This window comes from Sceloporus occidentalis, unplaced genomic scaffold (genome assembly GCF_023333645.1).
Source record: "Sceloporus occidentalis isolate IW3139 unplaced genomic scaffold, rSceOcc1.0.p SCAF_76, whole genome shotgun sequence".
Taxonomy (NCBI): Eukaryota; Metazoa; Chordata; class Lepidosauria; order Squamata; family Phrynosomatidae; genus Sceloporus; species Sceloporus occidentalis.
The window spans coordinates 5,053,044-5,195,715 of NW_028317056.1; the positions used below are offsets into that span (position 1 = coordinate 5,053,044).

At 43.1% G+C, this 142,672-nt stretch overlaps 10 protein-coding genes across 10 annotated transcripts; 2 read left to right on the top strand and 8 right to left on the bottom strand.

The window, feature by feature from the left end:
* The first annotated feature begins 3,543 nt into the window (after positions 1-3,543).
* On the top strand, positions 3,544-8,808 carry LOC149285872 (lysosomal dipeptide transporter MFSD1-like). The gene is made up of 13 exons (XM_089494960.1): positions 3,544-3,565; positions 4,700-4,800; positions 5,310-5,434; positions 5,637-5,692; positions 6,032-6,175; positions 6,336-6,494; positions 6,729-6,844; positions 7,088-7,188; positions 7,431-7,542; positions 7,715-7,852; positions 8,035-8,174; positions 8,432-8,543; positions 8,704-8,808. The coding sequence occupies exons 1-13, from the start codon at positions 3,544-3,546 to the stop codon at positions 8,806-8,808; spliced, it is 1,431 nt and encodes a 476-aa protein (XP_089351086.1).
* A 2,604-nt stretch (positions 8,809-11,412) lies between these two features.
* On the bottom strand, positions 11,413-20,683 carry LOC149285873 (jupiter microtubule associated homolog 2-like). The gene is made up of 5 exons (XM_089494961.1): positions 20,628-20,683; positions 14,669-14,817; positions 12,731-12,873; positions 12,148-12,193; positions 11,413-11,594 (listed from the first exon to the last, which is right to left on the bottom strand). Exons 1-5 carry the CDS (start codon positions 20,681-20,683, stop codon positions 11,413-11,415), a joined length of 576 nt encoding a protein of 191 aa, XP_089351087.1.
* Positions 20,684-26,698: 6,015 nt separating this feature from the next.
* Positions 26,699-41,897, bottom strand: LOC149285874 (protein cramped-like). The gene is made up of 21 exons (XM_089494962.1): positions 41,848-41,897; positions 41,095-41,378; positions 35,957-36,147; positions 35,475-35,628; positions 35,182-35,265; positions 34,823-34,871; positions 34,296-34,381; positions 33,918-34,041; positions 33,641-33,722; positions 32,460-33,449; positions 31,455-31,632; positions 31,130-31,306; positions 30,769-30,848; positions 30,388-30,469; positions 29,985-30,089; positions 29,508-29,689; positions 29,280-29,342; positions 27,974-28,172; positions 27,560-27,718; positions 27,226-27,356; positions 26,699-26,866 (listed from the first exon to the last, which is right to left on the bottom strand). Exons 1-21 carry the CDS (start codon positions 41,895-41,897, stop codon positions 26,699-26,701), a joined length of 3,618 nt encoding a protein of 1,205 aa, XP_089351088.1.
* Positions 41,898-47,919: 6,022 nt separating this feature from the next.
* Positions 47,920-74,693, top strand: LOC149285875 (intraflagellar transport protein 140 homolog). The gene is made up of 29 exons (XM_089494963.1): positions 47,920-48,063; positions 48,178-48,399; positions 48,683-48,804; positions 49,252-49,394; positions 49,614-49,789; positions 49,922-50,013; positions 50,312-50,418; positions 50,782-50,930; positions 51,470-51,673; positions 51,861-51,933; positions 52,413-52,504; positions 52,971-53,098; positions 53,307-53,424; positions 53,910-54,034; positions 54,401-54,545; positions 55,258-55,386; positions 56,193-56,392; positions 69,574-69,751; positions 69,873-70,063; positions 70,844-70,939; positions 71,064-71,196; positions 71,514-71,657; positions 71,793-71,921; positions 72,376-72,558; positions 72,661-72,867; positions 73,129-73,341; positions 73,433-73,599; positions 74,014-74,155; positions 74,484-74,693. Exons 1-29 carry the CDS (start codon positions 47,920-47,922, stop codon positions 74,691-74,693), a joined length of 4,362 nt encoding a protein of 1,453 aa, XP_089351089.1.
* On the bottom strand, positions 59,226-64,273 carry LOC149285876 (transmembrane protein 204-like). Its single transcript, XM_089494931.1, has 3 exons — positions 64,003-64,273; positions 61,060-61,215; positions 59,226-59,470 (listed from the first exon to the last, which is right to left on the bottom strand). Exons 1-3 carry the CDS (start codon positions 64,271-64,273, stop codon positions 59,226-59,228), a joined length of 672 nt encoding a protein of 223 aa, XP_089351057.1.
* Positions 74,694-76,682: 1,989 nt separating the features above from the next.
* Positions 76,683-84,669, bottom strand: LOC149285877 (telomere length regulation protein TEL2 homolog). The gene is made up of 21 exons (XM_089494964.1): positions 84,651-84,669; positions 83,411-83,759; positions 82,809-83,089; positions 82,646-82,714; positions 82,082-82,229; positions 81,783-81,885; positions 81,579-81,647; positions 81,302-81,443; positions 81,045-81,181; positions 80,659-80,759; positions 80,291-80,380; positions 79,847-79,935; positions 79,554-79,642; positions 79,211-79,327; positions 78,930-79,001; positions 78,531-78,695; positions 78,162-78,253; positions 77,786-77,885; positions 77,159-77,223; positions 76,930-77,045; positions 76,683-76,783 (listed from the first exon to the last, which is right to left on the bottom strand). Exons 1-21 carry the CDS (start codon positions 84,667-84,669, stop codon positions 76,683-76,685), a joined length of 2,514 nt encoding a protein of 837 aa, XP_089351090.1.
* Positions 84,670-87,441: 2,772 nt separating this feature from the next.
* On the bottom strand, positions 87,442-91,248 carry LOC149285878 (RNA-binding protein with serine-rich domain 1). Its single transcript, XM_089495023.1, has 7 exons — positions 91,172-91,248; positions 89,558-89,713; positions 89,144-89,338; positions 88,588-88,690; positions 88,243-88,396; positions 87,780-87,924; positions 87,442-87,541 (listed from the first exon to the last, which is right to left on the bottom strand). The coding sequence occupies exons 1-7, from the start codon at positions 91,246-91,248 to the stop codon at positions 87,442-87,444; spliced, it is 930 nt and encodes a 309-aa protein (XP_089351149.1).
* An 8,920-nt stretch (positions 91,249-100,168) lies between these two features.
* LOC149285879 (uncharacterized) lies at positions 100,169-106,008 on the bottom strand. The gene is made up of 9 exons (XM_089494966.1): positions 105,156-106,008; positions 104,687-104,900; positions 104,275-104,420; positions 104,062-104,169; positions 103,526-103,723; positions 102,813-103,357; positions 101,951-102,257; positions 101,019-101,226; positions 100,169-100,247 (listed from the first exon to the last, which is right to left on the bottom strand). Exons 1-9 carry the CDS (start codon positions 106,006-106,008, stop codon positions 100,169-100,171), a joined length of 2,658 nt encoding a protein of 885 aa, XP_089351092.1.
* Positions 106,009-125,307: 19,299 nt separating this feature from the next.
* On the bottom strand, positions 125,308-129,592 carry LOC149285880 (N-acetylglucosamine-6-phosphate deacetylase-like). The gene is made up of 11 exons (XM_089495027.1): positions 129,510-129,592; positions 128,626-128,762; positions 128,419-128,558; positions 128,048-128,102; positions 127,759-127,971; positions 127,041-127,129; positions 126,786-126,930; positions 126,494-126,601; positions 126,234-126,302; positions 125,905-126,006; positions 125,308-125,393 (listed from the first exon to the last, which is right to left on the bottom strand). The coding sequence occupies exons 1-11, from the start codon at positions 129,590-129,592 to the stop codon at positions 125,308-125,310; spliced, it is 1,227 nt and encodes a 408-aa protein (XP_089351153.1).
* A 2,907-nt stretch (positions 129,593-132,499) lies between these two features.
* LOC149285881 (V-type proton ATPase 16 kDa proteolipid subunit c) lies at positions 132,500-136,970 on the bottom strand. The gene is made up of 3 exons (XM_089495020.1): positions 136,892-136,970; positions 133,003-133,186; positions 132,500-132,704 (listed from the first exon to the last, which is right to left on the bottom strand). The coding sequence occupies exons 1-3, from the start codon at positions 136,968-136,970 to the stop codon at positions 132,500-132,502; spliced, it is 468 nt and encodes a 155-aa protein (XP_089351146.1).
* Between the last annotated feature and the right edge of the window lie 5,702 nt (positions 136,971-142,672).

Here is a 142,672-nt window from a genome sequence, read left to right on the forward strand (position 1 = left end):
TACGAAGCTCCTTTGCTCGGCCCAAAAAACCCAGCGGAAATAACTATACGAGCTGCATGTAGAAATATACATTATTTACGAAGGTTTATACAGCTACAGCCAGGCCTTTTACCCCCTCGGAGCATGACAATGTGAACGCCAGCCTAACGCCCCCTCCCTCTCTGCATTTGTAAACACGGGAATTAATCGGGGTAGGAAGGCGGCTCGGGGGGGGGGGGCAACATACTTTTTAATTACATTTTTTTTTTTAATCTTGCTACAGGTAATTTTGCATAAGATCCCCCTTAAAAGAATCTGATTTCTTATCCATCAACGGCAACCGTGTTAATATAAGATAATGACCGGCAAATTACGGGGGGGGGGCTGAATATTTAGCCGTCCGGTAAGCATCATCATCATCATCATCATCATACGCTGTGCTGTCTATAAATAGGCAGCTGCAGGTTTTCTACGTGTGACGCCGGGACCGCTCTGTACATACATGTATATTGTTACAAATGACGACGATGGGCATAGTCTACACGGATTATTGTATCTATGCTATAAAAAGCCCCCGGGCCATACCCAGTAACATGTATTTTCTCTCTAGTGTTTGATCCATGCACCTGATTCCTCCCACCCCCACCCTACGAGGATGCCCTGAACGCGATCTCGGCCCCCGGGTTATTTAGATCCGTGTATGGATAGAACACACCTGCATCAGTCCAGCTGGTGATCCCGGGTTAAACGATCCCCCCTCGTTCAGGTTGTAGTGGGATCCATCTATCTCATTAAAGAGGTGATGGTGGCTGGATCCTCCTCCCAGCTCTGCTGTATGTGTGGGGCTAGGAGGCAGGATCAGCCGTCCCTCCCGTCGCAGGGCTGCTGATCTGACGTCAGGCTGTCTGCATTGTGGGTAGAGAGGATACAGCTGAATCACCCTCAGCATCTCTCTCTCTACCATTGGCTTGCAGTGCAGGAGATCTCTCGGCCACCTTATGAGTCGGATACTCCCTCGGGGGGCCACACAAGTCTCTTGTTCACTTATTTATAGCCTCAGACGACCAGATCTATAAAATGAAATCTGTGGTGATCTTTTTTTTAATGCTTTATTTATAGGATTCCATACAGCACTACAGAATATGATGGCGCTATATAAAACAATAAATAATAATAATATAATAATAATAAGCAGGAAGGATACAATGTATCTGATGGGGTGAAAAAAGAAATGTATCCATAAAAAAGGAACAACGGTATCTCTGATGTATTTAAGGATTGTATCCATTTAAAGAATTCAGCTGCTTGGGGGGGGGGGTAGTAATTCTTTAGTTACAAACATTTGGGGGCATTAAAATATAAAAAAAAATGTATATTTTATCTTTATCTTTCACTGTGTTTGTGATCTTGTGTTTTCATGCACCATGTTATTTGGGAACAGGGCTTTTACAGTCGGGTGCCCTCGGGGGGATTATTAAAGGGTAGGGGGAGGTTTGTGGGGGTAAATAAGCTTGGGAGAAGAAGAAATGACCCCCTGGGCGGGTGGTGGCACCCCGGAATCACGTAATAAATCCTGGGGGTTGCTGCACTCTTGGATGTAGGTTACCTTAGTGGCAATAAAGTCCATGTATTATAATAAGGGGGTATTTAGTGTTTAATAGGGACTGGCATCCCATAGTGTTCGAGGCAGTTGGCATGGACGATGATTCCTATCAGGCTTAGTCAGTCTGTTATAGCGACGACAATCCCCATCATGCACCGACTGGGAGTCTGTAGGAAGGGCCGCACTATTACGCCTGCGCACTGCTGCCCGGATAAGGCTAATATCCCCCTCCCCCATAGACAATAATAGTGGATGCCCATGTAAAGAGGCTAATCGGGCACACGCGTGTTCCAGTGGAGTTGGCCATGTTGTGGCGTGACATTAAGTGACTATTAAAGGGACAGTGCGGGCGTCCCGTATGACAGCGGCGAGGTCCCTGTAAATTTCCCTCATGGCTATTTTTCCGTCCCACTGGCTGTTCTCCTGGATTTACCAACATTTGCATTATCTTTAGGTTGATGTTTCTGCTCCATTATTAACCCTTTGCTTTAGAGGCGTGCGTGATGCGTTACACACACGGTGCTAACCCCCCCTCCCCCGTGCTTGCTTCCCTGGACATGCGCAGCTCTCGGAGCTCCCGAGCGAAAACTTCTGGTGAAAACCACCGATTTGTGAACAATTTGCATTTTCTGTACATTCTATTTTAAGATCGTTAAAAGGTTTATTGGGGATCTGATCGCAATCATTCTCTATACAGAATAATCCCAAACTTTATTGGCCCCTAATCACAGATTACCCTAAAATACAACAATTTTATAAGCAGGGGACACCAGACCCAGGCTGGCCAACCGGCACCCGGGTGGGCCGCTGCAGCATGTGGCCACTGGCTGGATATGCCCGGGGGCACACTATACGATAGGAAAGTTTTAAGGTGCGAGGGCCGCCTTGTGATCGTTACCCCGGCCCCGGGTGATACAGCATTATTAACAGCCCCTCTGATCACTTGCCCTGTATGGGGTTTCCAGGATTTTCCAGGATAATGTTTTTATACACATTATCGGGGCTTTTAGGGCTATAGAACCCTGCAATACCCTCACACCCAGCAAACATTCCAAGCTCATAGAAATGAGGAGCACCTGGGGAGGAAAAAGAGGGACATCAGGGATTTGAGGTCCCAAAGAGGGACAATTGGGTGGGGGGGCATCTTGCATTACACCCCAAAGGTTGTATAGAGAAGGATGCAATATTTCAAGTGATAACCTGATTTTTAACAATATTAAAATATTAATAATTTCTCACATTTTGATAAATCAAATTGTGAAATTAATTATAAAATAATATATATATTTTATGTATAATAATAGCCAAAACCTCTCTCCTTTTTGTGAATATGCTCTATCAGAGCAGTGAATGTATGAAACATACTATATATATTTGAAAGGCATCACAGCGCATCTAGCAGGGAGGCAGCAATCTGCCTGCAACTCCCATCATGCACAGCCAAGGAGAGCTGGGATGGAGCGCACAGCAGCTGGAGTGCCACAGGCCGCCCACCCCCGTTAGATAAGCGGGTGCACCCCGTGCGCACCCCACGAGCCGGCACGATTATCCACGTGTTTCGGGATACCGGGTGGCCGCATCCCGGGGAGGGGCCTGTGGGTGGAGCCAGAGCGCCATATTGGGGAGACTCCCTGGAGTGTTAACGTGACATGCGGGTGTAGGCGGGGTTTACGGCACTGCTGGGCAGGTTTAAACTTGTTCGGGGCGTGGCTAAAGGTTTGGTGTTTAGCGTGGGCTGATCGGTGATTGTGGTAAGAGACGGACTGCTCTGGTATTGTGTATGTGTGTATGTGTGTATGTATGATGGGATAGAGTTAGATTGTGCAGGTTACACACTGACACGTCGTGGCTGTTTGTGATCTGTTCTAAGTGGTTGTGTTATTGTGTAGGTTGTATACTGCTGTGTGTAATGATTGTGACCCCGGGTCTGTGTGTCTTTCAGGTACCCCGCAGGAGACGCCATGCCTGTCCCGGCTGAGAGAGGTAACACGACCTCCCTAATGTTTTTTTTGTTTGTTTGTTTTTTATATATATTTTTTTTTTTAAATACGCCAGTCACGTGATACTAGCTCAGTCATATGACCTGGTTTAAATCTCCAGGAATCATGTGACCAGTGGGGCGCTTCCTGGTTGATCGCTGAGTTAGCTGTTTAAATGCCTTTAGGGTCATTATTTGTGTCTCTTTAGGGCAGACTCGGGACTCTCCTGCAGTTACTGACATTCAGAAATGCGTCTCACCGTACAATATGTGATAGATGTCAATCATTCCATACTGAATTAAATGTGTATTAAAATGTCAAATCACTCCTGAAGGAGAGACCTCTGAGGTCCTGAAAGCTTATTTATCTTTTGCATCATTTTGTCCCAGTAAAAGGTTTTAATAAACAAAGCGGTAGTTTCTGATCTTTTATTGGGGTGATTTGGGGTGAATATCTTGTAGGCGGTGATTGTGAGATTTAACACAATGAATCTTTTCAGTAGGTGTTTTCATAACATTTTTCTCCTCTGCACACTGGAGTCTGAGTAAACCTTGTGGCTTTTATTTCATACCGCCTCACTTTCCTTTCTCAGGAGAGCCAGTCCTACTTTGAGAGGGCAATCCTTGATGCCCCTCTTTCCGCCCCCTGATGCCCTTCTTTACAGCCCTAAAAGCCGCCAATAACGCTTATAAAACCAGCTGGCTTTGTGTAAATTAAATTATGGAGGCAAAATGCACTATTATACTTAAAAATACTTTAATTACATCAATAGGTCACAAAGTCTTCTACAGAGCCATAATAAAGCCCCGCCTCTAGCCACACCTCTAACTGCATCCCCTAAACCAAAATCATCCCCCCTTTGGCCATTTGAAATGTTGAGAGGTAGGTAACTGTGGCCCCTGATGTAACGGCCCCTGCTTGCAAAATGTGAATTGATTTAACTGCCCCTTTTAGTTATGAAAGTGTTAAATTTATCACGGTAGGTGGGCAGCACCTTTCAATAAGGTCGCAGTTGGCCAGAGAAGAGCCCCCGTAGACTATTTATACCCCCGCATTATTCTTTACCCCGTTTCACGGGGTTAAATAGCCGGTTAGTTATCCCAGAGCTGATTGGATCTCTTTGTTTTTGCCCCATCAGCGTATTACCGGTTTCTGGTGCTTTTCTTTAACTGCCTGCTGACGTTCGGCTCTTACTTCTGCTTCGATATTCCCAGCGTTCTGCAGGAGCAGTTCCAGGGGGTGAGTATTCCCGGTCCGTTCGGTATATCTACGAAATGGGGGGGGGGGGGGCTCTGTGATATATACTGTGTACCTATCATGGACAAAGGTGTAGAAGACGGGACCCCCCAGCATGATCTGTAACCTGTCTACAGAGCCATAGTTATAGAAATATAGAACCTTTCGCCCATCTAGTCTGCCCTTTTTTCCTGATTTAAGGGCTTTAAACCCCGTATCAGTCTTCGGTCAGGTCCTTATAGTGAGGAACGCTTTATGTCTATCCCATGCCTCTTTAAATTTCCTCTGTATAAGCCTCCACCACTTCTGCTGGTCGACTGTTCCATTTATCCACGACCTTGCTAAAGTGGAAACCACTCGCCATTTTTGTATCTCCCTTTCCCTGTATTGGCTCTGCCGGTTTATTGTTTCTGATGATTAACACGGAGGGGGGGGGTTTATCATCCTCTTTCCGAATTCGTCTTGCCTGTCGGTAGAGGGTAACCTTCTTTTGGTTTCTCGCCCATCAACAGAACCTGACCTGTAGCAATGGAAGCCACCCCGATGAGACGCACGTTAACGGCAGCACGGACTGCGTGGAGGGTCTCGGCATGAGCCCGGAGCAGTACAATTTGCTGTACGCCATCTACGCCTGGACGTGAGTATATAGGAGGGCGCGCGGCCGGGTCACGTGATCGCCACCAGACCCGCAGATGTGATTCATTCGCTCTCCTTGTTTGATGGAACTCCGTGGAAAGAGGTTCTGTGGATGTATCCCACCCATGTTGGTCTTACCCCTCGCTACGTCGTGTTGTCGACATGTTGACTTCACCAATGCTGTCTGTGTTCTTCTTCCCCAGGAACGCCCTGGTGGTGATAATGGCCGGCTTCCTGATCGATAAACTCGGGAACAGATGTAAGCGAAAGCTGAAGCTACCAGGATATTAAAAAGAAAAACAAATATTAAAAAGTAACATTAATGAAGCTGCTTCACTTAGACGCGTAATAAATGGTACGATCCCCACGGTAGAAGACGGCGGCTCGGCGGGGAATTTGCATCTTCAGAGGAAATAAAACTTTGGTGATATTTTATTAGCAAAGCTTAAAAAAAAATCCGATATATATGGGTTTCGTGACTATAGTATTCAAGTCATTTTAGAGCAACTCTTCTCCCTAAAATTGCTACTTACAGAAATGTATATTATTGTTTTACGTCACTCCCTAGCTTCCTAACATTTTCTTCCTCCTTTTCCAGTTGGTCTGTTCCTCTTTTCATTCTTGACCCTCCTGGGCTCGTCCATTTTTGCGCTGGGATCCCACTTCAAAGGGACGCCGTATCTCCTGCCTCTTATGCTGACCGGACGTCTGTTATTCGGCTCTGGAAACGGCTCCCTGACAAGTAAGAGACCTTAAACGCGCGTGGATGACTTCCGGCTGTCATGGAAGTACAGAGAAAGAATGTAACAAAATCGTGATGGCGGCATAAGTTCCACAAAGTTATTTTGTGGTTATTTCCTGGCCCCCCCTCATTTCTTTGATCTGCTCTGATACTGTTGCAGTCGTACAGAACCGGATCACAGCCTTCTGGTTTAAAGGCAAGGAGTTGGCGCTGGCGTTCGGTCTGACCCTCTCTTTCTCTCGGCTCGGCAGCGTCTTGAACTTCTTCCTGACGCAACGGTTTGAGAGTAATTATGGAATCCAGTGGACGCTGTGGGGAGGTAAGTCTTGGTTACTGGTTTCTTTTTCCATGACCTTCTAAGAGGTCTTCATCCATGAGAAAGGTTGTCAATGTTCTTGTCGGCATATAATCTCTCACACTCGGTTTGGAAATGCCTTTTTTTTTTTTGCTTTGTGTTAAGTGCTCTTCCATTGGAAATCGTTCCCAAACCATTGTGTATAAATTGTCAGCGTTGACATCATGAAGATGTTGATGGACTTCTCCTCTTGCCCAGGCACCTTGCTTTGCGTACTGGGCTTTCTCTCCGCCATTACGGTCAGCGGGCTGGATAAGATGGGAATGAAACAGTTGGGTTTGGATGGAACCATCCAGGAAGAGTCTAAGAAAGTGGTGAGTAGATGAGGCTAGACTTCGGGCTTTTTTTATTTAGCTTCTCGTCTGGGTCTTGGTGGGCCTGGACATGATGTGGTCTGGCTGAATTTACCAGAATCTTTTTCAGCAATATTAACCCCATGATGATTCTTGAGCACTGGCTTATGCAGCCTAGAAAGATCGCTTTAAAGACCTTTTTTGTTCTTAAAAATATGGCTGATTTAATAATCAATACATTTTCCTGTCTCTCTGTTCCTATAGCGAGTACAAGATATACGGCGCTTACCCCTGCGCTACTGGCTGCTGGTACTCACCATCATGTTCTTCTACAATGGGGTCTTCCCCTTTGTGGCAGATGCCAGGTAAATAGGTTTTCCGTATTATATTAATGTTACGGGGGGGGGGGTTAGGTATTGGCACACTATCTGTGGGCACTTCTTGCCATCTTTCTTCTGGGTTCCGGATACATATGGCTTATGGCTGTACAGAATGCTTCGTATTACTAATCATGGGTTGTGTTTCTATGGACCGGATACGTCTATTTTCCGAAAATTGTGCAAACTGTCAGAAGTAACGCTTTGTGATAATTCTTATCTTTTTCTAGTAAATTCATCCAGGATAAATACGAGGGTTATGACCAGCAGACGGCCGCGTACATTGCCGGGGCGGTCTATGACAGCTCGTTGGTTCTATCTGCAGCCGTCGGAATATTAATTGTAAGTAAACTTACCATTTCTTAGTAACCGTACTAACCGATCTCATCTAATCCCATATTTATATAATTTTTCAATAGTATAAAAAAAAAAATGTACCGGGAGAAAATTAGTACACAGAACCTGGGCCCACTTCGTTTGTTGAGGATAGTCACGTGCCGTTTGTTTCTCGCAGGACTATGTTGGACTGAGAGGGGTGCTGGCCGTCCTCTGCGCTGTCCTGACGCTTCCTGTATTTGCCCTCCTGGCTTTTACCTTCGTCCCTCCGCTGGTGTCCACGCTGTGGCTCGGAGTCACGTACTCCTTCGCTGCGGTAAAGTATAAATTTGCTTTGGGTTCGGTGGCGAGCTTTAGAGGAAACATCAGTCTGTCTAACCTGTTTCAGAAGGTTCTGCAATCTGCACCATGTTAGCCCCTTTGCACTCAAACCAGCGGACAATATACACTGGAATAGCTATAGAAAATTATTAATAAAATGCTTTTTTCGGTTCACAGGCAAGCATGTGGCCCTCTATTCCCCTCGTGGTCCCCCAAGCCACGTTGGGGACGGCTATGGGACTTGCAACCTCTGTGCAAATGATCGGGATTGGAATTTCAAACCTAATCGTCGGCAGGATCCTCGGTACTAAATCCAGGTGAGAGTCCATTAGGCAGGACCCCCCTCCGAGAATGCTGCCAGTGGGAATAACAAAGGCTGGGTGGGCTGTATGGATTCAGGGGGGCAGCAGTGGATGGGCTTCCAGCCCTTTTCCCCCTGTAATAGAGAAGTGTTGGGTATGGAGTCTTTCCTGTAGGTTGGTTGGTAAAAGTTAGCATTATATTCTGAATTTATTCCATGGGTGAAGCCATCATCCAGACTTGCCATAGGATAAAAAGTTTTCTCTTTATACAGCGAGGCGAAGATCCCCTTGTGGCGCTGGCAGCAGATGATGATCTTCATGCTGGCAAACACTGTCGCCTGTATCGGAACCTCCGTGACCATGAATATAGTGGATAAGAAACAGGTAATTCGAAACACCTCGGCTTGGGAGACCGGTCTGGTCCTACCGGTGCTGTTAATTCTGGGTTCTATCATAATGGGAGAGTGCTCTTCCTAAATCATGGATGGCTCCTGGGTATATTTTAACCAAGTCCTTCTATCTTTCTTCTACCGCTTGCCTGTAGGGAGGAACACTAAACAGAACCAGCAAACGGAGGCCAGCACCAGAACCCAGCGAAGAATCAGACAGGACTCCCATACTAAATGAGGACGACGGGCAGATAAATTAGTGTGTAACACGCTGCGGCGGATGTCAATCTCTTTAACAATGTGTGATACGGGTTATACCTCAAACAGTTCTCCGGTGGCCCTACTAACACTATCTCCAGTAAAGGGGAGGGGGGGGGGTCGCCTTTTGCTACGTTGACACAGACCGATGACTGGTTTTACATTTTAAAAGGGAAAGGTCTGCAGCTTCTAGTTATTAAAAAAAAAAAAAAACTTTTTAAACAAAAGCTATATAGACATAAAAGCCACAACCTTGTTAAATACATTTATGCAGCTGCAACACTTTATTCTTTCTTTATATGTTTTGAGACACAGAAGCTTCTTGTGCTGCATCGACACAAACTTACAACGGCAGCTTGGTATAAATCGCACCAGAAAGCAAAAAAATTATTTACTCCGGTCCTCGGAACCGGGTATTTTACCATCGATGGTCCAAGTAATTGGGACAGTTAAGGTTAAAGTGATTCTCTTGCGTTGTTTAAGTGCGATGTTCTTGCGCTTCGAGGCGTTATCGAGGAGTAGATGTGTCAGATTAGAAATTAAATGAAAAACTGGCAGCGCCAAAAAGGGAAAACTCGCAGCTACAAGTACTTTAAATGTATCGTCTTCCATAACCCTCTGAAGTGTGGCAGGTGACCCCTCCTTTAAAATTTTTGTATACAATTTCTGAAGGGTTTCAACCCTTCGAAGGACGAACTTACCTGATAGTGTTTTTATACAACTGCTTTAGAATAAATGAATCAAAAGGGTATTCTGTACATCTTTTTCCGTTGCCAAAGAAGGTTAAAGCAGACTTTTCTATATCCTATATTGGATAGTTCAGCGCATAAAGGTTTAGAGCGTCACCCCTCTCGGTTCAACTCCCACAGAAAAGACAAGTAAAGTCATTAACAAAATACATTGTTTATTAAGAGATGTATTACGGTAACAGTAGAAATGGCATCCGTTTGGTAAATGTATAAAGGGGACAATGCCAGCTGCTACATAACACGGAGAAAATCTGTACATTACGTATAGAAAACAAAAACACGTCAAGATGATGGGTTTAAGGCTCCAAATGGTCACAGCTCTGCGCCTGTGCATCTTATATTCAGAATTTTCTACTACAATCAGGTCCCAAATGGCACAGCAGAGGCTAGTAAGATCTGTACGGCTAAGCAGTGGGGTATTTATGGATGTGTCCTGCCCTGGGTCTCTTCCGCAACGTTGCATTCTGCCTCGATGCCTCAGAATTATAGCTATGATGGAGGCCATACTGGTCACTCCGACTTACTGGGGCAGTTTCAAGAGATCTGCCCCTGGTAATGAAGGAAGGAGGCAGATCTCTATGACATACCACCCCAGGTCTAGTCAGCCTAAGTGATCTGCTGATAAAGACGAAACGCGCAGGCTTCCTTGGCAAAGAAAATATACACGATAGGTACAATGTTCATTCTTTATTAAACCCGTTACATATGCTATACTAATAACATTGTGCCAAATCTTTATTTAAAGTTAATTTAATTAATTAATGTACGTCAGATACATGATTTCAGCACCTAAAATGAGGCTATAATTTACTCCATACATAGTTTTTTGTTTTTGTTTTTTTTAAAGTGAGATATTTCATTAGCCCTCCTTAAACTGTAATCTATATAAGAGGACAGGAAACTATGTAACCAACATTCCAGATCTTCAAAGGCACTGGGGCAAGGCTCACATGATTAGCTTTGGCTTAGACACAAAAGTAGCCATGCCAGAAAAACGGGCTTGTGAAGCCATGTTACAATGCTGGTGTATACATGTTACGCCATGGTTTACCTGCACGGATACCCGTCTTCTGAGGACCAGGTATGGTCAGCGGGACACCCCTCTGGTATCATTTGGGCCAAAGCACTTAGCAGAGAAGAGTACTTCATAGGGAATGTCCACGTGCCATTTATTTTATCAATCGCGGTGAAAACTTTTCGATAAGCCACATTTGTTGAAACAGAAGAGGATGATATGTATTTATTTCATGACGGGGCCAAAGGAAACCGAAAATATACAAAATGATTACTCAACAAAGGGGACTACCATGCAATCCATCAGATTCTACTCTTTAAAGAGATAAAAGACACACACAATCAGCTCCAGGAGGCAGTAGCCAAAGTCTTTTGGACACCTGGCATAAAAGGTGGCTTCTAATGTAGTACCTGTTAAGTGCCAAAGATGTCAGCAATCCACCGAAATAGGTTAAATTAACCCAAAAAGTACTACAGGCTTCTAATCAAATTCCAGTTTCTAAAAAGCAGGACGGTACTTATAATTCTTCCGTGCTTTTAAATGGGAAATACCATACAATTTCACTTTTTTTGCATGATGTGTCAATTACCTGAATTATTTTTAAGTCATCATTGGACAAGAAACAAACACCAAAAAGAATTTTACCATAAAGGTATTTGCAAGACGCAAGAACACACAGGGCGGCTTGTGGCTTTAAATCATCTGGTAGCAAATGGGACCACATTCTTCGTTTTAGTGGAAATGAAGGTCCAATAAAACACTACTTTCCAAAGTTTGACATTTTTCCAGTTGTTTGCGTACTGTTATCCATCATAACATCACCCCGATAAACTCTATAGCGGCTAATAGAAGGTGACGCTGGATTTGCCTCCTGGAGGGTTCAAGACTCTGTTGTGAGACCGAGGCCTTGGACCTAAGTGGGGTTCATGGGCGGCGAGCGCTGGATCGGGTGCTGGAGGTTTTACCTCCTTGGGGGCCGGAGGCTTCTCTTCCTTGGGTGCAGGAGCAGGGGGGGCGGCTTTCACTGTAGGAGGTTAATGGAGGTTTAGCAACGCGGAATGGGAAGAACATGTAAATGCGTTTAACACTAGTAATGCTGTAAAGATTACTGCTGAGGGGTAACTGCAATAATATAAAGATCAGCTAGAGGTTTGGGTTTATTATTGAAAACCCTAAATTATAGCAGCTAAAAACAAGACAGCTAGTAAACTGACCTGATGCTAAATTTCAACTCAAACACTAAATAAATGCGTCACGAATGCAGTATAAGAAGAAGAAAAAGCATAACTGAGGGGAAAAATACTAGGGTACTGGTGAAAATTCACGAGGGCCCTCCTCACCTGTTGTCTCTATAAGTCAATTTGTTATGTTACATACTACTTGTTTTGTCCTGTCCACCCATAGTACAGCGCTACAGAGTTTGATGGCGCTATATAAAAATAATGATAATAATAGAGTTGAGTGCCACATGTGGCTGGGAGAGGATCTTGGGAGTTGTAGTGCATCAGTGACTGCTAGTTTTAAAATAGTGCGCCACAAAAGCGGCGTGAGAGGTATGAACGTCTTCTCGCACGTACCTGGGGTGTTCTCTTTAACTTCCGGTTCTTTCAGAGTGATGTTATCCTACGGGAAACAAACAGTACAGTGTGAGCGTAATACTCGGGGACTGAACTTACTCACTTCTGGACAGCAGATAAAGTGGCGTTAGGAACCTCTTACAAGGCAATCATATCAAAGCTTGCTGAACACAAGGCAAGACCCCAGCAAAAGAGTCTTGGGGAACTCCGTTTAATATTTCCATCACGTCAGATGTGATTGTATTTTACTAAAGGATTTGGAGTACATAACTATTGTTAGAAACAACCATATCTCTTATTGCTCAGTATTTGGCGCTTCTCTGACATTTTTGTGCTTAAGTAAATTTAAGTGGCTGTCAGTATCACTGCTCTCCTTAGTGGGATGAAAAATATCTGAAGAGAACAGAGTCTGCAACGAACCAGTAATGTCAAATAAACACCAAATGTAACGGTACGTTTGCAGAGTGGTGGCAGACACCTATCTTACAGTAAATGCGATCAGCAATCTGTTCTGTAACACAGAAAGTAACATTTCCCACGTCGGCCATTAAGCCAAGAATGAGATGGTGACCAGCGTGGATACCTTTGGTTTGTTGGGATGTGCTTTGGGGCTGTTTGGAAGCTCTCCGTCCGCAAATATATTGCTGCTCTTCGCAGGCGATGGGTGCGCTCGTTGGGAGATTGGAGCTGCTGGGGTGTCTGCAAAAATGCCGCTTGGCTTGCCACCTGAGGATAGAACAACGCAGTCCTGGTTATTTCATGCAAGAGACTCCAGCGTGGGTACGGAACAAACATCCGAAACTAAAGATCACACAAAGCGTAGATTCAGACTGCCCCAAAGCTACTAGACCAAGTGAGGAATAAGGCATCTTACAACAATAGTATTTGCTCTATGCATTTACTCGACAATTGGTTAACAATTCACAGATCAAACCTTCATGATAAATGTAATATGGAATGGAAATCACACAAGGCAGATGGCAGAACAACAATCTGCAACACACCACACCGAGATAAAACAAAACAAAACACGTTATCTGAATTTATTAAAATGTCCATCATAATAAATACACACGTTGGGAAACAACCAGCATTCCTGCTGGAGGGGTGTTTATTTAGACAGTCGCCTATGATGAGGTCTAACCCACTGTTAGCACATTTTCAACATACTGGTTTAACAAAACTGTGTAAATATTCATGGCCTCAATGTACACATTTGTGCTTGCCCTGGAATTAAGTTTGCATTGGGGCCCTCCACAGACGGCGGGGAGCGAGACCCAGAAGGGCTATGATGAAGGAGGTGGCCAGAAATACGGAGACCGGCGGGTATTTTAATCCTCATTACAAGAGTTAAAGTGTCTATGTGCGCTACGGCAGCCAACCTTAACATTCCATGCCAGGCAGGCAGCGACACGGCTTCCAGAGTAAAAGATAAATGCTTATTGTGGAAATCCAAGTGAAGGGAGAGATGGCATCAGGTAGAGAGGCAGGCCTGGTGTGTTATGATCTGTGCAATGTGTATAAAAAGGGCCGGGAATCCCATTGAGAACATAAACTAGCAGATGGACACATTATCCCTGCTCATTCTAAGAAGAGTCTAAGGGGTGTCTAAAAACAAAACATGATGGTGTATGGGAAAAAGCCATTTCCATCAGTACAACAGGGACAAAAAAACGTGTGTGCGTGTAATATATATATATATATCATGTGAATGCCATGGCCTGAAATGGTTGTGTCAGACTAAACCAAATAAGACATCTATACGTGCACACATCAGTTTAAAGAGATGAAACCACATTCATTAACTAAACAGACCTTGTTTTCTGTGTCTGTTACTAAGTATAATACTTTTGGACTTTAGAAGCTGGAATCTTTGCCAAAAGGTAACAGAACGTCCATATCTGTTTATTTTCGGCCCAGTGTGATCTCATACTCTGCTACATAACCCCTTCCCGTCCTTCTGCTGCCAGCTCAGCGCAGGCTCTAGCCGACCGCAAACCTCCGTCTCCTCGGTCACCAGGAAAACTCAAAACCCTCATACTGCGAGACTCCAAGGATCAGCTGAAGGGCTGGCCGTAAAGTAACGCTCCTCACCAAGCGTTTATAAAGCACTAAAAGGATCAACTCCTGCTGCGCAGCCGGGATAAACCCAGACACGGATCCCACGCTGAAACAGTCAGGCGGTGCGAGGAGCTGAGAGAGCTGGAAAGAATTAAGACTAAACTGTGACCGTTCTGTTAAGAGACTCACAACTGCTGTGAATTACAGCTTCTTGTGATGGTTGTATGTTCTTTCCGTGTTATCCGTCCCTGCTTTCACTACAACGTGTCAGCCTCCATGTATAAGGCGGCAGCTGTCAGACATCCACGTGAACTTTCAGGACTACAAAAGTCCCCTGTTGTATGCAATAAGACGGCATAGAACAGCCAAAGCCACCTGTGTTAGCCTATTATGTCCCCAATGAGTTACAAAGCAATCACAGTTCTTGAAATAAGAATATGATATTATACACGGTACTAACCCGGAGGATTAGATCTCTTTGGCGCATTTTGAGGCTCTGCTGGGGTCCCAAAGATGTTGGAGGTCATTCGGTGTGACCTGGTTGGAGCGGCGCTTTCCTCTGGGCCACCAAAGATGCAGCTTGAACCTCCTCCAGGGGGCTTCAGCACCCTAAAAAGGGAAAGAAAAATAGAAAAAAAAAAAAAAAAAAAGTAATTAACATTAGAAATGTGTATACACAATTACCTTAGCAGCATTTATACGCCTTAAATGATCTAATTTTTTTTTTTTAAATTAAAGTCTGGCACTGTAAGGGTTAAGTGTTACGCAGCCAGGTCCGTGCGTGGATAGGCAGCTCAGCAGATAAAGCACTTTCTGGGCGACTGCATGTTGGCAGTTATGTCAGAATCTAAAAGCACCAATAGATATTAAAAGCAAACGGCTATATTGAATATCTGTCTGCCAAAGCAGGGCAGATGATAATCGGGAGGGGGGGGTGGGGGAAGAGGGTATAATAAGCAACATAAGAAAATAAAAGGGGGTAATTATAAACGTAGCATTTATGACCAGTGCTGGGAAAACTTTGCCTGTAAAACCGGTAATAAGATCTCATTGTAAAACCGGGAAGCCGTTCACAGGCCCCATAGGCTGCTGCATGCGCGTAAATATGTTTTTAAACGCCCAGATGACTACATACTACACTTTAGGAACCACACGTAACACGGGACTCGTTTGTCAGCCAGCAGCACGGGACCAGCTTAATCTCTTCTGCAGTCGGGCAGTAAAAATAAAACAGGTTTTAATGTGAAATCCGCATACCAGGAGAGGAGGTAACAGAGCCGGGCGATTTTAGAAGCCTGCTAACAATGGCTAATCGATCACGAGCGGAGAAAGACTACAGTTTTAGGGTTTCAATGCAGAGCCGATATTCCGCCCCGGCTTGTGCGGGAAACACGCAGGGAAAGAAATGGGGTTTTGTGGTTAACGTTAGAAGCATAAAGACAACGTTTATAAACCCCTAAATATAATGAACATTTATATACTCGCCCTGGATGTTATATCGTGGACACTACGATGTGGGGTTTATTCACTGAATGAAGAGCTGGGTTTCTGAACTTCACTACGCATTATAGAAAGGTCAAACCCCAGTGAGTTATGTGGGAAGAGCTTGGCTGGCCTTGTATAATGCATAGTTAAATTAGCAATCTCTCCTCAGCTCCTCCGAAGTCTTGTCACCTATTGAATTATACATTACACAGGGCCAGATCAGTCTGCCAGCCCTTCATGGCGACAATCTGAAACCACAACTCCTGTCAATTTTTCCAATTGACTCCCTGTTTAGCACGTCAGGACGGGTCTCCATACATTAACCCCGTGTGTATGCAGGTTTTCAGTAAGATGGGAACGTTTGGGGTTTTTTGGAATTTAGTTTGACGGGTATTGCGTGTCCGGTTATATTATACACCCAGTTATTCTTGTTCGTTTCCTCATCGAGGCGACTGGATACCGTCCCGTTGTTTAAATCATGTTTTGCTTCTATGACAACAAAATATCGTGGTGAACATCACCAGCCCGGCTAGCACTTTCACATCGGTTATTTTGTTTCCAGCAGGCAGGAACGTTGTGCTTCCGTACGGGGTTATCACAATACTCAAAGATACAGGAAACATTATGAAAGCCACAGCCAGATATACATTTATGTTAAACAATACCCCCAAAATAAAAACTACCGCCACACAATGCCGACATTTCCCAAAGAATCAACAGCAGACAGATGCAGCGCAGGAGCAGGAAACATCTCGGATGTCTGTCTTCCTGATGCTCAAAAAGCTGTCCCAAACCCCCTCCATAATTAATAACACAAGCGTGCCGATCCGGCTTGGAAACGGCTCTGTAACCACAGCCTGAGCATTGGAAATAACGCCGCAGTCTCCGATCCGCGACTCGAAGGCCTGGGAGCTCGGTGGCCCTCTCGTGAATCGCGGCAGACGGTAGCTATGAGAGGCTTTTCCGTAGGTCATGTAGGGTTACCGCCACAGACAGCTCGAGACTCTAAAGAATGGAACAGGAACTCATGCATGTATATAATGAAGTTAAACAGTCTGGTCTTAAGAGGAGCGACTATATCCTAATAGTAACGGACAAAAAAAAAAAAAAGACAAGATCGTACAAAAACATCCAATTCCTAAGCTAGCACCACCCCTCGAGACCCTTTGTAAGCGCGCGTAGTCGACCGCGCCCTGATGTCTCCTGCCGAGACTCATTAAGAAACCCAACGCTCAGACCCCGTGAAGCGTAAAGTCTTTTTCACGCACAAAAGCCACGAGCAGATCAGGCCCAGGTATTGTTCTGTCAGATTCCAGACTCATTACAGGCGCAGGGTAAATGAGAGCCGCAGAGAGTCCCGGTAACCAAAGGGACAGCGACACAAACAACAAAAAGGGCCATTCAATGAGTTTAAGGACGGTGAGTATTATATTTATGATACGAAAGCGAAGAGTGGCCGCTTATCATCGAGTCCCCATCGCAATAATATTTAGGAGTGTTGTTTATTGCCAGGCAAGAATAAATGTGAGCAAAAGTGTTTAAAAAATGGCAATAGCTCCTTGGATTGATTTAAAAGGACTCTCCACCCACCATGTGCCCTTTAATTATTTCAGTTTCCCCTATAAATGCACGCGGAATCCCCCCATATGGATTTGCCCCTGTACCCCGCCCCAGCTATTTGCCAGGCAGAAGCTTCAGCCCAAGATATCGTGTAACACACATGAAATACTTACCCCCAGTCTGCTCCAGCACCGGCTCGGTGACCCCCCACGCACATCAAGCCCATGCTACAGGCTGCTAAAAGCAGACAAAATGTTGCGTATCTAACGTCGGATCACAGGCGGGGTAAAGAGCTGCAGCTTCTCCCTAAGGAAAGTTTTATTTTACTGCAGCTTTGAAGAGTGCATTTAAGGGCGTTTTGGGACACTAGAGAGAAAAAAAGAAAAAAAAAAAAAAAAGTGTGGCGCCTTAATGAAAAACAAAGACATGGCATTTAAGAGACTGGACTGATATCTCACTATTGTGCTCCGTGACATATGGCGCGAGTTAAGAGAATCCAGCAGCCGAAACGGACAGCATAACGTCAATAATTCTTCTTAGCGGGAGCTGCCGCGGAACATCTGGATCGCAACGCGCGGCTTGTTACTGGTTCAGAGCGTACGGCCACATCCGCCTCCCAGCAGTGACAGAACGCTCAACAAGGACAAGATTCCCATAATCAGATTGCATCAGCTAAGGAGCCGAGCCGAGCCAAGCATACCCCGGAAATCGGGAATCTTTACAGCACCTATAGAAACCCATTATCTTGAAATATACATCTCTCAATGTGATATACCAGGTATTATCCACATATACGGAAGGATACACAAGGAAGCGAGTATAAAGAAAGCGGATACTGTCTGCAACATTTTTAGATGACTTTGTAAGAATTGAATTGTGCGGCATTATATCCCGAGGCACTATCTGTGCTCAGCGCAAGCTCCAACAAGGGCTCCTTTATGTCCGTGTGTATTAACCTCTTACAAACACTTACTTAGGCACATGTGGCGGCTCAGAAGCCCTGGGTTAAGGCATCTCTATGTCGGATGGGCCAGTTCACATGTTTTAGTCCTCACAGCGAGACTGCTGAACATCACTTTTTGTTGATAAACCTACCGAGTTTCTTGAAGAGTAGTTTAATCCCCGGCAAAGGCGAGAGGGGTAACGCAGACACTCCTTGTAGTATAAACACTCATGCAATCTCTTAGTGTTTAAAAGCTGGTAACCTGACCCCTCTCCACATAAAGCTGTCAGGGTGATCTATGTTAAGCGTCCCGTTCCCAAACACTGGGTTTTAAAGTAACCATCGGCCTACCTAGTCGCAGATCCTTATACAAAAGACCACCTTGGTCACCCAGGGTGAGGCGTTTATAACACATTCTATGTAGGAGCCACGTAGCGTTAGCACCCAGGGGTGTAGGTGGTTGGATAGATGTAGGGTATGTAGAGATGTAGAACCTGTTGGGTTTTCAGGCAGGAGGGGTCCTGGAGGACTACTTTAGGCACACAGACGTCCCGCTGGACACCAAATCTACACGCCAGCCTTTACCTGGAAACATACATATCTTATAAGTCACTACATGCTATTTGTGGCATGGCTCGTTGCGCGTTTAATGCTCTAATTCAAGGTTGCGATTTTAGAGAAGCCCTGGGATAACGAGACGTCGCTATTATTAGATACTAAAAAACACACTGAATAACCATCTCTTCCTACACATCGGGGTCACCCCTGCAGTGCCAAACACAGCTTCTCGTAACCCCTGAAGTGCTTGGCGTATACGTCAGAGGGTTATGCTGGGCGAGTCCGCAGCAATAATTTGTATAATAAATCCATAACGTGAATCTTGTCCATAAACCCTTCCCTCTGACTCAGAGAAATGCCCTTCCCTCGTGTACCGCAGGTGAAGTTCAAACAGCAGCCCACTAGCTAGGATCCGGCTGAGGATGATGCGAGTTACAGGGTTGTCCAAAAGTTCACCTCGGATGCGATTTAATGGCACATCCCTGTTTTTTGCGCAGCAGGCACAGCGGCCGACTACAAAAAAAATGTAGATCTAGAAGCACCGTAGACCTAGACATTTGTCCAGAGTAACATATCGGTGATTTGGGGCAAATACGCTGTAATCATAAAACAGTTAATTGAGCTTCAGCACTAAAGCCGCAGCACACCGATTCCCGTCAAAGGAATTTAAACATGCATGGGATCGGCATACGTCTCCCGAATCTAAGACGAGACCAACAACTGACTCAAGGTTTGAGTCTTTACAGCAAGAAAAACAGGCAGACTCGACGGGGGCCGAATAGGGCCGATCTGCCGGCAGGTTCTACGTTTCTACGGACAGTACCAAAGGCTCATATGATAGGTTGTCAGGGAAGGCCAGCCATGCTGTGCGGCGCCTCACTGCCCGGATGGATCTCTTTGTTCCGCGTCTCATTGTATTCTATTTTCTTTATTATTTAATGAGCCGACGTGGGATAATTTAACACTTTCATGGCCTGGCAGATATCTCCTGTTTTTACCATTTCCCACCAATGCCGTAGCGAACGGCTGATGTTAGGTGTGGTCATGCCAAGCGCTTTCATCCACCTGGACCCGAAAAGGGGGGAAAAAAAAGGGCATTATTGCTGATTTTTGGGACACGTCGCAGCTTTCACGCATCCAGAAGCATCTTAATAACCACGAAGCATCTCCGCAACCTGGAATATGTTTCAGCAGCGACTATACAGGAAGCGTACGCATCGGGATTTAGAACAAAGCCCCGGCGGCGCAGGTTACTCCCTCTGCTGAGCCACGAGCAGACAATCTGCATTCACGGCATTGTGCAAGAACACGCAACCGGCATGTAAAGCACCCTCACAAATTAACCCTTTGCCAGCCAGAAACCACTTCAACATGCCATTCGGGGACAAAAGGGCAAAACTGTCAAACAAATCCAGGGCATCAAGTCCTAACCACGAGAGCTGACAATCTAGTGCAGGTACCTAGGGGTTGGGTAATACAGGCTTTTTTTTTGTCTTCTGTAGCTATTTATATCAGAGTTCTGAGAAGCAAACGCGAATGTATAGTCTATAAAGAAAGAAACACTCAATTCATGCAGAGGGTTAATTCCTAGCCCAGAGAGCTGACAACCTAGTGGTGGCAGGTGGGTGGGGCAAGGTTCTCCTCTCTATGGAAAATATATATGTATATATATATTATATCTTTATACAAGCGCTGGTCACGCCCTCCTCCAGCACACAACGCGCTAATACGTTTCCGGACGGGTCTTGCGGCTCCTGACAGACACACAGCTTCCTCTTGGAGCCGTCTGCTAACTAACGTTCTGACGTTAGAGAAGCCGCTTATCCGACTGGCCCAAACAGTCTTCCCTCACTCCCCTCTTTTCTCGTCTTACCTGGAGCTGGGCTTACTGTCGCTCTCCAGCCCGAGAAATGTATGCGTAGACGTCATGATAGCTCCACACCGACTGACAACAGTGCGGACACCGACTCACCGCAGAGGAAACCCGGGTCAGCGCGGGCTGCTTTGCCATTCGCTGCGCGGCCTGTCTGTCAGAACCATGAACCTATCAGCGCATAGCACGAGAGTGACACCGCCCTTGATTTCCCACTCGCTAACAGGATGGCATAGAAAATGTCAATTACTTCAACCTAGCTTCCTATTGGATATATAAAAAAGGGTGTTTGTAGAACACCCTTCCACGCCTATGCAGTAAATCTCAACGTTGATTGGCTGTAGATTAAAAGTATGTTCCCGGGTTAACTTTAAATGGTGACGTGATGCTGTAACACATTCTCTTGGAATGTATTGCGTGATAACATTTTGGGAATACTTTCAGAGGTTTTTGGGGAAATGAACAAAATTAACTCAGACTACATCATATCAACTGATAAAATACAAGCTTTTTTTAGGGCAACCAGCAATTACATAATAATTAAAATTCCAAAAGCGTTCAAATCATCCCAACTTTCCAAGGCACTAAATTGGGGCCCAGCCATGTAATACCCCATCCCCTGCCCACTACCCTGATGCAGAAGTTTGGATTTACCCCAGACACCTTTATCCTTGTGAACACATGTCCTTTACACCCTGCTAACACACCCAACTAGGCATGTCTGCAAGTCCCATGGTCTGGGCCAGGGTTGGTAACAACATTCTTTTGCCCCTGGTCTGGACAACTCTGGACAGAGAAACTGCCAAATAACCAGTCCAATATACTGTGCCAAAACATACGAACCGCGTCCACCGAAACATCAGCTGCTGGAGATAACATAACGCGGAACGTATACATATATGTTATATATATTATCTCAAATACCTAAGAAACCGGCTCGCGGTCATACGCACAGCATTAGAGACCGCCCACGCTCCCTCCTCCTTCCGATATTTTATTATACATATTGCACCATTATTTTTATGTTTATGTTCTTCCTATAGGTTTATGGGAATCTATATGTAGCCACTTGAGATTGGTTTATTATTTTTCACTCATTTTCTGGGACACTCGTTGATTATTGTTTGGTTTTTGTGATTTCAATTCCACGTGGTCTCTTATTTGAGACGCTCGACGTTATGTTATTTGTATAGCTCTTCGGTTTTAGGTGCTCATCCACTAAGCGCTGAGTTTCCTCCCCTTTATTTCAGCATTGCCAACTGGACCGTATGCTTTCTGTGCCTCCTTTACAAGCATTCCACTTGTATAGGGCAGGACCCGATTATACGCGTGGACTGTTGTTGCCGCTATATTGTTGGGCATCTAGCTTGAGCTGAATGGGACCAGTCCTCCATTAAAAACATGCCGATTCATAAATAACATACAAAAACAGCAATCGGGGCGCATGTGTATATATAATATATATGATAGTGTGATAGTGTGATATGATAGTGTGATGTCTGTAAAAATCAATATGTGTAAATGTGTATATGCACTCACAAGCAGTGGCGCTAAAAGAGGCTCTTCAAAGGTAAAATCTGTTCTTTATTCTTTAAAATCTATAAATATAGAAATGAAAACAATCACATAGTGCAGCAACTTCCTGTGATGTAATAAACAAATGTGAATGCACTCACAGGATGGTTGAATCCAAGTGGTATATTCAACTTATCACAAAGTCCGAGGTTCAGAAAAGGAAGGATAGTCCTCACGGGGGGGGGGGGGGGGGGTGTATCTCCGGTCAGAAAATACCAATCCTCCTCTGTGTGGTCACTGTCTCAAAAATACCAATCCTCCTCTGTGTGGTCACTGTCTCAAAAATACCAATCCTCCTCTGTGTGGTCACTGTCTCAACGCGTTTCGCCTCTTAGTGGGCTTCCTCAGGAGAACAATTCAGAATAGTCCGCAATAATCAATAACAGCATGTGTGTAGCGCATCTCCTCCCTTCTGCTCTGGCGTATCGGGTAACGGGGACGCTTTAGATGTCGACGCGTATGGGAGGCGTCATCGCGTTCTTGCGTGTGACGTCGGTGTCTCTAGGAAACGGGGACGCTTCTCCTCCTTTCAGCTACGGTATATTCAAGTCACGGGGTCGTTTCTTCTCCTTTCGGCTCCTCCTCCCCGAATGTCCGTGATATTTTTCTTTTTCTTTTTTAGGGATATTAGTCCGGGGGAGATTATAGTCCTTTGAAGACTCAGGGTGTCATAGACAATCCTGAGTTTTCGGACATGTGGAAATTGGTGGAGGGGATGCAAAAAAAAAGGATAGGTTATGTTCATATTGGATGATATAATTTAGTATATAATGTAGTACAAAACACTTGATACGGATATTGAGAAGAAAAAAAGGTAAGTATTGAAAAAAGAGAAAATAGTATTCTTGAGAGGTAAAAATAAGTGAATAGTGCTATAAGTGTGTATGATTTTTTTTTTTTATGATTTTTGGATTGTTTCTCTGGTATGTGAATTTCAAGAGAGATATATATATATGGAGATATATATATTTAATACATTTTAAGCATTTTAAGGACATTAAGAGAAAAATATATATTTAAGAGATTAAAAAATACTAATAAAAATACTGATAAAAAAATTGTCTAATATAAAAATAAAATTAAAAAATAATTCAGTTATTAAAAATATATAAAAGAATACTTCAGTTATTAAAAAATGTTGATGTTAATTATATGAACGTGAGGATGTCGAAATCAGAATTGAGGCCCCCTTTCTTGTATGTTTGGAAATTGAAAATCCATTGGGTTTCTTTTCTGGATAAAGTGGAAATGATATTACCTCCTCCCCAGAATCTATCCCTATAATTAGGAATTCAGATAATGAGAAGGATTTACATGAATTGTAATGTTTGATACATTTATTTCGGATCCCTCCCAGATGTTCCAGAGCTCTGACCTTAAATTCTCGTGTAGTTCTGCCTATATACTGTATCCCACACTTGCATTGTAGCAAGTAGATAACATTTTTGGTGTTACGGTGTATAAAACTTTTTATGGCGTATTCCTTGCCTGTGTTTGTACATTTAAAAGTTGTTATTTTCTTTCTTTGCACGTTACAGGTTCTATGGTGGCCATCCATTGGCACAACGGTCCTTCTTTCTTCCTGTCCTCTTCTCCATAATTGCTTACATATAGCTAATTACAGATGGCAGATACAGTTGACATGAAACTGGGACCATTAGACCATGGGGGCATTCATAAGGGATAGAAACATTGCGCATGGGGTCCACTTGGTTACGTAAACCAGGGAATTTCCTTCCTGCAGGCGGGAAGGACTTCAGCTCAAAAATTATGAATTGAATGTCTTTTCGAAGGTTAAAGAAAAGATTTTGAGGACCAGAACGGGGTGGGGGGGGGATACAGTGAAATTCTATGAAGCATGATTATGCTGAAGACGTCATTACACTTTTTTGGAGTGGCTCCAAGTTTTAGATAAGGAGCTACCTTTCTCTGTGTCGAGCTTCAGAACGTACAGAAACCCAACACTGACAAATCCACCGGTTCCCCATGGCGTCCAAATGCTTCTTACCACCTGGATGACCAAAAAGTTCAAGAGTCAGCCGAGGCTCTACAAAAACAACGATTACAAACACGGTGATGGGATGGCATTCACTGTATCTTCTAATGTAGGGAACCGGAATAAACTATGGACCTCATGGGGTCATTAAACTGCATGTCTACCCAACAATGTACGAGTGTCACACCAGACACTTCCCCAACTACCGGAACAGAGCAGCACACGCAACGTTGCCTCCACCGCACTCCCCATCATCTATTCCGGCCATTTCTGGATACAGTAGAACCACGCGGACATTCATCTTCATCGACCCAGGAATAGTTAGATAGCAAGGGAGACGATTCTTGGGAGATGATCATTATGAACACCAGATTCCATGTCAGAGGTTCCCTGATTTTATTACATATATTATATATCACTGTGTTTACATGCTGAATCTCCTAAATAAAAATACCCTACATTTATTGGATACATAAAATGTATCCAGAGCACAAGCTGAAAGCCATTTCATTGATGCTTATTTGTGTGTGTGTTAAGATAGTTATTGTATGCACTAGACGGAATGGAAATAAGACAAAATAAAATCAGGATCGTCTTTCATTTTTGTATTTTGCTGTGTTTTTACACAAATTTATATATATATATATATATATATATATATATATATCACACTGGTATATAGATAAAAAAAAAAAAAAAAATACATTTTACAAATTCAACATGAAGTTTTCCCCAAAAACAGAAAGGTTCACCTTCTGGAAACCCGCATGAAGTTAAACCGAATCCACTCATTAAATAACCCACCCGTTCCCCACAGAAAAAACAAAAACCTGTGTTTCCAAAGACCAAGGAGTGGAAATAACTTATCATTTACATTGTAGTATAAAACAAGCGCCGATGAACCCATAATAGTTTCCGAGAGGTTACAGACGGTTGTATTATTTTTATACGTACACTATACAGGATTCTTATATAAAGTACATATATAGTACAAACAAATAACAGTAAAATAAAATAAAAGTACTGAAATCTATTCCTGGATATTTGAGTAAATTGCAACTTATTTTTATATAAATAGGGGCTTCTCCCATAAAAAAAAAAAATTAAAATAGCTGAATAACGCAACATCAAAAGAACTCATCAATTCACAGAGACCTCTTCCATTTCTTACTATAATGGGGTCACATAGCAACCAAATCTTTTAAATTAAAATATTACTAAAGGATTACACCTCTTGGCCGACTAACAAGAAAGATGTTAGAGGTTACCGTGTCCTTCTTTGCGAGTCTGTCTCTGCTGATGATGAATATACGCCGGAACCTTCTGGTTTTGCAGCGGGTACGGGTTTAATAGCTGATCGCTGTGGCCGTGGAGGGTTTTAGTTAGGCTTCATCCAAACCTTAAACTTCCCGAGTGTCCAACCACCTTAAACTTGCCTATCATTGTGGGAATTGTAACACCGCCGCTAACCGGGCTATTATTGATAATCCTGCTACAGAGGTTAATAACGATGAGTAAATGTGACAAGTAAATGTGCCCCCCCCCCCCAAAAAAGGCCCTTTTCCATCACCAGATAGCACAATTTGTTTGTTTTTGCTGGTTTATGTACCAGTATATATTAAACGACTCATTTTCTACTTAACATATAACCCCCCAACACACAATTTGCATATTTTGCAGTCTTATAAAGTCACATTTCTAATAATATGGCTTATTTTTCTCTGTAGAGTAACAAATCTTCGCATACAGAAAAGTCTGATAGAACTCATCCGCTGAACACAGCATTTGGGCACCGGGGGTACTCCAAGATACATGTAAACACGTCACACGGACTGCGCGTAGATGCTGTGATTCAAGGGATTTTACCGTTTACTATTATTAATTCTTCCTTCCATAGAAAACCTACCCTCCCATGGAAGAAATTCTGCTAGCGCATGGTCAGTCACGTCACCAGTCTTAGAAGACGCAAGCAAGAAAGTGACGTGACATTCCTGAAAAGAAAGACAACGGGACATCTATTTACATGTGTTGTACGTACACACGGCTGTAACATGCTGCTGCTATACCACTGTCCAAGTCACAAGAGTGCTTCAGTGCCTCATTGCCTGTACATCATAAACTGCCATCATAGAGGACATTAAGAATCAAGCTGTCACAGAAGCGGAACAAAGATGGCGCCAGTTCGAGGACCCCGCAAGCCACGTACTCCGCGCTGCAGAAAAGTGGATCGCCGGGGACACCCGCTGCACGCATGTAGTGAAAGACATGGCTACACATAAAGACATTTCATGGACAACGAAATGGTTACTTGTAAAACTGGCAAGTATTCATACAAACCTAAGACCAGCCAGGTCACATAGAAAGGTTATCCGACTAGCTACTCTTTAGTATATTACAATGCAGCATCTTTAGTTTTAAGACAAAAACTGGTCCGGAGGTCTGTTGCCTCATCACTAGTGATTGAGGTGAGCACGCAATTTTGAAAGGAGCGAAACCCCTCCTAGGTCGAGTCACTGATGGGCTGTCCGCTAGTGGCGATCCCAGCTTCAAAGGGGGGTTCTTTCCGTACAGGATCCGTGCTGGAAAGCTCCTGGGCCAAGTCATTGAAACGGGATATGTAGTCTATGCTGTTTTCGTTCATGAGGCAGGCCAGATGAGAATCCACCACCTAGAAACAAGAAGGGACTCGGGTCAAAGACGCCAATCTCTGAATACAAATTCACAACGCGCAGCAGTTTAAAAACAGAAGAGCAAAAGGAGATACTAAACTTTATATAATTTTTATAAGAAGACTTATTAAAACTATTGAGCGTTGAGAAGTGTTTGATTCCTTCTAAGGGTGCACCTTAGTCATAAGATGTAGAGCCACATGTGCATTCAAGACATCAGAGATCACACAGTACTTTTCCTTTTAATCCCTTTATCAATCATATCACTTTTAGTAATACAGATACCGTGGTACTGAGGATCTCCAAACCCCCACAGCTTTTCTCTGCATGAAACCGGACAGGGTTTCCGTTCACTAACCTCGGCTACGTCCGACATAGAGCGAGACACGAAGGAATCGCGGGAGCTCGCGTCCAGTAAGGACGTTTCACTGGCGCCTCCTACAGATGCTGGTAAGGTTTTCTTGCTCTTGTCAGGTGAAATGAAACTGGCTGTGAGCAGAAAAAAGAAAGTCTTATTAGTGACGGACACAGAACCAGCTAAATAACTGAACCAACTCCAAGCTGATGGACACAAGAGAACATTCTGCCTTTTGTTGTTAAATCGAAACTCTGCCAGCCTGTTTTCAAAGCTCATGCAAGTCACGAACCCATCAATACTCTTTCGTGGGGCCCTTTGTGATGCAGATACTCACAGAATAGGCTGCTGAGAGAGGAATCGGTGGAGTCATTGGGGTACCACTGAGGATCATGACTGGGAGAGGCAATCCAGTTCGGCTGGGGGAACGAGGATGGGAAAGGAAGACTCTTTGAGTTGTCATTGAGTTTGGCTGGGGACAACGAGGCAGCTTCTCCTGTAAGTAAAATAAAAATATATACCAATATAAGGCATGCAGAGAGAACATTAACCCCTTAAGGACAATAGGCGGTCCCTAAACCCATTGAAAACAATTCATTTTGACCTTTGTCATTAAGGGGTTAAAGAAACCTCAGCTATCTTTCCGAATAGCAGATATTCGATTTTTGGAACATTTATAACCGTAACGCATTGCAACAATGTAGGTTTATATAAACCATTAATCCAGGGCATGCGACAGCTACAGACTTACCATACTGCCCGGAGCTAATGGCAATTTCAATGATCGAGTCGCTGATGTGCGTGACGGAGTCTCCTTGCGATAGGACATCATCGGGGGGGCCAGGCAGAGAGATGTCCAGCAAGGAGGAAACATTGGGGGGAGAGAAGCAGCTGGTACTGCTGTTTGGAGCGCAATTGGACGAGTTTGCTGTAACGCTGTAAAGGGAATTCTTGAAAAGAGGGGCCAGGGACCCTGTTAGTGCTTTGCTTAACCCACCAAAGTACCATGATTCACCCGCAACCAAACTGTCATTGTTTTGGTGAACGTATTTTAACTAAAAAACATTTAAAATATTTATCAAAAAACCCTAGCAAAATGAGCAAAAACATATAGTGCTTGGGTTACCACTATAAAAGAGTAACAGCCTTAATGCAGAATTACACTATATGGACAGAAGTATTGGGACAGCTGAACGTTACAACAGAGACTTTTATAACATTGCATTCCAAATACATAGACATTAATATGAAGTTGTGCCCCCCTTTGCAGCTACCACTCTTCTGGGAAGGCTTTCCACAAGATTTTGGAGTTTTTGGGTTTCTTTGGGGATTTTTGCCCATTCATCCAGTAGACCATTTGTCAGGTCCGGCACTGATGTTGGACAAGACATTTTGGACAATGCTCTGCTTCCATCTTTGTCAGAATTTGGGGAAAGACCCTTTTCTATTCCAGCATGACTGTGACCCACCGTACAAAGCAAGCTCCATAAAGACATGGTTGGATGAGTTTGGTGGGGAAGAACTTGACCCATCGGACACCTTTGGGATGAACGGCAACGGAGACTGTGAGCCAGACCTTCTCGTCCAAGATCAGTGCCTGACCTCACAAACGCTCTACCGGATGAATGGCAAACATTTGTACAGAAACTCCCCAAAATGTTGTGGAAAGCCTTCCCAGAAGAGTGGAAGCTGTTAAAGCTGAAAGGGGGGGGGGGGATCAACTACACATTAATGTCTATGTATTTAGAGTGCAATATCCTAAAAGCCCCTATTGATGTAATGGCCAGGTGTCTCAATACTTTTGTCAATTTTGAAACAGAACCTTATACAAGAAAAGTCATTGTAATGTTGCCAAGAGTTAGAAGACACTGTAGGGACCTAAAATGTTTCCCTTCGTCTTTTTTGAAAATCCCCAGGGTGCTTCCCAGAATACTTAGGTGCAACCCAATCACTGCGATTACCAGACGAATATCTATGGATAAGATTGCTCAGCAGACTTCCATATATCGCACCCCACAACGTTACTCAATGTGCAAAGCTTGAATCTGTGTCAATACCTGGAAGGGTGGGATTGGTCCTTGCACATTTGAAGATGAAAGGGCCATAAAAGGTATAGGGTCCTAGGGGGAAAAAAACCCAAAAGAATTGTTAGAGAGGAGAAGATAGATGCTCAAGAAGGGGTTTATGCAGTGGCAATAAATAAATAAATAAATACAGTGAATTTGGGGTTTGGGAAGGACAGCTGGAGAAAATAAAAGCGTTCATAGGTAAATATCAAAGAGTACCTGGGGGCAAACTGTCACTTGTATGGCATCTCCACTGGTACTGTTTGAAGAAGATTCCTGAGCTGCACCAGACAATCCATCAGGATTTATGGGGCCGATGCCAGTAAAGCCGTTTGTCCCCAGCTCATTAAGCGAGTGTCCAGGGATGATACCCGCAGTCTTGGCAGCCAGATCAATAGCACCTGTTGGGCGATGATTAACATGGCATTATATCTAAATTACTCACACCTCTGCTTAGCAAAAAAACAACTATTAAACAACTCTTCTATGTTTTTAAAGTCTGGGGGGCAACCTTGTAATGCGCTTAAATACTTGGCCCAGAAAGGAATCTAGTACCGTGACTCAATGAACAGAGTCTACGTCTATTCAATAGGGGTTTGTCCATTAACTTGCTGATCAGAAGCAGAAATCCTTTATACCAAGGATGCGAAAATAGAAAAGATAGAACCCCAACCACTACGGATAACATGTACTCACTGGATAGAGAGTTGTCAGCAGGGGAAGGCATTGCTTTCGAGACTATAGGTTGCGCAATAGTAGCATTGCTGAGGGCAGAGTGAATGGGGCGAAACGAGCCTCTTCCTAAAAAGAGAAAAAAGAGGGTTATAAATTGCAAGGAGTTACCCGATGCTCCAAAACAAAATTGTGTAAAATGCAAGTTCGTACAAATAAATCCAGTGCAAAAGGGTTAAATTTAGTGAAAGAGCGGGCCAATAATATGGAAAAATAAATATGTAAGACAGAACCCCTGCCTTCCTACCAAATGAGTGGACAGGGTGTTCTGTGAGTACAGCATTAGATATGGTGTGTCGTTATGTAACCATAGGCCACCACTTCAAATTAAAGGGTTAATTTAAGGAAGAGTTTGTCAATGCAGTACCTGCAACAGAAGAGTTGGGAAAAATACTGAAAGAACACATGTGGGGGGAGGAACTGCCAGACGGCCGAGGAAGAAGAGTTCTCTGCAAAGAAAAAAAAAAAAGCGGGAATTGATTAAGTGAGGGAGCCAAAAATCAACTAACAATCCACATTAATAATGTAACTGTTCTTCTAGTAGATTATCATTGGTTTGAAAAGATAAGTAATGTGTGATACAGTTTCTATTTTAATATCTGTCCACTCGTGACCCTCCGCATGTAAAACCAGACCCATCTCCGGGTCATCACTTAATAGAGGGAGAGGGTATTTATTCCAGATTACCCAAAAATGTACACGCAGACAAAAAAAAAAAAAAAAAAAAAGCATCCGGCTCGTTATTCACCTGAACTACGAGGGGTTTCCGAAGTTGGCGGCTTCTCTGTTTCTTTGTCTTCGGAAGGTAAAGCTCAGGCTGTAACAAAACAAAAAAGGTCCATGAGAGGGGGGGGCAGAAATATGGGAAAAAGAAAGGTATGGGGGGGGGTAACAGCAAAGGAACATGGCAGAACTTCTGAAACCGAGGGCCACGAAAATCTCATAGATTATGTATTCTCTACACACACTTAAACTTGAGCCCTTAGCAATGTTCATATAATGCTGCATCTTGTAGTCGTAGGTATGGTAATTTGATACTGGCCCACAGAGGTCCCTCGATTGATTGTTCATAGATGAATCATAACATGGTTCCCCTCCGATTATACCCATAGCCCCCAGCTGCTGGCAACTTGCCATTTCAGATTCCTTGCTCGGAGCAGAGACTTTTGAATGTCGACTGTTTGGAGGCAACATCGTGGGAACTGCAAATATAGCGCCATCACTGCTGCTTGTCACGGGCCCCAAAGGACGGCCAACCAACAGCGGACCTGACAGGCTCCCAAAAGCTGAAGGAACAAGAACAATGAATGAATCAGCATGGAAATACGGGATTCTGGAACACCTGCAAAGCCATCGTATTGATGTTACTTTGTCTCAGGCATGAGGACATCAAATACTTGCTCGAAACCAGTTGGCCATGGCGTGAACACTCACCTGAGGTACTGGAGGCTGTAGAGAAGTTTGTATGGATGTGCGTTACAGGCTGCGCACTCAGACACTCAGGGTTTCTCGATAACAGGGCGATGACTTTGTGAGAGGGTGTCAGAACCTGCTCCTGGGGCAGCTTCAGAGGAGACGTGGCCACCGATGTCGTTTCGGGACCCTGCGAAGGCTGAAACGCAAGCAAAACCGTGTTGTAACGTTCAAGTAGTGGACAAAAACCTGTAAAAATTAAAGTTACATGGGCACGTCTTTTGGTTTTTGTTCTGTCGCTACCTGAATGTACAAAGTGGGCAAAGTGTTTGATGTGTTAACCATATGGTTTGGTTCTTCATGGGAGGTGGAGTGCCTCCAAATATATTTGCAGGACAGCGAGATGTATGTAGACAGCATGCCTGATATGACCGATTTTACGCTAAATATGAAAATTATATATATATATATATGTATTATAAATAAAATTACATATATCTAATCACGTTCCACCATGGCAGATACAATCTTTTCTGTTGTGCCATTTTCTGGAAGTCTATACCTGGAGCCATACATAGCGTCGGCCTCAATGGGGCATTATGCGAGACTTTGGCGATCTTATCTGTAAAGGTCCAGCTTGGCCCACCAAGGACAATATAATACGTCTACTATGCAAAAAGCTGCAGCAGGCTAGACTACAGCAACAAGGACTGACAAGGTAAACACACACAACATCAAGCTAATGTTTTTGGAATTAGAAGAAAATTTTGCATGTGTGGGGTCATTGATGAGGCAACAAGATGCACGCACCGTATTACACGGTATCCCCAAAATCTCAGAACACCTCCCTAGACAACTGATGCAAATATTAAAAGGAAGGCATTTAGTCTGAAGCCTGTTCTAGAATCTTTTTCAAGAAGTCTCTTAACAAATTTGTTTCATGAAGAAAATGAGTCACAGGTATACTGTAATCCCTAGATAAAAAAAACCCTGGAAACGCATGCTAGCCAGTTAGCGCTAACTTACGGTTTTAGGGTTCACTTCTGTAGAGATGAGGCGCAAGAGGCAGTTTAGAAGTCTCTGCTTGTGTTGCAGAGGGGAGCTCGAGTCATCTGGGCTAGGGGGCGCCAGCCACTCATATTCTAATTGCAGTTTTCCTGGTTTGCCTAACATGAGGTAGACCTCGGCTAACGTCAGATTTTCAGAAGTCTGTTGGTTCCAGCCCTTCTGACGTACTTGCTCTATTAGCTGGTTAGAGTCGTCACAGGGTGCTTTGGATGAACCCGTTGGCTCCTTCTCCTGAGTGGCCGTTCCTGAAGTTTCCGTAGTGCAAGGTTCTGGCTGAACGTTTTCAGTCTGCAATTCTGTATGCCCTTGCCCTGGAGGAACTTCTCCTGAAGTTGTGGGAAGAGCCTCTGGGGACTTGGGTGAGCTCGCAGAAGCTCTGTCTGTGCAGATGCTTTCCTCTGGAACAATAGGGTCCTGCCTAGAATTCAGACTAGTAGGTAATGGATCCATTAGTGATGGTCCCACTACAGCAGGTGGCTGGCTGCCAGATGCTTCGCATATTGTCTCTGCTGGAGAGTTCGCAAGCTCAGGAGGAGATCTATCAGGGGTCCTCGGACCATCGGTAACCCCTTCAGAAGGAACACTGTCCGTGCAACCATTCTCTGCCGATCGAGTCCCAGCTGTAGAATCATCAATAGCATCATCTACTTTGCCCCCCTGCTTAATGTCTGTCCCACCTCTGGGACACTTCTGCTGGACTTTTGTTGTGCCTTGCCGAGTCTGAGTGCCAAGGATCTGGGCAGGCGGCAGTAGATGAATGTCTTTAACACCTTGTTTGCACTTGCCAGTCTCCTGCCAATGGACGGTACAATAGGCCTTTGAGTGCACCACTCTGGCAACGCCAGGTAAAGGAGAGAGAGCAGCCGACTCAACTGGGAAGAGGGCCAACTCGTCTTCAGGTTCTTGTGGCCCCAGCTCTGCTTGCTGATGGTCTTCCAAGCTCTTTCGCTGAGAGATAGTATTTAAGGAACATAAACAGCCCTGTAAATACTTAACAGCAGGAACATATCCACTTCCTATCTAACAAAACTTCCACTTGATTCTACAAAACGACTTATTGGTGCACCATCGGATTTCCCATTTGGGATAAAATTTACGTTGGCACCTTATCTCTTTAACTGCAAAAATACAAAGGATACAATTCGAACCTCGTGCAGGACCCATTTCTGTTGGAGAAACTCAATTAGACTGGAGACCTTCCGATGCAACTCCACAATCATCCTAGGAGATAAAAACATTACACGAAAGGCCCATAGAACGGCCACTTTCCAAAAGTACAGATCACCTGTCATAGAATGTGGCAAAGAGAAAATCTATTCACAATGTGAGAAAGCTGTATACCATTTTAAATAGCAAGTAGACACACAATGCACATGGAGATTTGATTCCCCTGGAATATGGACCTTCTTTCTTTACCTGAGTCGAGGATTCTGAGCTAAGCTCTGCACCCGGGCCCAAGCTTGGTTGTTCCGCGGCTGGAGCTCTACAGGCAGTTTCAGTGGAAGCCGCACTGGCTTCAGATCCTCTTCATCGCTCACACCTGAGGACAAGCGTGGGACGCAGAGCTCATCAGAGGAACAGACCACAGCACAACTTTAAGCCAACATGCCCCTTTGTTTTATTTTTTGGTCGTGTAGAATACATTTACTGTCTGCATTAGTGCAACAGTACACAAGCCAACAATATATATATATATATATATATATATATATATATATATATATATAGATCTACTTACTGTGTTGTCAATCATACTCAGACCACAGAATCTCTTAAAGAGTGTACCTGTCTTGCCCTCTGGTTCACAGAGTTTCTTCAACGCTCGGCACATGGGAGCCTTGATCCGCAGGTTCCTGCCTTTGTGTCGCACAGTGGTTACTCTATTAATGAATGAGAAAAAAATGGATATAGCCATGTTAGCCCAATTTTAAAAAAACAAAACCATATCTTGGCATAACACAAGACCAAACAAGTTAGGCTCAACAATGATGGCACAGCCAGGTAATAAGCCATATCTCTAGCCTTCATCAAGTATTGGCATTCTCAGTATCCTATCAGTACTAAAACAGACAAGCCAATTCTTCCTAAAAAGAGTTCCAAGACTAATATTTAAAGGGGTAGCCATGCTCTATTTAGGGATCAGTGAATAAACCTGGTCAGTCTGGAGAGCTACCATCTGCTCTCAAGGTAACTAAACCAAACGGTATATGGTCCATGAGGCTGACACTCCAAAGCATATTATATAAACGACTCCTGAGAGCAGTTTGTATTCAAGACTCTGGTTGCTGTAAAAGAAACACCAGCGCAGGACGTTTACTTACCCCAACTGTATCAGCTCGTTCAGTTTGGCTGCATTCTTGTCGCCCAAACCTGGGTAGGAAAAAAGTAAGAGACTTTAAGGATGACATGGTGCTCGCAGTAACACACTAGTAGTCAACATGTCCTGGTTTTAAAGAGAAAAGTCTGAATTTTTAGCAGAAGTAACCTTTACTGCACCCATACCCAATTCTGATGAATAATCTTCTAAACTACAATTTTTTTTTTAGATTAGCTTTTTTTCTGTTTTGCTAATAAATGCATAAATCCATCATATGCAGGCAAAAGAAATCAAAATATAGGAGGATGGATTGAAAACACAGGTGGGAAGAAAACAAACACAAAAAAAACAAAAAACACTTACAGCCGCCGATCTTCTTTCGAAGCTCTCCATAACAGATAAGGCCATAAAGCTCCTGAGAGGACTTCTTGAGATTTCGAGAAAATACTACAAGGAACAAAATGACAGAAGTTGGGAATGACGCTGGATTGTACAGTCAATGATTGAAAAAGAAAGCAAGAGGAAAATACTTCTTAAAAGTTTAAATAAAAAAATAAAAAAAAACAATATTGTGGGGAAGATTTAGACAATAAAGGCAGGAAAACAATCATAAACAGGCCAGAGATGTACATGATGCTGGAGGAGGGCAGTCTCACCATTACTGAAGTCTATGTACTTGGAGATCTTGTGCCAGGTCCTGTAGTAGAAATGCCGCACCTGCTCCTTGTTCTTCACCATGCTGGTCGGCTTGGATTTCTTCTTGTACTTTAGGGCAATGTTATTTTGAATGGCTTCAAAGTCCTTCCCGTGCTACGCAGAGAAAACACAAGATCACAATAAGCTTTCATTTGGGGGTCAACTCTTCTTGGTTGTGGTTGGAAGTTATCCAGCACCCTACAACCGGTCTTTAAACGGCAAAAGCATCTTATGTGGTAACAAAGGGAACGACACACACGCATTGCATGTTACTAAGCAGGGTGGCTAGGTTTATCCTGAAAGTTTACATCCATGGTCTACTGCATGTGGAAGAATATACACCATTGAAGTGGGTAACAGGCAGCTCTTGGGGCACTCAACCACTGGCAAGCTAACGCATACAGGACAGCGGCTTGTTAGCTAATGATCCTTCCCAACTCACTTCAAATAGTGCTTCAAAGAATGTGTTTTTGTCCTCTGTGCTCCAAGACTCCCATTGTCTCCGCACCTTCTTCGTGCTCCCTTCATCCTTCTCACCAGCAGGGGGCACCACATTTCGGCCAGATGTCTTTGGAGCGCTGGTGGCCACCCTCGAGGAGCAGCTGGGTGGAGATGGAATTGCATTGTGCACGCCTGGAAACACAAAGGGTGGACAATTTCTCATCGGTCGCCACTCAAGTGTTGGGTCTGAATAATATTAACACAGACCAGTGGTTTATCAAGAGATCCGCGCTCTAGTGCAAAATTCCAGGAAAGCACCATAGCTAACCAATAGAACAGTCCAATTAGCAAAGAACATTCCAGGAAGTGCATTCTTTGTACAATACCCCAAAAATCTATATCAAACTTTTTTTTTTCTTCTATGATTTTTAAATGTGTCTATTCTTAGTTTTTAAAAAAACTTTTAAAAATAATATTTAAAGTTTTTTTGTTTTTTTTAAATCAGTAAAAAATAAGGAATGTAAGAACGGTAAGAGAACAGCACAAATATTCATTTTCAGCACATGGGGAAGCTCGGCTCCAAACATTGGCAAAGACGAGACCTCGCACTGTGCTCGCCACTTGTCACAGGTATCCTTTTAACAGTATAGAAAAAGAAATAAGCTTGCAAGGGTAGAGCTCTCTTCCGTGTCCATACATCTTAACATACGTAATGTTTACGGCAGTTTAATATTAACTATTTTCATCGTCCCGTATTGTGATAGCGCTTTGGAATCTGCCGGCGCAATATTAATTTATGTAATAAATCCACTAAGATGGCATCTGGCACTAATAATATTAACACTGCAAGTGCCAGGAGTTGAATTCAAATCTTGGAAACGGCTCCAGCATAAGCTCTGTCCGACTTCAGTCTTTTTGGGTGGCAGGTATTGCTTTTTTTCCCGCCACATTTCTGCTTTAGCATGATTTTAATCGAATGCTTGCTGAGATATATATATATATATATATATATATATATATATATATATATATATACACACACACACACACACACACACAGGAGGTATCAGGAGGACAGCTCCCACGTGTGCTATTAAATTGTACTAAAGCACACAAGCAGTGGGACTGCAGAATGAAGTCAGAGTGTATTTTTAGAATGAAAATTTGACATTGTGTACGCAGAAAGGCGGCTTCGATGTCCTCCTCCTCTGCATCCTACAGAAAGCACTTCAGTATAGGAACGCTTCTTATACCCTGCCGATTCCCCGGCCATCTAAAACACATCGACGTGGATTCTGCAACAAGGAGGTTTGGAGCCGGGCATTTAAATCCACAGACTTCACTTTGATATTATGAACGGCCAACCCCAGTGAGCTGCGTCTGCACAATGTATAGTCAAGTTGATGATCTCAAAAGCTCTCATAACTCATTATTTCCCTTTAAATCCCCAGGACAGGTGAAAAGCCAAGGCACAAAACGAAATATATACATGATATCTTTGCATTTTTTTTTTTAATTATTATTATTTTTTTTTTTTAGTACTGTTGGACTAAGTCATAGCAAAAGTGCTGAAAATACTTGCGTGAAAAAGAAAAAAAAATATCTAAAAAAGCCTTTTGTTCCTTAAAGGGTTAATTCATCACCGAGGAAGGAGGGGAAAAAATTCTTATGTTTTTTTTTTTTTTTTAAATTTTTGAAGATATGCAGACAGAACAAACAATAATAAAAATTATTTTTAAAGAGCAAAAGTGGTCTTATCGCCACGGCAACTGACAGCAAGCTTCATTCAACAGGAACATTTTGTTTGTGGCCATTGTTTTAAAAACTTGGCACCAGAATCTCTCTTTTGTACATAAACCCGCTCTATTGTTTGTAATAAAATAAAGTGCTAAATATTCAAACCAAACTTGTGATCTTAAATTCTGAGATATTCCTGCGTCACTAAAAACTGGCACTGAATTAATGTATATTTCTGTTATATTTTTTTTTAAAAATATATCAAAACACCATATCACACGTGTTGTAATTACTTTTTGTAAAATTCATTAGAATGTGGTCAGTTAGTAATAAATAGATTTATATCCGCAGGATTATACATTAATCCGCAAAATCCCTTGTACTTTTATCATGTGAATATTCTTAAATACAAATTTGTAAAAAAAAATAAATAAAAAAAAAGTTAAAGAACTGATCTTTTAAATATAAAATAATGTATTGGATTGTGAAGGTTAGGATACATCCATTAACAGCACTTTATGTAATATACCCATATATATACACCATTTTTTTAATTAAAAAAATTGGATAAATAATGCATACGATATATGATGATTTTTTTTTGTATTTATGCACATTTTTAACTTTGGAGAAATTATCTGTTTTCCCTACACAGAATTCTTATTCTAACACCCTTATTGATTTTTAAATAAATGACTTATTAAATACAATAAAACTATATATAAATATATATACATATATATATATATACACACACTACAACAGTAATGAGCATAGATGTGTTTCCAAGGTTTTTAAATAATCTGTTAACCTTTTGTTTCTGTATCTGTCATCAAAGCAACAAAATGGTGAAACTGGTTATTACCCCATCCATTGTCACCAACCCGATTTTATCTGTACTAAACAGAAACAGGAATGGGTGTGCACGCAACAACGTATTAGCGTCAACCCTCGTAGGAGCGTAAAATACATAGTTACATAGTTAATTAGGTTGAGCCCATCAGCCATTCCACAAACCCATATTAATTGGCCCAGAAGGAAGAAGAAAAAAAAAAAAACACGCACCCAGGAGACAGTGGGTTAAAAAACAAACAAACAAAAAAAAGACATTAAAAAAAATAAAATAATTAAAAATTCCTATAACTCCAAGGCAATCGGACTCAACCTAGATAATCATTTCTTTATCTGCTTTAACTCGTGATAACTCTGGATGGTTTGCTAGATATGAAATGCATCCAAACGATTTTTCAATATATTGATTGAATTGGGCAAAACGACTTCGGATGGCAGCCCATTCCACAATTTAACGGTAAAGGAGCCTTTTCTAGGGCTGAGACGAAAGCTATACAATTTAATTTAACCGAGGGCTTCATCAATTTTACACTGCGGCAGGCAATCAATAATAGAGTGGAAATAATGATATTTCAGATATATTTTTGTGCAGCACCAAGAGGTAGCTTTCAAAAGTCTTGTGTGAAATATGCAAATAATTTACTCCTAATCTGGGCAAAAATGGAAAACATCCTTATAACAAGACGCATTTATAAAGTCAGAATTATTTTTTGTTTTTAAATGTATTTAAAAAAAAAAATCTAAAATGTAATGGGCAATAATGCATCATATACTTAGAATTGAAAGCGCTAAATTAAATTATTGAACAAAAAAAAGTGAAGCCTGCACAAAAGTCACATGCAGAACAAAATATTTACAAATTAATATTTATTAAATATACAAATTAAATTATTATTAGAAGCTTTTCCACAGATTGTGTAAAAATATGAAATATAAATACTATTCTTATATCAACTGTTGGGGGGGGGGTTCATTATAGTAAGTTTGAAATAAAAACAGAAGCTTCTGTCAAACATGCCTTTAGCATGTTTATGTCACATATCCATGTAGTCGTTGAGGATCGTATTACACTTAACCTCAATTAGATGTTCCAGAAGTACATGTGAAGAGCAACCCATGAGCCTTTATCCCACCTGATGCGGAAAAATTACGCACTCGCTTTCAATGTGCTGCTAACCGAAAAGGCATTTAAAGGGTTAACTTGTGAAAGGGCAGCCAGGTAAGCATTGCTTTGCTTCTTAATATTTTGGATTCCCACCTGGAATTTAAAGGTTTAAATTGTTTGAGGTTTAATTTCTAGTATGCTGCCCAACCATTTGAAATTTAAAGGGTTAAACCGTATAAAGGACAGGGGGGGATCAAAGCTTTACCTTTCAGTATATTGGCCACCCCCTCTGACATTTAACGAATTAAAACTGTTGAGGTTCAGACTTCTACTATGTTGCACATGCGTCTGGCATTTGAAGGGTTAACTCTCGGTGGGTTGCATGGGTGAATCATTTATTTTCAGCATGCCACCCATCCAGTATTTTACGGGTTAAATATCCGACGGACGAGCCATCATGGCTTTTCGGTATTCTATCGACTTGGCTGGCATTTTAAGGGTTAAATCCTTTGGGGTCAGATATGCAAGCAATCACTGCGATCCACCACGTTGCAACGCATGTGCCATTTAAAGGGTTAAACCACCGAGGGTCGAGTCGGGTAAGCAATCACAACTTTACAGTAGGTTACCCACTTATCTGGCATTTAACTGGTTAAAAATACTTTGGAGTCACATAGGTAGGCGACGCATTGCTTTCCAGTTGTGCTGTTACGAGTTTGTCATTTAAGAGGTTAAACCGTTCAGGGCTGCCTGCGCAAGCAACTACACCTCGTGGGGCATTTAAAGAGATTAAATCGTTAAAAGGAGAATTGCAGCTTTATAGTACGCTGGCCACTCATCTGGCATTTAACTGGTTAAAAGCCCTTGGCGGGTCGGATAAGTATACAGCGAGTGTATACAGCAAGTATACAGAGAGGGCTGGATGCGCAAGGCAATTAACACTTGCGTGTGGCATTGAAGGGGTTAAACCTGTGAAGGCGAGGAGGGCAAGATATCACCGCTGCCCAGTCTGCTACCTGCCCTTCTGGCACTTAAAGGGTTAAGCTGCTTGGGCATACTGTCCACAGAAAGTCTGTCAGCGTCCATCTTCTGTCCGCGTCACGCGGGACACATCTCTACGCAGGGCGCAACGGTGCGCGTCACCCTTCAGGACAGGAAAACTTTATTTAAATTAAAACAGAACATTATTGCTAAAAGGAGGGTAATTTCCATGCTATAAAAGCATCCGTTTGCCCCTTTTTATTGAGTCACCCCTTTAATTTAGGGTGACAATGCCCCAGGCTGGGGGCGAGCGTGCGCACCATCACCGGCGTCGTGAACGCGCCTACATTTTGTTTGTTTATCACCAAAGTTAATCGTTGGGTGGGTGCCGGTGGGTGTACGTGCGCGGTCAGCCCCCCGATTCCCATCACACGCGGGGTCCGGCGGCTGCGCGGGGTCCGTACCTTTGCTTTTTGTGCTGGTGCCACAGAAGTCCCTCCTTATCCTCTTACTGTGCGGCCTGACGCTGGACCTCAGAAAATGGTGCTGGTCCTGCTGGCCGGCGGACGGCTGCTGGGTTGTCGGGACCTTCTGGGGTCCCCCGTCGGGGGTCTCGGGAAGGTCTTCACCTCCCCCTTTGACCCCTGGCTCTTCCACTTCTGTGGTGTCTCTCTCTTCTTCAGGTCCCAGCGCTCTCTTGTTTGGTTTTCTCAACCTCGTCTCTCCACTCTTCAGCTTCACTGTCATCCTAAAAAACAGCAGAGGCTCAAACACAAAAACACACCATTACCCCACCAACTGCTACCCCGGCCCCTCAATACCCCCTCCGGGCCTACAAATCACCCCCAAATACCCCAAATCTGGGGCAAAAATCAGAAGTTAGAGAGAAAGAGAGAGGCACAAGCAGAGAGCTCTGAACAACATGGCCGCCATTGTTAGTGACAAATGCTCTTGCACTGTCCCGACTGCACAACCTGGGCTGGATCCCCCTCTAAACTCCACGGGATGGGCTTCCCGGGTTGGCTGGGGGGCAGAGGGGTCCCTGGGCATGATCCCCGGGCCCTGATGGTGGCCGGAGGGCTGAGGGAAAGGGGACACATCGGGGCAGCTTTTTGTTGTTGCCTCAGCAAGAAACCCGACATGATGAGCAGGCAGCAGCCGCCTCGACTCAGCTCGCTCGCCGCCAAAAAAAGTGATTTGGAGCCGCCGATCCCTACCCATTCCGGTGTCCCCGGCACCCCTCGGGGGTCGTCTTCTTCCTCACCATGGTTCCGTGCTTTCCCGAGCCTCGGTTCGCCCGGGATCGCCCATATTAACGGAGGAAGGAGCAGCTCTGCTCTGCGCCCTCGTCTCCTTCTGCGTGTCTCTGGCTGGGGCTGGAAACTCGTTTCCACCAAACTGCACGCTCCAAGCCAGCAAAAGCGCGGAGGGGGACCCCTCACAAAACTGCCCCTAACTCCCGATCGGGGGCTCATATCGACCCCCCAAAACACGCATAGGAAAGCCAAGACCCCCAGCTTTCAGAAACCGTCTTCGGACCCTCAAGGGCCCTTTCTGATTTTAAACAGCACGGCTTCCAATTTGGGGGGACAAACACTGGGACTGAGAGAGGATCTGAACTTTGCTTGCTACGTCATCATCTTGCAACCTTTCAAATTAAATATATAGATTTTAAGAAAAGAAGAAAAAAAAAAACCCCACTATTTAAACTACAATTAAAAATGAATAAAAACAACAAATCACACAGCCCCACACAAAGAAACTGGAGATATTCACACCCATTACAACAGACTCTGAAACACGTTTCCAACGGGCAGACAACATGCCTCACAACAATGGATTCCAAAATCCACAATATATAGCCCCAAAAAAACAACCACATTTTTTGAAATTGAAGATTAAAAAAATTACTTTATGAAATTCTCTATTTTCATTCTTAAAACCTCCAGAAAGTTCTGAAACACAAAACATTATCCTTCATGCAATAAAACAACTAATATCATCCCTATTATAGAAGATAATATAGAGACATCTAAGAAAATAGCAAAAAAAAAAAAACAACAAAGAAATTTATAAACATTTTTAAAAACAACAACCAGGAAAGATACCTAAAAAAAAATCCTCCATGCATCTGAAACTAAAAGTCAGGTCTAGGAATGTAATTAAGTATTGCATAACATTCCCTGCTAATGAATGGCAATCTAGATGGAATTTTAAGTGTTTGATAATGTAAATAATTAATATTCTAATCATATTATATATATATATATATATATATATATATATATATATATATATATATATATATATATATATATATATATATATATATGAAAAAGATATATTAGGGATTTATCTCCAGTCCTTACAACATGACAAATATCCTCACAAACAGAATTTTTTTTATATGACATGTGCTACTTCACTTTTATTCTATAATAATGTAAAATTGCAACAATTTTAAATAAAATAGAGACAATCTTGGTCTATATAAAAAAAAATCTTAAACATTAAACATGGTTGATCAGATCCCCTGCTTACCCCCTAAAGACTGCAGCTGCTACCAACTTTCACACACACACCTGTTTCCTCTTTAATAACTGCCTGGGGTAAATATGTCACATCTGCCCCTTCACTCCATTACTGAGACAATCAGGATTATGATCACTTATATTTAGAGAAGATACATTTCTGATACTTTTGAACACATTTTAGTTACTTGAAAGGAGCAGCAGAAGGGTTAACATAAGAGGCAGGAGGTGGGATGTATAATGGTATTAGGAATCGACACATACTGTAATTTAGGACAATCTGAAGGATCAGGAAACTGTATTTATTATGATCCTGAGTGAGGTTAATGGGTGATGCACATGCAGCCAAACAGCTGATCAGGTTATTGGAAGAAGTCTGCCCCAGTGACAGCCCCCACCTTAAACAGGGGCAGAATACGTCTTATACACACAGTGACCCCTGGGGCAAATATTTACTGGGGTGATTCATTCAGCTCCTCGCAAACACAGCAGGGCCTAAAACCCAAGGGTGATAGGAGACTCCTTACCTGGGGCATCAAAGAGAAGTGAATGGGATGGGCAGCCTGGTATGGCTTCCCCTACCCTGCTGGATAAGGGTAGCGAACCTTATAGTCCAGGCCGTGGGGTCTGCTTGGCGGCACCCAGGAGGTATATATTCCGTAAGGGTAAACAGGAAGCGCCTAGGGACCCACGAGAGGGGGTTCTCGGACCAAGGGCCCTAGTCTCCTATCGTTAATTAGCCGGCATAGACCGCCTCCTGTTAGACCGCGTCCTCATCTGACAACAATCCCCGCCAAGCCTGTCTGCCAAAACATGTCCCGCCCCATAGAACCCAAACAAAGCCAGTTATTGGATAGTGTTGTTGTGTCGGGCGGGGCTTATGTGAGATCTGCCAATAGGAATGAGCAACGAAAGAACAACGCTAGGATGTATGGGTTTGGTGGACGGTAGCGAATGGTGTCAAGTAGGACCTTTGAAAGCGTTGATTGGCCAAGCGGCGTATCCAATTGTTAAAGGGTTTTTAAAAAAGCAGCAGGCGTACTATCGTCACGATTACTTCCTCTTGTCCGTTGTTATTGGTTGGCAGTCGTTACGATGGGCGTGCCGGAAGCAATCTGCCTCCATCCCTAAGGAGTGTGGCCGCTGAGTAACATGGAATTCTGCCGCGTTGTAGTCGGTGACCTTGATGCGGGTCCTTAAATGACCCGTTATCGCCGCTCTGCCTTTTATATATTGAGATTTTATATGCTATATTGAGGCCAACAAGAAACAAGCAGAGGCAACGTGCTGCCTTTATTGGCTGAGTAGAATTATACACCAGGTTTTCAAAACATGAGGCCCTGCAAAGCTCGGTGGGCAACTGGTCATCAGCAACACACAGTCACCCGATCTTCCGTGTGGGCAGCTGCTGGATATGCCGGATGCCCGCCACATGAGCACACAGTGTGTGGCTGCGGATGTCTGGCTTGGATAGTGAAAGAGTTAAGATCACATGAGTAAAGTCCGTATGATGACAAAAAAAATTTGCAAAATAGGGGAGCGCACAACCTAAAAAACATAAACGCCTAACAATACAGATTCCCGTGTTGCTGCAAAAATAATGACCGATAAATACAGAAAGCAACACAAGAATCCAGCGAGTACCATTCAAAATACACCTAAGGCATAAATATTATGAATTACATCACACGTGTAGCTATGTGTTGCTTAACCCGCCATTATGACTAAACAGCGCTGCGGGTTATTACTGTATTCAGCGCAAGGGGTTATATTAGTGTATAAAGCGCTGGGGGTTTATTACTGTATACAGAGCTGGATGCATATTACTGTGTGTACAGTGCTAGGGTTTATTACTGTATACAGCACTGGGGAGTTATTACTGTATACAGCGCTGGGGGTATGACTGTATACAGTGCTGGGGGTATTACTGTATACTGCGCTTGGGGTTATTACTGTGTACAGTACAATATCAGAGGTGTGGACGTCAATGAAAAGAAATGTAAAACAAGAGATTTCGTGGATATGGAGAGACTCACCGTTTTGTCTTACTCCCCTCGTAATAGATTGTAAGCTCCCAAGAGCAAGCTCTTATGTATCTGTATGTTTTAAGTGTATGAATTTTGTGCGTGTTTAGTTTTAATGTTATTGGTAATTTTTGTATTATTCCCCCCGATCTGTACTCTGCTGCCACGCTAAAAATAAGACGTTACTTAGAACGGTTCTTGATTCGTTGTCTCCTCTTCATATGGGAATGAGCACTCGTGTGATTTTCATTTGATGCTAATAAAAAGACCAAATTGCCATAAAATAAGCCGGTACTTTGACAACCCCCTTGTATATCTGGCAAAAAATTAAACATGCCATTAGGACCAGGTTAAAGCTTCTCGCAGGGACAACCTTGATTTGCTTGATCCTTCCGCTCAACAAATTCATATGATGGTGTCTGTATCGCTCGACGTATAATACCCTGCAAACCCTCCTGTCTGTGATCCGTGATCAGACTGTTTTATGTTCAGTTTTTTTACTTTAAAGGGAATATAAGGTAACCTCATTTCTGAAGGTAAAGGGGTTTATCCAAGGATCAAAGCAGGATTACACGCCATATGGCTTATACATGGTCCTGTCCCGCCTCCGATCCTATTGTGATTAGTACCCCCAGGCACCGAAACAGCACTGAATAATTCACACACACATGTCTCATCCTCCCCAGATACTTGCTACATCTGGGCCTTAATATCCATATCTAGTTAACAGTAACATCTATTGTCTGTCTTGCTTTATTTTGTTTAATGAAATGGTGTGAGGAGGTGTGTCATAGAATATTATTATTAATTTACCATTATTATTATTATTATTATTATTATTGGCTTTCTGACTAGCTATCTCATTCGAAATGCATGGCAAATATCATCGGCTTAATCCGCCATGCTCCGGAGACAGCCGAAGCCTCGGTGACGTCACCTTCTCCGAAAGCCTTTGGATTCGGGAACACTCGTCCCTCGGCTCCCTCCTGGCAGTGGTTCGTTAGTCGTTGTCATGTGACGTATCAGGCCGTTGTCAGGGGTAACGGGAAGCGAAGCGGCCTGCTGGGCACACTTGAGCCTGAAAAGAGCAGCGGGGATAGCAGCGTAAAGGAGGGTAAGAAAACGGCAGAACTGGCGGAGTTGAGGGTATCGGGGAGGCGGACGGGCTGGAGGCGTATGAGACAGGGGCCATGGGAAACAGGTCCATGCCTTACACTCAGACATGACTCATGGGGTGATAACCGCAGTATCTGCCCCTGTCTGTCAGCACCAGCTCTTGCAAAGCTTGGCATGATGGGTGTTAGAGTCGCGCCGGTGTGCGCTGTGTACATGTTTAGTCTCCTGTTTAGCGGGAACAGATGGTTTTAGCTAAATCCAGGGACATTTTAGTGCAGTTATGTAACATCACGTATGACCATTATTTCTGTCTCTCCCCTATTTACCTCTTTCTTGTCTCTATCTTTTCCTCTCCTCCTTTCACTCTTCCCCATCTATCCTCTGCTTATCTCCCCTCTCTCTTCATATTCTCTCTCTCCTTTTATTCCTTTTCTCCATCTCTTTCTTTGCTCTTCTATGCTTCCTCTCTCTCCCTCTGATTCTTCTCCCTCCTTCTCTCTGCGCTCTCTGTTTTTTTCTTTCCCCCTCTCTCATCTCTCTATACTTTTATACTCCCTGACCCCTTGAACACAATGCTATCATGCAGCATCTCCTCCGGACACAACACTATCCAGCTGCTCCTCACACCCCTCACCTCCACACAACACCATCCATCAGCCTCTCCCCTGGCACACAGGGGCCAGCCTAGGGTTACTGCCTTGGTGCAATATTTCTTTGGCGCCCCCATAACTACCGCACATACTAACAGGCAGTCTAACACCATACACTAACATCTACACACACACACTCTCTCTCTCTTTCTTTTTTCACACTCTTGACAACATACACTTCTACATCCCCATACACACATACTCTCCTTGTCTCCCTTTCCTCCTCGCTTTCTCCCTTCCCTCCTCTTTCTTCCCCACTTACTTCAACACAATGCTCCTTCCCTCCCTCTTACCTCTGGTGGGGCTCTTATTGTCAGTACATCTCACACTCTTTTGGAGAATCCCCCCCATGCATTTGCAAGGGGCACACCACTTACATTTAAAGGGACCTCCCAGCTATCATATGCATTAAACCAAATACAATGGCTGGAGTGTCCCTTTTGGGATATAGGGGGGGGGGGTGGTTTACAGTGGCATTACTTATGGTAGATACACTTTGTAACATTAAGACACTTTAAAAAAAAAAAAAAAGTAATTTTAAAGTACAATTTATATTTACAGTGAAGAATGGCCCCAAGGCCCTGGGGGATCTATATATTTAATATTTTTACTTACAACCAATTTTGGGCAAACATATAAATTATAACAGTGTAGTGCTATCAGACGATCATTACATTGGTTTCCATGGTGATTACTCCACATTTAGAACTTTGCTCAAGAATGCCTCCTTGCAAATGCCCCGATTATGTTTGTACTCGGAGTGTTGCAGAAGGTCTAGAACGAGAAGTGGTTAAATTATTGATGACTGTTTTCTGTGAGCCTCCCTGGTGTTTTTTGACTCTTTTGATGTTCTTTCTCTTTGGTGCATTCATGATCAAACAAGTCACGCAAACAATGTACATTGCTCTCGTGCTAATATGTCTTGTTTTAACACAGGGTTTTGCCTGCGACAAAAGTACCGTGCCACAATGGCTGTCTACTTTGACCATCGGATAGAGCCGCAGGTTCCTGCAGCATCTCCATCCATTATCTCCTGGCATTGTCAGCAGGCACTACTTGCTGTGGCTTCCACCTCAGATGCTGGAGGTTATGTGGATATCTACAATGAACTGGTACGGTGCCTTTATGTTCGTCTTCTATAGATCTGGATCAGGGTCCATAGATCAGCACATCCTTCCCATATATTCCGGTTCTACACAAGTTTCTTTAATTTTCTTCATGTGCAGGGGGAACACGTAAATGGAACTCACATTGAAAGAACGTATCAACCCACCATACTCGTCTGGCATCCAACGAGATGCATACTGGCGGTGGGCTGGTCTACGGGAGAGGTGGTTGTTTTTAATGAACAAGACAAAGAACAGTACACAGTGCCATCTACTCATGGTGCTGAGATCACGTTACTGGAATGGAGCAACAACAGTAGCCACCTGATCTCTGGAGACCATGTAAGTATCAGTGGTGTCTCTGTATGTGTGGTATTAAGGATGGTGAACTGTACCTCAGTACATCATATTTTGATGACGTAGAAGCAGTCCTCTCCTTTGGGAACTGGTAAGTAGCTGTGAGTACTTTAGTGCTAACCACTGCTTGCCGATTATGCTCCACAACTTTATAGAAGGCTTTAAATCCCACCCTTTTAATGACAGCACCTTAATGTTATTTTGTGACCCCTGTTACAAAATCACGAGCATCACTTGTTTCTTTGTGGTTTCTTGTCTTGGTTTCTAGCATGGATTATTAGTTGTGTGGCGGCTGGACCAGCGGGGACGAGTTCAAGGGATACCTTTGCTTAAACATGAGTATCACAAACCCCTGACTCACTGCCTCTTCAAACCCTTATCTCCCGACGAGTAAGTGGCAATGGTTTGATATATGACTCCTGCTTTGCAAGTTCTTTATTGTATTTACATTCTGTTCAGCACCAACATTGGGAATGACAAAATGTTTTGCATTATTCTTGCAGCCTTACGTTTTATTATTAAAAATCAGTGTGTTCACAGCTACTAACTTGCAAGGGTCACGACATTAATCATTCGCTGTTAGCTGCCAGCTTTCTGTGGGCATTTTGGTGGAGTTTCTGTGGACTGATCTGTGCCTAGTATATAACCACAATGTCTCAGGCTTTTGTTTCAACTTATAATTGTTTTTGTAATTACAATATAACAGGATTTACCGATTAGGATTTATTCCGTCTAGTGTCAAATGGAATTTAATGTCAAATTTAGCTTCTGTTTGTAGTTGACATTGTGCAGAAAACTAGATCTATTCAAATGCCATCTTTCTACCTCTGCCGACAGGGATCTAGCCCAGCTGGCCAAGGCTGCGGTGAGTGGCGATGAGAGAGCACTGGACATGTTCAACTGGAACAAATCCGTGAAAGGTTCTCCAATGAAGGCCAGGACTCAGCAGGAGTTCTCCTTTTTTGTCAGTGCAGGAGACGGTAAGTAGGGTTCTGGGTTGCGATCATACATGTGATTCCTTTTACATCTGTATGTCTAAAATTGGCACTTGTCTTGTATGTGCATGTAGGAACCCGGCAAGCCAATTGAGCTAAGAGGTCCAGAGATTCTGCCTCCTGTTGGCTGCATACAATCTTCCAACATCTATAATACTCATTATTATACACTATAGAGAAAAATGTTGTTTCTGTTGGTGGCAGGTTCGGTGTTTTGGGTGAATGAGCAAGGAAAAAGCACTCAGTTGGTGTGCATGGACAGCCCAGTCCGACGGCTGCTATTCAGAGAGAAAAAATCATTTCTAGTAGTGATCACGGATAGTCTGCTGCTCTCCCAGTTCTTCATTACACCAGATGCTGGTGCAGAGGAGGTCTCGAAGGTAAGCAGTGGAGCCTTGTTTAAGATCAGATCATACAGAGTGAGGATCTGTCCCCCTTGAAGAATTTAAAATAGAGCTTCTCTCTGATATCTGCCATTACTTCAGATTATATTGTTATGTATTTTTGGACAGGTGAAACTGACTGGGAAGATCGGTCATGCAGCCGACATCCTTTGGGTTGACAACAGCCTTCTAATTACAGCGACTGGAGAAAGCGTTATAAGGTGAATTGTATGAACACCTAGGGATTGTGTGTACAGCATGACTTTACATCATGGCTTTTTATGCTTTGGGTAATTAGTGTAATTATTTGACAATTTCCTAGTTTAATTCTTTCCTTGGGAAGCTAACTACAAGCATTTTCAAGATATATGCACTTGACTCTTCAGTTTGCAAATTCTGCACACTTGGTCTTAAGTCAAAAAATACGCAGCAATTTCTAGATGAAAACATACAAAGAAAATACTTTATTATTTCTAGAATGCTGATTCCACAATTTTAGTTTTTGCTTGTTTTTATTAGGTTCTGGGATCTGGAACGAGAGGACAATTATGTACTTTTCCTGGATGAGCAGTTGGGGTTTGAAGCTGGGGAAAATATCAACTGCATTTCATACTGCAGTGCCAAAGGTAGAGTATGCCGTCTTCTCAGGATTATGGGGAAGACACTGTTTTTGGGTCTGGGGGATGCAGAGTTTCCAAGTCGCTGTGTACGGTTTTGTCGGCATCCTCAACTTTGTTCCAAAAGTACCACTAGCAACAGATTCTTCCCGTACACAAATTCATTTTTAATATTATTACTTACCGAATACCATTAACTTTTTAAATTAAATCAATGCCAAGATATCACCTTTACCTTGCCTTATTTTTTGGAAATCTTAAAGGGCTTCATAAATAGATCTTGTTTCTGTCAAAAATTTTCTAATTGTGATTTATTGGGTTTCTGATGAACACATTGCTTTGTTGACATTATACTTTTTTTTCCCATTTCAGGTATATTGGCCGCTGGAACTAATAAAGGCAGGGTGGCCATGTGGGGCAGGGTGCTCCCTGCCGGGGAGAAGTCTATCAGGGTAGATGGAAAGGACGGTTGGAAGCTTAAAACGCCAACTGAGCTGGAAGGGAACATCACGCAGATAAAGGTAAGAAGAAGAAATGATAAACTTTATTGGAGAGCTAGGATACAGAGTAATGCAAACAAACAAAACTTTCTCCTGCAAAATAAAAGTTCAATCAAACTTTCTTTGGAGTAGTATTTTTTTGTTGTTGCATAAAATGAATTATGCGAGTGTTGAGAGAGTGGATGTCATTTTACTGTTTGGAAGCCGGTGAAATGGGATCATTGTGTGGGTTGGTAGTTTAGACCTTCAGTGAGCAAAATCATCAAGAGCAAGTGTAACTTACAGATCACTTTACAGGTGCAAGATATGGAAGCACATCTGGAAATTACGCACGGTTAATCCCAATTCTTTACCTTTTAGACAGAAAACCAGCATGTCTGCCACAGGTGTTTCAGTAGTAGAGGGATGTGGGCGACGGGTACAAATAAATATAACTTCATTTCTGCCCTTACAGTGTCTACCGTGGCTTGTTGTAATCTCTGTGTCCTCTTTGCTTAGCTTTTTTAAGAACCTGGTAATGACTTGTAACCCGTGCCTTTACTATCTCTCTGGGGTTGCAGTGGGGCTCCTCCAAGAACCTCCTGGCAATGAACAATCTGAGCTCCGTGCTTATCCTCAGTGAGCAGATAATGTCTTCTCACTTCCACCAACAAGTTGCAGCCATACAGGTGGCTCCCACCCAGCTCAACGTGACTTACTTCGCCACTGGGGCAACGCATAGCCTGCGGACTGACATGTACATTAAAGGAGTGTTTGTTACTAAGGTGCGTGACCAATTAACTATTATTAAACCCCAATCACACGATCGTCTCTCAAATTTCTCCCCAAATCATCTACTTAGATTTTTTTTGTTTTGATTTAAAGGATTGATTTACTTTGCTTAGAATTGGATAGTGATTCTTACACGTTTTGGGAACAAGTAATAATCATTGTTACTTGCGGCTTCATTAGGACGCAGTTGTCGTGTGGAACGGGAAGCAGGTCACGACGTATGAGTTGGAAGGACCCACACTAAGGAACACAGGTGAGATCATCCGGTGTAAGAGAAATCAATGTAAGATGTGTTAATTTTCCTAGTACAAGAGAGTTGCAGTCACATTCACTCGCCCAGTTGTCTGATCTGGTTCATCCCAGTAACATCAGGAGGAACCTAAGGTCTGTGTTTGAGCAGCGTACCTTATGGGATGGTGAGACCAATAAGTGATAAGAGTATGAAACTCACATATGCATTTAAAAGATTGATTTGAACTCCTGTTGTACAGCGCTGAAGAATATGATGGTGCTAAATAAAACAATACATAATAAGAAGAAGAATTTGCTCCCAGTCTGCAAAAACTGGTCATTTTATATATAGCAGCTTTTTTTGTTTTTGTTGACCTGTCTTTCTATTGTTATCTATGGCTAAAGAAAATAATAGTGAACAAGCAGCCTTATTAAGCCATGCTGTTCTTCATTGTGTAGTGGTTAGATCACACTCATCGTAAATTCATTATTGGGTTCTAGGTTCCTTTCTGAGTGATTCCCCGGTGCTTGCTATGCATGAGGAGAACATTTACACCGTAGAACCCAACAGAGTCCAGATTCGCACTCTGCAGGTGAGCACGATAACATTTTTCTTACTAATATTATGCTTCGCCAGTACTCCTAATAGGCTGCTTGTCTTTGTTTTCATATTCAAGTGTAGACTCTCCATGATCCTGTTTGAGTTTTAGTGGATACATCCATTAATTCATGGAAGAAGATGACCTGCCGCTAGCCTGTAGTAAACATCTGCAAATGTTTCAAACCAGAACATGAAACGATTAACATAATTTACAAACGCCTCTAGAACAGATAATCACCTTATAATGAATCTCTGTTTAATTTGAAAAATGTAGCTGCATTCTCCTGTATTAATGCGAAAATGCTTTTTAAGGGTCAGCACCATGGAGCAGGGGAGGTCATTTTTTTCCATGCACTTCCTACTGGTTTTACTGGCTGGATATCCCTGATTCGGTTAAAGATCACTCCATGAGGGAGCCTACAATGCATGAGTAAACCTGCTTTTCTTTTATCACTCAGGGTACTGTCAAACAGCTCCTACAGTTCTCTAAGTCCGAAGGGAACCCATGTTTGCTGGATATTTGTGGCAACTTCCTGGCGGTGGCAACGGACACTGCTCACTTCAAGATCTTTGATCTCTCAAGGAGGTAATGATGTTTGGCTCAGTATGATCAGTTGTCCAAGGAACCATTATTTTGTTAGCTGGGGCAGTACCAGTTTACCAGTTTATTAAGCTAGCATCGCAGTAAGGCAGAGCATGCTCGGTAAATTATTGCCTCTGTACTGGAAAAACCTACCAATAAAAGTGAGAAAGTCAATTGGGATGTAATATGCAGGTTTAATGTTTATTTAAAGGGAGGCCAAACCTCACAGCAACTGCAAAAACCTATTGGAGCTGGCGCCAGGTCTGGAAGGCATCGTGTCTGTGAAGTGTAACTCCAACGGAAGCAAAGTCAGTATCATCGCAAACAGGGTAAGCGACAACTGCGATTACATTTATCTTTTTTTGAAACAGGTGGAGGTGATGTAAGTGACCCAATGTTCACCATAAGATAACAGTCTAGCATGGAAACAGTAAAATAAAGGACGTCATATCTGGGCCCAGATGTCCACCAACAAATATGAGCTGGGAGAGGGGCTTAGGGAGTGAGGAACCTTAGGGCAAGAGGTTTAGGCATTATAGTCTTTTGTTCAGTTTCATGCTAAAATGCGCCGAAACATTACAAGATTCCTGCCTCAGTCTGAGAAAGAGATCTGGGATGTCCCAGAAATGTATGTAACTTTACTTTGGTTTTTATGTTGGCCAACTTTCAGATCCATTTTCTCTTGGGGTGATGTGATTCCCCCTGCCAGATATATAGCTTGTAATTCCACAATATTACCACTGAGTGGCGCACAGTCCTCCAGATTAATATAACACATGCTGATTCTCTAATTGAATTGTCTCTCTTTCTCTAGCCTGATGGCAATCTGGACTCCAAAATGTATTTCTATGATGTTGAACTGGACACTGTGACATTTTTTGACTTCTGGAACGGAAAGGCAGAGCAAACAGAGTCCCCCACTAACCAGGACGCAGATCTGTAAGTGGCGCTGAGCTGGGGCGGTTTTTGTAAAATATATAAGAATCTCCTTTGTGAGAACCTTTTTAGCTTCATACAATCTAGAATGGTGTTTCTTCCGATAGACATAGTTTATTCTCAAAATATTAATTTGACAAGAATGTATTCCATGTGTTCCAAGCTGTGGGAGTCAGCAAAATATTGCATCTTGATCAGTCATTAAAGGAGAGCGTCCTAGTTCTGTAATGCTAGCTTTCTGTGATCGAAAATCTATCCAATTACCAAAGCTGTATTGTAATGCAAATCTCAAATAGCATTGGATTAAGGGTGCGATTTCCAGTAACTATCTGGCCTGGCAGCTTTATCAAAGCGTTAATATTCCAACAGGAATGTAACCAAGGTTATTGACCGTATCCCAATCAATCAATTCTGGGACCAGAGTGAACCTCGGCTTATCGTGTGCGAAGCCATGCTGGCTGTTCCAAATTCAACACAGTCATCACCAAAACGGTACATGGACAAGCCAGTCGATGTTCCTCAAGGAAAGGTACGCACCGTCTGATTGATGACACCCGTTTTAGTGAAATCTTAAACATATAACTTAATGTTTTAAATGATAACCAACCTTGTCCAGTCAATGGCAGATAAGTATGCAAAGTGGAAATCCCATTGGGTGCTTCCATTGGGTGACACTCATAACCCCCATGCCGTGTATTGGTTACTATGTGTGTATTGTTAGTGTACATGTGTATGTAAACATACATGGTCATGGAAAGTGAATAAAATGTAAAAGTTTCTTGCTGAAACACACAGCGATCCATTTTTGAATATGTCAATTCGTTTACCAATGTAAAAATGAAATAATTATCTCAAGATTCCAATGGTCGCTGGATCTCGGTATGCAACCTTTTGTCCTTTGCCGGTAAATCCAAAGTATTGTAGCCGAGTTTTTTGTGAATAAAATAAAAATTCTTTATTGGATCACACGGAAGAAACCAGTCTGACATGTTTCATAGATATTTGGCGGAACATGTCAGCCTGATTTCCTCCGTGTATTTATGATCTTAATACGATCCAATAAAGAATTTTAATTTTATTCACACAAAACTCCACTACAGTACTTTTGATTTACTGGCAGAAGTGCACTGCTTGCTAGCTTGAATATTATTTATTGGATACTCTGTTTTAGCAGCACCCGGCTATTGCCTAAGCTCGGCTAATACCGCATATTTTATTTGCAGGAGGACATATTGGTCATGTCATTCTTCAGCACCCAGGAACATGGATTACTGCTTCAGGAGACATTCCCGCGGCCTGCTTCCCTCCAAGCCCTTCTTGGCATTGAAGTCCCCCATTACTATTTTACTAGAAAGGTCAGCACTCATCACTTGGTACATACAGCCTATCAGAAAGCCATGTAGTGATGCTGGGTTTAGTGTCCCACCAGCGACTTTTCCATTGGTAAACACACAAACGTACAGCATTATTTCTCCTAACGCCACAGTATATTGTTGGGCAAAAGAGAACACCGCCATTCCAATACCTCTTTGGATTACTGTAGCCAACAGCGCTGATGTGTACACCGTTCATATCTCAGTGTTTTTTTTCTTTCGTTACATGTCATGACATTCCACTTTTCACCTTTGTTTTCATGCTTTTCATTTACAATGTACTTATTTCTACTTTATTTATACATTTATTTTCTTTGCCTGTTTTACTTGTGTGTTTTGATGTGTTTTTATTCATTTTTTTGCCACCCGCCTTCAGTTGTTATTTCGGAGGGGCTGTGCCTATCAGCCTGTTGTGAGTATAACACTGGAATTCACACACACACAGTTCTGAAAATTTTTACCCCAAAAAGGAGACCGTACATTTTACAGCAGAGCAAATATAATATAATATACTTCCATGACTTGATAGATGATAGCCAAAGTACATCGTGCTTTGGTCACTTGTGTTTAGTTAAAATGTCACAGCCAGGCAGAAAATATGACTCCTAAAATCTTACTGATGGCCCATAATTTGTTTGTGCCGTGTAAATTCAAATATAATTACTTGTAGACCGTGGTTCTAGGAGACGTATTCTAGAGAAAAATCCTTTAGTGGCAGGAATATATATATAGATGGCCGTAATTACTCTTGTCGAACTATGTTTTTTTTATTATTATACTTTACACAGCCTGGGGAGGAAGAAAAACCCACGCAGGTAGAAGAAGGGGCACCACGGATCCCCCAGATGGTGTCGAAAAGGCCCCTGCGCGACTTTATAGGACTTGAGGACTGTGACAAAACCACCCGGGAGGCAATGCTCAACTTCAGCTTTTACCTCACTGTCGGAGATATGGATGAAGCCTTCAAGTCTATCAAACTCATCAAAAGGTAGGACAGTCCGGATTTTTCCTTGTCACGCCCCACCTCGGTCCACCATCGCCTGCCACAGTACTGAAAAGTTAGTATCATGGGAAAAAAATAGGTTTTTTTTCTGAATTACCATGTGCCAACTGCACTTAAAGACCATAATTAATGTTTATTACTCTGAGAGTCAAGTACTTCCGTACCACTGGGCTCCTTTTCAAGTCTTGGAGCGTGACCTTCAGACAAGATCTGGAACACAAGGTTTACGCTTAAGGCGCGTTACCAGGAAATCCGAGGAAATGCTGCTACAAGGGAATTCTTGTCCTAGGACACGCTTATATAGAAGTAACGTTATTGTGAAGTTTTTCACGCACCCAACCTTTTTTTGTGATTTACTGTGTCGGCCCCAGAATGATATAAATCTCTTTTATTTTCATAAATCAAGCTCTATGGTGTCAGGGCATTAGCAACTCCAAACAGTCCACATCTATTGAACGGTCAGGATGGGATAATCCGTTCTAACAGTGATAACAATTCTGATTGATTTTTTGAGGCAAGTTTAATAGCACTGGGAGGATATGGGACATTTTAGACAAAGTAAAAGATATTGGGTGTAATTGGGTATACCGTATCCCCCCCCATCAAAAGATATCTACCTATATGTTTCACAAAGACGCACATTATTGCAACTCGAAATGTTTGTACCCCTTTGGGACTTTAATTGTTGAATATACACTAATAATTTTTTGTGATCAAATAGCTTTTTTTGATAGGTTAAAAATGTAAGCTTTCATTATGATCCGCAGACAAGCTTTGTTGATGGACTCTCTGAGACATCCGGCAATGGTTTGTCTTTCTTTTTTTTTATTACTATTATTAATGATCACTTCCTCTTAACATTTCTGTGCAAAAGATGACTATCTGGGGTCAGCGTAACGAGAGCGTATATTTGATTAGTGATGTGCTGGAGGATTCGGAAGCAAAGGACGTAGGTCATATTTACAAGGAAGCCTTTTTTTTGTGCTGATTCCAGCATTTGCGACTTTTCCTTCACATCAAAAGGGAAATTAGTCCAACCTACTCGCCTTACCTCATTACATCCAATGTAGGCCGCTACAAAGGGGGATCTTACAATGAAACTTTTTACTTTTCATATTTATGAAAGCTACAAAGTGCAGGTTTTTTGCCCACCTTTTTTATTATTGCTAAAATTATTTTTTGTTTTAAGAAATTACTTGCTGTTTTAAAATGATTCTAGTTTTACATAGCATAATCTTTTTGGACAGCTGCACAGTTCTGTCTCTCTTATCATGGTCCTGTCTACTAGACAGACACCCTGACTTCTGATCATACTGCCCTGTGATAAATAATAGAATGGCTCTGTCTTAAGCAACCAGAAGGACCTTCTGACTAAAGAAAGGGTATGGAGGAAAGCACTTCATTAGCACTGCCATAAAGAATCAGCTCAGTGTGGTGTAGAGCAGGGTAAGTCACCCAAAATATCACTGACAACATTAATGGCCTCCGGGTCTGCAGATAGTTTATTGGAAAGCGTTTCAGCTGAAACAATCCACCAGCTCCTACTGGGAGAAAAGATGGAAGATCCCACAGTTACCTAGCAGAGCAGCTACGGGATCCACTATATGTGAAAAAAGTAACAATACACCAAAAGACAATAAAGCGGAAGGTTTTTACTTGCTTATTAAAGTTGATTTTACAAACCCAGAGTGATAAATAATAACACAATACAAAAAAAAAATAATAATAATAATATAATGTTACCCGGTGTTCATATGTATATATAGATAATTATAAACTTGGTGAATTTAATTTCTAAATGTTACTGGAACTGTATGTACGTGGCTAGGGGTGTTACATTTTAACACTTTTATATATAAAACGACCCCACGGGAGGAGATAGCATACAGTAAATACACTTAAAGGTGGGGACTTTCTTGGCACCCCCACTTCTACATGTGCACCTCTTACAAGCTTTACCTGTGTGAGGACCCTGCTGATCTAGTGAGGTGGCCGAGATCTCTCTTCCTCTTACCCCTTGCTTTGCTCACCAGTCGGGTGAATGAATGAATGAATGAATCAGGTATGACACAATTACAAGGTGGGCTAACAAGGTAGGGAAACAAATGCTCTTCCTCACACTTCAATTCAATATTCTATAGGGAGCTCCCTAGTAACTTGGGGTCTTCATCTTTGCTATTATGCCGCGAGGTGGGGATAAGTGCTACAAGTGTGTAATATTTTTCATATGATGAGATATATTGGATCCATTTAGAGAAGAGATGGAAATCTGCATGGTCTAGACTCTTAAGGTTTCCCATAAAGAATATTCAGGGTCCTGAAAGATTATTTTTACAGATGTTGAGACCTTCTTCTAACAAACATCAATTAGCAAGACTTCAAAGTAAATGTAAAATGTACTCCAACCGATGAAAATAGGCCGACGTCCCCAAATGTTCACTATTTGTTTGGTAGCATCATCTACTTTAATGAGGACCACCAGACGTTCTATCCTCGGCAGCGGCTGTACAAATCCTTCTGTATATTAGATCCACTGTAGGTGGTCACACCTTTCCACCATCATAGAGTTTGAAAACATTGCACATTCCTCTGCAACAGCTTCTGAGTTCTCTTTTCCTTCGTAGATATAAATTGTATGATATATATATATATATATTTATACATTGAATATTTATGGCCTTGTGGTTCCTCTGTCTATATGTTCCATGGAAATGCAAGTTAAACTCTGATTGTTTAACTTGCTTGGCAATATACCGGTATTTGCCGTCGCCATGTCCATTTTTATTCTTTTGGAGATCAGTTGTCCCGCAAGCCTCGGTCAACATGGAGACTCCACGTAATCGTTCTCCAAGCCTCGGCGGAAGCGCGCGGTGAGAGTCCGGCTGATGACGATGACACGTGGAGCCATGCAGTCCTCTCGGCGATGGAGGATGTTCCAGATAAGGATAGCAGCTGCCAAAGTTGCCAACAGGCAAGCACCAATGTCCATGTAGCAAGACCAGGATAAGTGAGTGTGAGGACCAATGCGGTAAAAAGTCACCAGACCTATAACCAGCACGAAACCTGGAAGAAAACAAACATTCTTATTATGTATCTTATCTTTGAAGAAGCTCTTTGAGATCAGTTGGCCTGTTTTTGGAAAAATTTTGGAAATCGTAAACATGAAGTCTAAGGAAAACCTGATTTTGGTTGCATTCCTGTTGTAGGTGACACATTAGTTTCTTGGATGGCTGAACTCTGAGAAAAGGCATTGGCCGTATTCAGGCCAATATAATACTTGCTGTGGTCAGGATATGCCCCCAGTCACCCCCCACCACAGGCGTAAAGGCAGATAAAGACCCCAAATGTATCCTCTGATTGGAAAATACAAGGACCGGGAAACACGCTTAAGATCTGGAATAGCCCCGCTGGCTCTCCGCCCTCTGGTTCCAGCGTTGTCTTCATGGCCTGTCCATCAATCCCTACCATCACTCGCTCTGCGCTAAACTGTTCACACCTCCCAAGTACCCCGGTTTTTGTAGAACAGTCCTAATGTAAACCCACTGATGGATTTATATCTTTGCCATGGAAAGTCTTACTTAACATCTGGTCTGCTTCGGACATTATCGTAATGTTCCATCCCCAAGTACTGTTGCTCTCGGCCATACTCCGATACAATGCATTATCGCGGTTTAGCGGCTGCGTCCCTGTTTTTCTCGGGAAGGAAGCTCTCCCTCTTATTATTATTTAGTCTCTCGTTGGCATACAGCGACCCGCACGCTCCCCGCGGCTAAATTTAGCCTGCCTGTCGCTTCCCTCTTTTTTGTGAGCCGCGGTCTGCTGTGAACGCCGGGCCGAGGGACAGAGACTGGAGGGCGCCAGGAAGTCCCCGTCCAGGACGAGGAAATGCCTGTTACTACCTGTTATGCAAACTGGGTCTGGAAAGCCTCGGACATGAAACAAAAAATGGAAGGGGGTGGGGGGGGGGCTGATTCATAGAGAACGAGTACGGAGGAAGCGGCTTAAAGGGGCAGTCCCTTTAACATCTCAATGAGATCGGAAGGATCGCGTCTAACGCTGCCTGTCTGGGACCGAAACCGGTAACGGATTAAACCTGGTGTCCGTCGCTACCTCTGTTTAACTAGACAATGAATAATATAATTAAAATATATTACCATTATATTATTATAATATTTCTCATTTTTAGATTGAATGGTGCTGCGGAAATTGTTGGCGCTATATAAATAAATGATAAATAATAATAATATAATAAATGTATTATTATGTCTTATTACGGCTGGAAGTAACTTGTAAGTACAAACTTTTAAAAGTGGCCTTATCACCATAGCAGCCAAAGGTATAACAGCCAGTCAGCAGTTGCTATGACGATAAGACCACTTTAAGAATTGTGTTTATTTACAGAACCTCTTTTGTACGTTTTGGAAGAGAAAGGGAGCGCCTTACTTGGGTCGAGCATTATCGGAGTACTTTAAGAGAAGTTATCTACGCGCTCGAGTGTTTGATCGAGGACTTTGAAATGCAGCTATGTATAGAAGGGTAATTGGGATGGATTGGGGGGTCTGATTATTTTTACTCAGGCACAGCTGCCCCTGTTCTGGGTACGCATTTATTTTTTTACATTCATAGTCGTAAAGTTTGATGGCCGCACTTACTAGCCAACTGGAACACGGCTGCAATGGCTTCCTCCCACCACTGGGAGTCCTGAGTGATCATCGGCAGCTCCAGAAGGCCCATGAGGAAGATGAGCTGGCCGGCTGTCAGGGCGGCGGTGGCTATGAGGTTACAGGCCCTCATCATGTCAAATTGCACTGGGGAGAAAGACAGAACGGGCGTTTAATCTCACACACCGTGTATCTGCAGGCAACGTATCCACCAACACCAGAAAGACCACACCACGCTCGCCATGTTTGCCACGCTCTTCTGGCTTTGTGGCCCTGGGGAAGTTATTATTAGTTGTAAAAGGCCACCATAATACACAGCGCTGTACCATCTCACGGGATCGACAGACCGCTTGACTTCCATTAAAACATTACATTAGAAGAGTGCTGAGGGACTTTTGAGGATGCTGGGAATGGTAGTCTAGAGGGTTGATCTCGCCTGTCTTTAGTAGCCTTTATGACTGAGCGCAATGGGAGTTCTAGTCCAAATCAGCTGATGGGCCTCAAGCTGGGCAACCATGTATATCCAGTACCCGCTGGTAGCTCTCTGGCCTTTTTGGAACTTGTAGTGATCATCAAACCATGGTTTTAGCGCAGGTTTGAGAAATAATGCATATATATAGCGCGCGATATGACCATAGACTACGTTATGGGTTTTAAGATCGCGTACGATATTTGTCACAGAGCTGCGTCATAGCAAAAAGTAAGGAACGGAATCTCTGGCTAGTAGGAAGCTCTTGAGAATGTTCCTCTTAAGGGTGATAAGATGTTTGAGAACCAATCAGTCTGCGGGATTGTCTGTTCTTCATAAAAACTACAGAGAGGAGGGCAAGGCGGTGTTTGGCGTAAACAGTTTTATTCTGTTATGTTACCCGGAGATAAAACCATCAGACTCCCAAAGCATGGCGGTAATGGCCGTTGTCAGATGGTCTTTGTGCGGTTCGGACCTCACCTACCTGGGATCTGCTCACTCCCTTCCACTCTGCGCTAATAGATTTTTTTATTTTTTTACAAAGCTGGAAACTGTTTAAAAACCAGCTTTCTACATGTGGTGTTTGACCTCCGGGGGAACATTGGTGGGGGAGGGAAAATGAATGATGAATGTTTTATTACCAATGACCTCATGCAATCTGAGCCCTTTTCTCTTTACCCTTCCCATGCTGTAGAGAGCCCAAGCCCTTTAATCATTCTTATACCATCCCATTTTCAGTACCCGGTCACGCAAGAGTTAACCATTAAATGTCACGGATACAAATTCCCGCTTGGAATGGGGGGGGGGGGGCAAATACGAGATTTCACTGGTGCCCAGGGCCCTGGATCTTCCCAGAGAATGGATCATTGGGAAGCAGGAGCGCGCCTTTCACATATCTCCATACAAAGTATTCTATAGTATTAAACATCAATGACATGGTTACAAATATGTATATCTTACTTCAATGTTCATTATGTTAACCAGCCATGTATCTGTTGAGCCAGACCATAATATCACATTATTATTATTATTATTATTATTATTACAATTTATTTTTTATGCACTATAACATGAACCGTACCCTCAGGACTAATACATTAATATATTTTTGGCATTTTTAGCCTGTATATAGTTAAGAACATTTGAGAAATCATCATTGAATAATCAGGCTGTTTTAACGCTATAAATAAAACCTGGCCTGAGACTTGCTGCGCTCGCTGAGTTGAGCGATGCCTCCTAGGACTGAGTGACCCACTCATTAAACTGGTTATTTCCATAGATTTCTTTAGCTCAGGAGATACTGTGGGTAACCCTACTGGTTCTAGGATCCTCTATGTGTTACAATGTATTAAATCTATTATTTTCTCACTTCCTGTGTGATCTGTTCGAAAATATGCTAAAACAAGGAGATTTCACCCCAGAAGTGGGGAATCTGCCGTATTTCTATGTTATTCTTCTGTCTAATCCGTGTTATAGTTTAGACGGGACGCGTATCTGTGATGTGCAGGAAGAATGTTTGAGAGAAGCCGTGTTTTATTTGGATTTTTTTTTTTTTTTTATTGATTAATGATACATCTCTCCGAGCCACTAGTTGTCTCGCAGTATAAGAGATCACATGAGGTGAGCGTTTTAGGTGTCTTTTTCTGAGAAAGCAAATACTCGTATTGTAAAAGATATTGAGTAACACTACGCTACCCCTTCTAAAGTTTGGATTCACTTTCCTTGATTTTAAAAGAAATGCAAATTTTGTCCATTAAAATAAAATGAAATGAATCAGAAATCCAGCACAGACGCGGTTAATGTCATAAATCACTATTGTACCTGGAAATGGCTGATTTTTAATGGAATCTCTTCATAGGCGTACAGAGGCCCTTTATCACTCCCATCACTCCTGTGTTCCAATGGCCCTTTATCACTCCCATCACTCCTGTGTTCCAATGGCCCTTTATCACTCCCATCACTCCTGTGTTCCAATGGCCCTTTATCACTCCCATCACTCCTGTGTTCCAATGGCCCTTTATCACTCCCATCACTCCTGTGTTCCAATGGCCCTTTATCACTCCCATCACTCCTGTGTTCCAATGGCCCTTTATCACTCCCATCACTCCTGTGTTCCAATGGCCCTTTATCACTCCCATCACTCCTGTGTTCCAATGGCACGTTGTGTTCACTAATACAAGTTTAAGTTTAAAAGGCTAATTGATCATTAGAAACCCTTTTGCAATTATGTTACAGCCAGAAATGTCCTTGTTTTCCATGAGCAGGGCTCCCTCCACCTAACGTATCAGTTTGTCTTAGTCTGTCAATTTAATATATATATTGTATTAAGCGCTGCGTAAATTCTTGGCACTATATAAATAAAAAATTATAATAATGAAAACGGCTAAGTGACCCCAAACTTTTAAGCGGTAGTCTGTATCCGCAGCTTGCAGGTGAAGGCGTAATTGTGATATACGGATACTCACGTTTGACTGTGTTGCGGGATTCCTGCAAACCAGAGATCTCTGACCCCCAGCCAATGGAGTGGCATTCCCGTTCTTCCCCTTGCCCCGGCCGAGGGTTAGGTGCCAGCACCCCTCTTCCAGCCAAGCACATCTTCCACAGTCCTACAGTGCGCTTGCGTCCTTCCTCCAGAGTCTGGTACACCCAGTTTGGAGTGAAGGCAGCCACGTTATTTAGAATGAGTGACACCAAAGCCACCGTGACTGCCACAGCCACCAACCTCTGCATGCCCATCGCACGTTCCCTCCGAGCTTCCAGATCCTCAAACAGGACCCCTGCTCCTCCGGACAGGGTCAGGAGCGGCTAGAGGACATCTCCACTCATTCTGAGAGTCGACAGCCCCCCAGGAATAGTATTGCCCAGGCAGCTGACTTAGAAGTCCCATGAAAGGGAGATAGAAGGCAGAAGATGTTCCCCTCTATCCGCACTCCTGCAAAGTAACTGCTACCTCCTCCACACCAGGATGCAAGAGCATTCCTGTCCGGACCCCCAAAGAACTACGAGCTCCGGCTAACGTGCCAAACCAGACCCTCTTCTTCTCACGCCCCAAGGAGACAGATGTGTTCCAGATGTGGCCTCCCTCTCGCAAGCCCACTTAACAGCTCGCAAGCCCCTCGAGCAAAGAGGGCGTCTATAACGATGGCAGCGTAGAGGTGCCACACGTTCCAGATGCAGGAGAAGCAAAGAATCTCTTCTATGGACGACAACAAAAAGAAAATCCTTTATAAAATCGAAGGGGGCCAAAGGACCAGTTTATCCAGCAGCTGATGGAGGAGCCGAATAGCGTGTATGTGCTCGTATCTCTGTGTTCAGGGCTGTAGGCAGGGAGGTAGCAGCTGATAGGAAGTTTTTTTTTTTGTTACGGATATAAATATTTTTGGCATGGAATTCTGTTAATTTGTTTCCTCTCTGTCTCTCCGAAAGGAAATGGTTGTTTTTGTGTTGCAGTTTCCCACCCCCTTTTTCCTTTTTTTTTTTTTTTTTTTTTTTTCGCCCATCTCCACCACCCCCCCCCCATCTCTGAATTTTTCAATCAAACAGACAGAGGCTCTCAACTGAAATTCTAGCAGGATCCATATCAAGAACGGAGAAGAAGACCCTCTCCATCCCTCTAATTTAATAATATATTTTTTTTTTTCTCAAAGAAGGCGGACATAGAAAGATCCATGAGATCAAAATATAGAAACGTTCTTAAACACCAGACGCAACTGCTCATCCTTTGGAAGTTCGGTGTATGGTCTCGCTCCAGATAATACGTTTCGGAATAAAAAACTGGGGCCAGAAATACAGAAATGAGAATTTTTTTTTTTTTTTTTTTGCCATTTTTAAAGACTTGTAAGCACTAGGAAGTTGCCATGCCAAAGAGCCAAAAAATTGTAGGGTGTCCTCTTCTTAACCATTCCTCCATTCCCTGCGGTTCAGAACTAAGCAGAGGATCTGAAAATCCCCAAACCTGTGCTTTAGGTCTCAAAATCTGCCAAACGTCAAGGATTTCTCTGATCAGCATACATGCAAAACATGAACCCGGAGTGTAATCGATTGTCGTTTTCTGGATTATTTAGAAAAACCTTTCTAAAAGATTCTATTTTCCAGTTTACTTTTCAAGGCAAACTGGGAATATTGGCCTTTAATGAACGGATTCCTATAATAATAATAATAATAATTATAAAATTGCAAAATGTATTCCTCTCTAAATTGGGTTTGTTCCTTAAGTAGGCAGAATATACTTTTAGTAGTTGCTTCAGTACCGTATTTATATTTTTCTATAATATAATGATATACATATAAGATATACGGTATATTATATATTATAAGTTATATATTATATATCATAAGATATTATATATTATAAATATATGTATAGATGTGTCCAGTAGGGGGTGCAGTTGAGGCAGCATAGGCTTCCGTCCAATCACATCAAAGCCACGCACTAGGCATATTTAACAGGAAACCCCTATCTTTTCCGACAAAAAAAGTTAGATTTTGCTTCTTGGTGAAAACCGGAGGCTAATTCCTGTTTTTCAGATTTTGTTGGGGGGGGGGGCAGTGATTGTGGAAACAGCTAACAATTAAATCTGTTAACGATTTCAGCGACATGGTGATCGCTGGGCACTGAGTAATTAGGAGGCCGCAGAGTTCGGTCTTAAGTGGAATTTTAAGAAAACTCAAGTTTACATGTGAATAGCTTATAATAAAATTGGGAACATCTGTTTTCAGACAGGAGAGAAGATTAAAGGCTCATTTTTGGGGTATTTAGGTTTTGCATTACTTAGCTTATATAAGACTTTCCCTTTCATCATTTGTGTTCGAACGATAATTGTTAGATAAATTTCTAAAATTCAGAAAGACGAGCCATTTTTCCTTTTTTTTTTTTTTTACCCTTTTTGCTTCTCAGTCATGACCCCCCTACAGCCGGTCATGGTTAGCTGTCCAAGGGGGGTTGTAAATAAATCCGATGATCAGGGGAATGAGTGTCTTCCCAGAAAGGGAAATGCTCTTGAAATATTGGGAAGCGTCTCCAGCATCGTCCAGCGGTTTACGCAGAGGACAGGCCGTATAACACGCGGACCCCCGGCAGAACATGTCGCTTGTCAAGCACATGGGAAACATTTACAAAGCCGCTTCCCGGTAACACGGCAAAGGAAGTTCCCAGGCTTTCAGCGGAGAGTTTCTTAGAATTCCAATTTAAGAGTGAAAGGGAAACCTAATTATCGTACTAATTCCAGTAGATTCCACCTTCGGCATCACGCTCCCCAATGTCTGGCTGGTGCAGCGAATTAGAGGACTGCATCGGGATGCCTGTGGGACCCATCAAAAAACTTGCGTGTGCGGGTGGTTTTTCGGGTGTTGCGGACGTCAGACAATGTACCTTCGCGTTGCTCCCACACAGTGTGTCTTCTTTTATTCCGCCCAGGAACCCAACAGGGTCACGTGAATTTACGTCACGTCACATGACTCTGCTCCGTTCCTGCGGGACAAGAGCTGTGTGGGAGCAACGCGAAGGTAGCCTTGCGGGAGTGTGCAGGAATGAGTATGCGTGATTGAGGGAATGAATGAGCAGATGAATGAGTGAATGAATGTTTGTGAATGATGTTTGCGGGAGTGGAACACGCACGTTGCAGGAGCAGGCGGTAATGGCCAGAAATTCAGCGGGAGCGGGAATAATAAAACAGTCCCACGCAGGGCTCCACAGCGAATCATATTCTCGTTGAAAACCCTTTTATTGTTCCATTCTAAAAACTGATATTTAAACCGGCAATTGATTTTTTCCCTTTTTTTCTATTCTTCATCGCTAGACGGCAGGCAGCAGAATTCCTCGGTCTCTCTGAATAAAGTTAGTCTTCGGAATGAATAGGTTACAAAGTTACATAAAAAGTCTTACCACACTTCTAGCCCCATCCAAAAAATTATATCTGAAGAAGAGACCAATGAGGTCCCAAATGCTTAAGTAATGTTGTATCTTTTTATTATACTCTCCCAACAAAATGTATCAACTACAACTAAAACTCCATTTCTTTTGGGCTAACACAGCTCTAGCCACTTTTTCAGTATAGCGTACAGAAACACATTCATATGCGGAGGGGGCTTAGTATGTCTTCTTACTCTGCGCTCCACCACTTTCCATTTGGTCTCTGGCAGGGGGGGTGAGTATTGGACGCTAAACAAAGCTAGGAATGATGCATTCCCCATAATTACGCTCTCAGACGGCAGTATTAGTCCCGCTCCCCCCTCTCCAGCATCATGTCTCCCAACCACACCTTGCATCGCGGCGATGGCAGGAAAAGAGCCATCACAATGTGACCCGCGGCATCGGCCGCCGAAGTGATGACTATCCAAAGGAAGGCCTGGGGTACACACCTTATCCTCCCCGCAACATGCGTGTGACATGGTTCCGCAGAATGTGGGGGTGCGATAGTCTGCACAGGCTACACAAAACCGCCAATGCTCTGCAGAGTTCTCATTTTCTCAATAGATTAAAAGAAACATAATGTCCAACAGGAGTGGGGGGGGGGCAATAACTCAGAAGCAGATGAAGTCATTTCTCTAGTACGTACCTAGAGCGGAGTCTCGTGTGTGGACCTTCTGGTGGGGATCCAACATCATCATCATCATCATCACCCATCGTGCACCATCTGCCCGATAAATACACACTATAGTATCATTATAATTCCCGTAAATTTTATTTCTCAAAACAATTTCAAAATCCAGTCTTGAAAAATAATTTTTTTGACGCATAAATCATTAGACGGTTTTGGCATATTTATCATATTATCATTATTATTTATTGTTTTATGTAGCGCCATCCTATTCCACGTAGCGCTGTCCAAAGTGATCAGAATAAAAACAAACAGCTGACTGAAAAACAGAAAATCTCATTTAGCCATTAGAAATTTCCTGCTCTTTTATGTCTTTTTTGTGTGTGTATCTGTATCTTGGTGGCACTTTTGTCTGAATGCACGTCCTACGTCTCTGATGCTCCTTTGGATCTAATCCATTTTATGTCATCCTCCTGCACCATTAACCTCCCTTCTACATTTCTTCTCCCTCCTCCTATCTTTTGTTCTTTGCCCTCATCCATCTCTCCCACCTTTTCAGCATTCCGGGGGGTTACACATCATTCATTAGAAAACACTAAAAGCCCTTCTCCCCAGCCCACCAAGCCTTGTCCTTCACTCCCTTCTCCTGCTATCTCATCCACCACTTCACCATGTCTATAGAACGCTCTCCCGTCCCTCGCTTTGCCCTCCCGAGTATCTCCAGGCATGGCTTTTCCTCGTTCAATCAGCGCAGGAAATCCTCTGTCCGCACGATGGTGGGAAAAGGACGGTGTTTACTGTTGGGAAGAGCCTCTGTGTACGTGTTCTCGTGTTTAGCTGTGGTTGTGCTTTCCTTCGAACTGTAATCATAAACAATCATCGCTGTCCATTAACCTAGAAAAAAAAAAAAAAACCTCTAAAAAATATACTCGCCGGCCAAGATCCAAGAGTTATCACCCAAAGTACGTTGTCTATAGCGCCACTTGTGGTCAAACGGGAAACTACCACCGAACCAAGACTACATCTTATAATGATATGGAGGATCTGGAACCAGTAGGGTTTATACCTGTGTGTATAACATACTTTTTTATTATTTTTTGGTTGAAAGGTATTGTTTTTTTAATACACAGTTTCTTGCGTATTGTTGTTGTATCTATATTGATATATGTTAAAAGGCCAATGTGTAGCGATGTATAATTGGGTAGGTATCTTATTAAATCTCAGATTATCACCAATGCCAGTTTTTGTTATTTAAAAAAACATACCAGAAGGTAATTAATGATTTTTTTTTCATGAATTCCTTTTTTAAAAAGAATAAATAAATTTGGGTCAGTTTATCGCACTTTGCTCTTTTTGTACATTCTCACCGTGATTCTTCAGCATGAGCTTAGGGTCCTCGCTTACATTATGTTTTAAAATGCATTTTTTTTAAATATATTTCAAATATTCCAATTTTATATAAGAAATGACATGCTGATTGCCTCTCCTACTCTGCAGTGAGTCAGTCTGGGAGAACATGGCGCGCATGTGCGTGAAGACCAGGAGGCTGGACGTGGCCAAGGTGTGCCTGGGAAAAATGGGTCACGCACGGGGTGCCAAGGCACTGCGGGAGGCTGAGAAGGAGCCCGAGGTGGAGGCCAAGGTGGCGATGCTGGCAGTACAGCTGGGCATGTTGGTGAGTAAATGCCCACCTGTCTTTGTAAAAATCCTGTTCGAATCACTACTGAGAGAATGTTCTCCTGCAATTGATTAGCAATGCGTGTTTTACATTCGTTCCTCCACCGTCTCTCTCGCAGGAAGAGGCAGAACAACTGTACAAAAGCTGCAATCGTCATGACCTCCTCAACACATTCTACCAGGCATGGGGCCAGTGGCAGAAAGCCATTGAAACCGCCGAGAGCCACGACAGAGTCCACTTACGCACCACTTACTATAACTATGCCAAGCACTTGGAGGCTATTGGAGACCGTGAGGGATCACTCAGCTAGTGAGTAGCGCATGATGAATAATAGTACAGGCTGTAGTGATATTTTGTATGAAGATTCATTTTCTAATTGTAGTCTTCATAGAATATTGAGGGTCTAAACTGGTAAAACCAGCACATTCAGTACAAGTATCCCGCTGGTTTCCATAGTAATTGCTTAGCTTTGCATTTAAAAGCTTTTTAAGAGTGAACACCAATGTTCACTTTCCACTTTTTCAGATCTACCCATAGAGAGGCAATGACTTCTTTGTGAAATAATCATTTCTAGTTAAATGTTGCGGTTTTCACCCAGTATGGCCCAGTGGGGCAGAGAAAACATTTCCTTTTTAATGGGTTGCCCTCTGTGGGTGTAGTTGAAGACCTCTTTAAGATATAATGGGATGTAAAATATTTGGTTTAATGAGTTGAGTACAAACCACCAAAGCAAGCTCTTCCTACAGCATGGAGCGTGATACTCCAGCCATGGTGAAGACACAACTTATCATACATATCTAAAGGCTCTCCTCCACACATTTCACAAACAAAGTAAAACTTGTAATTAAAACCTACTGGTAGGCTTGTAAGGTTGTATCTCAGGAGCATATATTTCAGTAAAACAGATTGAAGCTTCTGCTACTGGGCATGTAGCCGTCTTCTGTTTGTTGATGGTTGATACTGGTTTTATAGCTTCTGAGGTAGGTTAGGCTTTATTTTATGGTGCGTTTGGATTACCTATAGAAAGTAAATATCAGACACAATGGGGTCAAGCATGAATTATTTACAGTGATTATATCCTTTGATCAGCTACGAGAAGTCTGACACCCATCGCTTTGAGATTCCAAGAATGCTTCTGGATGACCCTCAGGCCTTGGAGAGCTACATCACCCAGAAGAAGGACAAGTAAGAGAACCACTTCTTCCTCCAAGCTCTCTGAAAATATATGTCATCAACCCTACTATCTATGAAAAGGTGAGCCTTGAGATAGTTCGCCCAAAATATCTTCTTCTCTGGTTTCCCCCTCTAGGAACCTTTGGAAATGGTGGGCTCAGTACCTGGAGAGCCAGTCAGACCTGGACAGCGCGCTAAAATACTACGAGATGTCTCAGGACTACCTGTCTCTGGTTCGGGTGCACTGCTTTCTGAAGAACATCCAAAAGGTAGCGTCATTGTGGACTTTCCATATTTATCCACTTTTTTTTGTTTTTCTTTGTCATCTTGCCCTGTTTTTCTCTTCCACATGAATCTCTTTTGGTCACTTTGCTTTATTTAAATCTTTCAAGCTTTTGTAATGCCTTTTTATTTGGGCGGACTGGATCGGCCGAAAGGTTCTTATCTGCCGTCACTATCTATGTTTCCGTGTTTCTATTTATGCCTTGCATATGAGTTGTAACGAACATCAGCTTTCTCCGTTCTAAGTCCTTGTTCCCTGGTCCTAAGACGTGTTTCTTGACGTCTTGTGGTTTTTTTTTTTTAGGCTGCGGAAATAGCCAACGAAACGGGAAATTTAGCAGCATCTTATCACCTGGCAAGGAAGTATGAGAGCCAAGGTGAAGTGAAGCAGGCAGTGCACTTCTACACCAGGGCCCAGGCATATAACAACGCCATCAGGCTCTGCAAGGTACATGGGGTACATTTATACAGGTGCCCTCCAACCTCAGCCGAGGCCAGACTGTGACTTTTTATGGATCTAAGAGTATTGTGTGAATCTTGTATACTCCGAGGCTTATCCACGCGTGCTCTCTCTCTCACTCAGGAGAACAGCCTAGACGATCAGCTGATGAACCTGGCTCTGCTGAGCAGCCCCGAGGACATGATGGACGCAGCCGGCTACTACGAGGAGAATGGAGAGCAGATGGATAGGGCAGTCATGCTGTACCAAAAGGTTAGCGTGTGCTTATACAATGGGATATAGACGGAGGGCTATGTGCTTTGGATCACACATTTGTCAACAAATTTAAAAGTAACAATATAAAAATCTGTGGACCTCACAGTCAATGCAGAAATCAGTAATGTGGACCTAGCTGTATATTTTTTATATTAAACATATATATATATATACATTAAAAAGAGTTTTCTCTTATAAATAAATTGATGTTTTGGGTTCTGATTACCAGAGCTGAGAACTTGTCAGGGCGTAGAGATATTTTAAATAAAATCATATGCTTCAGACTCTGTGACCCCCAAGCAGCAGCCCATTTACCCTGAGATTAGGGTAAAGGTCTGCCACTTCCCAGCTATGCTGAATACCCATATAATAATAAAGACATCAAGCCAGATGTTTACCCAGAATGTATACCTCTATACTGGAAATGTTATTACTGTGTGTTACTCGTTAGGCTGGCCATCTTTCCAAGGCTCTGGAGCTGGCATTTGCCACCGAGCAGTTTGGAGCCCTACAGATGATTGCTGAGGAATTGAATGAGAAGTCGGATCCGGCTCTCCTCTCTCGCTGCTCGGATTTTTTCATCCAGCACAACCAATTTGAAAAGGCGGTGGAACTGTTGCTGGCAGCTAAGAAGGTAAATCTTCATGTGAGATGAGAATAAGTACATTTGATTGTATCCCTGTCTTTCTTCAATGAGAGAGGAAGTTATCACCGTTATTCCCCCCCCCCCCCATAGTACTACGATGCTCTTCAGCTGTGCCTGGAGCAGAACCTGGTCATAACGGAAGAAATGGCCGAAAAGATGACCGTGCCAAAGGACTCCAAAGAGCTGAGCGAGGAGGCCAGGAGGGAGCTGCTGGAACGCATCGCCGACTGCTGCATGCGACAGGGAAACTATCACCTTGCAACCAAGAAGTACACACAGGCTGGCAATAAGCTGAAGGTAAGACAGAGAATCCATATCAAGGATCCAGAACTTAGTAAAGTTTCCTCCTGAGATTCAGGGAGTTCTGGTTCCCCCAAAACGCTGTACTAATATATTGTAGTTTATCATGAATATCCCACCATGAATGCATTAGGGGCTTTAGGGGAAAAGCAGACCACGTCAAGCATCAACGTTTTATCATAGAGCTTTAGTTTCACACCCATGATGTTTTCTGCAAGATATTTGTTTTATGTAAATTGCTTTTGTTTTGTTCCCCAGGCAATGAGATCCTTACTAAAGTCAGGCGACACGGAGAAAATAGTGTTTTTTGCTGGGGTTTCACGCCAGAGAGAAATCTACATCATGGCTGCCAATTATCTGCAGTCGTTGGACTGGCGCACGGACCCCGACATCATGAAGAATATCATCAGCTTTTACACCAAGGGAAGGGCTCTTGACCTCTTGGCGGGATTCTATGATGCTTGCGCTCAGGTGAGTGTTGTGGTTTCTCGCTGACGTCAACTATACATTGGTCCGCTGTCCTGCATCGTATCTTTTGGATGTTGTCTGTCTCCCCCTCTAGGTGGAGGTTGACGAGTATCAGAATTATGAGAAAGCCCTGGGCGCGCTAACTGAAGCCTACAAGTGTCTGTCCAAAGCAAAGATGAGGAACCCAGAGGAGCAGGAGAGAAAACTGTCCGACATGCAGAGCAAGATTACTCTGGTGAAGAGGTTTATCCAGGCACGCAGGTGAGACGATAGTTCACACTTATTTTGTTCTATAACAGGGGTGTCCAACCTGCGGCCCTCCAGCTGCTGCAGTACTACATCTCTCATAATGGTCTTTCAGCTAAGGGGCTGGCTGAGGAGTATGGGAGATGTAGTCCCGCAGCAGCTGGAGGGCCGCAGGTTGGACACCCCTGTTCTATAACCTTTCTGGTCTCCGTGTAAGTCTACTGTAGGCACTTGGATGGTCTGCACGCGTACCGATGTTTGTGGTTTTCCCTTGCTGGAGCCCTCGACATGGTTATTGACCTGTTATCTCATGTTATACACAACTAAAACACATGGACTTGTTCTCCAGATACCCAATGAACTCTTTTATAACATCTTTAATAAAACACGTCATGCTTAACATACACCTCACATATCATTGTTCCCCAGGGCATACTCAGTGGACAGCCAAGAAGGTATAAAGCAATGTGAGCTTCTGCTGGAGGAGCCAGATCTGGACAGCGCGATACGCGTCGGAGATGTTTACAGGCTTCTGGTGGAACACTACACACAGCACGGAGACTTCCAGAAGGTGCGGTGGGCTTCGCAGGCTGGGAGAAACGTCTTTCTTATTCATAATGTTCCTAAAAGAGGAGTATTCTGTACTCAGCTCCGTGAGATACGTGTTAGGGTTATCTTCACTGTATCACGGATTTCTCTCCATTCTCTCGGAAGATTCCTGGGAGATGTTGCGCAATAAAATATGTTTAGGTTACATTAAAGAAAAGACGGTATCTTTATTCCATGATTATTAATATATATTGTAAACAGGAACCGAACGGATTGTGGCGAGAAAGAAAAAAAAGCCTTGATCCTCTGGCTTTTAGTAAAAATCCTTAATGCTTGTTGTGTCTCGCTAGGCATACCGTTCCTTGGAGGAGATGCGTTCCAAGATCCCTTCTGTCAAAGTGACATATTACGTGCCACAGAGTACGGTGGACGCCGTCCACAGAGCCCTCTCAATCCCACTCAGTCGGCACGCTCTACCCGAGCACGTGCGGCACAACAGCGTGGAGGACAGCGAGGAAGTGGAGGAGATGCCAGAGATTGGCTACGAAGACGAACCCTAGCACTGACCCTGTTCGCTAACTACAGGGTTAAAGGAATGTTTTTTTTATGGTTGAATCAAGTGCCCTCCACCACAATGCCAAGAGGAACGACGTACGGAGTCTGCTGCACATTCTCAATAGGACCTCTTACAACTCATTAAGGAGGCAGTATGTGCGAGAAGCAAACAAGCGTGGACCTTTGCCACCTATGGGCCTTCATTTGCAATATACTATTGTTGTTCTTTGCACAAAATGCACCTCTTTCTAAACCTTTTTTTCACAGACCACACTGTGGGCCCTTTAAAATGGTTTAAAGGACGCTTTAAGCATTCAGGCTGATTTCAGATCGAGGAGGCATCTCCACTGGACACTAGGCTGGGAAACCTGATTTATATCATGAGAGTCCGTCAATCAGAAACAGGCAGAGCTCATTCCATAAACCAACATGCGGACGCTTGGTTTGCGATATCTTAAGCAATACGCGCAGCCATCTCCAAGGACGGCCGTAACCTCCACGTAGCTGTTTTTATAGCACAGAGCTTTTTTTTTCAAAGCACTACTAAATTATTTTTTTTTACGGTCTATTTCTATAATAAACACAAAAACATATTGTTACAGTTTGTCCGATTGCAGTCTGTACATCAATGAAATTGTGTTATCTTAGCGAGATGACAACGTATCCAGTATGTTACTGAGCGGATGCTCCATAGGCTCCTGTTCATTAAATTCAAGGGTATCTAAAGTAACACACCCCAAGATCTTCAGCAGTAATGGCCAATGGGAACAGACCCTGGAGACCCTTTTGTGTTTCAGGGTGGTCTTTCTTTACGTTGAGTGGAGGAGACAAAACATTGTAGAAGGTTAAAGTGCTTTAGCTAATTCCATTCCCAAATTCCCAAAGCAGAATAGGGAAATGTAACACCCGTTTGTGCAAATAAACCAATTGTTGTGGAAATTTTACATTTTTATGATGTTTTTAAAATATATTTTGATAATTTACTTGCACTTATTACTGGTCTCATGTTTTGTATGCAATATTTCTTCTATCCTCGAATAAGCTGCTCATTTTGTACTGTTTGTTTTAAGTCTTTCGTAAATGGCGCGGAAATCATCAGACAGATGAGCGTCCGAGATGCCCCAAAGCATGAGAAGTATACTTAACTAAATCGTATTTAATCGCAAAAAACACCCATCACACACGGACTAGGTTTAACTTGTCTGCCACACTTGAATTACTCATTAAATGTGCTTCATTTCTTCAATGAGCATCCGTTAGAACAAAAAACCCCGCAGTTGACCGTATCTCTGTATCTCCGCAGCCCACTTTCCCAGCCGAGGCAGAGGATTCCTCCCACTGACCGCGAGAGTCGGAGACGCCCTGGGTTCAGAAAAATCCGAGCCGTGGGAAGATGATCCTATTATGTATTTTTAGCTTTTTTTTGCACAATATCAACCTGGCTTAATATAGTGTGCCCTCTACGTGACTCTGCGTCTGCCAGTCCTCTCCTTCCTTCCCTGGGACTCTATGTACAGGATGGAGCGAGCCAAAATAAAGAGGGAAGTCATCCTTCCCCTCCCTGCTCCCAGCCACAGTTTTTAAATAAGTTAAAAGGGTGTTAGCCGTTAACATTTCATTCACTTTATTTTGTCCGTTTATCCAGTTTTTAGACATACATACCCTTTATTTTTGCAGACCGTCGTTGTGCGTTCATCAAGTTTTTGGAGGTTATACATAGTATTATGGCAAAGTTTACATAATCTGCCATTTAATTGTCTTCTGAAGGGTCAGTTTATGTGCAATGCAGGCAGAAAGACATTAATTAGGATAACCTGTTAATAAGGGATTCATATAAAATAACCCCATTAATCTAAAGAAACAAGATTGTTTTCAGCAAAACATGACTTAACAAGATTTTATTAAACATTAGCTGATCGTGGAATGGTTTCTATAACGGCACATATAACACATTCTGTATAAATGCGGCTTTATGGACCGAAGACCCCCCGCTGCTAGGATTTCCCCTGAAGGTTTTTTCTCATCTTCTCCATCAGCAGCAGGCCGTTCAAAGCTATTCGACGGCAGTCATCATCGGGGTCCTTCTCCGTCACGTCTGAAATGAATAATAGTTGAAATACCAAATGATTCTTCATACAGAAATAAATGTTATATTTTAATTGTGGTTGCATATTCTTTTTTTCTCCTACAGGCTGGGGGGGGGGACGACGACGACTTCCATATGCATTTGCAGGGTCTTACCTGCCAACCAACGCTGAGTTTCCAGGATCTCCTCCACCATGTCTGACGTTAGCCGCTCCCAAGGTACGCTCAGAAGAACGGTGGAGACGCAGAACAGGAGACCTTGTCTCACAAACCTAAATAAAGGCAACGCCAGGGAACATTGTTACAACGGCTTATTGAGACGGCTGCCACCAATTGTGGCGTAATTGTGCTGACTATCCCGGAATCCCAGTGTCGTGATACTCACGAATCGTTGTGGTATCGGAGAACCCACACAAATTCCAAGAGTGCCTTCCCCATCTGAGGTGCAACCTGCAAGGAACCAAAGTCTGAGTCGCTCTAAACAAGCCCATCATCATCATCATCATCATAACGGTATCTTTAAGCAGGGAACCCTTTAGTAAAAGGTGGATAAAGCTCTCCTATATAAGTAAACTGTACTTAAACACAATTCCCAATATTCTCTCTTTTTGCATTAACTGTATTACGTGTTCTAATATGACTTTTATAATATGCACCTCTATCAATGGGAGATACGACAGGCTGGGTGCAGAGGGAGCCTGAACATACGCTAACACAGTTGGGTCTATTCATTAAGAAGTAGCATGGCCAGTCCAGTTAAGGGTTAACTCGAGTGACCATATGTAACTTCAGCGGCATGCCTCAGTTCAATGTTAACTTGCGTGGCCTTCCAGAAACTTGCAAAATACCCACCCTGCTATATTAAATAAAAATATTTTTTTTGAAAAAAAAAAAAAAGAAGAGAGTGGTCAGGTGGAAGGGGTTTATTGCCTTATATACCTCCCTCTTCCTTGCCCATGGGGAGGTTAAATAATAATAAAGGAGGTGCAGAGTATTTGTGCCCATTCGTTACCGTGGCGTGTATTGCAAGGTGCATCAAGATACCAAGAGTGTGAACCATCCGTCCGAGCACCAGACAGTCCTCTCCCATGAGGTCAAATGTCACAACAGGCCTTAGAATAAATAAAAAAAACTAATTAAGTGTGGTGTTCACATATAGAGCACGTGTGTGCGTAACTATTAAAGTCATGCATCGTTTCGGGACAAAGTGGTGATACCCGTGCCCTCAGTGAGTCTTACAGACAAAGACTTCTTACTGTTTCTTAGGAGTTATATAATAGCATTCTATTATGGATACACTTTCTGTGACGGGCACTAGCAGTCGATAATATATACATGCGTTTATTCCCCTTCTGTATAAGACCCAAGCAAAGAATTGTAGCCCTTACCTGTCAAAGTTCTGAATGAGAGGGAAGAAGAAATGTCCGGCTACGGGATGGAAACTGTTTGGAGCCGAGACTGGAGCAGCAACTGAAGACCCCTAAGTAGGAACAGATGGGTTTTCAGCAGAGGTGGAAAGCTGACCAATGAGAGACTACAAACATAACGGTCTATATGGCTGGTGTGGGACTAAATCTCCCATGATGCACTGGAAAAAGATTGCCTTCAGCATTGGATAATCTTTATTACTGTAGCGGAGACCAGGTCTACTTACAGAAAACCACATGAGTGTCGTGACCAAGAAACCCAGGAACACTACACCAAACACGCACTCCCTGATGTCACACTCTGTAATTGTGTTGTCATGTAACAGATACCTTGGCGAACCTCCGCGTCTTGCTTTCAGTCCTCTCCTCCACAACCTTCCTCCAGTCGACAGGAGCCTCGGTATTTCTCAACTTGCTGGCAGAGTGGAGATTGTGGGCCACTGCTTTACCGGTGGTCACCAGCTCAGAAAGGTCCTTTGCTGCCGATGCCAACACCTGGCAAGTAAACGGGAAATTGTGTAAAGACAACAAACACCCAACATCAAGTACGTTAACACAACGAGTCCAACATCAAGGAGAAGACCGTGACTCCTACACACTTATACAAAAGCTAAAGAAACATCAAATACATGAAAATAACTAAAAGCTGTTAATCTCAATCAAACGTTTGCAAAGTAGATCGGGGCGCGATATCTTTCATAGCGATGTATTTCGAGTCGATATACGTACATCTAAAATATCCATCCTCTGCCGCAGGCTGTAGTTAAGGGAATAGAACTCACCAGTAAGATACTGGGAAACCTGTGGAAAGATTTCTAATTATTATTTATTGATTTATATAGCGCCATCATATACCACAGTGCTGTACAATGCTGTTGAGACACAGCTCTAGAAATCACAAAGGTCAGTTTACTTTAATATTGTACTATAAGAACTTTTGGACGTATTTAAAGAACGTGGTTTAATTCCCTTATGCTTGACCCATCTTTTACAATGGTATGAAACATTACCGGCACGGGGTCCACCACCGTGACAGCCACCAGAGCTCCGTGACGCAGCTGCGGAAAGTTCTCAATGCCGGGTCGGTCATCGAGATGCAACAGGATCTTGGAAAGTTCGACGCTGACCTGTGGTGCATGCGATAGAGAACACGGTAATCAATATCAAGCCCCAGACCACCAAACCCGTCCTAGAAAACACTGAGCGGCTTGTGATAAAGTTTGTGAATCAATCTTCCAGAAGACTTATTAACATAGTCCACAAATACAAATGTGTGCATGATATAAAAAATGGATACATTGCGCCATAAGAAGAATATTCTAAGATGTTCTCAACAGATCTTTTAATCTGTACCTCTTTGGTGGCTGCTACATTTCCACGGATCAGGGTCGCCAGGGATGTCATGGCCACCTCTACTTTGTCAATGTCATCAGACAACAGCACTGGGAGATTAAAGGAAAAAATAAGGACGATATAATGGAACACAACCAAAAAAAAAACAAAATTCCTAATATGTAAACCAGCGCTGTCATTTAATGCAAAGCAGACACAGCAATACATTTCTTGGGTGGTGATCACAGGTTTTTGGCAGGAGACGCCATTCTTTAATGAGGAAGACACATGTAAAAGCATAGAAGAAGTCCCACCTTCCATGCAGTCACGGATATAGGCCGGGGCGTTGCAGTTCTTTAATTCTGTATCCCCGCTCATGTCATACGGCGTCAGGTCATCATCACTGTTACAGATATTGGGGGCCACAGTTATTCCAAAAGGGATGAGAAGTACAAACAACCCTCCACTGTTATTATTATTATTATTCTGTATTATATATAAAAAGCTCTCACAAAGCTAGAGCTGACAGACAATATATTACCTGCAAGTAAATCTCAATGGCTAAAGCTCCTAAATTAACTATTTCTAATGGAAGCAGTTACTGCTATTCATTAACATGTACACGATATGTACACGATATGGACAAATGTATTGGGACACCCCTCCTAATTATTGAATTTAGGTGTTTCTAAACAGTTCTACAGAAAGCATGACATAATACAAAAGGGAGAGAGATGGATCCAGCATGAACCACTCACCTGTCGAGTTCTGAATCAGATCTGTGCTCAGACTTGGAGCTTTCCTCGGGTTTAACATCATTTCTGGGAAGTGACACTTTGGAAGGTGAGCTGTGAGAAGAACACGGGTCGTGAATCAAATTGGTCTGTCTTCTTTCTAAACTCTACCCAAGGGTAGGTAGCTGCATCTACTACATGGCGTTCAGCCACTGTAATGTTCTGCAAATTAGAAGCAGGGTGCCAACTTCTTGCCTTCACATTGTGCTTTCAACCAGGTTCCTTCTGCACATTAATCTAGCACAGCGATGCCCAAGCAGATAAATTAACAACTTTTACAGTGCAGACAAGTGCTTCATTCATGAGCACTGATCCACGGGTTCACCACCTACCTCTCCAATGGGACCTTGACTCTGTCTCCGACATCAGAGGAGCAAACACAAGGAGGTGATAGCAAGGACTTCAGTTCTTTGATCTCCTCGTCCTCTTCATACTGCAAAATAGTGCATATTCCCATTTAATGAAAAACTTGTTTGCTGCAAAAAAATCTCTATAAAAGGAAACTTGAATCATCCTATATTATGCATGATTTCCCTCAAAATGCTTAACTTTATAACTTTCATTAACCGGTTGTATTGACATAAAAAAAACACAGGAATAATGATAATTATTTTAAGAATCAGCATTTTTGAGTGATGCTAGCAGAACTCCCTCTAGTGGTCAGAGATGGTTGTGCAGCTTGTGGAGGGGGTATAGATGAAGATGAAGGGGGGGATACCTGAAACGAGAGCTTGGGACCCTCAGAGTCAATGTGTTGGCTTATACATTCAGCCACTACCATTCCCAGGTATCTGTTGTTAGGGAGAGAACTATCCAAGTAAAAGCGGGTTCCAGAGGTCAATGCAAAGAGTAGGTCTAAGGAAGAAAGAACACAAAAAGACAGGGGCTAAGCATCATGTGGGAGGCGAGAGTGAAAATTCATCAACCTCTCATGCACTCCACCTTTGGCTCTACTAGCCACCCTCTTTCGCCTACCTGTCCGACAGGACTCTATCTCCTCCTTGTTAAGAAGACTCAGACAGATGAGGATGGAGCGGCTTACGTGCAGCAGCTGGGCACGGGGAGAATGTTTGACCACACTGCCCGATGACCAAACCTCGAGGAGCTGCCGCAAGATCTATAAGAGACAAACACATCCCTGAACCGTTCGTAACCACACAGCATGATACCCCGGTTGGCCTAACTGCCCTCCTAGTCTATTTCGACTGTATCTATTACAATAGAAATTGTATCCAATAAATACAATACCAACCTTCACCAATAATAGTCTGCGGCTATTATCCATTGAAATATATCCCAGAATGCTTTGCAGTTCCTCTTTCTGCAACATAAACCAATATATATTAGTCACGGGAATCAGGTATAATCAGTGTGCAGATAGGGTCTGGCCATTGAAACTTGGGAAAATCTCACAATCTGTCTTAAACATAATTTTCTGTTCTAAACTAATGGTCACCTTGAGGCCGTACTGCAGAAACAGCATCTTCTGGGTTAGCAGAAAGTCTGCCTTCTTGTTCTTCAAAACCACATCCCCCAGCAATATGGATAGAGCTGAAGGTCTAAAACAGAGACTCCAGGTCAGGGACATCAGGAACGAGAGTCCCAAACCTTTAATAAGTCTAAGACGAAATACAGAGGCCAAGGCATGGTATGTAGCAAAGACGGGCACCGCAAAAAGTACGGTGCAAGATTAAGACCGGGGCAATAGGTTTGGACAAGGAGTTTGGTGAGGTCAATGGAAGCACCATTCCTTACCCTTGGGCTATCTGCACAAACCCGGTGACTACCGGCTCCATCCATCTGTCTGGCACAGATTCCACCAATCGCCAGCAGATCCTCTGCCAGATACAATCTGATTGGACAAGGGTGATCAGGTGTGGCACCAGGATGGAAAGCAATTCCTCTGCAGACAGAGCCAATGGAGACATTAGATCCAAAATAACACAAGACCTTTGGAAGCATCTGAATCACATCAATGACATTATGACTACAGGGTCACCTCAATGGTTACAGATCACAGAATAAATACGTATCCATGAACGAAACATGCATGTCCCCCTTCTGGAGAATCCCTCAATGCATTTGTAAGGGGCAGCACGGGTATGCCTAAAGGTCTTTATTATGACTGGAGCGTCCCTTTAACAAATAAACTCAACAGATATTATCACAGTCTACCCTTTTAATAAGGGTATGGAAGACCACAGTGGGGGGTTGTGGTTTGGGGGTCAATAATGCAATAGCTAGCACCATTCATTATCTGTAAGTAAATGGAACAAGTGGTTGACTTTTCCGGGTAAGTTTCTGGATAACGGGACGTACTTTGCCTCCCTTGCATGCAGACTTTGCCCAGGACTTGAGACACAAAGGATATGGAGCAGCCCTTGCCGTCTGTGGGAGAAAAATTGAAGACAGTTTAAAGTTAAACATATTCGCATAGGTATAGACAGACTTAAAAGACGCAGACTGATGTCCCTAATCATACCTCTGAGGGAATCGGAGACCATGCGCAGGACACGTAAGATGGAGCCTGCCACACAAGGGTAATAGTTCTTCGGATAGAAGAAGGGATTTGTGTGTTTTTGAAGGCAGTTGGCTACATGATCCGGTAAGCTACATATCCTCCCAAGGATAGCCTCATGTAGGACAGGGGTTGGGGTAGCCTCAAGCTGCTGCTGGCAAACCTCCCAGATTACATCGGCCAGTGCTTCCCGCTGCAGGAATCGCTCCAGAACATGCGCACAACGGTCTCGGCAGATGCTGGGCCTGGAAAACCAATGGAAATAGAAATATGGGAGAAAACATTAAGAAATGGTTCCCCACACTGAAAACTCAGGATCACATAATATTGACAACAGGTAGGATCTTTAAAAGTTGAAAGAACAACGATAGAGCTTCTAGAGATCATTCGATGACTGCGGAAACGGGTGCCATCCATGGAGAACCAGCAATGTCCTGATAACCCTATAGATTTCAAGCATGTTTGCCAGTTTGTTTTTGGGGGGTAACAATTTGAGAAGCAGAGCTTAGAAACACAGAATTCTAGAACCATGTCACACAGCGCGGCTCCAAGGCGGTAACACTCACCCAGTGTGACCCAAACTATCCATTAGCACCAGGAACGCCTGATCCGCCGGTCCTTCCAGGAAGAAACTGTCCCACAGCTCCATCCTCTCTGAAGTCAGCAGGGCTGCCCACTGGGGCCCCATCTGGCCCACTAAAAAACGCAGGAACGGGGTATAGTGCATCCTCCTAAACTCTGCTTTGTCCTGGTCTGGGGAAGAGCCGTTCTCCGTGGTCATATAACGTTTTACACTCCTTAGCACTTTAACCAGCCTGTCGCCATCACTAATTTTAGAGAGCTCCGCTATGGCCTCTTGAAGCGCTCCGCTGACAGAACCAGCACACGGATCCATTGGAGATTTTCCAGGTAGTCCTAGAAAGAGCAGAGACAATCAGGTTACAGTAAATGAAGAACACACAGAAATAAGAGCAAGCGAGCCGAATCTCACCGGCGAAGAACGTTCCTTTGCCGTAACAACAGTTCAAATCCAATTAATCCCTTTTATTTGGCCAACAAAGAAAACATGGAGCTTCCGTGATCACGGAGGTCTCTTTTTCAGGTCTTTATCAAATTAACTTTACAGACACAACCACTGTTTAAACGCAATCGCTATTCACAGATGGAGTTAACCTCTGTCTAAAACACAACAGGCCCAACAAAATTTATAAAGGACAATTACTGTGCAAAATTATAAAATGGGGTTTCACCACCATAGCAACCAGCCAAAAGGCATCCAGTTGGTTACTATGGTGACAAGACTAGGGGTTCTGCATTAAAACTTATTTTGTGTGTTTCTTGTGACCATGGCAACCAAAAGAACGGTCCAATCGACATGATTATGTTAATGGTTGCTATGGTGATAGGTCCTTTTTCAAAAACATGGACCATAACGACCCTGTAAGTACTGGGACTCATTAAAAGCCACCAAAGGGGCAATTACAGGGTCGTTTGGATACCCCCACCAAGAGGACAGGCCTTCTCTAACCTCACATACTGATTGGCATTAAACAGATAAGTCAGGGAGATTTCTTTCTTACTATGAGATAAATAAATGACGGGATGAATTTATAAAAGGGACACTTTGAAGGTAGCCGGCCCGGGGCCTTTGTTGCTATGGCAATTACAAATATTTTACAAAGAATATGTTGTTAAAAGCCCCGTTTATTTATTTAACACTAATGTACTAAATGGACATTAACCTCCCCTGTGACGATATATTAAGAAAACGCCACGTGTGCTCCCGGTTTAAAGCGCATCACTCACCCGCTGCGCTGTTTAACATGTTAGAGCCGCGGGCGCCGCCATCTTTCTCCTCTCACCGGAAGTGGATTTCAGACATCTTCCTACACCCACGCTCACGGCAGGCAGCTTCTTCTATACGTTCCGCTTTCTAATGTTCTAATGCACCGACCGCCTCTTCGTCACACGGTTTGAGTGCCTGGTTGCCTTTATTTTTTTTATGTTTTAAAAACTTCTCTTCTGAAATAGACAGGGAGTCCCTGCTTGGACACAGGTGGATAGAGCTGTTGTGGGGCAAGGCTTTAGTGAAGGGGTCATTCTATTAATGCTGGTGGTTACATTGGATGTAAGGTTTGTATTTTAAAACAATTCGATTCTGGGCAATGAACGGTTTGTGTAAACCCTTTCACCGGCACACAAGCACTTTATCCTTTCAGAAAATGCGTTTCGCGCCATCGGGAGGTTAATTGATGCGTAATTAGCCAGATTATGCAAATCACCAGCCATTCATTCCAGAGCCGGCGGCAGATTAAAAGTACCCAGTATGTCCGTAAACAGACTTTCTTCTTCTATTGTGACTTTTATTTATATATCGCCAACCACGTCCGCAGCGCTTCTGACAGTCCGTACATTCAAAACTAGAACCGACAGACTAAGTTAAACCGATACAATGAGTAAAGCGGCTTGGCTCACAAGCTCGCAACCTAGAGGGGCTGCACGTTTGCTTTCATTTGCATCACCAAAATATTTTTGGGGCACACAGACATCGAAAAAAACAAACTGCCGTAACTAAACCCGTAGTAGAAGCGCCGCCATCCCCAACTATTCCTAAGAGAACCAGGGGGTGATTAATGAATCAAACGGAGAGAAACATGACTTCTTATATACAGAGGGTGAGGAGCAGATGCTTCTATTCCTTTAAACCCCGTCCAGCATTAATAATAGTGTTTTATAAAAAAAAAAATACCTGGTGATTTGAGCTTTTGTGGTTATGCTCTTACTCGCGGGTTAAGATGGGGGGTCCACTTACTTGGCTGAATTTAATGGTTCGCTAAAAACAGCTCACTCCTGGCACTGTTAATATACAGAAATCTCCCAAAAACATCCACCATTGCCTCTAAATTTATGGAACGTGTGAAGAATACAATGGGTTATTCAACTGACATAGCAGAATGTAATAGTTATAAAATTGCGGCTTTAACCCCGTGGGTCCTTGTCGCGAAAGCATAGGGATACATTAGCGGGACGCTGTTCTTTTTCACCATTTCTTGGAATCCGGCACAAAGGGACCGTCCGTTCGCTCCGGAATCTGTACTTTTAAACACAAGGACCAAATCCCAGACCGCACCCCAAGCATTAAAACTCTGGACCAGTTAGTCAAACTTTCAAACTTGTCTTTTTATTCCACAAATATCATAAGACATGGAGAAAAGACATTTTAAAAAAAAAATCATAAAAACCAGAAAGAAAAAAAAACAAAAAAACTGTACAAGTTACATTTTATATATCTTTTTAGCGATAAGAACAGCGCGCTCACAATTCTACAGCAAAGAATTATTAAAAGAAGTAACCTATGAAGTGTCGGCCCTGGCTTGTGGCACATTCTGCATGTTGCAGGCACCCGGCTTTAAATCGATGGCATGTACAGAAGAGGCATTTGTTTCTTCAACGCCCATATTGGTTTCGTTTGGGAAATCCATAAATAAAAACAAAAAGGGCAAATTAAAGTCGCTTACCTAAGATTAGGGGGCAAGCAACATTACCGTTTGCTTACTCTTAAAACCAGCTAAAGTTTGAAACAAGCTTCCAGAGAGGAGCCCCTAATATCCCTGGCAGAGAATAGAGGGAGCTCCTCTACTCCATTGTGATGTGAAACATGGAATCGCTTCCAACAGCCCAGCGCTATAGCAGAAGGGTTAATCTACATCTGTACAGAGCACGAATAAATGCACACTGATCTCCCAGAGACAAATGCCCCCTACACGTCAAATAACCCCGGTGATATATGTAGCCAATAGTACAGTCCGGATTAAGTCTACAGTTGCTGGCAGGTCCCTGCTTACTTACATCACTTCCAAGCTTTGCCCTGCTGAATCAAACCTCAATTCCTTACAGTTACACAGCCATTTAAAGAAATACATCCAGAAACACCCCGTTACATGTATTCTTAATACTTGTACCAGCTCTGGACACTAGCCACCTTTACTCAGTAAGAGCCATAATACAATTTAGAGGTGGCTTGGAGTTGATATGTTTAATTTAAAAGCCCTTCACCACTTTTTACTCGGCTGTAGGAACGGGGTCACTAGAAGCCTGCCACGCGTTCCAGCCAAGTACTGAACCACAGGACGAGCACCCAGTGTCCCAGTACGCAGAGCAAGCTACACTCCCAGAAAAGAAAAAAAAAAAGCAGAGAGGCTGCGAAAATTTAGCCCCACCAGTCCAGAAAGTCAAGTTATACCATATGAAGGACATAAATGTTTAATTTGAAAATATTTTCTTTAGGTGGAAGTGTCATGAAGTCTGTACAACTCTGATTCATTAGGACCAAGAACCCATGTAACGCGGAGCGGAACGGTGGTCCAACAGGAAAAACAGGCTTACAGGAACAGCGATATATTTGGGAAACTTGGGGGAAGTATGCAAGCCAGCAACAGAAGGAATTCCTTTTGTGACCATGCTGCTCAGGACCGCCATTTCAGTCTTGGAGATCTGTAGGCTTTATAACTGGTGTTTCTGTGAAATGTTTCCTATGGTGGCTGCGCTGTGATGGAATTCAGCTCACGTTTGTTTCATGAAGGGGAGCACTGGAGGTTCACCGCGATGAATTGGAGCTGGAACGGCTGCGGTGACGGCGGCGGGCCGGTGAGCGTGAACGACGGCGGACAGGTGAGCGGCGGCGGGGGGACCGGGACCTAAGGAAGAAAGAATGTTAAGACAAATACCCCGAAGAAGCGCAACCCAAGTCAACAGCACATTCAGTGCAGTTTTAAAGAGAACGGGTAAAGCCATGCAAGAGCAAGTAACAAGATGTAAATCCCACTTCATGAGGTCTAAAAGTGAGCAGTCAGGGCCTTCTAGTGGGTGAATTATTTGACAGGTAAATAAATTATACAGAGTAAATTCAGAGCTGGGATTAGTAAATTAACTAACCTTCTCCTCATACGTGGGGGAGAACGGCGCCACATAGGGGGAGGGGGCATCATCCTGCGGGGAGGACTGAACCGCCGAGGCATTGCACGCATGGGTCGTGGGGTAAGAACAGCAGAAGCTGTGATTTCCTGGCCGTCAATCTGTCCTGTAAAAACAATCAGAGTTAGGATACCTTCTACAAGATTACCATGAGTTAGAAAGTCAGGTCAAAATTAAATTGGAAATAAATGATCAGCAAATATAATACCCTCATATAGTCCAATAATCAGTTTCCTATATGTGCAAAGTGTACACAATCCAAACAGTTATAACCTTCTCTGTTCTTTTAGATGAACAGTTCTTCAATTTCCTTACCATAGATCTATGGTAGCTAAATGCAGCACTATTCCAAGGAAGGGTATAAAGTCCTGCTGGGGTTATGCTGTTCAGAGACAGTATTTGCCATGTAGACGTTGACACTTACCCCCATCCATATGCTTTAGGGCCTTGTCTGCATCTTCAGGTGCCTCAAACTCCACATAGGCATAACCCTTGGATAGATGGAGGTGTGTGCGGTCCAGGGGCATGTCAATCATTTTAATCTTTCCATACGTCGAGAAGATCTCTAGAATATGATCCTGAGAATAGAGAGATTAAGTATTTATCGATGTATCCTGCTATCCTGCACAATGGATAAAGATAACGGCAGCATTTTTCCTGTGGATTTTTTTTTTTTTTTAAATTACAAAAATTTGCTAATTCCTAAACAGAAGATTGCGAGCTTCCACATAAAAGGAATAAAAAAATATTTGACAAAAGCCAGACCAACCTTGGTGACGTTCCTTGTCAGGCGCCCGATGTGTACTTTGGTCGGTCGTGGGCTGGGGCTCCTTCTCTTCCTCTCCTTCTCATCACGTTTGGGCTGTTTAGATCTTAAAAACACAAAACCCACATAATTTAAAGATCGTACACTGCATGAACAAATTTACATTAAAAATGAACTGTGGCTTCTGCAAATTTCTGTATTGCACTTAATCCCACGTCCTGTAGACACAACAAACAGGGCAAAGAACAGCATGAAGAAAGATTTAATCAGACTTAATGTGGTGCTTTTTAGAGGCCACACATGCAGGCGAGGCAGTTTAGCCTCATATGGTGGTACCGTTACATCAGCTATTGAAATTAGAAGCCCTTTTCCATTAAAATATAAGCCATCTCCCCCTCCATCTGCACAAAGATGTACATTTTTCACATTTATGTTCAGTATATTGTTATTAAATGCATTGGAGGTCTATACAAAGCATCTGGATTCCGTTACAGCTTCACTCTAGTAGCACGTTAATGTACTTTAAATCACTAGAGCCCAGGCTGGGCAACAGACTTACTTTGAGCGGGAACGTCGTCTGTTATCGTGGCGGCGTCTTGATGGGCTTGGAGACCCCGATGAGCTGCTGGAACTGGAACTGCGAGAGGAACTGGAGCTTCCCGACCGGGTGGAAGCAGACGAGGAACTGGAACCTGAGCTGGAACCAGAACTGGATCCGGATGAGGAGCTGGAGGATGAACTGGATCGAGAGTGACTGGCATGAGAAATTGCAATGTTTCCAGGCGAAGCAAAATGAAATAACAGAAGAAAGTGAAGTCCTGTGAGATTGATCTCATGTAAAAAGTAACTTTTAGATCTCCTGCTGAACGCTCAGAAGCAATGGTTACCTTTTTGAATCTGTGGCTATGAATGTTCTTTCATCTGCAGAACCAGCTATAAACATGCGTTTAACAGACTTTCACTCACTACTCACCTACTGCTGCTGCTCCCGCTGGAGGCGCTGCGTCTCTTCCTCACTTTATCGCGCCCTCTTTCTTTATCCGTGGCTTCTTTGCCTGCAGTCTTTTCCTTAGTCCGCTCTTTGGTCCTGTCTTCTGAACGCTCCTTTCGCTTGGTGGGAGAAGGAGCCCTGGTAGGAATACACAATGCATGAAGCTGATTTAAACACAGGGTTAAACTCAATCTCACACAGTCTTTTTTTAGAAGCCATCAATGGAAATTCTTAATTCAACTCAATCACAATACAAGAGGAGGCCAAATCTCATATACAGCCTTCTATGTTAACAGAACACCATGGAAACAGTATGTGTATTTGTCCTTTACGGGGTGAAGGCATCACCCTTCAGCTCAGCCCATATAGATATCACCGACCATCGTATGGAACTCTAAACATCCAATGCCAAGGAGCGGTAAGTTGCATTGCCTCTCCAGAAAGGTTTAGGATCACTTTATGTCCAGCAGTCTGGGTTCATGAAGTTAAAGCTTTGGGCTTCTGCATTAAAAATGGTTTCTAAGACTTACTAAGTAGCAGTAAACTAGGTTACCACAAAAGCATTGATAGATCCGGTGCATCTGCAAGAAAAAAGCCCCAGAGCACCTAAACAAGCCCATCCACTACTGAGTGCAGCGGCCATGCTGGGACCACCACAGGTATAAGGAAGGCCCATACTAGGGAGTGCATATATTATATATATATATATATATATATATACACACATACATACATATACACACATACATACATATACACACACACACACACATCAGGTGAGAAAACTGCCCCCCCTGGGCCAGTAATTGCTTGAGTTAAACTGAATTACTCGGAAAAAAAACTGGAGAAGCGAGCGGAAAAGGCAATCTGAACATACTGAAGGTTATTTTGGGTTTTTTTTTAAGATCGTGTCCCCCCTTTAGTTAGGCGATAGTTGGGACACCTTTCCCACACAAAAAAATAAACCACACCGGAACAGCCCTTCCACCATCCTAAACATATAAACACTGCATCCCTACTAGTAAAACTACTGTAAGCACGGGAAAGGAGTAACTCCGCAGTGGCTGATCCATCACCCACCCTTGGCTGAGGATCACAGGAGTTTTAGTCCAGTATTCGTCTGGTAAATTACATACAGCTTGTGGGCGTTTTATGCATGTAAAACAAAGTACACATCGCTACGATCAGAATACCATTAACAAGAAGACCGCTCCGCAAGTTTAATGCGCACTACAGACCGATACGTGAACGCAAAACATGCCATTCAATGAATTAGATGTACCGATTTACCGCTCAGATTAACCAGTAAAAAGACAAAACCTGCACCGGAAGAGGCCCCGAACAAGCCGTGAAGTACTGGGATAAAAAGCTGCTGCTTTGCACGGGTTACAGCCATTCATATATGGCTGCGGCCTACAACCGCCATTGAGCCTCGGTTCGTATCCTGGGCCTAAACCTGAACAGGATGCCGTCCCCGGAGGTAAATATAAAGCAGTAGTAAAACACCAGGTCTCCCCGGTTACGCTAGCCGGTCCCTGGGGTTAAATGGTCCCTGTACCCGCAGGATGGACGCGGATTAAGCGCGAAGCTTCTTACATTTTTCCGGCCTTCCGCTGCCTCTCTCGCCTGAGCTCGGATAAGCCGTCGCGCTCACTCTGACGCGGGGCCGCCATCCTAATACCCACAAAAACCTTTGGGCGCCTATGCGCTGACGTCACTGCCTGGTGAGGCGTGGTTTAGCAACGGAAAGGGGCGGGGCAATGGTAATTAGGGGGGGAGCCGCTTCTTGACTATTTTGGAGCAGCTGACAGACAAGGATTTGGAGAGTAACGGGTTAATGAGGTCCAGGCCCCCTCCTACTGGCAAAACAAACATGGAGGCGACTCCCAGAAGCCCCTGCAGGAGCCCTCTTCCTGTGTAAACAAAGAGTGGGATATGGCAGCGGATGACGGACGGACTGGCTGGAAAGAGATGAGGTATTAAAATCTGTGCAAAATGGAGACATAGAGGGCTGCGTATTAAGAGGAGGGGTGAGGGGTAGGTGTCCTGGTGTCTGTGTATTAGGAGGGGTAGGTGTCCTGGTGTCTGTGTATTAGGAGGGGTGAGAGGTAGGTGTCCCGGTGTCTGTGTATTAGGAGGGGTGAGGGGTAGGTGTCCTGGTGTCTGTGTATTAGGAGGGGTGAGGGGTAGGTGTCCTGGTGTCTGTGTATTAGGAGGGGTAGGTGTCCTGGTGTCTGTGTATTAGGAGGGGTGAGAGGTAGGTGTCCTGGTGTCTGTGTATTAGGAGGGGTGAGGGGTAGGTGTCCCGGTGTCTGTGTATTAGGAGGGGTGAGGGGTAGGTGTCCTGGTGTCTGTGTATTAGGAGGGGTGAGGGGTAGGTGTCCCGGTGTCTGTGTATTAGGAGGGGTGAGGGGTAGGTGTCCTGGTGTCTGTGTATTAGGAGGGGTGAGGGGTAGGTGTCCTGGTGTCTGTGTATTAGGAGGGGTAGGTGTCCTGGTGTCTGTGTATTAGGAGGGGTAGGTGTCCTGGTGTCTGTGTATTAGGAGGGGTGAGGGGTAGGTGTCCTGATGTCTGTGTATAAGGAGGGGTGAGGGGAGGGGTCCTGATGTCTGTGTATAAGGAGGGATGAGGGGAGGGGTCCTGATGTCTGTGTATAAGGAGGGGTGAGGGGAGGGGTCCTGGTGTCTGTGTATTAGGATCAGGCAACGTTTACTTGTTGCTGAGTGGACACTTACTTGTATGTTGTATATTGGTAATACGTGATGTGATGTAGCGGACCCGTCCCAGTCGTTACTCATTAGAGTGTATTATGTGTATATAATATATATTATAAAGTATATGAGATATATATATATATATATATATATATAATGTGTTTGTGTGTAAATATATATACTCTGCATGCAATCTTTTTATTATTATTCTAAAAATTAAGCTGTTTAATAAAAGCTTGCAATCAGGCTGCCTGGAGCTCATAACTCTCTGGGCATTTCGGGTGCTCATTAACATCCCCTTTTTTTTCTTTCGCCAGTTAGAAAGTACAGTAGAAATATATAATAATATTGTAAAGATCAGATAAATGTGTGCTCTAACTGCTAATATGATATAGTTTAAACATATATATATATATATATACTGATGTTTAATAAATCATACATGTATTAAATAAAATCTATTAAAAATATAAACTGAAATGTGTTATTTCTGAACCGACTTGATTATGGTTTTTATCTCATTAATTCTACAGATAACATGTAACAGTTTTTCCCGTTACCCTGGAAACCGGATGTGAGTTCTGTCATGCACACTTGTTCTGAGTAAAGAGGATTGGCAGGCAAATTCCTTTTTGGAAGCAGAATCAGAATCTTCTTGTGAAGGGACAAAGCACACAGCGGTGGAAAAAAATAATATTTTTTTTAATTTAAAAATGGTAAAAATAAAACCTCCTCTGAAAATCCTTGATATCGTCCTACGATTCCGTTTCATTTTGAAATAAAACATTTTTTTAGTTACATTAATTTTTTATTTTTTATTTCTCTCTCAGGAAACGTAAAGCAAGTTCTGTATCTATATGGATCTATTTTTTTTTTTTTAATTAGTTCTGTTTTCCTAAAGTTATCTAATATTTTAGTAGTAAAACATTAAACATAGTCACATTTATATTATTCCTTAATTTTTTTTGTAAATAATTGAAAAGGTTTGTGTTTGTAGAAGAAGGAAAAAAAGGCTTTTTTTTCCACTATCCTGGAATATAACTGGAAGATGCTTTTCGGAGATGTGGTAATTGTTAAATTTCAAATTTTATTCTGTCTTTTTTTTATATATTTTTTTAAAATAATTTAAGTGAATAATATTACATAAAAAGTTGCCTATTCTTTTTATGGGACAAATGTCTGTTCACATTATTTGGTGAATTTTTTTCATTTTTTTTTTTTTTTAGAAGAAAATGTTTATTTTATAAAATCGTACACATTTTTCATCAGTTTCATTGGAAAAAAACCACAAAAGCCATGGGGCGACTGGACGAACAAGCGAAGAACAGGATTGTAGTGTTGAGGAAAGCTGGCCTCAGCTTCCGTAAGATCAAGAAAGTTCTTGAGTTGGACAATATAAAAGTAACGCCGCAAGCTATCTACCTCTTCCTGAAACGTAAGAACGTTGAGCCTGAAAAGTCACCGGTGGTGCCGCCTTCGTCGGTTCCCAAAGAGAAGCCATGGGAGAGCGGACAGCCCTGGAGCTTGGTGCAGGAGAATGGCGGCCAGGGTCATGGTGTTAAGGATAGAAGGACTTTGGGTAACAAACACAACGAAATGGCAAACAGTGGGAGATCGCAAGAAGCAGTCAGGGAGGAAGGCATTAAGATAGTGAGCGTGACCTCCTTGTCCAACGTGAAGCAAGAATATCAACCTCCGTCAACCACAACAGGCCTATCGCAGAGGCAAACCCTACGGCAGACGAGTGAGTAGAAGGATCCCTAATACAGACCGGCCCGATGGCGTGAGGGGAGGGGGTACGAGTAGGAGAGCCGGGAAATAACTAGAATGTTTGGCAGCAGATCAGACCCATATGGCCCGTCTATTCTCATCTTTTCCTGCTGTAGAGACCTTAATCGGTCGCTGGTCTCGTCTTAGATTCAGGAGCCATATCCCTGATCCTTGTCCACCAACTGTATGATGCCCATAATGGCGATAAAACAGAATAATTACGATAACCAGAGGGTTATAACTAAAACTATCACTTTGAAAAGCATATAACTAATTGGGAAAACCATGCGATCAGCGACCTTCAGCCCCGGGCGTATCATATAGGCGGTTTTTAAACTTTAATCAACTAGAGGACCCCCTGGACTTCATTAGCATTGCCATAAAGCATCAGCTCAGTGTGGTGATAGCGCAGGGAAAGTCAGCTAAAATATCACATGACTGACAGCAATGGCTGCTCCAGGTCTGCAGATAAAGAGAGTTTATTAAAACAGGTATTTGTCAATGCTAAATGACATCGCGCATGTACATACACCTCGATGCAAAGACTATTAACTACTATTACATGGATTTGTGGTGATTCCCATGACATCGTAAAATACATGGTTAATGTAACATAACATATTTTTAGTTTTAGTTAATGAAATGAGTTCTTCTAAAAGCTGTGTTTTTTGCAGTAATAGTGAAACATCAAAGATTCTCACGAGCTATGATGTGTCTGCAGATGTCGGCTAACTACGATTTGTCTGCGTTTCTCAGATGACTGCGTCGTACGCCAGGCTCACCCTCTTACAGCCACCAGTCTTCGCCAGCCGGCAGTCCTCCCGGCGACTTCCCATCACTCGCATGGCAGAGCGAGGACTCCGCTCCCTGGCCCAAGGAACCCAGCTTTACTGGTCACGAAAAAGATTGTGGACAGAGCCATCAACGTGCAGAAAAAGGTAGAGTCTTACATCTTTGTTAGGAAAGTCCCAGAATAACGTATGGGAGGGAGGTTCCGCACCACAAAAACTTTAGAACTTTTCTGTGGACCCGGGTCAGCCGGCTAAAGTCTTATTTCATTACAACAACCGCCCACCATTGCCTTATTGTTTTAACCACAGTCCTATGTGTTACAGCTCATGTGCCCAATAGCTGAATAAAAGAACACTTCCTTCTGGTTTGTTTAATCTGATTTTATTTTGCTCTCGTTGCAGGTTATTTTTCAGAACGGGACCCCAATGTTGGCTCATAGCGCACACTACCCTCCTACCACCACTGTTACCCACCGGCCACCAACTTTGAGACCAGTAGCTGCACCATGTTCACGGGTACGCTGGGTTACTGAGGCTCGGATCACCTCCCTGGGGGGGCTATTCGCTGAGCTACTGATATGTAAGCACAGTAGATCTGAGGATTTTGTGCTGTAGTATTATTGCATCAAATTCTTTTCCTCGCAGGTTGGGGGTTAAGCCTCAATCCTCTGGGGTCTTATAAAGTCAACACAATCCCTGTGGGTCATCTTGAGTGATCACTACACCCATAGCTTTATCCCCTTCTCTTGGTTTGATTAAAACATTCTATTTATGATTAAGAATCTTGGGTGAAGCGCATCAGGTGTGAGCCACTCAACCATTGAAACTGAGCCTGCTTTATTTTCAATACATTTATTTGTTTCCGGGATTCTGTTGCAAATTTTAATGGATTGATCGTCATTAATATCCCTGTTTAGATAAGAGATGCCAGCACTCAGACCGCTCCTCCGCCATCTGCGAACGCAGAGCAGTTTGAAACCATCAGAGGAGAGCTTCAGAGATTGACACAAGCCGTGCAGACGCTAATGGACAGACAGAGCCGCTGGGAGCAGGAACAGAACAGGCAGCGTCAGTGCAACCACCAGGAGGTGCTATTGCAAATCCAACAGTTAGGGGCCACATTAACAGCAAGGAGTTCTTATGAACAGGAGCCGGACACCCCACTCCCTGATATCGGACAATTCAAAATGGAGCTTTTGTGAAGATATCAGGAAGATAGATACAGAAGAAGAAGGTTGATGGACACCCAAATACATATCGTCTACGGTTTCACTTCAGTTCTTAAAGCCCTGTAAGTCGCGTGGGAAAAAAACCAGTTGCTATTAAGAACAAAATAAAAATCTATATCGACAAAAAAATATAAAGTCACTAATTTATTTAAAAGTAGTATTCCTGAGTTTGCAAAACATCTTTGCTGTAACGTCCATATAGTGAAAGTATTTCTAAGCAAAATTCGTATTAGAATTCAGAATCCGCTTTGTGACTCTATTAAAAGAGATGGAAAGGGACTGGAATTCTTAATTCTGCGATGTATATGTATGCCCTTGAAAAAAGCGCAATTATTGCATTGCAAGGGGTGGTGCTCATCAGAGGCAGGGGTCTATTTACCTGCCACCCACTCCACGGCCGCCATCTTTATTACAGGGCGCCGGAATATGACATCGTATCCCTGCACTCAGTGAGGCTGGTTTCTTAGCAAGAAAAGCTGAGCTGGCCCTGTAGAATGCATAATTTAAAGAAAGACAGCTGCGTGCTAGAATATGCCCTTTGTTCATGTTCACCATCTGCAGTGAGCAAGAGTCACCAAATCCAGTTTAAACATTGTACAGCTAGACTCAAAAGTTTCTTCTCTGAAGTGAGTTTCAGGGGCTTATCTATAATGTAAGAAGTTTTACTTTACTGGGAGGGTGGTAATTCATTGGAACAGCAGAAGTGGTAGAGGGTAATACAGTGAGGGTATTAAACATGCATGTGATAGACTACGGCTCCTGAATCGAAGATGAGAGAGAGAAAGGATTAAGGAATAAGGTCCTTATATCTGGAACAAAACGGTACATGTTAGATGGGCAGAATGGTTCTTATCCAATGAATGGGGGGCGATCTCAGATTGTAATCTCAGTAACGGGGGGGTCTGTAAATATGTCCCTCCCCGACCAAACACGACAGGAAGAGCATCTTTATTAAAAACTTTAATACAAGCAATGTTTCAGCAGACGTTATAAAAAAAAACAAACATGTTTTCATGTAAAACAGTATTTCTAAAATTTGACAGAATGGTCAAAAATGTAAAAAAGTAACTGTGATATCACAATATGCTTGGATGAGACAGAATTTTCTTTGCTTAAATACAGGTAGGTCTTGGCATCCCGCCCGTTGCCCCCGAGGAATAGTTTGGTAAATAATCAGCTCTCGCACCCTGGTTCATCTCTATTGTGCAAAATAAAAAAATAACCCTAATTTCTTCTTTTCTATTTAACCGTGGGAGTAGGAAGACTTTATTTCACCTCTAACCAAGGAAGCACTTGGATAATGTATCCTATGGGGCTCTAAAAATCTTGCTGGGTTTATTCTGTCCAAAAAAACAGAAAAAAAAGAACCAAAAAATTCTTACACATAAGAAACTGGCTTCTAAAAGAGTAGCAACAGTTATTTTTAATGTCACTGTCACTTTAAAACACCCGCCATGTTATGCTTCACTATGGGACCACATCTGTGGGGGGGGGGGGGTTTGTATTGCTTCCGGACAGAATTGAATTTTTTTTCTCGTTTCCATCACTGAACGATATTTGATCGTTTCTCATTTCTCCGCAATAATCAGGATGGATGACATAATAGTTTCAAAATGCAGCATGATGTCCCTTTAAACATTAATTCTCGTGGAAGTTTGAGTCCTCGTGGAGTAAGAATATCAATCATGCTGATCCTTGGTGTCTTTCTTCTGGTTGTTAGTCCGAAATCAGCTCTGTCTGTGGATTCATTTCTATGGTGGTGTAATTCTGAGCAAGCCTGGTCCTCCTACAACAAATATAACGCATCAGAGATCAACCAAAATAAATAAAAGTTACAATATACATTCTTTTTTTATTTTTCGGTACTCGTTCCATTTCCAGAGGTTATGGTACCTGGACGAAACATTTCAATGAGTGGATGTTAACAAAAGACAATTAAATTAAGGACATTTGCAGAAGAAATAACTTTTACGAGGACTGCTTCTATGGCAACAGAGCATCTGGACCTACCAGATGTCTCTGCTTGTGACTGGAAGTTTGAATCAGAAATACGACAAAGTCTGACACGATCAAAAAATTATATCATAGTGTTAAAACATCCGGCAGAAGCCTTCCCGTACCTCTTATGCAGGTAGAATGCAAGTACAACCAAGCCACAAACCAACAGAAGGATTGGTACGACGAGAAGAGCCACATGGTCTGCCGGTAAGGATCCTGAGGACGGGTCTGCATTGGACAACAGTTAAGAATAGTTATCAAAACTTGCATACGTATTCTCCCCCTATGCATTTGCTCTCTTTGCCGCCAGTTAGGTGAGCCTAGGGTTACTGGCACCGACACAGGATTCTTTCTTACGGCAAGTAATGTACGCACTTACACTCAGACTAACACATACTAACATGCAAACCCACTCTAACACACACATTCCAACACTACAGTATATTAACACGCAAACTTCACATATATTTGCACCGTACGCTAACACACACCCACTCACACTAACACAATATGCTAACGCTCTCTAACACACACACACCATACGCCGAAACACACTCTCTACTACTATACACTCATACCTACACACTCTCTAATACCATACACTCACACCTACACACTCTCTAATACCATACACTCACACCTACACACTCTAACCCTGTGCACGGACTATCTTGAGAGCAGTTTCCGCTCTCTGTGCCAGCTGTTACGTGACCCAGCTGTGCACATTAGCACCTGTCATAGGGTGACTGTCTGGACAAACAGATTGTAGTAACCTGTACGTTATCGGTCTAAGTTGGCCGTACATTCACGGGGTCCATATGAGAAGAATGTGTTGGGAAGGATGGCAGGGTGAGGTGCCAAATAAATGGCTTAATCAGGCCTGGACTGGCCATTTGGTAAATGCCTGGTAGGCTTCTGGCCGATAGCGCCCCACACACTCACCCAAAAAGCCATAAAGGAAGCCATCTTGCCCTGGCTCAGAACCAGAAGCCGTCTCCGCAGCAGAAAATATATGATTTCAACTTGAAAGCAACCTGACTTGCGAGAGCGATGGACATTTAATAATGTCACCCGTCACTCGGTGCCGTGCTTTCTGCCTGAATTGGGCTATTAATAGCCGGTACAGGCTGTCCTACTTCTGGCACGGAATAAATAAAATGTGTTTAAAGCATCAATGAGACAGATTTAGAAGCTTGACACAGGTTTTTAAAAATGATTAACAGTCTATATATAAATCCACCCTGCAGAAGGTAATTTTTTTCCTTTTCCCACTTTATTCTATAGATGTGTTTGAGCTCAGGAGTGTTGGGAAGTATTATTCAGAGCCGAGACTTCTTCTCTTCCCGTTATTGGGACCGGAGACGCGTCCGGAGGTCTATCGGCATCCATCAGAAGCACAGAGTACCTTAAGGGCTTGACTTAACGCTTGCGCGGCTTGTACTGCCCCACCGACCGGCAGACCAAGTTCCTCAATTTACTTTCCGTAAACCACGATTTAACCCAAATATAGAGAGGGAAATGAGTATGAAGGGGAGGAAAAAGGGAAGGCACGGCAAAATGAACAATTCCCATTACCCTCACTTGTTACAGTGATATAACACTCCGAAGGCTGGAAAGGTCCATGCAAAGTAAAATGGTGGTCGACGTGTTCCTGGCTCCATTTCTGGACGAGATGTTGGTTCTCCACAGTTGACAGAACATGGCTAGAGATAGACAGCCGACTATCGACACACGTAATCTTCATATCTAAAAGAGTTGCAGCAAACACTCAATCAAACCATTACGTATCGATAGATCAGAGGGTAGAAGGGAATGTCATGCAGAGATACTACCCAAAAAAACCCCAGTTTGAACCAAACCTCAACTATTTCCAACATTCAACTTTCCCTACGTTGGCAGAGCCTCAGCTGAGGAGTCTGGCTACATTTACTTAGATAAAGAACGTTATAGGAAGCCCAGGCGGTTACGGACATGGAAACCAGCTACACGTCATTTATCATTAAAGAAAGACAGACAGTTGGAGCGCATTGTACATTCATGGCGGACATGGCGTGACCTTGTATGTAGGCAGGAGGCATGGCGCACGAGCAGTCATGTTGCATTAATTCGCTTAATGAGTTCTTTAGACTGTCCAGAGCCTTCTTCGTCACGTTCTCCCACTTGGAGCAGTCTGCAGGTTGGAGAGAGAGACGGAAAAAATTACGAGATAGAGAAAAAACCCACATTGATACAAATTCAAAAGAAATAATGCTGATTGTTCATTAATATTATATATATTGATATATCCACGAAAACATGACCCCTGCAACACATTATCTAGTCTCATCCAACACACATGAGCCAAAAGAGATGGACCTGAAAGCATACAAAACGCCCGTATAGAACTATATAGAACAAAGAGAGGGAGGTAGACGAGTGGAACAGCCTCCCAACAGAAGTGGCAGAGGTTACTACAGTGAGGGAATTTAAACATGCATGGGATAGGCACATGGCTCCTGAATCTAAAACAAGACCAAGGACCAAGTTTGGGTTCTAGGTCTCTCAAGGATAAAGGATAAGTTACCTGTATGGGAGTCCCTGCAGTTGTTGATATGTATAGGAGTGACACTGGAGGGGCACAGGTTTGCCGAACCCGGACTGGGCATTGTAACGGGTAACATAAGTGGAGTGGAAAGATTTCCAGGATGTGGACAGAGGCTGACGGACACCAACCTACAACAACAATCCGACTGTCAGGTGGATAGAAAAAGCGAGACTTTCTACATCAGATGCTCAGATCGTTCTAATAAATATTCTGTAACGCCTGGCAGCTCACTAGATCGCACCGAGTGATGTATGATTGTTGGAGACACATTTCAATTAACTACCATATAGTACTTTACACAATGTGTAGGACACCAATTAACATGTATGGCCTCTGTGTGACATTTTATAACCCCACCGTTTTTCATTTAAAATGATGGCGTCTTTCCCCAAGTCCTTCAGGAATTCAGCCGTTGGTTCCTTTTCCATGGAGTACACAATGGCATCCAAGAGACCCTTTTTGGTCAAGCTTGACCCCACAGGAAAATGTTCTGGACTTCCATCGTAGAGAGCCAAGGCTTCTGGACCGGAGAGGCCGGGGCGAGACAGAGATGGAAGCAGCTGATCTGTACGGAGAAAAGAACGGAAGTCAACATTCTCCACGTTAGTGGTACTAAGACTTGTTACACTTAAAAAGACAGGGAAGCTAATGGAAAAAGTTTGTCCTTTATAGGCATCCTGAATTTCTGCATAATATTCTTCTGTTCTTCATATCAAATATGTCTCTACAACGTGTCAATATTATGACTCATATAATATTATATATCATTACATAAGTTATGGTGGGTAAAAGGTGATGGAAACCCTTCCACTTAAATTTAAGGGGTAGTAGAAGTATTATTAAACACTCATCTACAGACACCAGACAAGCCAGAAGGCTTGCTTTTCCCTCAGAAATCTCATGGTGCTTTCACAACCACAAGGGATTTTGGGTAGGCGCATGCAAATAAGGTTAACAATTATCACCTTTGCCTCTATATCCACTTTATACATGGATCCCTCGAAAGTAATTGCCCGCTGTACAAGACAGCCTTTAGACAAAACTCGGGAAGAGGTACAATAGCCAGTACCTCTTGCTGAAGAGTCCCATGAAGGACGAAACAGCTGTCCATGAGTGGTGATCTGGCTATTGTACCTCTTCCTGAGTTTTGTCTAAAGATTTTTTTTTCTGTAGATGAGTGTTTAATAATACTTCTACTACCCCATAATATTATATATATATATATATATTATAATATTATGATTTAAACTAGATACCTAATGAAGCATTGATCCAAGAAGGTTAGGTACCTTTTTTTTCTTTGATGCTTATCAGGTAGAAACCGTTTGCTCCTATTGTGCCTTTTAGGCCAAACCGGTTGTAGACCTTCCCGTCCGCGCCGTACAGAACCAACGTCAGCCGATCCAGCTCGCTACCCGGCGTCCCCTTCAGCTCAATGAAGTCATACGGCTCAAAACCGCTTAACACTCCTGCCTCGCTGATCACCGCGGTCACGCTAGGGGAAGAAGTCTCAGGGGGGACGGGGGTCACAGGCGGAAGGTGGGATGGAAGAGGACTTTGACAATCATTATCTGATAGAGGGGTGAGCCTGGAAACCTGGAAGGGTGCAATGGAAAAAAAATATTATACAAATTAATCCTGTAATGTCTTTTAGTAAATGAAAAGGTTAAAACGCGTAAAAAACATGCTGCCTCTCAACTTAGCATTGGTGAGGTAAAACTTTTTCGCCAAATATACCCAAATTAATAAATAAATAATAATAAAAATAAAATAATAAATTTTTAATAAATAAAAAAAGGCAACTTATAATTTTTAGTTTTAATAAACCTATTAATAAGAGCTATGATGGCGACAGGTTCTCTTTAATGGCAGACCATGACACTTCATATACATAAAATAACAACAGTTTTTCGGGTTGGGCTTCCAATAAAATGATATTTGATAAATATTACCTCACGTTTCTTCTAAAAGTTCATGTTAATGATGAAATAAATTATGTTGAACCCCTTAGTGTCAAATCCCATTGTTGGACTGTCCTAAATAAAATGCCAGTATAATGCCTACGGGCTGACCCAAAAATATCTTCAATATGAAGTGCAGAATGTCAACTCCAACCAATCACACAAAGCCCTTTCATGCCACGCCAATTACCTTGAATCCGGATTGGTTCAGGGGCATCAGTCCATAGCATCGATTCAACGACTCGTCTTCCTGATGGAACCTTTCATCCTCGTGCACTGCTTTCTGGCCAGGTGTAAGAACCTTCAATAGTCCGTCCGCGTCGTCTCCAACCTGGGACACATAAACCACAGCATCGACCAACCCATGAGACGTCACTGCCATATTTTTCTTAAAGGGCTTTTGAGGACGGTAATATAAAGCCACCGCGTCTGCGCCATTTTGTAAAGTGTTGATGGGCATTGTAACGTGAGGTTTTGGCGACACCCTAGGGTTTCCCACCAAGAAGTAGCCATTCTTGTCTGTCTGAAAGCCTTTGAGATCTAAAGTGTAATAGGCCATGTTGTTTTTCCCGTTGTAGAAAACCAGCCAGTAGCCAGTGAGGCCTACGGACGTGTTCTTAGGGTGATAAAGCTCGACATATTCTGTGTCCTCAGCCGAACCAGGAGTATTTGGGTTCACCTCACTGATTAGGAGGCCAGGACTGCCGGTTGCAGGAGAAGCATCAGTAACGACCACTGGAGAAAAGGAAAATTGTTAGTCTTATTTATTTAGAACCCTTATACCTTTCTCTCATTACCGTGTCATAAGAGATAGTAACTTGCAAATACATACAAATATTGTCAATGAAAAAAAAGGGAGCAGAGGCAGCAACAAGATGGAAGCCGATAGATGAATTTCCCTACCTGGGGGCTTTGTTGGAGTAGTTGTAGGCAGCGAACAGGTTGGCATGACCGCGGCATTTCTGTTTCCAACAGTTAGAGAACTTCCCGATGTCACAAATTTGTGGAGAACCTCAGTCAGGTCAACACCTTGTAATCCCAATGTGGTGTTTTGCTTGGCGTTGAGGGTTAGAAAATCGGACCGGCAGGAAAGGCTGGGATCTGAATGGCGTTATGAATGAAGCCAGGGTTATTTTCTCTACTGCAAAATTATACTTTTATAGTCGGCTTTGAACATTTTTTTTGTTATTTTATATTCTGTCCATAAAACCATCCCTCTATATACAACATAAAAGTAGAAACCAAAGACACAATTCACACAGAGGGCCAATTAAAGGTAATCGGTGGTTTTACATCATTTTTGGTCAATTCTACAGAAGTCGTTGGCGTATGTCATGGTCCAGGCTGGTGTGTGAGCGCTAGGACCGCTATTATGAAACTCTTTCAATTCCAATATGCCGATGGATCTTCTCCTATCTGGACTTTTTGGTATATCTCACCTGTGACGACGTTCAGAGGCAAGTTACAGCTGCAGAGAGTTTGCAGGGAGTGGATCATGGAAGACAGAAGGTCTAAGAGAATTTGATTTCCGGTCCATTGGGAACAGTCTGAAAAGAGAGGACAGGAGTTAGTTGTCGTGACGATGGATTGTTTGGTTGTATAGAGACAAAGAGACCAAATTGAACCATGGCTAGAATGGATATATTGTTTACCGGATATCTTGAAGCACACCGTGATATGACGAGGGCTGCTTTGTGGAGGGCAGTCATTGCTTTGGCCAGGAGAGTTGCCTCTTAGCATGAAGATGGCTGGCTCCCCCACGGTGACGCTGCAGCGGCTGGCAGAAATGTTAACATCTCTACAGAAGATAAAAGAAAAAAGTTACCATGAAGATATAAAACACGTCGGGCATACATGCAAATTCGGGTACAAACTGAGACTAATGACCATTAATCAGAAGTTTTTCATATAAATCAAAACATTAACAGATCATAGATTTTTTTTGACAGTACGATAATGTCCAAGGTTAAGGAGAACCTATCTGGACAATGGAAGACCGGAGCAGTCCATGGAGAAAAAAAGCTTTCATTGACAAATTTTTATTTGACTTCCTTTATTCCTTACCCGCTATGCCAATATATGATGGGATGGTTCAGGGTCAAATCCTGAAGGGGATGAGGACCCATATCCTCATAATCACCGTACACCACGGCATCCACTAAACCACTTGTAGGAAAGCTCATGTTTGGCAAAATTCCAGTGGTCTTCCCCAAATACAGGGCCACAGCCCCACCGCCCTTGGTGAACAAACGTACTGAATCTGGCAGGCTTTGCTGTGCTGGGTGGTAAAGGGAAGGGGGAGAAAAGTACACATATAAAAAGACAAGACTGGGAAAAATAATCAAATCAACATCATCTGTAAGAAAATCAGAGATTCATCATCCTACTGATGCCAATCCAGCTACTGGTCAAACCTCTGAAAGGGTCTTCAAGCTCTTGCTGAAAAATATTCTAGGTTTCTTTTTCATTACTAAATGTCTTCCAACGAGGACTTGTTGGTCGTCTGTTGACATAAAAAAAAGGATGTACTCACCACGATTACTGTATTTCTCATTCTCAAGGACATAGAATCCCTCTTGGTTGGTATAACCTCTAATATCTGTTGTATAGTATACGTTTTGGTCTTCTCCACGAATAAATGCCAGTACCAGTCCAGACAGAGGCGTAGATGGAGGTCCTTGGATTTCTACATATAAATACTGAGCGTAAGGAGAAGACACTTCACTTATGACCACGGCTGGGAAGCCTTTGCAGAAGTTTTCGCTGCCTGGAGATATATGCGTCATTCGAAAGGTCCACTGGCCATCGATTTCCAAGCACCTCCCGATAGACTCATCAGATGTGTGAAAGCTGGAGTCTTCCAGAAAGGCTTCGACCCCAGGCGTAAGGACAGTCTGCAAAATATCAGCTTGCTCTGTGGCTTTAGCTTTATGGACCAGGGCATCCACCAAGCCCTCCCTAGTAATCTTCATGTTTTCCCTGTAAGGACCATTTCCAAAATAGATGACAATGGCGTCTGGCCCATTTTGGATGGTGTTCTTTGGGACAATGATGGAAGGTCTAGGGTTTACCATTAGTGAGCCGATTAAGAAGAACCCGTTCTTATCTGTTGAAAGTCCGGTCAGGTTCAGAACCATATAAGCGGTGTTAGTTTTGCCATTATAGAAGACCAAGGTATAACCATCAAGAGAAACATTGTGTCCGCTGGTGTGATAGAGTTCCACAAACTCAGTAGTATCAAGTCCTGGATTGTCTGTGTTCACCTCACTAATGAGTAGCTGTCCTTCCACCTTTTGTTCCTTGGCGTTTTTAATAAGGTTGTGGGATTCTCCCGATATTACAGCCCAGCACAGCACCAACAATAGACTTGGCTTGACTCCTACCATTTCCAGCAAGTTGTATTTCCGACAACTAAAATCTTTCACTTGTCCCCTCCTTAAAGTAGAAAGCAGAAAACGTTAACACCAAACATGACGAATCACTCGCTATAGGAATTTTAACTTAAAACCAAAAATCAAATTTAAAACTGAACAGCAATCTAACTTTAATTAGCATAAAATGTAATAGATTCACAGAGCTTAAGAAAGACCTGAAAAGTAATGTAAGACTGACCATTTAAAGGACTTCCAGGAAAGCAGCCAACACAGAAGAAATATGACAGCAATAAATAAAGCCAGATTCAATGTATCCCACAAGAGCATGTGACCAAAATATCTGATGAAATTCAGATGACTCACAGGATCTTACAAATTGTCAAAAATAAGAAAAAAAACTGCTTTCCGTAAACATAAAAAAGTATAAACCGCAGTGAGATGGTAAGATTACAAAACGTACTGTATTACTACACCTAGATCGCAGTTCACTTGCTCCTAACTTGTTCCTTAAAGGGAGACTGATTTATTTTTGTTCTGATTAGAATCGAGAAATCTAGAACTCCTTGGATCATCCCAGTTTTGGTGGCTTGCGATAAACCACCGGCAATGTCAGACTGATCAGCCCAGTCCTACTTTGTGGTCGTCCGTACTCACGGATTGACCAAAGGCTTTAAAAATGTTTCATTCATGTAAAAAAGGCTGAAAATGTGGTAAGGCTTGAGATAGACCACAATGTTACCCGACATTCACTATTCTATGTCGCAAACCGTCAACGGAACTTTCATAGTATGGCGACCATTGATAAATTAAAGACATGCCGTAGAGTTGGCAAGAGCCGAGACATCTCCTTGTGTACCGGTATCTCTTAATGTGTGTTTATCTTACTGTCAAGTTGTATATCTGCAGATTGAATGTTCATTTTCGTGGCCCCCTGTTGTATTGCTATGGAATCTGCGAGAGTTCTATGCATGAAGTGCCAGCAGCTTCATGAATCGTCAGACGAAGAGGGAAGTGGGAAGCTGCAGCTTCTGAGATAAAGTATATTAATGTACATTTTTCTTTGGAGGGGCTCCATGGGACACTAAACTGTCCCTTTAATCTGTATAAGAAGACTAAACTTATTTAAGGGAAGCTAGAGCTCCAAAGCTGCAGGGCATCACCTCCTCCAAATCACATCACTTTTCCACATTACTTTTAGATGCTTGCCAATCAGCGTCTGGAAAGCGATTCCATTGAAATCCATGGGCGCGCTTTCTGCACGTGTGTGGGGCGAGCGTAGCACGCATGTGTACTGTCAACAAGCAGGAGATGTGTTTGGCCGAACATATCTCAAGAAAGTGAAGCAGCTTGGGGGTGGGGGAAGAAGCAAATGCATGGGGGTTTCTGCCAAAAACCTTTAATGCATTTCAAAGGGGGAGAAAAATAATAATTGATAGGGGACACTGTGCATTAAAGTGCGCATGAAGGCTGGAGCGCTCTGTTAACATGTTAAAAGAATGTATAAATAACCTCACCACTGACATTTTGCATGCACTGTTTGCAACAAAGAAAATATTTGGTAAACACGCAGCTAATGGCATTTTGTTTAAATGTTAACAACAGTTAACACAATCCATAAGCAACAGACAATAGCGCAGCTTGATAAACATTGGTAAACATTTCCAGCACACATCCCAGATGCGCTTTAAAAGTTTGTACAGAATTAGCAGAAGAGCCGTCTCCTTTCGGTGTAAATTAAATATATTTTCTACAGATCCCCAGTACCCCGCAGCCTTAGCGAGGCCCCCGTAACTTACACAGCATCCTGTCCTGAGCACTGCATGTCTGACCTAGTTCTAGTCGTATGGCCTATCCCAGCGTCTCCTTCTCCTCCCCTCTCATTCTCCTTCCCACAAATCCCAAATTACAAAAAAGTGTGTTTCTTCCCTCTGAAATCCGAAACCCCTTAATGTACAAGGGACTGTAACACACCTTGATCTGTTTAAGGATCCTTCTTCGCTGGGGTGAGTTGAAGGGACACTAATGGATTCCACATGTTCAAGTCACTGCAGCTGGGAGAGAAGTTAAGCACTTCTCTGTGGGATGTAGTGATAGCAAATGCATACCTCCCAGCTGGGCTGACCGCATTTTATAACTGTGTCTTTAGGGGAGGTGCGGCTTTCAGTCGCATGAACCCAACTAACAAATTGCCCCTGTGTATAACTATAATGTATATACTCTACTGATCAAACGTTAGCTGTTTTCACAGAAAACAAGGACATTTCTGGCTGTAACATAATTGCAAAAGGGTTTTCTAACCATCAATTAGCCTTTTAAACTTAAACTTGGATCAGCAAACACAACGTGCCATTGGAACACAGGAGTGATGGGAGTGATAAAGGGCCATTGGAACACAGGAGTGATGGGAGTGATAAAGGGCTATTGGAACACAGGAGTGATGGGAGTGATAAAGGGCCATTGGAACACAGGAGTGATGGGAGTGATAAAGGGCCATTGGAACACAGGAGTGATGGGAGTGATAAAGGAGTGATGGGAGTGATAAAGGTGTGATGGGAGTGATAAGGGGCCATTGTAACACAGGAGTGATGGGAGTGATAAAGAGCCTCTGTACGCCTATGAAGAAAATCCATAAAAAATCAGGACAAAATGTGCTTTTCTTTCAAATACAAGGACATCTCTAAGTGACCCACACTTTTGAAAGGTAGCGTATATCCACAGACTCTCGGACACGTACATTTAACATTACAAAGTAACATATAGCTGTTACATATCGAAGTCGATTTCCTTGTACTGTGTTGACTTTTTATTGATCTAAAATTAAGAAAAAATGAATTTGCGCATCGTCAGTGAGGAGCATTGTGTGTCTGGATGGGTACGGCTGCAGCGGACTTACCCGGGTTACATGTTTCCATAAAGTTGGCCCGTGGGGCAAACATCCTGATTCCGGCACAGTGACGCCAACACGCCAACACACACACACACACACACACACACACACACACACACACACACACACACACACACACACACACACACACACACACACACACACACACACACACACACACACACACACACACACACACACACACACACACACACACACACACACACACACACACACACACACACACACACACACACACACACACACACACACACACACACACACACACACACCAATTCATGTCACCTTCATCAGTAACAAACTGCAAAGCCTTTAGCCTCTATTCACTAATAATATAATGGTCAGTCGAATTAAGGGTTAACTCATGCAGTTGCCTATTAATTAGATTCAGGAGCCACATGCCTACCCCATGCATGTTTAAATTCCTTCAATCTCTCGACTTCTGCCTCTTCTACTGGGACACAGTTCCACTTATCTACCACTCTCTCGGTTTGGTGCTGCACACAAGCACTCGTACGTTATGATTAGACCTGGTTGTTTTCTGTGATGCTGGTAAGAGGGCTGTCTTCTGTCTTTGTCTTCTGTCTTTGTCTTCTGTCACTGTCTTCTTTTTACACACATCGGGCCCGCACTGATTTTATTTTGGGACAAAGTACAGTTCCAAAGATCGTAGGACGTAGGGGAATTTGGGACACAAAATACTCAAAATACCTCGAAACCAGGGATTAGCGCGGCCCCTGCGTGAGTGCGACACTCAACGTTGTGATCCTAGAAGTATACTGCGATGCTTCTGTCTTCAAACTGAACTAGGCCGAGGCCTTTGTATGCCAGGTTCCTCCGCAGACCCGGTGTTCTAACATTCATACGTTTTTCTGGACACTGTAACGGTCTGCAAGGTCCTTGGTAACAGACAGCAGATTGTTACATTGTTACGCACCAATATCACAGGATTAATTCATATAAAATGAAATAAACATTAACATGGAAGAGAAGACAGGGTGAGGATGGCAGATTCTACACGTCCTCTTAAACCGTTAGATCCCATGGGGTGTGACGGATGAGGGGCTGGTATGGGGTCAGAAGGTGGAGTGACATATGTGGTCAGGGAGATGAAAAGGTTAAACTGTTAGCCGTCAATGATACCACATTGTGTCAATACTTTTATTCGTTAACTGTATTGCATTTGATTGCAAGCTCTTGAGACTACTTATACCATTATATGCAGACAATCACAGCATGATCCATAAGACATGTCACCTTTTTAATGACCATGGTGTTAGCGATTGTGCATGTTGCGCACGCTCCCTTTCTTGTTACATTGTATTCTCCTCCCATGTAACATTATCTACTTATACTTTTGTATCTAAAAAGAATATATCTTCAAGGACCCTGCTTGACGTAGGCAAGTGGCATGGTCTTAACATTGGCCCTTGGAAGCGTTAAAAACTTGAAGGTGCCACCATATAAGTTAAAAAGTTGCTTCTAGTACTTTAAACTACTCAAAAGGATGGTCTACAAGAGCTACTGGCTTCATGTCTAGGACTTTGATGATCCAATAGTTGTATGGAACAAACAAATATATCAGACGATTGCATTCATTCGTGTTTAATCTTAAGGTACAACAAGCCATATCAGCCACATGTCAGGGGTCTTTTAAAGCAGGGATGATGACGCCATTCAGAGAAGGCCAGTTTGCGTTGAGAAGGCCGGTTTGCGTTGACCAAATGTGGACACCAGTCTTGCAAAGCACCACTGCACAACCTGTAGAGGAAAAAAAGAGAAGAAAAAAACAAATATTCTAAGATTTCTAAGATTTGGAACGGTCCTCATAAAGATTTTCCGAACACTCATGTAACATGTTCTTGTGGGAATACTGGCTTGGAGGAGCAGCTTGATATTTCATCCAGACACCCCACTTAGGAATGAGAAAGATTCCTTGCCTTGGTGGATCAACCCCAAGGCCGATATTAGCTTACTTATCAAAACCTATATGGGATTGAGACGGACGTCTTGTCTGGGGAGCCACAGAACGCTTGACTTGGTTCCCAAAACTTTCTTGAGTATCAAAGCAGACTGGATATAATTACTCTCTGATGTATGACGGGTTGTTTGTTTAGAGAGTGTAGACTTCGTCGGAATCTGAAGAGGATTGTTCTCCCAATTATCAGGGATGGAGTTAATTACGGGGATCAAGCATGGTTGGTCCACCAGAAAACTAAAGTCGTGGGTCTCCAACTGTATATCTAAAGAGAACTTATTATGGTTAATTAATGATTTGTAGAGGCACTATGATAATGCATTGATTTGGCCTTTTAGGGGTTAGGTTACATTTTATTATAGTATTCTATTATGCTGAGGGTTTTTTTTATTTTTATTGTATATTCTTCTTCTAGACATGGAGTGTGAGGGGTAACTCCAGAGCAGATATCGGTAATCAGATGATCTGTTGGAGACCCTGGAGCACCGTGCCCATATTGAAGCACCTGGGCCATGGCATAAGAAGTCCTAAAAGCCAGGTAACCATTACTCAGAAGAGAAAACGCTGCCCGAGCCTCGCTTCTATAAATTGATGTTTATGGGTGAATCTTTTGCTGACTCCTAGGACATTCTATCTGTGGAATTCTAAGCAGGTCTGTCGAGCTCGGTAAAGGTTACAGGGAGAGGGTGCAAAGGAGCTCTGCACATACAAGGTGCTAATTCTTGGGCTGTTGTACTTGGGCCAACATGACACTTAGTAACCACAACACTCCAATGCCAGCTATAAGGAAAGCACCGGCTTGGTGGCCATACGGTGATTCTGGAAAAGAAACATTGCTTCCTGGTATTTCCATTATCAATTCCATTTCTCATGACACCAAATGATGTCAGAGAAAGACTTCATAATCCCTTTCACCCGGATCACAGACCTTTTCAAATGCTGTCCATTTCACCGCGTCCTGTTACTTCAGACCTGCTGTTCACACAAAAAAAAAAAATAGATTGTAAGCTTCTTGGAGCAGGGCCCTCACCATTTTTTTTTTTCAAACGGTTATATGATGCCCGTGTAATCATTGTACAGCGCTGTGTAACATAACGGCGCTATATCAATCAATAACTAATATGAAGATACACAGCCCTGTAAAAGGGCGCATTTGCCTTCAACGAACACTGAGCGTCACGCACATGACTGTATATTTTGGTATTTAAAAAAAATTTTTATTTGAGGAAATCCATAGATCCACCCCACAGATTTCTCAGAAAAACCCACAGCTGCGTATCTTCTGTCTCTCGCCCCTGCAAAATGTAACTCTTTGGAAGCCAGAGTGGAAGCAAAGCGCTGCGACTCCATGGTTGGGTTTGCAAGGGGTTACTCTTCACTGGAGAAAACTGCAAGAGCCCCCCATAAAAGTCCAAAACTCCCATCTGGGATCTCTGCACTCATTTAGAGCCAGATTTTAAAATGATAGAAATGTATATTCTACGTACCACTGTCTTCTCTGCTGCCTGCGCCGGGTATAGTAGTCCGGCTCTTCTGTTTCTTGAACGGCTTGCTCTGGAGAGAGAACATTAGAAATGATCAAACCCCTTAGCATCTCTTTATGTTCCTTCCATTATTGGAAGGAACATAAAGACTTTTTTATAAACACCATCAACCAACGCAGAACACTACAGCTCAATAAAAGGGGTGATGAACTGAAAAAAACAGAATGACCGGGGTATGCAGGGTGCCCACCATGTTTCATACGCTAGTATACTTTGAGGTACAGATGTATAATATGGCTGAGACTTGCTGTATTATTGAATTGGTTTCCATCCTTCAACTCTTTTTGTATCTCTTGTGTTTGATGATGCCTCGCCATGGAATTAAAATTGAAGTGTATTCATGTTTCAGTACTGACTATAGACTTAGGGTTAGGGGGTTTAGGGTACAGATTGGGTTAGGGGGGTTAGGGTAGGGGTTGGGTTAAAGGGTTTACTGTATGGATTGGGTTAGGGGTTTAGGGTACGGATTGGGTTAGGAGGTTTAGAGTACGGATTGGGTTAGGGGTTTATGTTACGGATTGGGTTAGGGGGTTTAGAGTACGGATTGGGTTAGGGGTTTATGTTACGGACTGGGTTAGGGGGTTTAGGGTATGGATTGGGTTAGGGGTTTATGTTACGGATTGGGTTAGGGGGTTTAGGGTACGGATTGGGTTAGGGGGTTTAGGGTGTGGATTGGGTTAGGAGGTTATTTTCAGCAACAACACTTAGGTTTTCGCCAATAGTTCTCATTCTATCAGTTTACCGATCTCGTCCATGATATTCTCAACACCAGATGGGGGAGATCTTTCCTGCAAAAGAAAAGATGGGCAGCGTTAGGGAACTGAAAATCTGTGCGGACTTTGATGGTGATGGAAGAGATCGGTGTCATCGTGTGTCAGAAAAAGCGGCTTGTGATGAATGCTACAAATCTCTAAGACAGCCCAGTGGTTAGGGGGATTATGCCGGACCCCGCATCCCATGTGATTGAGGGTGATTGTGTGTATACTCATACATATATATATATATATATACACACACATATACTCTATATGTAAGTTTTCAGCCTAATATTGTAACCAAAGCCTGAATGCTCACCTGCATCCTCCCAACATTGTCACGTGAGGATACGACGTGCCGGAGAGGGAATGGCAGACGCTTAATCGCAATACAAGGTACAAGTGCAAAGAGCAGAGTTAATTTTAGAAACCTACCAAATATAGAATCCGCATGTTTACGGGGTACACATGATCCTCGTTCACCTGTTACATATCAAAATGAAATATTCCAAACAGCAGGTCGGAAACTGAAGGATTTATCTGGTATTGGCATTCTCAGTTACAATGTTAATTATTTTCTTTCATCTCATGGCTATAACCATACATTGTATCGTTACAGAAGAACATATACAGGGGTGGTTTTAGTAGAAGACTAACCTCCCCGGGGGAACCGTGCTCATCTCAGTGGAGGACCACCAGGCCACTGGTTGCCAGCATTCTCACTGCTCTTAATAAATAAAGTCTGGTGTGAAAAAGAACCAGTGAGTATTGTATGTCCTAAACGGATTTCTCGTAACCCGGAATGCCTGTCCCACCTGGAACTGCATCGTTTTGCTGTGAAGCTATTGACCGAATCTAAAAAAACGTCATATATTATCCCGGCGCCCTGTTTAGCGTGATAGAGATCTGTGCGTGAGTAGTATATATCACTGCGGGCGACACGCCACCACAGGCCTGGGCGCCGATCTTTGCATGGAGGGTCCCTCTCTAAAGCAAGCTTCACTGACAGATCATGGGAGAACAAGGGAAATATGCGTTAAACGCTGCGGCTAAATAACAGTAATATAACAATAAAAATAACAATAACAATCGTTAATTGGGCCAATTTTTTTATTTAATAAATTTTTTTGCCTCTTTATTGATTTTATTATTTAAAAATTTTTTTAAAGATTTTTATATCGATTTTTTTTTTTTAACATTTTAATATGTGAAATTATTTATTTTTTCTGTATAATCTACATCATTAGGGGCAGGAAAGTATAAATAATAAAATATCTTAACGAAAATGAATATTGCTGTATTGGTGCCTTGTGACAATATATTACAAACTTGTTTGTACCATGAGAAAAAAAACTAAGAAACATCCAAAAACGTGGCAAAAATATGACCAAAAATTCAAAATATTAAATTTCCTGTGTAAGCAAGAAATACAGCAGAACGAGACAAAATGCAAAACATAATTTCCCAAATTTATAGAGATTAGAAACTCAGATCTCTCAGATAACTTTTCCTGAAACTTGGAATGTTATCTTTTTTCTCCACCCTTAGAATTCAATTTTTTTTTTATTTTTATTTTTTACAAAATGTATTTATTTATAATTAAATACGGAAATGCAGAATATGATAGAGCTATAAAAAGAAATAATAACTATTATCATTAATAAAAATAATACATATTATTATTGTTAATAAGAATAATGCTGTAATCTATAATAAATATATTAATATAATTATTGTAAATAATAATAATGCTGTAATATATAATATATTATGTATATAATAAATATTATTATTGTTTATAATAAGAATAATGCTGTAATATATAATATATTATTTAAGAATAAATATTATTATTGTTTATAATAAGAATAATGCTGGCATTTACATTTGGCAGCGGTACCTTTTAGCACGTTTTAGAACATTTTGTTTAAGTGGAATTCCAATAATTATACTAAAATATTTGCTACATTTCCAGATGGGGGCTTTCCATGACTTGCTGAAATAAATGTATAATTCCCGTGTTGCTAAATATGACCTTTGGGTCTGCGTTACTGCTGACTGGACTAATTTTACCTCGCCTTGACCCATACCTGAACCCTGTGATGGCTCGGTTGATAGGCAGGCTGGTTCTTCTCTGGCGACTTTCCCATTGACTCTTGGGTTTCATTGGCATTTTCAACTTCTCGTCTGTGCAGGGAACGTTCTTCTTCCCTTTCCTGGGGAACGATCTTTCTCCTCTCCTGAAAGACTTCTCTTTTCTTTTCTTCTGCTTCACTTAACAGCTTGGTCAACCTGGCCATCATCTTCTCCACTTCTTCTTCGTCCACTTGCAGAGTGTTTCCTCCATAGCTGGCGGGTACGGAGGCTGGCAGTTTACGGATACTTTCGGGTTCTGGCTCGGGTTTTTTCTTTGACGACCAGACAACAATAAAAAAAGCAAACAAGGTGAGACATAAGGAGATGATCCAGACCTCATCCATTTTCCAGACGATCTAGGAGTATCCTCTGCAGATGTAAAGTAGGGTTTGAGGACACCTCTTGAAACCGTATCTTCAGAAAATTTTTTAGTTGCAAAATGATTCAGAAGGAATTGTTAAAAGCCTAGTTATTAATAAGAAAAAAAATCGTAGAGTTCTGGTTTTTTCTTTTCTCCAAATAGCATTTTTTCCCTTTTTTTTTTTTTTTTTTTTGTTTTGTTTTACAAAATGGAGAAAATCAGGTAAAAATGTCCTTTAAGAGCTATATGTCCCTTATAGCAGACTAGTTCGTAGCGAGTTGTTTACGTGTTTAAAGTCTTCAACTTAATTGTCTTCAGTGAGGTAACTGTTACAAGGGGTGAAATATAACTAACCTTCACCAGCTGCTCAACGCGCCAAAAACACCCAGCCAATGAGCAAAGTGTTCGGATGACACCTTAGCCAATGACATTTCGAGATCTCCTGTTGCAGTTTCTTCTTTGCCAACCAATCAGATAAGAGGGCAAAGGCTTTTATTTCATTATCTGGCTGGAACGAAGCCATGTTGTTGACAAAGGGCGGCCATTTTGTAATCAAGTACCATCTAAAGAAGCGTTGCAAAAACACAGGGGAACGAAAACTGGTATTATTAAGGCGTCACCTAAAAAACGATGGGGTAACATAGGCCACGGTTATATTAGCGAGGGGGACGCTATAATTTTGAATTGCAACAGAATTTCAACACTTTTTTTTTTTTTTTTTACTATTGCAACATTCTCACGCGTAGTAGAGGAGTAGTAGAGCATTCTCTTAGTAGATTAATGAGATTTCAGATCTCATTTTACTTTACTTTTTTTTTTTGCTGCATCTATTTAATTGCAAAGAAACTTACAGTAGGAAATTACTTTCTTAGACCCAAAATATTTAAAATCTCCACCAAAGATGACCTGTAGCTGCAGCATAATTCCTTCACGACCCACCAAGTTCTAATCTAAAATCTGAATCCAAATAAAATAAATGAAAATTAACTCCAGCATTACGGGAAAAATATTCAGATTATATGGAACTTGCCTTGAACTGAATGTGGTATTCGTCTTACATGTACTGATTTTGATATTATAAACGTATTTTATATTCAATCACAATTATTAAAACAGACATAGCATAAATATGTAAAAATGTTATTTTTTATAGTTTATTTTATTGACAATGTCCCAGAAACATCCTCTGATAGTTCCTGATAAAACAATTACCTTTTGTTTTTTACATAAAAAAAACAAAACCAAAAGACAAACAGAAATAAAAACCAAAGAAAATTACCTCTTTTTTTTTTCTTTCTTCTTTCTAATAAACACAAATCTTTTTACAGGGGTCACCGAATCCAAATAAAAAATAACTTTGCAGGTTAAAGACACCTCTTTAGCCTCATGAGTTGAAGTGCATTATTATTAAATATCCGCTCTGCACGTTTAAATACGTAGAACTAGACTTAAGTAGAGGGATACGTTTTATACTTGAAAATTAAAGCTGAAAGGCTCATTCGACGGTACAAACACTCGTTGACTTGGCGTTCCAGAGTCCGCAGGCTCTGAATTGTAGACGCGGGGAGCTGGGCTGGCAGCGTGATGCGCTCTTGGGGTGCGGAGAGTTTTATCGATGCTCCGCCTGAAGACTTTGCTGCTCTTTCGCCTCGCAACGCCGGTCACTTCGCTGACCCGAGCAGACTGCGCCGCTACGAAGAAAGACGCGTTAAACACATCACTTCCCTCAAAGCAAAATCACTTATTTTTTTGAGCTACGGTAATCTGTACCCCTTTTTTGGTGCAATCATCGGGCTACGCGTCTTATTGGCTACATCAAAGTCACTGGTGGCCAATAAGAATAAGCCAGTGAGCAGTAGATCACAAACCCGGTCTCTTCCAGAGGAAGGACAGGCAGTGATCTACGGAAAGAAAAATGGAGAAAGAAACACTATGTTAACAAAAAACGAAAAAATTAAATATGAAGACATAAAATGATGCAAGAAAATCTAACTTAAGAATCAGAGACGTTCAGCGTTGCAAACAAAAAGTAACAGGATACATATAAATGTCATGTGGTATCGTATTAGGAGCTGTGGCAGCTGGCCGCAGGAGTGTGCCAAGTGCGATAAGATCAGCCATGTTGACTGCCTGTGACTAGGAAATTGATTATTCCTCCCCAATAATTGCCGATTTTTTATCACTCACCGATCTGCATTAACCTCAGCTGCTTCTGTCTCTCCTGCTCCATCTTGCTCCTGTAATCCCCAAACATCGCCCGCATGACCTGGCGCTTCTTAACCAACGCCGCCTTCTCGCTTCGCAGGGTCTTGATGGCGCGCGTGGCTTCTTCCACTGCGTGAGAAGTACAGAGAGGGAGCCTGAGCAGAGGGTGATCTTACGGGACATATAGAGGGCTGCATGCAGAGTATGCATTAGTTTCATATATTTACATTAAGCAGGCAGCGGGTATAAATATATGATTTAAAGGCACAGGGTTCCTAACTACAGATGAGCTTCATATGGTAGTCATATTATATATATATATATATATATATATATATATATATATATATTTAGACTTTATTAATGCCCTTAAAATACACATTAGCGGTTCTCTATATGTTGCTATATTACTTCAGATCTCCTACTCACCCTGTTTCGGTGTAGATTTTTGCCTTTGTAGCCCTATCTCCAACTGCTCGATGCACCAGTCCAGCTCCCTCCGCAGCTCCTCCTCTGCCGTCTGAAATACGCAAGACCGAAAGAGGTTTGGTGACTATAAACAAGCATTAATTTAAAAATAAAAACATGATGTCGGGAGGCAAAACGTGAAAAGAATGAAAACGCCGCTTCAGCTTTTAGTATTGGTTATCGCCGTTACCCAACAAACGATTGGCAGAAAAACAGAAGCTTTAGGACAAGGACATCAAGTATCCCAATGAAAAAGTATATTTAACAAAGAGAATAACGTATTGAAATACATTTCTCTTCTTTATATTTTCTGTTTGATGGTTAGATTGTTTTTAAACTGCAGATCTGACAGTGTGCTTCCTCCGGGTGGCTGCAAGTAAGGATGTGGGCAAGAAGAAAAAAAAAAAAAAAAAAAAAAAAAAAAAAGATAGTGACTGAAAGTTTTAATAATCAGCATCTATCATAATAGGAGGCCCTAACAGAGAAAATATTGCGCCCCCCCCCCCCCCCGATGTGCTTCCTAGTTCTGCACTATTGTTGACGATTGCAAATAGGCTTACTTGAGATTCATCTCGGGGGGGTACATTTTTCACGGTCTCGCTTTGAGACCCTGCTGCTTTATTATTGTCTTTCGGTCCTCCTCCTCCAGTCGGGCCCTTCCCGCGAGAGGCTTTCTTCTTTTTCTTCTTGGGAGAGTCTCCAGGAATCTTCTCAGACACATCCTGAGTTAAAGTCTTTGTTGGAACTTCTGTTTTTTTATCACTTTGCTGAGATCTTTCTGGTTCAGACACCGTTTGTGTCTCCTCTGGAGATGATGACCCAACGGCGAGCGACCCAGAGGTCTCCTGAACACAGCCCCGACCCTGACAGTCTGAGCTCTGTGATGGTGCTTCCATGTCACAAGGTATCTGGAAGTTGAAGGAGAATCCAGACTTTTCACCCGATTCCATGACATGTCCCTGCTCAACATCGTTAGCTTTGATAAGTTCGTTAGGGTTTTTCTCAGAATCCACAGACCCACCATCGGTGCTTGGATCCTCCTCATCTGGACAGAAGTTGAACTTGAAGGAATTGTTAGATGTTGGAAACCAGCTCCCGGAGCCGCCTGGTGTGTCCTTCGAACACTTCCTATAGGAAACGCTGTGGGAATCCTGAGAGGCACCTTCTTGGATCTGAGCATCGGAGGAGTTGGTAGCTTTAAGAAATAAAAAATAAAAAAAGTTATAATTCTTTCCACAAAACGTAACAGCAGCAATCAGATAGATATGAAGGAAACAGCACCAGCAAATGGTACGCTGGAAAAGCTACAGGTAAAATATGGGAAACTGAAGTCTTCTCCTTCTCCAGTGACATATCCTGGCCAGGTCCAGCTCCAGGGGGCAGCAGTGTCCTTGGTACAAAATTTGGAGGATCAAGCCCCCTCGTGTCCTGCTGCACAATGGGCTGGTTACTAGGAAGATCTTTCATCTACCCAACAGACCTATTCGCGCTATGAAGGCTGTGCCGGCTCAGCACAGCATCCAGAGGCTTCATTAAAAGGCACCGCACGCCTTTAAGACACGGCCCGCCGGGGTACGATGCCCCGACACGGCCCGCCGGGGTACGATGCCCCGACACGGACCGCCGGGGTACGATGCCCCGACACGGACCGCCGGGGTACGATGCCCCGACACGGACCGCCGGGGTACGATGCCCCGACACGGACCGCCGGGGTACGATGCCCCGACACGGACCGCCGGGGTACGATGCCCCGACACGGACCGCCGGGGTACGATGCCCCGACACGGCCCGCCGGGGTACGATGCCCCGACACGGCCCGCCGGGGTACGATGCCCCGACACGGACCGCCGGGGTACGATGCCCCGACACGGACCGCCGGGGTACGATGCCCCGACACGGACCGCCGGGGTACGATGCCCCGACACGGACCGCCGGGGTACGATGCCCCGACACGGACCGCCGGGGTACGATGCCCCGACACGGCCCGCCGGGGTACGATGCCCCGACACGGACCGCCGGGGTACGATGCCCCGACACGGACCGCCGGGGTACGATGCCCCGACACGGACCGCCGGGGTACGATGCCCCGACACGGACCGCCGGGGTACGATGCCCCGACACGGACCGCCGGGGTACGATGCTCCGACACGGACCGCCGGGGTACGATGCCCCGACACGGACCGCCGGGGTACGATGCCCCGTCACGGCCCGCCGGGGTACGATGCCCCGACACGGCCCGCCGGGGTACGCCGTCGATCTGTTTCTCAAAAGGTGCGCAACGCCATTACTTTACCTGGACGCTGAGGAGGAGGTGGCTGGGGGTGCTGCCCTAGGTCCCCATTTGGTCATAAGAAGAATCCGGGGTATGATTTAGAACGCATAAAAAACATCCACTATTGATTTTAATAATATCGATACAAACCTGCTTTTTCTTCAGCTTTCCGCTCTTCGGCCATTTTTAAACGGTAGTTTCCGAAAACTTGATTCATCATCTGACGCTTCTTTACAAAGGGAGCTTTCCGAGAGCGCAGGACCTGGAGGACACGCTGAGCTTCTGACACTGATATAAAAAACAACAACAGAGAAGCGCGTTACCCATCTATGTTGTGCCAGACCCACGGTAAAAATGGTAACTTTAAATTAGATAAAATATATTATTTCGATAAGAATGTTACAGGCAATGTCTGTAGCGATGAGCTGTAGTAATCGGAAGTTCTAGGCTAAAGTTGCCATAATTATACTTGGATTTTATTTCTTCACGGGTCACAATGCTAAAGATCCAGAAGAAGTCACGTTCTCGTAAAGCTATGCACCTTGTTTTGGGGTGGGATTCCGCCTCAGAAGTCCTCTCTCCAGTTGTTGGATGCACCATTCCAGCTCATCTTCAAAAGTTCCCTTAGGTGCCTACACAATTCCACGAGCCAAAGCAAAGATAACGTTAACTCGTGTAACCTAATCTAGAACGGAGAAGACGGCTACCTCCTGCCCTGGCCAAAAAATAAACCCTTTCTTTTGGGTGCATCGTTTTAGAAAAACGTCTTGGTAAAGCCCCGGCCCCTAGGTGCACCTCTAACCAGACCCCCTAAAACAAAACTGCCCCTCTGGCTATTTGAGAAGTTGGGGGGGGGGGGGGTGTACGCTACACTCCCTCATACCCCCAACGTTTCAGGTGCCAAATTGTGATACCCATGTTGGGGGGTTTGGGAAGGCACCCTCACAAAAGCTGGGACTGTTGGGAGATATGCTCACTCCCAGTATCCTGTGCGGAGTGTGCCTCTTGCCCAAAGCATAGGATTTTAACGAATAAAAGGCAAAACACATCATGAAAGAAAGTTGCGGCGGATAAAGTAACGTGAATCTCACCTCCTCCATGGCGAGGCTGAACCAGATTACCGCGTTACTCCGGCGACTTCACACCTGAATCATAAAATGAGTGAAAACTCCCAAATTTGGAGAAAATGACATAATATAATATGCAACATCAAAATTAATTAAATATCAGTTCTATATATAGTCTGCAGAGCAACTTTTAGTTACTTTACCCACGAGAAACCACGAGTGGCAGTGGAAGTGGCAGACAGCAGGCTCTGCAAGTGACTGAAGCAGTTTATTACCGTAAATAAACTGATAAATGGACACTCTCTGTATACACGCAGCACCACGCTTCTCTCGCTGCCCCTCTACTACACACATTACATTAAGGAATAGTTTAAACACTCACACTATCCTTTGCCCGTGCTGCGCGTCCTTTCGGGAATTCATTCCCCATCTGTCTCCGTTCAAATAGGCTTCCGGGGGGAAACCGAAACGCCTGCCCTTTAGTTCCGCATATACAAGGTTCCGGCTAAGCAGTATAAAGAGGGTTACTAGCACAAGAAGTCAGGAAAAATGATTATTTAGCTACTTTATAAATATTCTCAGCTGATTTGGGAAGTGTCCATAAAACACACGCAGATTGTTCACCCCTCTGAGCTGTAGCCCAGGCTTTTCACTGGCCAGCTGTGATTCCATTTATTACTTAACATTAGCAGGTTTGTTGTGCTCTGCTGCCCTTCTGGCACTGAATGTGTTAATAGAACATGTTTCTGATACTTTTATACTGTAATGTTATGAATGAACTGCAGTTGTAGAATTGTAACCCCTATAACACCCATCCATGCCAACATAGATATGCATCTGCAGTGACCAGACTCATAACCCCCAAGTGTCCTGGTTTTCGTGCAAGAAGAAACCCATCTGGTGCTTGAGACTTTGCCCTGGAACCAGTTTACTCTGAGGGTCTTCATTATGTCAGCTGTAGAGCCCCCTGTATACGGCTACCAGCAAGCATTGCTATCATTACGCAGGCTGCCAGATCGCGGCCAGAAATAAACTCTGCAGATCAAATTACTCTCTGACCGTCTCGGATTTTTCCGAACTAAATAAAAGAACCCTCCAGTTACCAGAGCGCTGCGCATGCACCGGCACCCAGCATCGGTCCAGTTAAGAATCAAACGCAGGGCTGTCTGATCCTGCCTTCAGGGGGCCGCTCTACCCCTTTTTGCCATTAAAGGGTAACCGGTGGGTAATAGTTATAACTGGAAACTTTCTAAATGACCTGACCCTGAGACTCAAAATATTAACCCTTTAATACGTCATTGTGAAGATTCGATGTGATCGCCAAACCTGTTACCGGTCATTATGAGAACCATGACATTATTTAACGATACACTTAATTGAGTCACCTGTATTCAAGCAGGGATAGCAAAGGCACCAATTGGGAGTCATATATATACGATCGCAGCAGTGAATAATAGGAAGGGGTGATCTGTACACATTGTGGCCCTGAGATTGGGGCCAAAATCCCAAGATTCAGGGTAAAAAAAACGTAATGGTAATAGCCCAGGTGTAATATACATCATTATACTCAGGGACACCTTTCCATAGTAGACACATCACAGCTTTCTATAGGATACCCTTCTGTGCATTACACAGGGTCCCCGAGAGCCGTGTGCGGGCCAGGAATTCTGTATATTTTTTCCTGATAACAAGTAGTTAAATAATGTAGCTGCTGCTTATAAATCCATCAAAAGAACATGTTGACGCTTTACCCCTCGCTGTAAATCAACATAATTGTGCTATTTGCCCCCCTTGCCCTGTAACTTTTGCTTTACGCGTTCATCGCTGAGGTAAGAAACGACAGCCGTACGTACATAACGTTTATTCTCATGTGATTGCCAGAAGCCAAGCAATATGTATTCAGTATAGCCCTATAATGCCAAGGGAAGTGTGCAATGAACCCCGGCAATGAAAGGGTTTATATGGCTCAGTCCTTTGCAACAATTACACAGGAGTTCATTGTATAAATTACAGAGGAGGTCTGGCATAGCATGGGTTAATATGGCTGAGTTCATTGTAATGATTACAGAGGAGGTTTTGCATTATTCTAGCATTATTTATAGGTTTCTATTCCCAGAATTATAAAGCAGATCGGCTATTTTTATTCTTTTATTACAATCAGAAGCAGGATTGTGTTTGGGCCGTTTCTGTCCCCCCCCCCCCCCCCCGCCGCCTATGGGTCCCAAAACAGAAGAAGTGAATGTCTTCTATGTGCTGTCCGTACAAACTGTATCCAAATTAATGACCCCGGAGCAGAGCCGGACCACGAACATGTATCGGGTGTCCGGTCTGAAAGGTCTGATACGGGAGATCCAGCTTCTGGAAATAAAGAAGCAAAACCCCCTCCAGCACCCGAGGGCCTTTTTAATAAACGGTGAGTCAATACTGGAAATTACCGCCCTGGCCCAAAGCCACCCAGTTAACCAGTTCAACTCAGCAGGGTTCTTATACAGATTAAATATATGCAATAGATGGAAACCATTAAACCCAGTGCCCCCTTCTGCCTGCGCCCACCAATGTCTGATGGCAGTTGTACCCCCGCGCAGCTTATTTTACTCTCAGGGGGCAAAGTGTAATTGCAAGCTGTAGAACGTTAAGCAAACGTTAGCAGATCTGTCACTTAGTCTTTCCTTTAAAGGTCTAAACACACAAAGTTTTAAAGGAGCTTTTTTTCCCAGTTTCTATGTCACATGACAGTTAGGTATTCCCAGAAAAAAATTTTAAGAAGTAATTTTGGCAGGGTTTGGGCGTTTAACAGCACTAGGATTGGGGTTCTTAATTCTGCATTTAGTTGTAAGTGTTAAATTAAGCACAGGAGATGGAGCAACAAGCTTAGGGAAGGCTACCTGCCTGTGGCTGATATGGAAGATCACAAGGATTGCGCAATGCGATGCAGGCTTCTTGCCCACCATATGTGAGGTCAGGTAATGCGCCATCTAGTGGCTGTAGTGTAAACTGCACTCAACAAGAATATACAGGTCAGGGTGCCATTGGTTTAGTTCTCAAGCCTCCATTAATTGTAGAGAGTGTGATGGCTTTTTTGTTCATACATAGACACTAACAAAATCCTGGTACAGGAACCTGTAACGGTCCTGAAGACCCTTTAACCACATTAGGAAGGAAATGCCAAATGGAGCCCAGATGGTTTAAATCAACTTCTACATCAATTCAGATGTGAAATTGGCACTAAAGTTGGGGCCCTGAATGGCACCACTTAATATTTTTGGGGGTTGCTCGCATTTTGCAAAGCTTATAAAAACAGGGATATTGTTAGAACCAACAAGGACAGGGGAACTGAAAAGAAACAAATGGTCTCATGAAATGCATTGAAGGTTGAATGCAAGCGGCATTAAATGGCTCTGTAGTCATCATTAAAAGAATGGAATGGTCATAAGACTGTTCCCGTACAGAACACGCGTCACAGCGAGTAACGCACCGGAGCATTACCCACAGATCTCCGGCGTGATAATCACGTGGTCACTTTAAGGGATTTGGGGTGGATGTATTCCAAGCGGCCCGGGGTTAAGGCACAGCCGCAGAATGATGCTCGTGTTATATGTCCTCTGGTTTGTAGCACCTTAACGAGAGCTTGTCTCTTCCCAAACAGCCTGTCCTGCGATGTAGGTGGCATTAACATTCAGACGGTCATCCAGAAGCACAAGATCTGAAAGGGAAGAGGAGGTTGAGAAAGAAAGAGTCAGACAGAGTGAAAAAGGGAAAAATAAAAAGGGAAAGGAGAGTCTGAATAAGAAAACATCAAATTATATATATATATATATATATGTATTACTGTATATATTAGACATTGTGCAAAATGTGTGGCCGGGCATGTTTCTGTCGCATGCAGTGTCGTTTTTCCTTTTCCGGTGACCTCAAGGTCACAGAAGGCGATTAAAACACGTCATACATAATACAGGGAACGTGGGGCAGACAGAATGTACCTTGTATTTACCGTAAAGTAAGATTCAATGCAACCCAATGAAGATAGCGAATACTGATTATCTGTGAAATGGGCTGGATGGGTGCTAGAGTTGCACAGGATGAATGTACAGAGAAGGGCCTTATTTCATCTACAAATACATTGAACTATATGAAGCTAAAATGTAGGGCAGAAATGAAGTTAAAATGTAGGGCAAGAAATTCATATATTTGCCCCACACAGTGTCCCTCCATACCTGCATCTGCCCCAAAATTCAGGGTCCCCTTCCGATGCTGGATACCCAGAGTTTGCGCTGGATGCAGGGATGCGGCTTCTAAGGCTTCCTCTACTGTACATCCTACAAGACGGGGAGAAAACACAGAGGCTCCGATGACTGCATAGAAAAGCCAGAATAGAAACATTGAAATCTATGCGTTTTAATCAGTTCTGTTGGGGTGCGAGATTAGGGTTTTTGGGTCCCGTGCACAAGGCTTCTTCTGCTTTACTGTTAATGAGATCATAATTCACTGCAAAAAAACCCCAAAACCAGCTGATTTGGCTGAGTTGCCCGTGAGCGGCACTTACCTGTGGCCTCGCGGAAGTGTCTCACGCACATATCCATCGTAGCGATGCTCCCAGCCAAAGTCTGCGTTCCTATAAAACGGCTGACGTTAGTGACCTTACTGCTGATCTCGAGACTCAAATAATTGGGATATATATTTATATAAAGGCAGAAAAGGATATGGCTGTCCACCAGAAACGGGCACTCTGGGGTAATCCAGTGGCCGCAATGATTCAAGATAGATCAGGATTATGGGAGTTGTAGTTCAAACTTCTTCACTCACCTGCTACATATGCATTGAGCCCATTGATGAGAATCTCCTGCTGGCCAAGCATGTGTTTCCCCGGGCCTAGGCCCATGGCCATGATGGCATCTGTTACCAGAACTAGACCTGCGGGGGAACAGGAGAAAACACAGATACTTCAATAAAAAACGGAGAATTATGACATCACTGAGTAAATAAATGCATGCTTTTTGCATAAGCATAAAAAAATCTTATATTACTCATCAAGCACACTATTTATAACTCATTTCGAAATCTTAATTAGAATTAATAATGAATTTCCGGTTCTCACCCCTGGGGTGGGCGCGATGTGCTATCCTCAGCGCTGCCGGATTAGTGTGGATTCCATCCGCGATCATTCCGTAATAAACCGTCCTACCCGCCGGAATGCGATCGCTGGTCAGTAATCCCACAATGCCTGGGTCACGGTGGTGGAACTGCGAGGAGCGCAAAGGCGATTATTTCAGCGTATAAAACGTAGAGTCAGATTCCAAAACTATGAATCTGAGATGCTTAAAAAAAATACAACATAAGGTTTTAAACTTACCGGCAGCATGGCATTGAAGAGGTGAGTGATAAACGAAGCTCCGTGGGTCACTGCATCCTCAGCCTGGGATAAATTAGCTATGGAGTGACCTAAACACAAGAGCAAACATCAAAACATATAAACGTGCATTGATTTCTTAGTAAAAAAACCCATACAAACAGTACTAGTCTTAAAAAGGAACTAATTGGTATTTGCTTGCTGGTTTAAATAAATGGGTCTCATAGTTTGACGAGAGATCTTGTGACCTTAATTTTAGCCCCAAAACTCTTCTGCGTAGAACCGTTTCATGTATCACAGAGAACCAGTGGTCCTGTTGTCCATGGAAGAGTTAATACTAAACATAAAATGCCATGTAAAGGTATATTGGAGATGCATTATGAGGGTCTGAACAAAACAGAGCATCTTTTCCTTTAGGAACTAGACTGGTCAATGAGCACGACCTACACGAAGAAGGCGGTCAAACACGGTAGAGATGCTGATCGGCAGTAGTAAATTAGCAGAACAGTTAAATCAACGTAAAGGAATACGGTCATGTACATGCGCGAGGACAAGAATACTCATCTCCAACGGCAAAGTAAGTAAAGTGTAGAAAATGCACTCCACTATTGGACCAGTACACCCTGTTGGCCCTGGATGTCCTTTGGTGATGTCATACACAGGGTCATTCTTTGCTGGTTTTCCTACAAAGGCTTTAGAACTTAATTGTTTTCATTCTTACCAAGAGACACGCATATCCCTCGCTGTACCAGTCCTCTAATGACCTCCTCACTCCTCTGCATTTCAGGGGCCAACGTCAATATGTTGACGTTGTCCAAGGTCCCATACGTGGCCAAAAGCTCTGGGAATCCTCTTTCACTGAAAGAGCGTAAACAACGCTCAGGGTGGGCCCCCTTCTTCTCCTGACTGATGTACGGACCCTCCAAGTGGACACCTGCCAAGTGTCCGAAAGTTATTAAGACAAAAGCACGACAAGGATCAAATATCGAGGACATATTGCAAGAACGTACCAAGCACACTCGCTCCGTCCGGGCCACCGTCCTTCACAGAGATCTGGGGAAGAACCTGAAATGTCCAATTTTATAGATCAATGCGAGAAACCGAACACAGCTAAAGATGAACCTCCTTAAAGCCTCAGTAATATCTTGTCAAACATAAGCTTTGGTAGATCCAACATCCTAGAGGTTTACGTTGTGAACTTTGTTACTGGTTCCTAGTGTTCGAGCCAAGTTGTACCAATGCCTTGACGTTCTTCCAGAGGACAGGCAATGACATTGACTTGACATTGTACTTATCACGGTTCTTCACAGCTTCTGAAATGTATGTATCATGGATTGGAACCTTGCATCATTGGATGGCCCTGCCAGAAAAGACACGTTACCTTGTGGTAGACCGATGAGGGAGAAGTCACGAGAGTGGGACAGAAGGAAGTCACACCATGACACAATATTTTCCCACCAACGAGAGAAATGCCTTCTCCTACATCATCATTTGCTTGGGAAAAATCAACACCAAATCCTCCTAAAATAAAAAGCAAATTAGGTTATTTGACACATCGAATGAGAAGATCCCCACCATACCGTATTACCGTTGATCTGGACGTCGATGAACCCTGGGGCGATGATCCTGCCCTGACAATCCACCTGGACATCAGCTGATGCCTTCTCATCGAAGAACAGCTTCTCGGGGTTTAGAATCTTTCCTTCTCGCACCCAAAGGTCTTCTCTATAAAAGCGAGGAAAGAACATCGGTAGACTGTTATTAATGATCTGGGAGATGAGGCGCATTAGGTACAGCAAGCAACCACGTTAAAGATATACGATTCCTCCTCCTCCTCCCTAATATGATTGCCCCCCTTGTGGTTGATCATCAGTTAAAGGGATGACGTAGGGAGTAGAATTGTACTTAAAATGTGAGTTACTGTCACAATGGGCTTTATTCACTAAAGGGAGAGTTGAGGTTTTAACTCTTGCACTTCACTATCCATTAATGGCAAATGTCTCCAGTGCGAAGAGCAGGGCAGGCCTGGCCCTCTATAATGTATAATTCAATGTGCAACTATAACTGTATGGGGCCAACAAAGCCATTCCTGCAGCAGAAGCTTATTGGGGTTGGGCCCTGCGGGATCAAGTAATTCCATGTTATATATATTTCGTTACGTTATGTCCTATCTATCCATTGTACAGCGCTATGGAATATAAAACAAGAAATAATGATAATATACAAAAAAATCTATATTTTATTAATGGAATGCCGTGTTAATACATTAGTAATACTATTCTAAGGCAGATTTTGTGAGCCGCATCGCACACGTTTACAACACGTTTATTTGCCTGGAATCACACGTTATAACACAAAATGCTGTTGATTGTGGGACATGTTACTTCTGAAATCTCTGCCCCTTTAATTGCCGCTCTAGAACCCACTGATCTCTCTGTTAGGGCCACAAAAAACACCCCCTCCTCCTCTCACCTCTGCAACTGATGGTCCCTCAAGATCCTGCAGTTCCTAAACTGGGTGATGGGGGCATCAGACACTGACTTGTTTGAGGGCATCTCTGGGACTTGGTCTGAACCCCTTCACCCAAACACCACAGCGCAGAGATCACCTGCCAACTCCCACTGCCCTGTCCCCCTCAGCCCTACTCATTGTGCTCCATATCCTGTCAGCTTCCTCGAATCACGTGGGTTCAAGTCATGTGATGGCATAGCCTTTGATCTGTCACGTGAATGCAGCCGTCGCCATATTAGGAAAGTACTTACGGGCCCCAGCGCCATCTTGGGAAGGTCACCAAAGCTCCATAGACCTGTCATCCAGACGTACACGCGCATTTTCGACCGCGCGGGAGCGCGGAATTAGCTATCTCTAATGATTTGCGAGTGCGCGCATCGATGGACACCTTCTTCATAACCCATTAGGGTCGTTTATTGGTCTTTGGGGTATAGCTGACGTCACAGTCTGTCTGCGTATCCCTTATAATTATTGTAATTTTATATTTTGTTTGCCGAAAAGACATTTATTTTACCCGAGAGCCCCATAAAACGAGGCCATAAAAACAAGTCTTCAATTAGTGACAAAATTGGTATTAAAGCAATAAAAATGTCTTGGTGTTATCTTATCTTCGAGAAACAAGGATCTAATCTGCTGTGAGGTCAGCTGACAGGCGTTTTATGGGTATTTTTGTTGTTCTTATTACTGAAAATGTTTTGACACTGTTTATTCGGATTATGCGGCTTCTATTTCTTTAACTGGTGGGGCTTCACCGGGATCCTTTTAATGCTGCAGCGCAGCTCAGATCACATGACAGGGAAGGGTTGGTTAGTCACGTGATAGAACCTACCACCATGGAACCAATTACGCGTCACAGCGCCATCTTAGGAAGGTCATTCCAGCTCCTGCTGTATTCCATGAATGCAAGTACCGAGAATATCAAAGAACGTGTATGTAACTATAACAGGTACTCTCGTTACATTTCGTATGCAATAAAAAGCTCAACGTTATGACGTCACCTGGGCGTGTGTGCAATAACTGTCAAATGCATATGTGGGTGGGCTAATTCACTAACCGTGCTGGGGGGGGGATGGGAGTTTTTCCGTTACACACTCTATAGGAGCCAAGGAAAGGGAACATTCCAGTAGTAAGAACAAAATATATATATATATATATATATACACACACACAATTAGTAATTAAGGTATTTATAAGAATTGTTTATACAGTTTAATGTACAATTATCAGGGCTTTTAAGGCTGTCGGGGGACACTTTGTAGGTATAACAATACAGTATTTTTACAGCCACGCTGGCACAACGCAGCATCTGCTGTAATTAAGCCCATTGTTTACGGTTTGTTTTATTTGTAATCTTACTATTCAGGGCATTTTGGTCATCGTGACCTTCTCCGGCAGGAGTAAACACTGAAGATAGACTGCATGTGGGACGCTCCCCATCCCTCCCAGACACTGGCCAGCTTAGACTGCGCCCCGGCCGGGTAGTTTGTTAGAGAACCACCTTTTATACGGATGGCAGAGTAAGCCACTCGACCATAACACCACATGCATTTCCTCCACCCAAACCCACCTCGCAGAGGTCTTTCGTATAAGAAAGTGAGGAACAGACCTAACTCACGATATTTTTGTTACATTGTACCCTCACACCTCTGGCTGCTCTTTCCCCAAATAAGAGGCAAGTAGGAGCTTTTGGGGATGAACGGCACACACACCCGACCAGGTCCATCTCACACTTCCAAACAGGATGCACCCAATCATTAATGTACACAGGGACCGGTAATGAGTCCTGATCCACATCTCCTAACCCATCCTAATGTGCACTTGAAATGTCAGAAAGTCATCCTGGTTCCTGTAGCTTGAGCCTGCCATGGCCTAAACCCCCCCAGCCAGACCTTAGTAGACATGTATCTGAAGCCGGCCGGCAGCAACAGGAGCCGCTAGAGAACAGTACAAAGAAGATGGAGACACATTTTAGGAAAACAAATTACTTCCATATCTACTTCTAGATCATAGTCCATTCTTTACACATAAGGGCCTTTGATCTGATCCCATGATACGGTCTCAGGCTCTGCTAGTATAGCATCCTATACCTTCTATGACAGCATAGAGACAATAAATTAACTCGCTTCAGCGGCCAGTAGGAAGCACACAGGCGAGGGTTCTTTATCGGGAAAGAAAATTATGTGTTTTAGGGGAATATCATATCAAATTCAGTATAAAAAAGTGGAAACCTGAAAGTATTGGAGATGTTTTATTTGGAAATGTGTAACTGATACCCAGCAGCAGGTGCCATATACAAGGATCTCTTTTAAATGGTTGTTTTGGTTACCAGTTGACACGGGACGGGAATCAATTTGTTCCTTGTATTAAAACAAAAATATATATATCATGAGACCTCACTCCAATGGCAGAACAGTACAGCAATCTTGAACCAAATTATACATCCAGGGAATTCTCAGCACTTACAAGGAAACCCCACACAGATACACAGCTATAGATTAAATATTTACGCAGCAAAAAGGACTGGAATAGGTTTCAGAGGGAAGAACTGGCTCATTCTTAAGTATGAACAATGATTTCCTTTATATTTATAAATAAAACATTAACTGGAATGGGAAAATTACAATTCTAGATCATATTTATACATGGTACTTTTAAGGAAACATCCAGAAGTGGTTTTGGGGGGAAAAACACTGCACGCAGAAGGAAGTCACGTGAGGGAAGTGACAACTGCTTCCCAGCCTGGCGTCTGGACTTTTAACAACCTCAAGTCCAACTGAAGAATATAGCTAAATTATTACACACAACAGTCACTAACTTACAATGGTGGAGTAACAGGGTTCAGGGTGGGGGAAAGAGAAACTACTGAATCGGGGTGAATGAAGAATGACTGTACACGAGATAAAACCATTTGTAAGTGGCGACTTCCAGAGCATTTTGTTCAGGTGGTTTCTTCATTTTGTGGACAAGATCAAAGCCACGATGAGCCCGTACAGACCCAAGACTTCAGCGAAAATGAGGATGAGGATCATGCCGACAAATAGTCGGGGCTGCTGCGCTGTTCCCCGGACTCCTGCATCGCCGACGATGCCAATGGCGAAGCCAGCAGCTAGACCACTCAAGCCTACGCTCAAGCCGGCACCGAGTTGTAGGAAGCTCCTAAAGTGGAGGAAATGAAATACATTAGTACTTAGTAGGTATGGCTGTTAAGGGAAACATTAGAACGCAGCCAGGAGATGTCATAGGATGTTTAAAAATAAAAAAAATACAGTAGATCCTGTGCTAGAATACATAGAGTACGTTAATATATTCTTTCCCTTAAACCTTTGCACGAGCAGGGGTAACTTAAGGCACACAGATGTAAAGTCAATGGGGGGGGGGGGCACTGAGCTATCAGTTTCAAGACTTTGAAAATATATACTTGTGAGTTTTTACACCATTTTGCCAAAATACTTACTTGTACAATGTGATTGTTGACGTCAGGGAGTTTGCGATGAGCACTGCCACTACAAGGCCATAGATAGCTATGATACCAGCCATAACCACAGGAATGATGGACTTCATGATCAGCTCGGGTCTCATGACAGACATGGCTGCAATACCGGTGCCACTTTTTGCTGTGCCATAGGCAGCCCCCAACGCTGTGAAGAGTAGAGGTTTTTTGTTTTTTTTTTTTAGAAAAATTTGAGCATCCCAAAAATGTCCAGAAGGAGTTACACACTTTATAGCCGCAGCGCCAAGATGCCCACCACTAACCTTCCAGCATTTCTACGACTAATATCCCGTGGCGATCAGCATTTGGTGGAAGAGCTTAAAGCAGAGGAAGTCACATGACTGCAAGTCTCAGTCACTCAGAATCCCAATATATTTGTCTTTACAAGACCTTAAAAAGCTGAAACCGACACATGAATTTCCCCAAAATTGTTTAACAAGAAAGTAATGTATCTGAAACGAGGCTACAGTCTTAGAGGTCCTAATAGAGTATATAGCTTTGATACTGTTAAGGCAGATTGGGTGGGGGTCAATACCATTTAGTTTACACTGAAATATTTCATAAGTTAAACTCTAGTTTTAGTGACCCCTTTTGAGTCATTCGAGGAAGAGATTACAGCCTGGAGTAAAAGTCGAATGAGACTTTAGCACATGATCTCGCGTGTGCACGGAGAGCACAAGACATGCGGCGTAGCGTACATAACGTACAAAGGAATACAGATTCTGGCAGAGCTAAATATCTAGAACTTTCACGTTCCTGTAATTCTCATCCCATCATCCTGAACTAATAGAACGTTTGCCACTTATGCAATAACCACCCGACAAAGGCTTTGTAGAGGAAAGACCTTCACACTGAAATCATTCTCCCCGAATGAATTTGAAACGAAAGATCAATACAGCACCATCTAGTTGATATGGAACGAAGAGTATAACTAAATGTCAAAAAATAAAAATGGAAGCGAACTCCTGATCAGCTAAACATGGCTTGGCTTCCAAACGCCAAACCGCTTTGTAAAACTAGGCCATGGACGAGTGAAAAGGGCAGGTAAAGAAATCATGCTTTCCGCACAGACGGCTATATTCCCCATCACGGGGGACGTCACGAGCCCTTCATGGGGTACAGAGGTCACAAGAGCAGTTTGGTCATAGAAGCTTCCATGCTTTGGACAGAATTCAGTGTTTTAAAGATTTAATATCTATACGTACTTATATATATTTACACATGCATACATCAGCATTGTGTGTTCCAAGGTTTCAGCAACAGATACAAGAGCTAATAGGTTATGGATCATAAATTTGGACCCAAGTACTAGACTATGGCCAAAGTGTCTATTCTTACTCATTAAGGAAATGTGGGATGTTGAGGGTACCAACACATCCACATGTCTTCTGGTGGGGGGTAAATTAGAGTCGCAGAACGCTTATGCTTCATGCTGGCTGCCAATTCCCAGAAGAGGAAGCAGAATTAATTTAAATCTGTTCCTCTCACTTTCACAATTGTAATACAAGTTACATTACAGACTTCAGAGTTGCACAACTTGCAAACACAAGTAGGAGCCGTAGACTAGGGGCCAGTGTCCGCTTCACGGCGCACATCACTACAGCTGCATTCTGGGAAGACCCGTTGCGTAGAAAGCTTTAAGTAATTAGACAAATGGTGAATGACAAACATTAAAGAGACGCCCGTCATCCTATACAGGAAAAAAAAAAAAATCTTACAGACCTAGTGAAGGGATTTCAGCTACTCGCCCGCCATTCAAATTAAAGCTCTTGCTATTTTTAAGGCCATAACGCCAAACATGATGGAAACAGTAACTGATGGGTTAAACTTTACATATAGCAAATAACTGTAGTAAAGATGAGCAAGGGAAAAAAAATAAAAATATCTTAGTTTCATATTACTCGCTGGGGCATGGAGGGTGAAGAAAATAATGCCCAAAAATAGACACTTGGCAGGCTTTCAGAGAGCTGAAAAATCACTAGTCGCAGGGTGCAAATTCAGCTGCAGTCAGCCCAAAACGGGAAAATAAGTTTAAGGACACGCTGCCGAAACGCCCAGAAGCTTCCAGCTTAATACTTGCCTGTTAGTTGCCATCATTAAAATATCTGCCACAAGTTAAAGCATCAGAGCATCCATACTGAGAAGTGTGCTTAAAAGATGAAAAGACAGGCAGCATTCTGTATAATGCATGGGGGGGGGGGGGGGGGGGTCAGTAAGCTTGTGACACAGATGGGCCATAGGAGTAAAGTCATCCTTCATAGACAAGAATGGTTACATATAATCAAAACTTAAATTATTAAACTAAGAGAAAAGTTAAATTGGGCCTGCATAATAAAATGCTAATCTTAATTTACACAGAAAGAATATGCTGGCAGACCGGCCCCCCCATCGGCACCTTAATGAGTCATCTTTGATTCAGGAGCCCATTCAGGTTTAAAGTCCATCACTGTATTAACCGCTACAATTTCTGCTAGGAGATTGTTCCACTCATCTACCTCAGTAAAGCAAAAACGTGCTCACATTCAGTCTAGGCATCCGATGCTCGAGCTAGAATTTGTACCATTAACAGCATTATTAGTACGCTGGGATGTTTAACTGCAGCTGCAGTAGCCGTAGAAGTTCAGGTCAAACTGACAGCAGAGGAGGGTTACAGAGAACAAATTGGTCCAGAAAACAATGCACATCGAGACAAATCAGACGCACGGCCTATAAACCAGAGGACAGAAGCAGCTAAATTAAAGAAAATGCATGAAGCCAGTTAACCCAGGAGGAAACACTGTAACCAGACAGGTTAATGAATGACTGCTGTAAACAGGGAAGATACAGCTGACAAGCACTTGTGCTTTGGCGTTCTTCGTTAGACTGTATACAGGGTTGGGGTGGTCTGATTTGCTTTATATCTTTACACACATCCTTGGACCCCCACACTTGTATTCTCAATTATGAAGCAGATTTAACCCATACAACAGCCTAGATCACTAAGCGGGCACATCCAGTAGCACAGGTGCCAGTGCGCCAATACTAGTGCTGAACCAGTTATACCCTACATCACTGGAAAGGAAAAATGGCTTCGATCAAGGGTCGCCCCCCTCCCAGTCACCCTTCCCTCTGCAGTCATGTGACAGCTCACCAGCTGCCGGGATCACCCGAGTGACGTCAGCTGCCGGCGTCCCCCGTGTACTATTCACACATCCCCGAACCCTTTTCCACAGACGCCGCCCCCCCAGACAGGTGAGCTAAACCAGAACCAACACGATTCCGGAAACACCCGAACCCATTCGGCCTTGACAGAGCGAGAAAACCCGATGACTGACAGGAGACGAGTAAGGCAGAAGCTATTGACGCGAGGAGATAAAAAAAGATGGCAGATGAGAACCGGTCACATGATGGAGGAAAGAGGATCAGGCACCTACAGATTCTTGACGGCACATCCATACAATAGACACGGCTGGACCCAATCACCATATAGAAGATGAATTAGATAGGCGCTTTATATGGCCAAGAGAATCAGCACGATGAAGACTGATCATACATGGGGGGGGGTATTCGTCACAAAAAGCAACATACCTCAAGGGCATGGTGCATTCCCAACATTAAGGCTTAAATCGCAGATTTGCCCCCATACAAGCGGGTATAAATTATAATGCTAAAAGATGAAATCATAAAACACACCCAGCTAACATAGGACATAATTTCTATTTTAAGGTGATAATCTAGGCAGAATACATCAGAGGGAATAGGGACGCACCCATCCCCTATAATAAAGGCGGGTTCAGCTTGGGTAAAATTTAACAATGAAGGCTTCATTAGCTATGAGGGTGACAGGGGCATGTGAGGGGGATGGAGGTCTCACCGCTAAACACCATCGCAGACGATGCGCCCATGACGGCGAAGAAGGCGGAGTACTCGGGAGCGTTGGTTTCCGTCGACATGGTGCCTGTCACTGACTGAGCAAGAACCGAAAAGCCGGGGAACAAGGGAGAAAAAGAGAGAAGATACGGAGCCTACGGGAAGGAGGAGGAAGAGGGGAGCGGGGCTAGAGCTTGCTTTTCTTCTGTCAGGGCGGCTGCGGCTCTCAAACTGGACGGGCACGAACACCGCTGGCTGCTCTAAATACTTCACCGCAGTACAAAATGGCGTCAACAATCACGTGACGCCCTGGCGGCTGGCGTGTCCATCTGCCTTGACTTTTCATCCCGCCTCCTCCTTCTTTCCTCAGGTGGAATGTACCATCAGATCAAAATGAAGGTGTGCATCCTCCCAGTCCTATCATTGACTGGCATTATTTAAGTTTATATTTAATATATATCAATGTTGAAATTATATTAACTTTATTTAAGATAATTCACAGGCCCGTACGTGTAAAATATTTTTTTTTTAATGTTAAGCGCAGTTAGTACGGTCTGCTTGGGTGTAGCGAGGGATGCGTCACTCAGGCTTCATTAGCATAATGTTATGGCGTCAGGTAGATCTGGATCTGTCGAGGAAGGGATGCTCGTGGTAAACATGTCTTGGCTTTTTATGTTATGTATACATTAAGTCTATGCTGAAAGTTACCTGATAAAGACAATAAGGTTATGTGTAAAGCATTGCTTCATTAAATATAGCAGTCACTATTAGTGAATATTAAATGATTATGCCCTAAAAAGCCCGTCTGCCCACTGGTGCCAAATTAAGAATTTGGCCTACTAAATATCATTAATTTATTAAATTTATTTAGCGCCGGTGGCTTCCGTAGCGCTATTACGTTGAACAGAAAGTACACGTTTAACAATAACATTAAAATAAATGATAGGCAACATTAAACGTAACACATACTGGTACAGAAGAGGGCCCTGATCCTATGAGCTTACAATCTGTTATGAGTGAGAAGGTGGGAGAAAAGTTCACTATGAAAATGCCCCTATTTTGTGGTATCCGTTAAAATGTTTTAAGGGCCAACTACCCCCTTCTCACACGGGAACTCATTGGGGCCCCTTTAACATTCAGATGCCCATTTAAAACAGCGACGCGGGGGGCCATGTTTTATTAAGCGGATTTCTCGCTGATGGTGGGGTAGTACGTTTGTATATTATTGTTGAAGATTGAAAGTAAAGTTTGTTTTTATAGAGGACGCCAAAGTGTGACAGAGTAAAGTTCAGCTCCGGGGGTTTGTTAATGTGGGTGACTTTATTCTTGGACTCAGTAGATGAGATTCAACATTGATAAAAGTAAGGTAACGCATTTTGAAAAGTAAAAAAACACGCTAATTGTAAATGAAATGTAGCCGGACGGGGAGTGCTGACGGTTACTAAATATTTAGGAATACCAACTAACTTCTAACTCGGTAACTACACACAATGTCAAGTTACAGATCCCAAGGTCAATACAGTGTTGGCATAGGTCACAAAAGGGTACAAATGAGGACTTGATGGAGAGCATTATAACGACTAACCTGATGTCAATGAACAGGAAAGAGTATAAAGAGGGGCATCTTATAATTAAAGACCATGGAAGATAGGAAATTTCCACCCATTGTGCAGCGCTATGGAATTTGATGGCGCTATATAACATAATAATAATAAATAGAAGCATTTGGAGCAGGAGTAGAAGATATTTCCCGGTGGTTTTATGTTAAACACACATTCAGAAGGAGTCCTGCCCTCATCATATGCATGAACCCGGCAGGTTACATGTACACATTCGTGTGCTCACGTTTAGAAAGCGCCTTAAGGATTTAACATTCACCTTGAGAATTGTTAAGAGGGACTGAGCCCTAGAAATCAGGAGCCGAAACCCAACGCAGGGACGGGGGGCATTAGTCTCGTTTCTTGGGTGTGATGTCCTGATCGGCAGACCCTCTCTCGCCCACCCGTATGTTATAGCGTGACTCTTACTACAGATCCATGCAGTATGACCCCATTTCCACCATCTTTAAAGACCACTGGAAATTCCAGTCTGGAATCGTTTAAATTGAGCTGACGCCACCAGTTGCTTCTTCAAATTATTATTATTTTTTATTGAATGTATTATTATTTAAATCTAAACATCTTAAGAATGCTTTAAGTGACCCTGCTGGATCACATTTCCCTGTAATTACTCCATACCAGTGGCACTCCAGATTTGTATCTTCTAAACACCTAGAAGTCCAGTTTACTCAGGTGCAGGATTTTTCCGCCCCGGTCGGTGAGGGAGGGGGGGTTTGGGGCAGTTAACACATGGGGTCGGGGGAGGTTGCGGTTCTGTGAACTAGCTGTGTTTTGGACACAAATAAATACAAAGGTTGGACGTGTGTCATTGTAACGACAGCACAGCTAGATCTTTTAGTAGATACACAACAAAGTAAGTTGGAGATGATACTTTGAGTAGCCAGTGTTTAGCGGTGAATTATTCACCAAAAAAAGGTGATGAGGTCATCATATGTAACACAATTTGTAGTCTTCTCGGCCAAAATTGGATCTAAGCAAATCTTTACAAGGTAACGATCTAACGTTTCCAGAGGATCTCGTGTGAGGCAGACCAAGTTACCGCGATACGTATGAAGCTAATGACGCCGTGAGAGGCCACTGATACAACACAGATCATCATTTATTATTACTATTTATTGCTTTATATAGCGCCATCATATTCCATAGCGCTGTACAACGGACATAACAAGTAGTATAAAACATAACCATTTGACTTACATAACCAACAGAAACACCATTTCAAGAAAAGTGGAATTTTGGAATTAGTTTTTTCATGTAAAACACAACACACAAACACACACACATTGTATTTATACTGATAGAAAGAAAAGTGTAATTCTATGATATTTATTTATATTGGTTTAAACAAACGTGTGATTTATACATGGCCCGTCCAAGATACTTTGGCATGTGATTAGGGAGCAGGATTTTTTGTACCGTATAAAAACTGATTACTATAAATCACTTATAAACAATATAAACAATAAATATATTTTTACCCATGTGTGGGCCCACATACTTAAATGGGGTGAGTGTGGTACACACAGATATATTTATAAAACGTGAATTATTTGATTTGGGGTTTTTTTTTATCTTAGCTCTTTGATGGCCACCAAGGTCAAAAACAGGTGGATACAGGGATAGGGATCTCATCAGAGATGATACGCGTTAAGAGAATTTGACGTTTGAAGAAGACGCTGTAGATTGTATTTGGGAACATGGTGAGGCTGTAAGGCTTCCCTGTAAACAAACTCTACAAGACATTAGATGAGGACGGCCAGGGACTCGTGAGTCTCATGACATCATACTAAGTGAGGCGAAAGAGAAGAGGGATGAGAAACTAAACGGGAATGGAAAAAAAGAATGTAAGAAATACAAAATGGATAAAGGTACACATTATTTGTTAGTGGAGATAATGAATGGGCAGTAGAATGGCTTTCTTAAACCTTGCGATTACATCATGCAATGTACATGACATCATTTTCATCATCTTCATCTATTACTTAATATAACAAATTCACATACAGTGACATGTTTTGCAAGAGAACCATTTGAATGCAAGCGTGGGGTGGGGACAGTGGGTGGGAACCCCGACCCAAAATCGGACCCCAAAGTTTTCGGGAGCCCAAGGACTTTCTGTTATGGACATGATGCTGATGTAGTAGATCAGGCCAGCGAGTAGAACCATGAGATCACAGGAGATAAGGGTTAATTAAAAAAACAAAAAAAAACAGAAAGGGTTAAACGCAGAAGCCAAGTGGATTAGTGATAAAGGAGAGATGCATGAAAGAAGCACCAGAATGGAAAGGGAATAGAACGTGTTCTAGTAGGTGAGATGCAGGAGAGCGAGGATGTGAAGGGGGATGGGGCCGATGAAACGAGATGACGATGTCTGGGTGAGAGCGGCCTGCGGGAGGCTCGCTGTTTTATCAATGACTCTTCCTGCAGAATTACCCAGCTCGGGGTTCAATCCGCAGCACGGCACCGAGCCTGACCCACGCAAAACGGGACAGTTGGGAGGCGTGTATATGTATGTCTGTGCATGTCGCAATCAGCGTGCAGAACGGTGTTTACCATGTAAAATAACGATGTTGCAAGAACACCGAACACGGAAATGTCTTTATAGTAATAGAGTCGAGGTGTTGGGTCGGCTCAGAGCCGCGCAGGTTTCTCACCCCTCAACAAGTCGATATTTAATAGAAAGCTTTTTTAGGGTTTTATTTCTTTTAGGCACAATGGACGTCATTTCAAAATCAGAATGTTTTCATTCATACTTCCACCTGATTTCATTTATCCTTAAGAAATCCGGCAGAGAACCGTAAATAAATCTGCAGATTTTGGTGGCTAATAGGACTCAATGAAATCGGCCAGTGATCACCTACCACAGACTTGTGGTCCCAAATCCTGCTGTCCCACATGCTCTACAAATGCTCTACCTATAGTCCCTAGGTATTCTGTGTACCTATGGTCCCTACGGAGGGACAGTGGTAAAGCTCGGAGGGACAGTGGGATCAAAATCGTGACTCTCTCGCACAAAGCGGGGACGTTGGGAGGTGTACATATGAAAGAGGGGCTGTTGTTACCCCAGAACTACTCCCCTAGGCCTTGGCCAGAACCTCATGGATGGGTGATTCTCCCCTAGGCCTTGGCGGTCACACCGTAAATAGGCTGCGGAACTTCATCTGTGACCACACAAGGCACAGAATGCTTTATTACAATATATTTATATTTACATGAAGCTTATAGCTGCTTTCTGCCGATGTCTTCATATTTAAGGCCGCTGTACGAATGATGAGGATATCAGCGCTTTTTCCCCCAAAGTGAGGACACGGCTGCAATGAAATGCCAGCGGAAATCTATGCCGGCACAGGGCTTGGAACGGACGCCGGGAACGGTTTCACCGCACAGCTTCCAGTGATGGATTAGAGCGAGACGTCAGAGCTGGAAGGTGGGCGATAGAGGAGGGGAAGCGGAGAACGAGAGAGACAATGTGGAGGACGCATCAAGCTTTTATTGTGTACTTAAACGGTGTAGTGGCTGCATGGTCAGGGAAGCAGAAGGGAGAGTTATGACAGGGATGGTAATGCATGGATGGTTTCACAGGAGGGGGGGATTGTGGAAATGAGATGGCCGCATGGAGCACTGTGCAGAGCAGCACTGTCTACACTGCCGTACAGATGAGACATCAGAAAGAGCAGAGCTGGATTAAGAGCGCCCCGGGAATTGTCCTGGATGCGGATTAGGGTCCGCTTGCTGGCATCTTTACACTTAATTCACACTGTAGGGGGTTGCACTGTGAATGCACGGAATTATTATTCTACGCCCGTAGCAGGGCATCCCTCGGAGTCTCTCTGTGGGTGTTGGACAGGGTGAGAGCCGGGGCTCATACAGCGAGGTGAGGAGTGCATTCACTGAGCCGGATAGATGATGGATAGCACAGGAGGGAAGGCAGGGAGTGCAGGGCATCGCTCCAGCTGAATTACGTAATATTTCAATTGTGTGGCATCTCAATGTTTTTCAATACAGGGCTTGGTCTTAGTGGCACTTCTTAGAGTGCCAGGACCAGGGGGGAGGCTGTGGCTGGGCTAACACGGCGCATTGTAAATCATTGTAAATGATGCAATAATTTAGCAGGGTGCGCAGCGGCAAAGCAGAGAATGCAGTGACAGAGCAGAGAATGCAGTGAC

Bases quoted from the DNA above. Each gene is read 5' to 3' on its own strand.
- LOC149285872 (XM_089494960.1), top strand. From the start codon at position 3,544: ATGCCTGTCCCGGCTGAGAGAG. The intron at 6,845-7,087 runs GTGAGTAGATGA...CTGTTCCTATAG, and splicing joins AGGAAGAGTCTAAGAAAGTG to CGAGTACAAGATATACGGCG. The intron at 7,543-7,714 runs GTAAGTAAACTT...TGTTTCTCGCAG, and splicing joins CAGCCGTCGGAATATTAATT to GACTATGTTGGACTGAGAGG.
- LOC149285873 (XM_089494961.1), bottom strand. From the start codon at position 20,683: ATGACGTCTACGCATACATTTCTCGGGCTGGAGAGCGACAGTAAGCCC. The intron at 12,874-14,668 runs GTTAGTACCGTG...TTCTATCCTCAG, and splicing joins AAAGAGATCTAATCCTCCGG to GTGGCAAGCCAAGCGGCATT. The intron at 11,595-12,147 runs GTACGTGCGAGA...AACCTCCTACAG, and splicing joins AGTTAAAGAGAACACCCCAG to TGAAAGCCGCCCCCCCTGCT.
- LOC149285874 (XM_089494962.1), bottom strand. From the start codon at position 41,897: ATGGTGAGGAAGAAGACGACCCCCGAGGGGTGCCGGGGACACCGGAAT. The intron at 35,266-35,474 runs GTGAGACTGCCC...TGTTCCTTGTAG, and splicing joins GTACATAGACTTCAGTAATG to TATTTTCTCGAAATCTCAAG. The intron at 34,042-34,295 runs GCAAGACAGGTA...GCTTGTCCTCAG, and splicing joins GAAACTCTGTGAACCAGAGG to GTGTGAGCGATGAAGAGGAT.
- LOC149285875 (XM_089494963.1), top strand. From the start codon at position 47,920: ATGGCTGTCTACTTTGACCATCGGATAGAGCCGCAGGTTCCTGCAGCA. The intron at 50,931-51,469 runs GTAAGAAGAAGA...CTGGGGTTGCAG, and splicing joins GGAACATCACGCAGATAAAG to TGGGGCTCCTCCAAGAACCT. The intron at 71,658-71,792 runs GTACATGGGGTA...TCTCTCACTCAG, and splicing joins ACGCCATCAGGCTCTGCAAG to GAGAACAGCCTAGACGATCA.
- LOC149285876 (XM_089494931.1), bottom strand. From the start codon at position 64,273: ATGGGCATGCAGAGGTTGGTGGCTGTGGCAGTCACGGTGGCTTTGGTG. The intron at 61,216-64,002 runs GTGAGTATCCGT...CTTTCTCCCCAG, and splicing joins ATCCCGCAACACAGTCAAAC to TGCAATTTGACATGATGAGG. The intron at 59,471-61,059 runs GTAAGTGCGGCC...GTTTTCTTCCAG, and splicing joins AGCCGTGTTCCAGTTGGCTA to GTTTCGTGCTGGTTATAGGT.
- LOC149285877 (XM_089494964.1), bottom strand. The intron at 82,230-82,645 runs GTACGTCCCGTT...CTCTGTCTGCAG, and splicing joins CTGCATGCAAGGGAGGCAAA to AGGAATTGCTTTCCATCCTG. The intron at 77,886-78,161 runs GTAAGGGCTACA...ATTTATTCTAAG, and splicing joins CTCATTCAGAACTTTGACAG to GCCTGTTGTGACATTTGACC.
- LOC149285878 (XM_089495023.1), bottom strand. From the start codon at position 91,248: ATGGCGGCCCCGCGTCAGAGTGAGCGCGACGGCTTATCCGAGCTCAGG. The intron at 89,339-89,557 runs GTGAGTAGTGAG...TTCTCATGCCAG, and splicing joins AGCGGGAGCAGCAGCAGTAG to TCACTCTCGATCCAGTTCAT. The intron at 87,542-87,779 runs GTTAGTTAATTT...TTTCTTCCTTAG, and splicing joins CCCCCACGTATGAGGAGAAG to GTCCCGGTCCCCCCGCCGCC.
- LOC149285879 (XM_089494966.1), bottom strand. From the start codon at position 106,008: ATGGTAGGAGTCAAGCCAAGTCTATTGTTGGTGCTGTGCTGGGCTGTA. The intron at 104,170-104,274 runs GTAAACAATATA...CTCTCTTTTCAG, and splicing joins GGTGTGCTTCAAGATATCCG to ACTGTTCCCAATGGACCGGA. The intron at 103,358-103,525 runs GTAGGGAAATTC...CCTTTTCTCCAG, and splicing joins TACTCCAACAAAGCCCCCAG to TGGTCGTTACTGATGCTTCT.
- LOC149285880 (XM_089495027.1), bottom strand. From the start codon at position 129,592: ATGCCCTCAAACAAGTCAGTGTCTGATGCCCCCATCACCCAGTTTAGG. The intron at 128,763-129,509 runs GTGAGAGGAGGA...TCGCTTTTATAG, and splicing joins AGGGACCATCAGTTGCAGAG to AGAAGACCTTTGGGTGCGAG. The intron at 125,394-125,904 runs GTATGGAGGGAC...CTTCCCTTTCAG, and splicing joins GAATTTTGGGGCAGATGCAG to ATCTTGTGCTTCTGGATGAC.
- LOC149285881 (XM_089495020.1), bottom strand. From the start codon at position 136,970: ATGTCGACGGAAACCAACGCTCCCGAGTACTCCGCCTTCTTCGCCGTC. The intron at 133,187-136,891 runs GTGAGACCTCCA...TACTCTTCACAG, and splicing joins GTCTGCGATGGTGTTTAGCG to CGTTGGGGGCTGCCTATGGC. The intron at 132,705-133,002 runs GTAAGTATTTTG...CCTCCACTTTAG, and splicing joins TCAACAATCACATTGTACAA to GAGCTTCCTACAACTCGGTG.